The sequence below is a fragment of the Hyperolius riggenbachi genome, chromosome 3, assembly GCF_040937935.1.
Source record: "Hyperolius riggenbachi isolate aHypRig1 chromosome 3, aHypRig1.pri, whole genome shotgun sequence".
Taxonomy (NCBI): Eukaryota; Metazoa; Chordata; class Amphibia; order Anura; family Hyperoliidae; genus Hyperolius; species Hyperolius riggenbachi.
Window position 1 is genome coordinate 51,163,330 of NC_090648.1, and position 144,179 is coordinate 51,307,508.

Here is a 144,179-nt window from a genome sequence, read left to right on the forward strand (position 1 = left end):
GCCCTCCACAGATTTTCAATTGGATTTAAGTCAGGACTCTGGCTGGGCCACTCCAAAATGTTAATGTTGTTGTCTGCTAACCATTTCTTCACCCAACGCCAAGTTTCTCTGCGGACTGCCTGATGTTGGTGTAGGAGCTTTAAATTGCTTTCAAAAATAAACTCTAAAAACCTCTCAACGTATGAATTTACGTTTTTTTAATATTTTTTAACGCGTTTTGTAGATTTTCTTAAGCGAGATTAAGAAATTATTAATAGCAAAATATATTCTGTTCTCTCTTCAGTTATCCTCAGGATGACGATATTGTCTTCGAAGATTTCGCTCGTCTGCGACTGAAGGGGCTGAAAGATGACAAGGAAGATGATGAGGCCTACTGCTAGCCTTGCTCGTGGAGGCTCTGCCCCTTGCCACTGGAGACTTCACCCCTTTTATTTGCCACAAGTGGATCTTGTTCCCATTTGAGTGCAGAACGCACACAACTGTATACACATGCATACAATGTGTAACCAATGGGCAGTCAGTGTATATGTGTGTGTACTTAGTGACGCGTAACGCAGTGGGTGGGGCCAGTACAGCATGCACACACAGACCCTGCACAGGCACTGCAGCAGATCTTGCAGTATATGTCGGAGTACCCTGTATTGTGACATCATACGTGTACACCTACATATACTTGACTGTGTCTATATGTGTATTGGAAACCCGTCAGCATAATGATATACCTACACTCAGTATAGGGGTTGTATTTATGACAGGACCTTTGGGGACATTCACACACTGTGTACACTCGGGGGCTCGACATTTGTGTATATAAGGCGATCAAACTTATCGTGGTTGCAAAATACGTATTCACCAGATCAAACGTGGCTACCCCACGTGTACCGTCACCCCGTGTGCTGGAGTGACCTGCGTGCATTCAAGCTGCACTCCGGTTTTGTGCATTGACCATTTTTACTTTTACGCACTTATATTTTTTGTTTTTTCTTATCTCCATTTATTTTTTTTCCTTTTGTCGCTAAGCTCCCCAGGTGGACCGGTACACAACGTACACCACATACTGCACTGCCACACTGTGCTTTCCCCTGCCCCTTTCTTTTTTCTTTTCTTTTTTTTTGTAGGGCACATTAACAGCTGTGAATAAACTGGGTCTGCAGGTATGGAACAGCAGATCCTGCAGGGGAGGGAATCGCACAGCAGTTCCTCGGGGGAGGGATCTCTCAGCAGATCCTCGGGGTGAAAGGATCTCAAGGCCAGTTAATGAGACACATTTTTGTGATTTTACTGGAGTTTTAATTTTTTTTTTTTTTTTTACACACGTGGCTGAGCGATAAAAGGAAAAAATGGATGTGACGCTTCAGTTACTGCTGATGGAGGGGCACTGGGGTTGCCATGGTCTCAGGGAGTCTTTGAACTGCCAACATCTCTTGTTCTGCCTACCAACAGGACAAGCTTAGACCTGTCACTGGCTCCTCTGGGGAAGGGGCACACTTTGCTGATATGTGAAATTTCCCAGGTGGGCCATTATGGTGTCCTCCCCTTGCACAAACAGGTGACAGGCGTACTCCCCTCTCTGTCCCCTCTTTTTTTTTTTTTTTTTTTTTTTTTTTTTTTTTTTGCCTTTATTCGTAATATATTTTGTCTTTTTGGATGTAAAAATGATCTTTCTGTGTTGTTCAAAAAGCTCCAAGTTTTAAGAAAAACGCTTTATTTTTTATCAATTTTTTTTTTTTTTTTTTGCTACAGATATTATAATGTGAGGGTTAACAATAAAATCCTGGTGTATGACTGTGGTCTTTCTTTGTTTCTTATACACACTGTTCTAAACCATATCATGCGGTAATGGTCACGGTATATACAGTTCATACACAAATCTGCTTAAAGTGGATCCGAGAGTAACTTTTACTCATTGCATAATTGTGTTCCTTTCATATAGTTTATAGGGCATTCCTTAACCTGCTGGGCGTTTCAATTCCCGCGGAGGGGTTTTTTGCCCAACTTTTGTTTTTCTTCTTATCATGTAGCTAGCTACATGATTTTCCCCTTCCTCCTCTCTCTCTTCTCCCACCCTTCTGAGTGCCGCCGGCGATCACGCCCATAAGGAGATCCTGTTCTGAACGGTATTTCCTTTAGGGCTTCCCCCGTCGCCATGGCGACGACCGGAGTGACGTCATCGACGTCGTGACGTCACTGGGACTCCTGATCCACCCCAAAGCGCAGCCTGGGTCTGCGGGGGGGGGGCAGCGGAGCGGCGGCGATCGGGGCAAACACGCAGCTAGAAAAGTGCTAGCTGCGTGTTTGAAAAAAAAATTATCAATCGGTCCAGCGGGGCCTGAGCGGTGCCCTCTAGCGTCTCTGGACGAGCTCAGCTCGTCCAGAACGCTAGGGAGGTTAAAGAGAAACCGAGGTGGGTTCTAAGAATCCAATTAGCATACAGAGGCTGGGTCTGCATATAATACCCAGCCTCTGTTGCTATACGGTTTCCCCCCAGGCCCCCTCTGCTGTCCCCATAAATCAATCGCCGTGCTGGCGATGGCACAATGGAGGAGGCGGGGGAGTAGCAGACTGACACTTTACATGTAAACAGCCGGTTGGTGACACGCTGCGTTGCCAGCACGGCAATTGATTTATGGGGGACAGCAGAGGGGGGCTAGGGGAAAACAGTATAGCAACAGGCTTCGTAGTATATGCAGATCCAGCCTCTGTATGCTAATTGGATTTTTAGAACCCACCTTGGGTTCTCTTCAAGCCAAATACTTTTTTTGTTTTGTTTTAATACTCTAATTCCCTATAAACTAAACACTCCTCGCCCACAGATTTTCACAGTGCCTTGGCACTAGCAAGGGCTTATGAGAGCTCAGTCTGGACAGCAGGAGGAGGTTACTAGCCATTGATTTCAGAGGCAGAGGGGAGTGAATTTACACACAGGCAAGCTGATAGCATCTCCAGTTCTCAGCCTGTGACACTGAGAAACAGAACATGGCTGCCCTCATTGTATCACAGGAATAAATAATCATAAACTTTTGAAGCTGTTTGCAGCTAGATTTGCTGATTAAACTATCTAAACTTTAGATAAGATATATAGACAAGTTACTTGTTATAGATTTTTCTATATTTTTTTATCTTTGTACTGTCTATCAAATATTAATATTAGTGTCAGGATCCGAGTCCAAAGGGTCATTTCTAAATTCACATACACTTGAGCTGGTCAGTAGGTGATGTCTATATAGTTCGACATGTTTTGCCGACTGTCGGCCTCAATCAGGAACAGACATTTGCAAGTGTGCCGATATCTGTTCCTGATTCAGGCCGACAGAACAAAACCAATATTAAGGGGAGCACCAACTCAAACATCCGCTGTATGCTGCTATTGTGTGTTGCTGCTTACGCAAACTGTTTGGCTTATTGCTACAACATCCAAAAAAAGATCAGAAGAACAGTCTAATAACTAACGTTATTAAAGAGAATCTGTAGCCTCTTAAAATGCCCCTTTTTTTCAGACAGTCTTCTTAAAGTGAACCTCCGGACTAAAAATCGACTCGGCAGCACTGGGAAGGCCTGGTGTTTCTTTAACAGTTTCACAGCATCAGAACTTTGTTTCTCTTATACAAGCCTCACTTTTAGCTGCACAGAAGAAAACCCGGGCTTTTTTTCCCCTGATGCTGTGCAAAGCATGATGGGATTTCTGATGTTGTTCTCTTTCTGCTGTTTTGGTGCATTTTTTTTTTTATTATTTTTTTTTACATTTTGAATTTGACATTTGAAGCCTAGCGTGTGCAGCTGGGAGGGGTAATCAGGACACAGGACAGTTGGAACTGTGTCTTCTGCTCCTTGTCACCTCCTTTCAACCAAAAAGATGGCTGCCCCCATGAATCACAAACATTTGCCTGTTCTTTTAAAACAGGGTGGGTAAGAGATTATATTACCTATCTATTCTAATTAACATAACTAATGTAACTTGATGACAGTATGTTTGTTTAGGCTGGAGTTCCCCTTTAAGCATTAATAGACCAGCTGAAACACTGCTATCCTGCGGCAAAACAAGGCTTTAATCACCCCGAAATGTCCGGTATGTCAGATTCAATATCTCTTAAGTTTGGGTTCACTTTATAGAGATGCTGAAGTGAGAGGTAAATGGAGGCTGCCCTATTTACAGTATTTCCTTTTAAGAAATTATACCAGTTGCCTGGCTGTCCTGCTGATCTTCTGCCTCCCCACTCGCCGCTGCTATACATTGTAAAGGATACCCGAACTGACATGTGACATGAGATAGACATGTGTATGCACAGTGCCTAGCACACATAACTATGCTGTGTTCCTTTTTTTCTTTCTCTGCCTGAAAGAGTTAAATATCAGGTATGTAAGTGGCCGACTCAGTCCTGACTCAGACAGGAAGTGACTACAGTGTGACCTTCACTGATAAGAAATTCCCCTTTTTTTATCTCTTTCTTGCTCTCAGAAGCCATTTTCTGCTAGGAAACTGTTTTATAGTTGGAATTTCTTATCAGTGAGGGTCACACTGTAGTCACTTCTTGTCTGAGTCAGGACTGAGTTAGCCACTTACATACCTGATATTTAACTCTTTCAGGCAGAGAAAGAAAAAGAACACGGCATAGTTATGTGTGTGCTAGGCACTGTACATACACACGTCTATCTCATCATGTCACATGTCAGTTTGGGTATGCTTTAACACGTTTTGGAAACTAGCTGGAGGGGTAGCAAGGACGGGGGATCCAGATGAGGGAGGGGCCACCCCCGTCCCTGCTGACAGCTGCACCCCCGACCTGCTTGCTTTACCTTTCCTCCAGTAGGGCGGCCCCCTCTCCCCCCACAAGCTGTGACATAGAAACTGATCCGTTTCTGTGTCCAAATCTGCCTGTGTAGAGGGGGATCCGTTTTCCCATTGCCCGCCACTTCCCCTCCATGTATCAGGATCCATATGCATTGCGGGAAAACGCAGCAGATCCGGACCTTCCGTTCAGGTTTTGAAAACTGTTCCCCGCAAACGCAGACGCATCCGGTTTTTGGTTTTGGGTGAACATGGCTGCTATTTTTAACATTGCTATCCGTGGCTCCGGTTTTTGTTCAGGTTTTAAAAATGGGGCCACTGATACGTTTCCTGACCTAGTGTGAACGAGCCCTAATTCAGACACTACTGCAGCCAAATAGACCAGCAGGGCTGCCAGGCAACTGGCATCCTTTAAAAGGAAACAAACCTGTCAGCCTCCATATCACTCTCACCTCGGGTTCATTTTAAAGTGTTTGTGTACTTGTACACCTAAGTGGGATTTCAACAACTTGAAATGAGGCCCTGTCCAACAATGCAATAATGTACGTCATATTGATAGTAAACTAGCTGCAGTCTGTCATGGTCTCTGCTGGGGTAAGGCCTGGGGCATGGGTGTAAAAATCTATCACATAAGAGGCCAAAATCTAAAGCATCGTCTTAAGTTGCGGGCTTTTTTTTTTCTTTTTTTTTTAGGATACCCGAGGTGACATGATGACATAGACATGTATACTAAGCATACTAATAACTAGGCTGTGCTCCTTTTTTTTTTTTTTTTCTTTCTTTCTCTGCCTGAAAGAGTTAAAATATCAGGTATGTAAGTGGCAGTTCCTGTCTGAAGTTGCGTACCTACCTGGCGCTTGATTTTGACACCTGTGGGTTACTGTAGATCACTGCTTTGGGCAGAGATCACTGGGGCAATATCTGCCGCATTTGTGTGGCATTTGGAAGCGCTGTACAATCTACTGCAGGCGATAGTACAGAACAGCACTTCTGATTTGTGATTTATTTTTTTTTGGGGTAACCTGTAGAAATAAAGTTTAAGGCCACAATCACAGTGCTGCTGCGAAGCTTTAATGATTTTGGCCCGAAACTGGTCGAATTGACGACGATCAGGCATGCTTAATGTGGTACAGATTTTCATCCAATTTGATGAGTGAATCACCTGCAAAATCGCCAGATGTATGACCAGCTTAATGAATGCGGTCTGAAGCTACTCTGCTGACACGCAGGGCTGGTTTAAGCAACAATGGGGCCCCAGGGCAAAATAAACCTGGGGGGCCCCCCCAACATATACCCTGGAACAAAAATCGGCATTAGGGCACCTTTTTTGCAGATGGTATAATCAGGGTGTGAAGTCCCAATCGGTCGGAGCTCTACATTCTGGCTATCCCAGCCTGCATGGGGGACAAGGGGTTAAAAAGTTTCAGGAAGGGGACCCCACATTTAAAAAAAAAAAAAAAAATTCCCACACTCTAAACATAAAAAAAAAAATTGGGAAAATAGAAAAAAATGCCAGGGATCTTCATACAGCCATATTGCAGCTGTATAGCAATCCCTGGCCAAAGCGCTGCGTATGGACTCCCTGGAAACCCCGTCAGAAAATGTATTGCACTTTTGTTTGATGCATGTAAAATTACACTACTGTTTGCTACTAAAAGTGACATTTACCGCATTTAAAACTATACTTTTTTTCTTTCTAAACTTTAAAATCGATTTTCTCAAAAACTATGAGGTCTTTTTGAAAAATAGTTTTTTCCTCTTATTCCTAATGATCTCCTTAACGTATCCTGCAAATTTAGGGTTTCTAGCATTTAAGGTGGATTTGCTATCAACCATTAAAGTCGGCAAGTTTTTAAATGGGTATTTTTTTTCCTTTGAAACTTTAAAATCGATTTTCTCAAAAACTATAAGGCCGATTTGAAAAAAGTTTCCTCTTGTTGCCACCGGGGGCCCCTACAAGCTCTGGGGCAGCTGCCTCCTCTGCCTCTATGGTAGCGCCGGCCCTGCTGACACGCTGATGACATCTGCAAACACTGAGTACAGTGTACAGGCTGCTGCTCCTGTAAGTATTGGCAGAGCACTTGTAGTTTAGCACAGCAGCCAAATCAGTCCTATAAGCACATAGCAATATTAGCAAGATCCTCATTTCAAGCAGTCTCGAGTATAAGTGCTCTCATATTGTAACTGTGAAATTCAAGAGTGCCACAATAAATAGAATACCTTTCTCTGTTGTAATAACAGCTGTACTGGCTATCTTTTCCCACAAGGTGGCACTGCAAGCTCTGTTTTAGCATAGTCTTCTTTAGGCCTCTTTTCCACAGCAGTGAGCAACAGTTACCAGGCAGGCAGCAGCAAGCTTGGGCTGGTGCACACCAAGAGCGCTTCTCAGCGCTTTTAACCTCCCTGGCGTAAATTAGGGTTGCCAGGTGTCCGGTTTTAGACCGGACAGTCCGGTTTTTGGCCACTGTGTCCTGTCCAAAAAGGCATGTTAAACCGGACAATTAAGATGTCCAGTTTTATGCCTTTTGCCACTTGCCGCCAGTAACTCCGAAACATCCGTTCATCAGCCGTTTCGGAGTCACAGAGATCATTCTGCCCGATTAGCAATAGGGATTCGGGAAGCACTACTGTGGATATGGCACCGCCCCGGTTTGTCATCACATCACAATACTGAGATCCGCCTCCAACATGGCGGCCTGTACGGCTCTGAAGTTGCGACATGGTGATGTACGACATGCCGCGCTAACTTGTGTGCGCATGCGCAGTGTCTGTAGTGAGGCTGTCTCCTGATGGTGGGAGCGGGGTTTTCCTGCAGTTTGTAATTCGGCAAAACTGTGCAGGACTCGTCACCAGCAGTATGGCGTTCAACTTCGGATCTGCTACAGGGGCCAGGCCAGCACTAACAGGTAGGAAGATAGTGAGAGATGGGGACACAAAGCTCGGGGGGTGTTGTATAGAAGCAGCACGCTGTCACACATCATGCTTGTCAAACCTTATGTTACTGCTGTGTCTCAACACGATTACAGCAATTGAAATACAGTTTTGGGTAACAGGCCCGCCACCCGTCCGCCAGCGCTGCGCGACCGCTGATTTGCTGCCTGGCTGTCAGTCAAAGGCACAGCCAGCCAGCTTACGCGGCGTAAGTTACGCCAGCTTAAGTACCGCCCCCGAGCCCGCGCTTCCCGACGTTGCTACGTGTAATGCTTGTGCATTTACTGGTGAAAAGCGGTCTCTTATGTGCATTTACTGGTGAAAAGTGGTCTCTTATGTGCATGTACTGGTGAGGACAGTTAGTGACATGGCTATGTACTCTGTAATGTGCTGCAGAAGATGTCAGTGCGATATAAATACTGTAAAAAACATTTTTTAAAAAGCCCATTGCTTAGCCCCACTCTACATAAAAGTGTGCTTCTGACTCCGCCCCTAACTCCACCCCCTGTCCGTTTTTCTCTATCAGCCGACCTGGCAACCCTACTGGCGTTCAGTTTCCCCAGAATTTCTGTGCAAAAAGTGGTTCAATTCATTTTCATAACCCTTTTTCCTGTAACATACCAGTATGGGTCTAGTATGCATTTTTAGTATAATAAAAGCTTGAAAAACAAAATAAAATCAAAACTAAATTTCAAAATGACCCCCCAAAATCTACTGATGGATGATGGGCAGATTTGACCAAGAGATAGATCTCTAGCTGATTAGAGAGAGATCTGTCGGCTGCCCATACACTGCAGGCCGATTTCTCAGGAATCGTCCGCGTCTGCTGACTCGCCGCAGTCCCCCGAGTTGCAGTGATCTGCAAACTTGCCTCTCCAGCTGTTAAAGAGACACTGAAGCGAAAAAAAATGATATGATTTGTATGTGTAGCACAGCTAAGAAATAAAACATTAAGATCAGATACATCAGTGTAATTGTTTCCAGTACAGGAAGAGTTGAGAAACGCCAGTTATCTCTATGCAAACAAGCCATTAAAGGGAACCTTAACTGGCGAGGAAAAATAAATTCACTTACCTGGGGGCTTTCCCAAGCCTCCTGCAGCCGTCCGGTGCCCGCGCCGGTCCTTCGGTGCCCTCCGGTCTCCCTCCGCCGCTAAGTTTCGTTTTCGGACGACTGCCAGTCGTCCTCGGGCCACTTCCGCATTCCTAGTCGTAAACTGCAGTAAAGCGCGTCCGCATGACGCGTTTGGCGTCATGCACATGACACGTTTGGCGTCATGCGGACGCGCTTTACTGCAGTTTACGACTAGGAATGCGGAAGTGGCCCGAGGACTACTGGCAGTCGTCCGAAAATGAAACTTAGCGGCGGAGGGAGACCGGAGGGCACCGAAGGACCGGCGCGGGCACCGGACGGCTGCAGGAGGCTTGGGAAAGCCCCCAGGTAAGTGATTTTTTTTTTCCCCCGCTGGTTAAGGTTCCCTTTAAGCTCTCCGACTAAGTTAGTCCTGGAGAGGGCTGTTATCTGACTTTTATTATCTCAACTGTAATTGAACTGTTTACTTTTCCTCTGCTAGAGGAGAGGTCATTACTTCACAGACTGCTCTGAAAGAATCATTTTGAATGCTGAGTGTTGTGTAATCTGCACATATTATAGAATGATGCAATGTTAGAAAAAACACTATATACCTGAAAATAAAAGTATGAGAATATTTTCTTTGCTGCTAATCTTCTAGTAATTATTCATAGTACACAACCAATTCACTATATCATATTTTTTTTTTTCGCTTCAGTGTCTCTTTAAGGGACTACAAGCTCCACAATGCATTTGCCTCTATGAATCGTGGCTGTCAGACTTCCGCAATGCATTGTGGGACTTGTAGTTCCTTAACAGCTGGAGAGCCAAGTTTGCAGATCGCTACTCTAGTGTATAAATGTACCCCCTTGTGTGTGCATTTATACATTACCTGTCCTGTGTCGCTCACTGTGCAGTGCCCATCCGTCTTCACAATCCCCCGCAGCTTATTGTGTTCAATTCAATAATGATTAAAAAAAAAAAAAATAGTTTGCCGCCAGATGTTGATGATGTCAGGGTCACACAGCGTCATCAACTCCAATCGCCGGGGAACATGTCACTTTCAGAGGTACACAACAAGGGATCAGCATGCCAATGGTGAGTATAAACTGAGTATAACCCCTCCCCCCATGTGCGTTATGCACATGATTACCCCCCAGTATAGATTAGCCAGGTACTTACAGTGGGATGTGAAAGTTTGGGCAACCTTGTTAATCGTCATGGTTTTCCTGTATAAATCGTTGGTTGTTACGGCAAAAAATGTCAGTTAAATATATCATATAGGAGACACACACAGTGATATTTGAGAAGTAAAATGAAGTTTATTGGATTTACAGAAAGTGCGCAATAATTGTTTAACCTCAAATAGGCAGGTGCATACATTTGGGCACCACAAAAATGAAATGAAATCAATATTTAAAGACTTCTGAGGCCAAAAACAAGAAAATGACACTATACCTTTTTAATATCAGAATCCACCGAGGACGTCCAGCGCGTCCCCCGCACCGTTCCGCCGTCATTGCAACCCTTTTCGTTCCCCCTTGGCTCGGCCCGACCCCACTGAACGGGTCGCATGTATGCCACAAGTAAGATGGCCGCCGCGGCTGCGCAGTACGCTTTGCCGCGAGTGCGACTGCGCAGCCTTTAGCCCGCCGCGTACAGAGTCCCGTAATGCTGCGCAATAACACTCGCGGCAAAGCGTACTGCGCAGCCGCGGCTCAAGGCGGCGGCCCGTTCAGTGGGGTCGGGCCGAGCCATGGGGGAACGAAAAGGGCTGCAATGACGGCTGAACGGTGCGGGGGACGCGCTGGACGTCCTCCGTGGATTCTGATATTAAAAAGGTATAGTGTCATTTTCTTGTTTTTGGCCTCGGAAGTCCTTTAGTAGACTTTTGCAGAAATTACAGCCTCTAAATGCTTCCTGTAGGTTCCAATGAGAGTCTGGATTCTGGTTGAAGCTATTTTGGACTATTCCTCTTTACAAAACATCTCTCGTTCATTCAGGGTTGATGGCTTTTGAGCATGGACAGCTCTCTTTCAGGCCTGGTGCACACCGAGCGTTTTTTTTAAGTGATCCGCAAACCGCTTCCGCCTGTGAAAACGCTTGGCTAATGTATTTCAATGGGATGGTGCACACCAGCGGTTTGCGTTTTTTTAGCAAACTACAAACGTGACTCCTGCAGCACGTCTGCGGTTTGCAGAAGCGTTTTTGCCTCAAAGTAAAGTATAGGAAAAACGCAAACCGCTCTGGAAAACGCTACATCAGAGCGGTTTTCCAGGCGGTTTCGTTACAGTAGCTGTTCAGTACAGCTTTTACTGTAACAATATATGTAATCTGCTACACAAAAACGCTTCCAAAAACGCTAGCCATGTTTAGAAAACGTCTCTAAACATGCCTAGAATCGCTCTGAAATCTGCTCCAAAAACCTCTAGCGTTTTGAGGATCTGCTAGCGGTTTTGTTGTGCACTGGGCCTAACTTACACCACAGATTTTCAGGTACATTCAGGTCTGGGGACTGAGATGGCCATTCCAGAATGTTGTCTTTGTTCCTCTGCATGAATCCCTTAGTGGATTTTGAGCAGTTTGTAGGGTCGTAGCCTTGTAGAAAGATCCAGCCCCGACGCAGCTTCAGCTTTGTCACTGATTCCTGGACATTGGTCTCCAGAATCTGCTGATACTGAGTGGAATCCATGCGTCCCTCAACTTTGACAAGATTCCCAGTCCCTGCACTGGCCACACAGCCAGACAGCATGATGGGACCACCACCATATTTTACTGTAGGTAGCAGGTGTTTTTCATGGAATGCTGTGTTGTTTTTCCTCCATGCATAACGCCCCTTGTTATGCCCAAATAACTCAATTTTAGTTTCATCAGTCCACAGCACTTTATTCTAAAATGAAGCTGGCTTGTCCAAATGTGCTTTAGCATACCTCAAGCGGCTCTGTTTGTGCTGTGGGTGGAGAAAAGGCTTCCTCTGCATCACTCTCGCATAAAGCATCTCCTTGTGTAAAGTGCGCTTAATGGTTGAACGATAAACAGTGACTCCATCTGCAGCAAGATGATGTTGTAGGTCTTTGGTGCTGGTCTGTGGGTTAACTCTGACTGTTCTAACCCTTCGTCGCTTCTGTTTATCCGAGATTTTTCTTGGTCTGCCACTTCGAGCCTTAACTTGAACTGAGCCTGTGGTCTTCCATTTCCTCAATATGTTCCTAACTGTGGAAACAGACAGCTAAAACTTTGAGACAGCTTTCTGTATCCTTCCCCTAAAGCACAATGGTGAACAACCTTTGTCTTCAGGTCATTTGAGAGTTGTTTTGAGACCCCCGTGTTGCTACTCTTCAGAGAAAATTAAGAGGAGGGAAACTTACAATTGACCCCCTTAACCACTTGAGGACCTAGGGCTTTCTACCCCTTAAGGACCGGCCACTTTTTTTCCATTCAGACCACTGCAGCTTTCACGGTTTATTGCTCGCTCATACAACCTACCACCTAAATGAATTTTGGCTCCTTTTCTTGTCACTAATAAAGCTTTCTTTTAGTGCTATTTGATTGCTCCTGCGATTTTTACTTTTTATTATATTCATCAAAAAAGACATGAATTTTGGCAAAAAAATGATTTTTTTAACTTTCTGTGCTGACATTTTTCAAATAAAGTAAAATTTCTGTATACATGCAGCGCGAAAAATGTGGACAAACATGTTTTTGATAAAAAAAAAAACCCATTCAGTGTATATTTATTGGTTTGGGTAAAAGTTATAGCGTTTACAAACTATGGTGCAAAAAGTGAATTTTCTCATTTTCAAGCATCTATGACTTTTCTGACCCCCTGTCATGTTTCATGAGGGGCTAGAATTCCAGGATAGTATAAATACCCCCCAAATTACCCCATTTTGGAAAGAAGACATCCCAAAGTATTCACTGAGAGGCATAGTGAGTTCATAGAAGATATTATTTTTTGTCACAAGTAAGCGGAAAATGACACTTTGTGAGAAAAAAAAAAAAGAAAAAAAGTTTCCATTTCTTCTAACTTGCGACAAAAAAAAAATGAAATCTGCCACGGACTCACCATGCCCCTCTCTGAATACCTTGAAGGGTCTACTTTCCAAAATGGGGTCATTTGTGGGGTGTGTTTACTGTTCTGACATTTTGGGGGGTGCTAAATTGTAAGCACGCCTGTAAAGCCTAAAGGGGCTCATTGGACTTTGGACCCCTTAGCACAGTTAGGCTGCAAAAAAGTGCCACACATGTGGTATTGCCGTACTCAGGAGAAGTAGTATAATGTGTTTTGGGGTGTATTTTTACACATACCCATGCTGGGTGGGAGAAATATCTCTGTAAATGACAATTTGTTAATTTTTTTACACACAATTGTCCATTTACAGAGATCTTTCTCCCACTCAGCATGAGTATGTGTAAAAATACACCACAAAACACATTATACTACTTCTCCTGAGTACGGCAATACCACATGTGTGGCACTTTTTTGCACCCTAACTGCGCTAAAGGGCCCAAAGTCCAATGAGTACCTTTAGGATTTCACAGGTCATTTTGAGAAATTTCGTTTCAAGACTACTCCTCACGGTTTAGGGCCCCTAAAATGCCAGGGCAGTATAGGAACCCCACAAATGACCCCATTTTAGAAAGAAGACACCCCAAGGTATTCCGTTAGGAGTATGGTGAGTTCATAGAAGATTTTATTTTTTGTCAAAAGTTAGCGGAAAATGACACTTTGTGAAAAAACACAATTAAAATCAATTTACGCTAACTTGTGACAAAAAATAAAATCTTCTATGAACTCGCCATACTACTAACGAAATACCTTGGGGTGTCTTCTTTCTAAAATTGGGTCATTTGTGGGGTTCCTATACTGCCCTGGCATTTTAGGGGCCCTAAACCGTGAGGAGTAGTCTTGAAACGAAATTTCTCAAAATGACCTGTGAAATCCTAAAGGTACTCATTGGACTTTGGGCCCTTTAGCGCAGTTAGGGTGCAAAAAAGTGCCACACATGTGGTATCGCCATACTCGGGAGAAGTAGTACAATGTGTTTTGGGGTGTATTTTTACACATACCCATGCTGGGGGGGAGAAATACCTCTGTAAATGGACAATTGTGTGTAAAAAAATCAAAAGATTGTCATTTACAGAAGTATTTCTCCCACCCAGCATGGGTATGTGTAAAAATACACCCCAAAACACATTATACTACTTCTCCCGAGTACGGCTATACCACATGTGTGGCACTTTTTTGCACCCTAACTGCACTAAGGGGCCCAAAGTCCAATGAGTACCTTTAGGATTTCACAGGTCATTTTTGTTTCAAGACTACTCCTCACGGTTTAGGGCCCCTAAAATGCCAGGGCAGTATAGGAACCCCACAAATGACCCCATTTTAGAAAGAAGACACCCCAAGGTATTCCGTTAGGAGTATGGTGAGTTCATAGAAGTTTTTATTTTTTTGTCACAAGTTAGCGGAAATTGATTTTAATTGTTTTTTTCACAAAGTGTCATTTTCCGCTAACTTGTGACAAAAAATAAAATCTTCTATGAACTCACCATACTCCGTACGGAATACCTTTGGGTGTCTTCTTTCTAGAATGGGGTCATTTGTGGGGTTCCTATACTGCCCTGGCATTTTAGGGGCCCTAAACCGTGAGGAGTAGTCTTGAAACCAAATGTCGCAAAATGACCTGCGAAATCCTAAAGGTACTCATTGGACTTTGGGCCCCTTAGCGTACTTAGGGTGTAAAAAAAAGTGCCACACATGTGGTACCGCCGTACTCAGGAGAAGTAGTATAATGCGTTTTGGGGTGTATTTTTACACATACCCATGCTAAGTGGGAGAAATATCTCTGTAAATGACAATTGTTTGATTTTTTTACACACAATTGTCCATTTACATAGAAATTTCTCCCACCCAGCATGGGTATGTGTAAAAATACACCCCAAAACACATTATACTACTTTTCCTGAGTACGGCGGTACCACATGTGTGACACTTTTTTGCAGCCTAGGTGCGCTAAGGGGCCCAACGTCCTATTCACAGGTCATTTTGAGGCATTTGTTTTCTAGACTACTCCTCGCGGTTTAGGGCCCCTAAAATGCAAGGGCAGTATAGGAACCCCACAAGTGACCCCATTTTAGAAAGAAGACACCCCAAGGTATTCCGTTAGGTGTATGGCGAGTTCATAGAAGATTTTATTTTTTGTCACAAGTTAGTGAAAAATGACACTTTGTGAAAAAAAACCAATAAAAATCAACTTTTGACAAAAAATAAAATCTTCTATGAACTCGTCATACACCTAACAGAATACCTTGGGGTGTCTTTTTTTCTAAAATGGGGTCACTTGTGGGGTTCCTATACCCCCCTGGCATTTTACAGGCCCAAAACCGTGAGTAGTCTGGAAACCAAATGTCTCAAAATGACTGTTCAGGGGTATAAGCATCTGCAAATTTTGATGACAGGTGGTCTATGAGGGGGCGAATTTTGTGGAACCGGTCATAAGCAGGGTGGCCTTTTAGATGACAGGTTGTATTGGGCCTGATCTGATGGATAGGAGTGCTAGGGGGGTGACAGGAGGTGATTGATGGGTGTCTCAGGGGGTGGTTAGAGGGGAAAATAGATGCAATCAATGCACTGGGCAGGTGATCGGAAGGGGGTCTGAGGGGGATCTGAGGGTTTGGCCGAGTGATCAGGAGCCCACACGGGGCAAATTGGGGCCTGATCTGATGGGTAGGTGTGCTAGGGGGTGACAGGAGGTGATTGATGGGTGTCTCAAGGTGTGATTAGAGGGGGGAATAGATGCAAGCAATGCACTGGCGAGGTGATCAGGGCTGGGGTCTGAGGGCATTCTGAGGGTGTGGGCGGGTGATTGAGTGCCCTAGGGGCAGATAGGGGTCTAATCTGATAGGTAGCAGTGACAGGGGGTGATTGATGGGTAATTAGTGGGTGTTTAGGGTAGAGAACAGATGTAAACACTGCACTTGGGAGGTGATCGGACGTCGGATCTACGGGCGATCTATTGGTGTGGGTGGGTGATCAGATTGCCCGCAAGGGGCAGGTTAGGGGCTTATTGATGGGTGGCAGTCTCAGCGGGTGATTGATGGGCGGCAGTGACAGGGGGTGATTGATGGGTGGCAGTGACAGGGGGTGATTGATGGGTGATTGATAGGTGATTGACAGGTAATCAGTGGGTTATTACAGGGGAGAACAGATGTAAATATTGCACTGGCGAATTGATAAGGGGGGGTCTGAGGGCAATCTGAGCGTGTAGGCGGGCGATTGGGTGCCCGCAAGGGGCAGATTAGGGTCTGATCTGATGGGTAACAGTGACAGGTGGTGATAGGGGGTGATTGATGGGTAATTAGTGGGTGTTTAGAGGAGAGAATAGATGGAAACACTGCGCTTGGGTGGTGATCTGATGTCGGATCTGCGGGCGATCTATTGGTGTGGGTGGGTGATCAGTTTGCCCGCAAGGGGCAGGTTAGGGGCTGATTGTTGGGTGGCAGTGACAGGGGGTGATTGATGGGTGATAGGTGATTGGCAGGTGATTGACAGGTGATCAGTGGGTTATTACAGGGAAGGCCAGATGTAATTAATGCACTGGCGAATTTATAAGGGGGGGGGGGGGGGGGGTCTGAGGGCAATCTGAGCGTGTGGGCGGGTGATTGGGTGCCCGCAAGGGGCAGATTAGGGTCTGATCTGATAGGTAACAGTGACGGTTGGTGATAGGGGGTGATTGATGGGTAATTAGTGGGTGTTTAGAGAAGATAACAGATGTAAACAATACATTTGGGAGGTAATCTGACGGCGGGTTTGCGGGCGATCTAATGGTGTGGGTGGGTGATCAGATTGCCCGCAAGGGGCAGGTTAGGGGCTGATTGATGGGTGGCAGTGACAGGGGGTGACAGGTGGTGATTGATGGGTGATAGGTGATTGGCAGGTGATTGACAGGTGATCAGTGGGTTATTACAGGGAAGAACAGATGTAATTAATGCACTGGTGAATTGATAAGGGGGGGTCAGAGGGCAATCTGAGCGTGTGGGCGGGTGATTGGGTGCCCGCAAGGGGCAGATTAGGGTCTAATCTGATAGGTAAAAGTGACAGGTGGTGATAGGGGGTGATTGATGGGTGATTGATGGGTAATTAGTGGGTGTTTAGAGGAGAGAATAGATGTAAACAATGGATTTTGGAGGTGATCTGATGTCGGATCTGCGGGCGATCTATTGGTGTGGGGGGGTGATCAGATTGCCCGCAAGGGGCAGGTTAGGGGCTGATTGATGGGTGGCAGTGACAGGGGGTGATTGACGGGTGATTGACAGGTGATGGACAGGTGATTGACAGGTGATTGACAGGTGATCAGGGGGGATAGATGCATACAGTACATGGGGGGGGGGGGTCTGGGGGGGGGTCTGGGGAGAATCTGAGGGGTGGGGGGTGATCAGGAGGGAGCGGGGGGCAGGGGGGGGGATACAAAAAAAAAATAGCGTTGACAGATAGTGACAGGGAGTGATTGATGGGTGATTAGGGGGGTGATAGGGTGCAAACAGGGGTCTGGGGGGTGGGCAGGGGGGGGTCTGATGGGTGCTGTGGGCGATCTGGGGCAGGGGGGGGGGGGGGAAATCAGTGTGCTTGGTGCAGACTAGGGTGGCTGCAGCCTGCCCTGGTGGTCCCTCGGACATTGGGACCACCAGGGCAGGAGGCAGCTTGTATAATACACTTTGTAAACATTACAAAGTGTATTATACACTTTGTATGCGGCGATCGTCGGGTTAACATCCCGCCGGCGCTTCCGTATGGCCGGCGGGATGTTGCGGCGGGTGAGCGGCGCCAGGCGGAGGATCGCGTCACTGATGACGCGATCGCTCCGCCCATGCCCCTACAAGGACCGCCGCCAATTGTCAATACGGCGGTCCTTGCGGGGTGCACTTCCCGGCCGCCAATTGTACATACGCCGGTCGGGAAGTGGTTAAATACTCTTTCTCATAATTGGATTAACCTGTGTATGTAGGTCAGGGGTCAGTGAGCTTACCAAGCCAATTTGAGTTCCGATAATTCGTTCTAAAGGTTTTAGAATCAATAAAATGACAACAGTGCCCACATTTATGCACCTGCCTAATTTTATTTAAGCAATTATTGCGCACTTTCTGTAAATCCAATAAACTTCATTTCACTTCTTAAATATCACTGTGTGTGTCTCCTATATGATATATTTAACTGACATTTTTTATCGTAACAATCAATGATTTATACAGGAAAATCATGACTATGAATAAGGTTGCCCAAACTTGGTTGCCCACTGTAGGTCCCCAGTACACTTTAGCCAGGTATATACAGTATATCCCCAGTATTAGTATCCCCCTGGAAACAGGGGTGTAAGTTTTTTGTTTTTGGTTTTTTTTTTTTACCCCTTTCTTTCTTTCTGTATTTGAATGCCAGCGGGTAATGATTACGTAATGTACTGGAGCCAGGGTATTATAGGTGTGATAAAGTCCAAAGGAGATCAAAGCCCCTGATGTCAATTACCTGTAAATCCTACTAATATAATAAATGGGAAAGTTTGGATATTTGGATGTTTGTTACTCGATCACGCAACAATGGCTGAACGGATTTGAATGAAATTTGGCACACACATAGTACATTACCTGGAATAAAGTATAGGATACTTTTTATTCTTATAACCAAAAAGGGGGTGGAGACAAATACAAATTTCACTGGAAAATGTAAACTGCAGCCATTCTTACACTGTTAATGGCAGGGTTCTCAAACTTTGCACAGTTGGTCGCTGGGTGACTGGGATTAATATTCAGAAAGGTGGGTGGAGCCTACAAAAGCCAATCAAAAATTACCTATTGATTTTTATGGGGAATATTTCATTGCAGCCATTCTTGCACTGTTAATGGCACAAGCCTTAAACCTGGTACAGTTGATCATTGGATGACTGGGGTTTAAATTGATAAAAGGGGGTGGAGCTACAAACAGACAATCTTATTTGTTTCATTTTAATGCAGGTTATGGATGCCAAAAACCACAAAGCTCACAAACTTGGTCATTGAGTAATTGTGTGTTAAGGTTAGGAAAAGTGGGCGCAGCCAACACCAGCTAAATACATAATCGGGCAATGGTGGATCATCAGTGGGCGGAGACAAATACACATTTACACACAATGTAAACTGCAGCCATTCTTACACTGTTAATGGTAGTGTTCTCAAACTGTGCACAATTGGTCACTGGGATTAATATTCAGAAAAGTGGGTGGAGCCTACAAAAGACAATCAAAATTCACCTATTGATTTTCAAGGAGAATATGTAATTGCTGCCATTCTTGCACTGTTAATGGCACAAGCCTTAAACCTGGTACAGTTGATCATTGGGTGACTGGCTGTTTGTGGCTCCACCCCTTTGACTAAATTTGAACCCCAATCAGATTTGTTTAATCTCAATTCAAATTAATAATGCCAAAGACCGCAAAGCTCACAAACTTGGTAATTGAGTAATTGATTGTGTGTGAGGGTTAGAAAAGTGGGCACAGCCAACACCAGCCAAATACATAAGCGGGCAACGCCGGGTCATAAGTGGGTGGAGACAAATACAAATTTTACTGGGAAAATGTAAACTGCAGCCATTCTTACACCGTTAATGGTAGGGTTCTCAAACTTTGCACAGGTAATTACTGGGTGACTGGGATTAATATTCAGAAAAGTGTCTGGAGCCTACAAAAGCCAATCAAAAATTACCTTATGATTTTTCAGGGGAATATTTCATTGCTGCCATTCTTGCACTGTTAATGGCACAAACCTTAAACCTGGTACAGTTGATCATTGGGTGACTGGGGTTTAAATTGATAAAAGGGGGTGGAGCCACAAACAGACAATCTTATTTGTTTCATTTTATTGCAGGTTATTGATGCTAAAGAACGCAAAGCGCACAAACTTGGTCATTGAGTAATTGTGTGTTAGGGTTAGAAATAGTAAGCGGAGCCAACACCAGCCAAATACATACCCGAACAATGTCAGGAAATCAGTGGGCGGAGAAAAATACAAATTTCATTGGGAAAATGTAAACTGCAGCCATTCTTACACTGTTAACCACCCTGGCGTTCTATTAAGATCGCCAGGGCGGCTGCGGGAGGGTTTTTTTTTAAAATAAAAAAAAAACTATTTCATGCAGCCAACTGAAAGTTGGCTGCATGAAAGCCCACTAGAGGGCGCTCCGGAGGCGTTCTTCTGATCTCCTCCGGCGGCAATGAGCGGCCTTCCGTGTTTTGCTTACTTCGTCGCCATGGCGACGAGCGGAGTGACGTCAGCCGACGTCCTGATGTCAGCCGCCTCCGATCCAGCCCTTAGCGCTGGCCGGAACTATTTGTTCCGGCTGCGCAGGGCTCAGGCGGCTAGGGGGACCCTCTTTCGCCGCTGCTCGCGGCGGATCGCCGCAGAGCGGGGGCGATCAGGCAGCACACGCGGCTGGCAAAGTGCCGGCTGCGCGTGCTGCTTTTTATTTCAACAAAATCGGCCCAGCAGGGCCTGAGCGGCAGCCATCGGCGGTGATGGACGAGCTGAGCTCGTCCATACCGCTAAGATGGTTAATGGTAGGGTTCTCAAACTTTGCACAGTTTGTCACTGGGTGACTGGGATTAATAGTCAGAAAGGTGGGTGGAGCGTACATAAGCCAATCAAAATCCACCTATTGATTTGTAAGGGGAATATTTAATTGCTGCCATTCTTGCACTGTTAATCACCTGTACCTGGTACAGTTGGCCATTGGGTGATGTGGGTTCAAATTCAGAAAAGGGGTGGAGCCACAGCCAATCAGATTTATTTTATTTCAATGCAAATTATTGATGCCAAAGACCACAAAGCTCACATACTTGGTTATTAAGTAATTGTGTGTTAGGGTTAGGGATAGGAGGCGGCGCCACCACCAGCCAAATACATACCCGGGCAACGCCGGGCGTCCAGCTAGTGGATAATAAAAGTTTTTGTTTTTTAAAGTGGTCTGAAACTCTGACATAACATTCAATAAAAATATGTTTTCCTACTTTTTATTACTCATACAGTTATCATATTTGTTTTTGTGCATATGTAATATTGTCTGTTTACAAATTACATGTTTCCAAAGTGTAGTTTATTGTGCCCTAATAGCTGTCATTGTATGTGTTTTATGCAAACTGCTTTTTTTATATAAACATCTTTTACTGAGCTATTCTGAACTGTGTGTGTGTCTGAAGCACTGAGAGTTCCATTTAACTTGTTACCCTGTGTTTACACACATTGTAACAACATTGGAATGTAAACAAAGATACTGTTATCTCTAGTTTGGATGTGGATTTGAAGCTGAATAGCAGGACAAAGTGCTTTGTTTAACCATTTCAGTGATGTTCTGCTAAAAAAAAATTCTGGGATAGTAGCTTTCAAGCTGTGAGGAATCTTTTAGAGCAAAGTAGAAATGCTGGCTTTCAGACCACTTTAAGAGGGAAAAAAAATCCAACCGTTGGTGAGCCTTTTTAGAAACACTCAATCTGTGATAAGTGACAAAGGTGTGCCCATGAGGCCCCCCTACAAAATGTTCATAGGGCCCCCTGTAGTCCAAGCTTCTTCCCACTGATCTGATCGCCCAACCCCCCCCCCCCCTTCCCCCGCACAACCCTTGCCCCGACATGCATGCAGCGCAGGGGCAAGAGTAATATTTACCTGCTCCACTGCTGCTGGTCTCCTCCAAGCATCACAGCCACACACCCTCGGCTGCCATTTGCCGGCTCCTGATCACATGACTCTCATCGGTCGTGGGATCAGGAGTCAGCGAATAACAGCAGACAGTGTGCGGCTGTGATGCTTGGAGAAGACACACAATGCTGGGAGGTAAACATTGCTCCATTACCTGTGCTACTCTGCATGTGGGTAAGGGGAGGGAGGAGGAGTGGGCTCCCATCGCTATTGTTATGCCTATGCATGGAAAAGATGCCTTAAATTGGCGCTTTCTAGACTTCCACTTGATATATAAACCATCATCCCATGACACAGAAGATGCTGTAATCAGTTATAAGAGGAAGCGACCCCTCCTCCACACTGAGGGCTGCAGCTTTCACTTCCTCTGTGGCCATCCACGTCTGGACGTGAAGGAAGCCAAACCAGCCACTTCCTCCTGGTACAAAGATTGATGCTTTCCCATGTGTGAACAGGTTTTTCTTCCTACTTGAGGCAAGAGACCCCAGAGCATGTCTGACCAAATACACACATCTCAGGTATAGCTGGATAGCGTACTGGTAAGCAGGGGCGTCTCACCCACCAGGCAAGTATAGGCGGTTGCCTGGGGCGCCATGAAGTGGTGAGGCGCCATGAGGTGGTGAGGCGCATTCCCCCACCGCTGCTACCGTGACCATGTTTTTTTTTTTTATATATTATATTACCTCCCGACTCAGTCCCCGGTGCTCGGCACGCTACCATGTGCTCAGCAGTGCCTCCACCTCCACTTCTCCCCAGCCAATAGAGCAATCAATACTGCTCTTCTCTGCCAGGCTCCTTCTTTAAAGCCGTGCCCCTTCTTCTTAGCAGCCACACAGGTAAAGTGTTTACCTTGTGTGGCCCAGCCTTTAACTCCGCCCCATGCCAGTCAAACCAGGAGCCAGCGGCCAGCCAGCTTATGCCCCCGACAGTCTGACCCCCCACCTGTGTCACTGGCTGCACACAGACACTGGAGCGAGACAGCCAGGGGACAGATGCAGTCACAGAGAGAAGAATGTGATGTGTCCGTGTTGGAGCCCCGCCCCGCACAAGACAGCAACACAGCCCAGGAGAAGGGAAGTTTCTGCTCCAGAGATGATAAGCTGCATGCACAGGCAGAAGAGAAGGTATGCAGGCAGGCTGCTAAGAACACTTCCTGTCCTGTGTGCAGACTCCCAGTACTGTTATAACTGCTAGAATGTGCCCTGCTCTTTTGATACTAGAGTTTTCTTTGAAAGCTGGTTAGGCTGTAGGCTGGTAAAGCTGTAAACCTGTGCTTTAGTGCTGTGCTGTCTCTCCCTCTCCCCTCTCCGTTCCTCTGCCCCCTCTTCCATCTTATGCTGTCTCTACCCCTCTCTGTTCCTCTACACTCTCTTCCATCTTATGCTGTCTCTCCCTCTCCCCTCTGTTTCTCTACACCCTCTTCCATCTTATGCTGTCTCTACCCCTCTCTGTTCCTCTGCACTCTCTTCCATCTTATGCTGTCTCTCCCTCTCCCCTCTGTTTCTCTGCACCCTCTTCCAACTTATGCTGTCTATCCCTCCCCCTCTCTGTTCCTCTACCCCCCTCTTACATCTTATGCTGCCTCTCCCTCTCTACTCTTTCCCTCTCTGCTCGGATTACGTGTATTTTCTGGTGAAACGCTTCCACATTACGATTATTTTCTGACAACGCTGCCCCATTACGATTATTTTCTGGTGAAACACTGCTGCCCTATGATTAATTTCTGGTGAAATGCTGCTGCAATAAGTGTATTTTCTGGTGAAACGCTGCCACCTTACGAATATTTTCCGGTGAACTGCTGCTGCAATAAGTGTATTTTCTGGTGAAACACTGCCACATTACGATTATTTTCTGGTGAATTACGATTCTGAATTACGATAATTCCTATTATTTTCTGATGAAACACTGCCGCATTATGATTATTTTCTTGTGAAACGATGCTGCATTATGATTATTTTCCTGGGGGGAGGGGCTTGGGAGGGGGGGGGGGGCACCACAGGTTTTCTCGCCTGGAGTGACAAAATGACTAGAGGCACCCCTGCTGGTAAGGCTGTTGCCTTCTATGCAGGGTTTGAGGCTTTAAGAAGGGTTCAAATCCTGGTGACTGAAGCTCGTAAATCAGTGAGGTGTCTTTGGGCAAGGCTCCCTAATGGTCCTGGTTGCCCATGAAGTGGCTGAAGCACGTTGAGTCCACCAGGAGAGAAGTGTGATTTTGATTGGCCAATGAATGACCAATTTTACCACCTCTGTAATCATCAAATGATGTCTAGGCAGATTGACCAAGAAACAGATCTCTCTCTGATCGGAGAGAGATCTGTCAGCTGCCCACACACCGCAGGCTGATTCCGGATCAATTTCAGCATGACATCTCTCAGGAATGGGCCTTGTGATGTCACATCCACCGCTTCGCCTCCCCCAGCGATGCCCCCCCAGTGTAAAATGCGCCCCCCCCCAGCACTCCATGCAGTATACTTTACCTTTCCGTGTGCGCCGCTGGCTCCCGGCTCCATCCTCCATCCGCATACACGCACCCCACGTGGTTGACAGTATAATGTCGGCACATGTGTAATGTCATGCACGCGCCCACATATACGCTGGCAACCACGTGGGCATGTGTATGTGGGCGGAGCATTGAGCATGAATCGGCGGACACGGTAAAGTATACTGCACGGAGTGCTGGGGGGTCAGGGCTGGTTCTAGACTTTATGCTGCCTGAGGAAAATTTGTGAGGAATCGGATGCGCCCCCCCCCCCCCCATTTGGAATGATCGCACAGCACCCGACAATTTACTCTGCTTCATCTGCTTCATTTAATGTTCTCACATGACATGCTGCAGCTCAACACAATAGCACACTGGCTAGCTGTGAGTCTGTGACAAACAAACTGCTCACCCTCAGCCACTCCATTCCTCCTCAGTCAGGACAGCAGTGCCACCTCCTCCCTTCTGCTGTGCAAGTCAAATGAAACACTGCTGCTCTCCTGCCTCCCCCCTCCTCACTCACTGTCAGACTCCTCACACAGCACAACAAGCTGCTTTTCCCCAATGATGACCTCTTCACCTCCCTCTCCTTTCGCTTCTCCTCCTACTCTGACTGCATGCTGTTAGTGTAAACATAGTACAAACATGGTGGCCCTGTAATCACTGCACCTGATGCAAATGTTTACCTTGCTGCATGAGAGAACCGGCCCTGCGGGGGGCACATTTTACACTAGTGGGTATAGGGCTGGGGATCGGTCACTCGTTCCTAATATTGCATGCCGTTAACTGATTGAGCATGTCAGCCCTACATCTTGCAGCATGTCCACTGGATACAAACAACTAATTTCAGGCCCAGAATTGATTGCACCGTTGATTGGGCATGCTCTTGGCGGCAACCAATTTTCATCCAATCCGATTATAATAATCGAATCGGATGGTCGATCAGGCGCCAAGTCGCCTGATGTATGGCCAGCTAAAGAGCTTACCTACAAAATTAGGTCATAGTATTCAAAATCTGTTGGGTCTCATGCTGCAAATTGGCCAATCAAAATTGGATGTGTATATATCCTAAATTGGGTGTATGTTGGGTATTATTTCTTAGGCCAGGGACCCACTGCAGAAAACCAATCGCTATCGCAATCGCTCAGCATTTTTGGTAGCGTTTTTACAGCGTTTTCCGGCACTTTAAGAAGCGATTTTCTTTTAGTGTTAGTGATCTTTAAAGCAATTGTGATTAGCGATTGCAATTAATTGATTGGTCCTTCAAAATGCTATTGTTTCTGGGTAGTAAAGTGCAGCAAAATCGGTTTGTACAGGGATTGAAAAGCGATTTTGCAGCATTGCTATGCTTAAAGGGATACTGTAGGGGGTCGGGGTAAAATGAGCTGAACTTACCCGGGGCTTCTAATGGTCCCCCGCAGACATCCTGTGCCTGCGCAGCCACTCACCGATGCTCCGGCCCCGCCTCCGGTTCACTTCTGGAATTTCTGACTTTAAAGTCAGAAAACCACTGCGCCTGCACGCCCGTGTCCTCGCTCCCGCTGATGTCACCAGGAGTGTACTGCGCAGACACAGACCATACTGGGCCTGCGCTGTGCGCTCTTGATGACATCAACGGGATCGAGGACACGGCAACGCAGGCGCAGTGGTTTTCAGACTTTAAAGTCTGAAATTCCAGAAGTGAACCGGAGGCGGGGCCGGAGCATCGGTGAGTAGCTGCGCGGGCACAGGATGTCTGCGGGGGACCATTAGAAGCCCCGGGTAACTTTAACTCATTTTCCCCTGACCCCCCTACAGTATCCCTTTAAAGGGACTCGGAGCTCTACATAAAACCGAAATTAGCACTCACCTGGGGCTTTCTCAGCCCAGTGTAGGTCGGGAGGTCCCTCGGCGTCCATCTGGCTCTTCTCCCAGGGCCTGGCCAGAAATGGCCCCACCAGCGACACTGGGCCCGAGTGATTAAATTGCACATGCGCCGTACTGTCACGCCGGCCGCTGTGATGACGCGAGGCAGCCGGTGTGATGACGCAAGACAGACGTGACGTTTCAGGAAGAAGGAGCCCGACACTCGGGCCCAGTGTCGCCGGGTGCCACCAGGGAGCCATTTCTGACCAGGCCCTGGGAGAAGAGCCAGATGGACGCCGAGGGACCTCCCGACCTACACTGGGCTGCAGAAAGCCCCAGGTGAGTACCGAATTCATTTCTATTCAGAGCTCGGAGTCCCTTTAACATTAAATCGCAAATGCTCAAAAGTGCTGCGGGATCTACGATTGCGATTTGGCCCAGCCGCACTCACTCCAGTGGGTTCCCCTTCAAACGCTTTAATTGGCATAGCTGTTAGGAATCGTCGGCAGTCCCAAAGCACAACTGGAATGACTAGTGGGCACCTAGCCTTAGCCTGCCACTACTTCTTTATAAAAAGTGACACAAAGCAAAAAAAGTAAGCAGTTCAAATCTGACAGGTTTTGGACTAGTCCATCTCCTCATGGGAGCACAGTGGGATAGTGGTAAGCGCTCTTGCCTTGCCGCGCTGGGTCCGCGGTTCAAATCCCAGCTGGGTCAACATCTGCACTGAGTTTGTATGCTCTCCCCATGTCTGTGTGGGTTTCCTCTGGGTACTCTGGTTTCCTCCCACATCCCCAAAAAATGCAGATAAAATTGGCGACCCCCTAAATTGGTCGTAGACTATGATACATGCACTACACGATACACACATAGATGTGACTATGGTAGGGACTAGATTGTGAACCCCTCTGAGGGACAGTTAGTGACAAGTGACGATATACTGTACTCTGTACAGCGCTGTGTAATATGTCGGCACTATATAAATAAATAAGTGTTGGCGCTACATCTTGCAGCAGCATGTCCACTACATACTGTACATACTACTCGCTTGCACATTATTTTGGCAGTTACTTAGCAACTGCAGCTCAGGGAATGCTTTTGAAAATAATAACAAAAATACTGAGAACACCCCATGAGGAATGGGCTAGTCAAAAACATGTCAGATTGATCAGATTTTAACTGCTTGTTTCCCCCCGCCCCTGATATAGTGGTCCTTTAAAGAGGAACTCTGCTGTAAAACAGAAAGTGGGGTGGGGGTGGGAAGAGAAAAATCAATACATTGCAAAGTGCAAAGTTAAAAATTAGATCAAGAAATGATTGATATTCCACATATTACATTCATGCTGTTTGATAAACAGTGAGCCTGCAGGTCATCATCTTTACTACTGGCAGACAAGAAAAAAATAGAAGGTACCAACTGCCATTATCTATATAACCATGCCCACTAACAACGTGATAGGCTAAAAGGTTGTTTGTTTAGAAATATAAATGTATGCACAGAGAGAGAGGGGTGGGAACACACTAGGTAGAATCACATATGCGTTTTCCACTATGTGCCATGGAAAACACATATGTGATTCTGCCTAGTGTGTTCCCACTAAGGTACTGGTTGCTTGGCAGTTGGAAGTAGACGTTTTCCCATAATGCAATGAGGTTCACATGCAGGAAACTGTCAGGACCATGGCCATGACATCACACTGTGGGAGGGGTTTCACCACAATATCAGCCATACAGACCCCTCCTCCCCCCGATGATCTATTCTAGAAAAGGAAAAGATTTCTCCTGGGAAAGGGGGAATCTGCTACTGATTGGAATAAAGTTCAATTCTTGGTTACAGTTCCTCTTTAAATGTCTTGCCAAAAGCTACATACAGTATAGCAAACTCCACATTGGCCAGTTGGAATTGTCCTTGTGATGCGGATAATTTGGATATGCTAATTTTTATCAATTACTAAGCAGCTTTTAAATGGACCAATCAAATCTTTTCTCTTCCATTATACAAATATACCGTATATTCCGGCGTATAAGACGACTGGGCGTATACGACCCTCCAACTTTTCCAGTTAAAATATAGCATTTGGGATATACTCGCCGTATAAGACTATCACTCCTCCAACGCGCACCAAATAAAAATAAAAGAAAAATCATACAGGCCCAGTGCACACCAAAACCACTAGCAGATCCGCAATATGCCAGCGGTTTTGGGAGCTGACTTCAGAGTGATTCTAGGCATGTTTAGAGAGGATTTCTAAACATACCTAGCGTTGTTTTGAGCGGTTTTGTGTAGCAGATTACAAATATTGTTACAGTAAAAGCTGTTACTGAACAGCTTCTGTAACAAAATGCCTGGAAAACCGCTCTGATCTGGCGCTTTTCAGAGCGGTTTGCGTTTTTCCTATACTTTACATTGAGGCAGAAACGCTTCTGCAAACCGCAAACGTGCAGCAGGAGGTACGTTTGCGGTTTGCTACAGACCTTAAACCGCCGGTGTTCACCATCCCATTGTAATACTTTAACCAAGCGGATTTACAGGCGGATACGGCCGGCGGATCGCATCCAAAACCGCTCGGTGTGCACTGGGCCATACTGGTGCTATGTATGAACAGATACTGGTGCTGTGCTGTAAGTGGTACCCAGTATATAACAGTATATAGGCGATTGACTGGTTGGATTGGTCAACTCTCCCTCTCCCTAAGTGGATTGGTCAGCTCTCCTTGTCTACCTGTTTATCAGAGCGGTATGGAAGAATAGATCGTGCTGTGCCATAAGACACGCCTCTTTCACCCTTCTGGCCCCACCCTTGTATCCTATTTACCTCCTCCACCTCTCAGATCTCACACGTGTGCTCCTGCGCCGCTTCACTACAGTCTTCAGCAGTGAGATTTGAGAGGCGGTAACAGGAGAGGGCGTATCACCCGGCATCAATGACACCCGGCGTATAAGACGACCCCTGACTTTTCAGAAGATTTTCAAGGGTTAAAAAGTAGTCTTATACGCCGGAATATACAGTATTTACAAATAACACTCCATAGTCACAAATGAAAAACATATTCTGTTTATTGATAAGTCAAGTATGTACAAATACAAATACAGTAAGTACGGGAAGTCCACAAAAAGCAAAAAAATCATGATTCATTCATGTGAATCTACACATGTGACATCAAAGCTGAAAAGGTTAATGGGATAAAACTCTGACATAACATTCAATACAAATGTATTTTCCTATGTTGTATTACTCATACAGTTATCATATTTGCTTTTGTTAACAAGTAATATTGTCTGTTTACAAATTACAAGTTCCTAAACTACTGTTTATCTGCTCTGAAAACTGCCATTGTAATTTATTGCATAGTGGCTGTATTTATAGATTTAAATCTGTCTAGTGATATTTTCTCACCTCTCTCTGCTTCTCAGCTCAGCTCAGTGCAGTTCAGTTTCAACACTTAAAGAGGAACTCCAGTGACACTGATATAATAAAAAAAAGTGCTTCATTTTTACAATAATTATGTATAAATGATTTAGTCAGTGTTTGCACATTGTAAAATCTTTCCTTTCCCTGATTTACATTTTACTGCTGGCAGGTGATGTCAGAGGAAGGAGATGCTGCTTGCTTTTTTGGCAGTTGGAAACAGCTGTAAACAGCCATTTCCCACAATGCAGCAAGGCTCCCACAATAGGATGTCAGAACCATGGTCCTGACAACACACTGTGGGAGGGGTTTAACCAGAATATCAGCCATGTAGAGCCCTGATGATCAGTTTGTAAAACGGAAAAGATTTCTGATGGGAAAGGGAGTATCAGCTACTGATTGGGATGAAGTTCAATTCTTGATTACGGTTTCTCTTTAAAACACAAGGTGAAAATAAACTTATGAGATAAACAACTGTGTCTATCATCCTCCTCCTAAATATAACCCTTTTTTTTAGATATCCTAGTTTTTACTGTTTCATTGTCTCTCAATAACACATTTATTGCAGTATGCCAGAGCTAAAATCTATGAACTATTGACCCTTTTTATCTCTTTCCTGCTCTCTGCAGCCATTTCTGCCAGGAAAGTGTTTTATGGCTCTAATACCTTTTCATTCTGACCCAGTCCCAACCCAGACAGAAACTGTGACTTACATGCCTGATGTTTAACTCTTTCAGGCAGGGAAAGAAAAAAAGGAACACAGCCTAGTTATTTGTGTGCTTGGCACTGTACATACACATGTCTATCTCATCATGTCACATGTCACCTCGGGTGTCCTTTAATGATGATCGTGTATTACAGTATCTGAAACAATTACACAGTATTTTCTCGTGATAATACGGACATGTGAAAGGGATTCTTTTTTCCTATGAATAGCTGATGACGGGACGGGAAACAGGACAAAGTCTCACATCTTCAGTAAAAAAGAAAAATACATCTATAAAAGAACAACTCACAAAAGCCCATCTTTATACAATATCACTATAATTTAACAGTGTTTAGTAAAAAAAAAACAACAACAATAACTTAAAGTGAACCAGAGACGAATCATCCTCATGTATTTTACCCTATATATCAGTGGGAACATTAGAGAAAACGCCTACCCTGCTCTCTGTTTCATTCTTCACTGCTCAGCCTGTCTGGTATCAGCCCTGATAAAATCCCCTACTGAGCATTCAGTCTGGCTTTGCTCAGGAATCATTACAGCTGAGTCATTATAGCAGAGCCAGAAGAGTGCAGGCTTGGGCTTGAAAAGACATCAGAGAAGACAGACTCGGCTATGATTCCTGAGCAAAGCCAGACTGAATGCTTAGTTGGGGATTTTATCAGGGCTGATACCAGACAGGCTGAACAGTGAAGAATGAAACAGAGAGCAGGGTAGGTGTTTTCTCTAATGTTCCCACTGATATATATGGTAAAATACATGAGGGTGCTTCGTCTCTGGTTCACTTTAAAACTTTAGAAATTCAAAAAAAAAATTTAATCCAAAACGGGTGCAGAAGGGAGAGTGTTGTGATTTCAGATGCTTCTATTGTGAATTCGTAATTCAACCTAAGTGGTCACAGGAATAGGACACGTGGCTTTTCCTTGTGGCTGGGGTTCCGTTTCATGCAGAGCCGGATCATCCACAAGGCAAACCTAGGCAGCTGCCTAGGGCCTACTGAGAGTAAAGGGGCCTGATGGATGATATCTCCCACCAAATCTTAGTAAAAAAGCCTGGTGACCATCAATATTGCCTTGGGCTCTAGTTCATCTTAATCCATTTCTGGCCTGCTATAATGAGAAATATTTGTCATTGCATCCTGAAATTTGGAGGCACAGATCACTGTATGAGTATCCTCTCATCTCCCTTCTTCATCACCTGTGTCTGATAAATCCTCCGTATATCAGATTGTGAATAGGGCTATGTAGACAGTTATGGAGAATAGGAGAGAAGTTTAAGGACGCCCCCAATGTTAAATTTGATGGGTTGTTTACTAAAGGCTTTGAAGTTCAGTTCAGTATCCGAGGCCAGCCTGAATGCAAACTGAAGAGAAAGGTCCGTGTACACAAAAAACAAACATACAAAAATACAAAACATCAACTGGCTTCAAACTAAAATAAAGTTTAAAACGAATGTTATATTTACAGTTGAACCAACGCCAAAGGTCTGCGCACACTACTAGCCCCAACACACCTCCTTTGACCCCTTTGGGGATATTATATGTGGACCAGCACCCCCCACTGTACCAGTACGTTTCAGGAAAGCGCTGCAGCCTATCACCTCCTTCTTGTTTAGAACCCATGCTAAGACTGCTGGACGTTGCCACTGGTCACATTTGGAGATCAGCAGAGATGCCACGGTTAATAAGGCCTCGGTATCACACATGACTTTATGCCTAAGGAAGAGGTTTGAGAAGTTACGAAAACTTGCTTCTGAAAATATATTTAGTTAGTCAATAAAGAGTACCATAGAGCTTTCATCATGGAACTAAGACAGCACATTGTATGGCTCTATCCTGCAGGATCCAATAGTGCAGGGACATATTTACACTGTAGGCACGTGCCTACAGGCGCTTGATGAAGGGAAGGTGGCTCCTTCCCCTCCCCTAGCACCTCCCTCCTTCCCTCCCTATGCAGAGTCCTGAGCAGAGAGTAAACGAGAGGTTACTCTTCCAGCTCTCGGCATTCCACTGATAAGATCCCCCTTCAGTCAGGGACTCCACTAGATACTTTATGGATACCTTTGGCTGCCTAATGCTAAGGGGCACCTGTACCTATGAGGGGCAAGGAAGAAGTGAAGCTGGGACAGCAGCACACTTGTGGTGTGGGTTGGAAGGGTTTTGTAGGTTCTTGGAGGGCGAGGTCTAGGGTGCCAGGACATCTGTGCCTATAGGCTCCTGTGAGGTAAATCTGAGCCCTTCAGTCGCGTCACTACAATACTGGGGCCTCCAGTGAATCTTTGATGGGGACCCCCCAATATTCACACCTCTTCCCTTGCCTCCCCTTGGTGCCCTACAGATCCTGAGGACCCATCTCATATGGGTCATAACACAAGTGTGGCCATCATGGTCTTCACACCCATAACAAGTGTAGCCACAAAAACACCTGAACTGAAGCATAGTCCCCTGTATCGGAGGAAGGGAAGGTTAGTGGTTGGGGCCTCCACAGCTCGGGGCCTCCCTGTGATCTCAGTTGCTCCTCCCCTCTAGTTACGCCCCTGGCCAGGAACCAATAGCACGGTGCTTCAGTACAATTTAGCTAAGTGGAACTCGAGAGATTTGATTAACTTCAGAAAACATTGGTTTGGGAAATAGAAGTCTCTAATCTCTGCTGTTACTGAAATCCATGCTAGTATAAACAGGAAACGGCCATAAAAACACGATTAGCCGTACATTTCACAGGAATTACACTGATAAGACAATTCAACGTGCTTCCTCTATATAAACCTATTTTCTGGAATAAAAGTATTCCGTAAGCAAAAATAAAACAATACAGACAGTATTTCCTTTATATACTTTGCTTATGCACCACTTTTTTTTAAATATAATTTTAGTACCGGTTAAACATGTTCTGATTACATTTCAGAGTGAATCAACAATTGTGGAGCATGGATCCTATATCCACCATCCATGACTCAGTCCTCAGTACATTCCTATCACAATTCACTAAAAAGAATGGAGTAGAACTGTTACAACTGTTTTGGACGGAGAGAAAGGGAAATAAGACAGTGATAAAAACCCCTGTAAGACTATTATATAACGGTCTGGTGTCCCAGAATCTCTTCAAAAGGAATACATACAAAACCCCAAAAAACATCGGAAGTTTTGTCAGGCCTGGAACCCACTAGAGCAGTTTTTTGAGCATTTAGGGAGCGCTTTTAATCGCTAGCTATTTCCCTTAACGCTCTGCCAATGTAAATGGAAGGGACAGATTCCACTAGAGCAGGAGTGTCAAGCTCAAATATAAAGTAGGCCGAAATTGTGCACTAGTGACCTAGTCGCGGGCCAATCTTGATGTCTATTGGGCACCATTCTCCCTTATAAAGTTCCCAGGTGGCTCCCTCCTCCCCTATGCAGTTCCCTAGTGTTTAGTCCTTTCCCCTCCCTCCCCCATATGGCTTCCCTGGTGTTCTAGGGCTTCACCTCCAATATAGCTTCCCTGGTGGTCTATAGTGGGTCAAACATGATGCAAAGTGGGAAAACCACTTGAGGGCCACATTTAATGGCTCTGAGGGCCAGATTTGGCCCGTGGGCCGGAGTCTGACAAGTATGCACTAGAGAGATTGCGATTAGGCAAATCGCAATCGTGGGACATGCAGCATTTTGAGAGCGTTTCCATTCTAATGAATTGTATAGGAGCAGGGAAATCGCTCCCAAAATTGCTTGCAAAATGCTATCACAAATCGATTGCGATAGCGTTTTGCACTTTCCAGTGGGTTTCAGGCCTCCGGCTTTTACTGCTGTCTGGCTTACTGTTAGGGAGATTATTTTCACTTTTGTTTCCTAGACACGTAATGAAGGCCCAGAGACACAGACAGCAATAAAAACCAGCCTGTTAAAATCCTCCCTTGCCCTATCTGGATACACACACAAAAACAGCTTTGCCATTCTTATATCTGCTTTCTATATGCTTGCTTCCCACAGATATCAGGTGCAATCCCTGACTCTTAGGCAATTGCTGTCCTATAAAAGATCATTATGTGAAATGACTGGATTAAGTGACATCTGTCGGACAGTTACACACATAACACGTAACTACACTTGTTTCTTCTCCTGATCTGTGCATATCAATCCACTGTTATGTCCAGTAGCAGAAGTGATTAGGATAAGAATCAGCATCTCTGCTTTTATTAGACCTCTTTTCCTCTGCCTTACCCAGCCATACGAAAAATCCCAAGGTTAGATAGATGTGGAGGATGACATATTAATTTCCTTTTAAACAACGCAGATTGCCTGGCTGTCCTGCTTATCCTCTGCCTCTAATCCGTTTAGCCATAGAGCCTGAATAAGCATGAATAAGCATGTTTCTGACTGAAATCTGACCGAAAAAGCTGCATAGTTTATCACGTTGCACTACTGCAGCCAAAGAGATCAGCAGGACTTCCAGGCAAATGGTATTGTTTAAAAGGAAATAAATATGGCAGCCTCCATATTATTCTCACTTTAGTTGTCCTTTAAATCACAACTTAACTTGATAACTCCTGCATGATCACTTTTCGCCCCTCCCTTCTGATGACTCATGCTGTCCAGCTGGAGAGCAGACAGCATGAGTCATAAGAAAGGAGTGCTAAGGGGTAGAGATGGTTAGTGAGATGCCACAGACTCCGGTTTGCCTGTAAATGTAATGCAAATCATATACAGCTTTGAACTGGCGCAATCCAAATCGACAAGAATTATCCAATGGCAAGCTGTTTAAAATTAGCTTTAAAATGTTCACGCATCTCATTAACCACATCTAGAGAGGCATGGGAGTCAGGAACAGGCTTGAGTGACCTGCAGGATTTTTCATGTGGCTGGATAAGATGGAAGAAAACATGTTCAGGGTAAGAATCAGGATCTGTGCTTCTGTTAGAGGTCATAACAAAAGATTCCATTTCTCATGCATGGATCCACAGGATCACTCTATGGAATCTGTCATCGACAGTCTAGTAGTTTCCTATGTCTGAGTCTGTTTAAGCTGTCTGCATCTGAGGCAGCCTCAAGCCCTCCGCCCTCAGGACAGCTGATCACTGACAGTGGCACGGACAGGGTTGGCTGAGCTGAGGGCCCCTGTTCTTCCTATGTATGAGTTGATTCTAGTATTTCCTATTCATTTGTTTTCCTAATTGCTTTAATTCACATAAAGTTCCAAAGAAAGATCCAAAGAAAAATAAGGGACCTCCATCTGGTCACCTTTCCCCTGTTCTAGCAGACATTTCATCACTCTTATAGAGTGACTTCTTCAGCACTGAACAGGTTGCTTTGTAGGAGTGATGGAACACCTTCTAGACTGGGACGGATTTGAGGCAAGGCCACAAAGGCTAATGCCTAAGGCCGCAGGAGAGCAAGGGGTGGCCTGGCACTCAGGCAGCTAGCCTGTCAAAATAACTATGGGTCCACGAGTGCCTTTGTGCTACTGGGCATGTGTGCACCATATTCACACATGCGCAGTTTGGTTGCACCAGTTCTAGAACAGAAGAAGGTTTCCCATGGCAGCTACATCATTTGTCTATGTATATATTATAACCTGCATAAATGGCAACCTTCACAGGAATGTCATCCGCCATTTTGATGAAACATAATGTCCGGTAGCTTTATCCTCCCTTTAAGTTTCCAAATAGGAAGTCCGCAGTTCCCTTGAAATTTCCCTCCCCACTCTCCTGCTTTCATTTTACATCTATTCAATTTGGTTAAGTTCCTGGAATAATGTTTTCCCTGGTGCTTCCATGGCAGCATACTATGGTTCAGGGCGGGGCTAGAGCCCCTAGTATGCTGCCATGGAAAAGGAAAGGAAAAGTTCCTGTAGGTAAGTATTAATTTTCCTGTTTCCCTGGCAGTATACTATGGGGTATGGCCCCGCCCCCTGAACCATAGTATGCTGCCATGGAAATGCATAAGGAAAGAACAATTTCCTGTAGGTAAGTATTAATTTTCCTAGTATTCAAGCTCCTCAATATAACTCATGATTTAGGCCTTCTAGCCAGCTAGATATCAAATCAAGCTTGTTGTCTCTCTTATACATGAAAAAATGCAGTATAACTACTTTCATATACATGGCAAAAAAGCAACAAAGGCAAAGTGCAAGTGTACAATATAGAAAAAGGAATTTTGCATTGGGCCGGTCCTGGACGCTTGCCGGGAGTCCAAAGTTTGACAGTAGTGCAAACAGTGGAGTATTTACCCAAGCTAATCACTGGAATGTTCAAAGCTTTAGCAAATATTTCATCTTGTGCACTGAGCTTACAGGATCTCGCTCAGTGAAGTCCTCAGGGAAGTCCTGGAATCATGGTGGCACCAAAAGAAGATAAACTGGAAGCCATTGAGGCTTAGATCCTATAGTCAAAAGGGCCCCCATGTACTCTGACTTTCGGAGAAATGATTGCACTAGAATGTTCTGAAAACCACTGAAGTGTAGACCGCGCAGAGGGCAAGATCCATGCATAATACCCAAAACATTGCTCACGAGATCGTTGTACTAGCTGCCTGGCTGTGATTTCATTGAGTAATGTGTCTTCTCAAGGCAAACTGGAATCCTCAGTCTACTATTCTGACAAGAATGAGTAGTTTCTTCTAACAGAACAAAGTATATCAAGGACTAAGTACCCCGATAATGTGACCAGAAGAACTTGTCCACTTGTCCACAAGGGTTGTCAGAGCAAGTGCACAGTGCAGTCAGGTGGAAGGCACAGTGTGGAAGTCACAGGAGGTCCAATATCCTTCAGTGGAGTATTTTAGGAAACCAGTAGGTTGACCTCACTGGAGATAGCATCCGTTCCACTCTTGAGGTGACTCGGCACAGACAGTCCAATAGTGAAGCTTCAGTCTGTTATTCCAGTAGAGGTTCAAGAGGAAATACTGACCTCTGCTCTCACCCAGCCATGTCATAGTTTAAGCACAGTGAAACTGATACAACCGCAATATCCCACATATTCAATTTAGATGGTTGGAAATGATCAACATCCACAAACAGTGCTTATTTATTGTCAACCTTGTGGTTGGCATTGACCTTTGCTGATAGCAGTAATATCATGAAGCAGCCCAGGGTAAGAAGAGCATTTGCAAAGCCCCAATATGAGATTCTGACTCGGGAGGAACTGGGATTCTCAACCAATGGGGCAATTTATGGAATAAACCTGCTATTCAAGACTCCTTTTCTTATTTCATGTGATCATTCCATTCATGGCGGTGACATGGCATTGTCATCAGAGTGAAGGACAGTGGGCATACTGGTCTAGGTAGTGGCAGTGACTTGTGGCCTCCAGTGTGGTGGTTACATAGTGCAGACAACAAAACAAGCCAAATACTGGGGGCCTTGGTACAAAATGATGTTTACAGTTGAAAAGGATAGTCCACCAGCATCAAATGATGTGGAAGATGTCCATGCTAACCTTGTCAAGTCAATGCCTTTTTCTTCTGAATTCTGATCTCATGGGGTGGACAAGGAAACATCATGAACTGGAATTCCAATAATATAACTAAATAGGAGGCTACAATGAAGCACATCTTTGAGATGAAAAACATTGTTTTTGTCCTCTCCATGTACAGTTGGCTTCCACACTATGAGGAATCTTTAGAAGATATTGCAGAATACTCGGCCCAGCCATGTCCAAATGTTTCAGGTTCTTGGGCATAACCTCCTACTGAATTTTCACACTGGTATGGATTCTTCTGATGGGGCATGCGTGTAGGATATAGATCTACCACAAGGTGCTTGCACGTCACCATTGTTTTTCTTCCGGCAATATAAGACAGTGCCCACTGTCGCCATAGCAAGAACGATCAAGATTAATGAGATAATGGCGATCTTCATGTTCTTCATCTTACCATCGGGGTCTTCATTCTGGTCTGACTCTTTATGTTCCTCCTCACCTGAAAGACCAAAAAGAAAATAAAGATTTCATTATAAGAGGCAAAGGATGAGGAGTTTAAAGAATACAACAGGGTTCATGTCATACAGAGTGCATTAGAGAAAAGAAGGTGCAATCAATAACACCTCGCCAACAAAAACATCGTATCTCAGTCCTTTACAAGATGTTACTCAATGCTTTCTATTAAGGTTACCCAAAATATATAACTGAATGGGAAACAGAACTTGGCTCTCAAGTCAGAGATGCACAAAAAAACAGCTGCATTAGCTCCCAACTCATCCTATAGCACCATTATACAAGAGTCTAGTCACAAACTATTGACTTGTTGGTAAAAGAACTCAGAGTTTATTCATAAAATATTTCTTGAAGAATCTAATGTGTGCTGGAGAGGTTGTGATGAGGTGGAGACTAAAGGCCCATACACACGTCGGATTTCCGCGAACGACGGGTCGTTTGAACGTCCCGTCGTTCCGTCGTTCGCCCGCTAAATCGGGCGTGTGTACAGACTATCATTCGTTTGATATGAGTGAGTTTGAGCGATCCGCCGGGAATATTTAATTGATGCCATTCTTGCACTGTTAATCACCTGTACCTGGTACAGTTGGCCATTGGGTGATTGGGGTTCAAATTCAGAAAAGGGGTGGAGCCACAGCCAATCAGATTTATTTTATTTCAATGCAAATTATTGATGCCAAAGACCGCAAAGCTCACAAACTTGGTCATTAAGTAATTTTGTGTTAGGGTTAGAAAAAGTGGGTGGAGCCAGCACCAGCAAAATACATACCTGGGCAATGCCGAGTCTTCAGTGGGCGGAGACAAACACAAATTTCACTGGGAAAATGTAAACTGCAGCCATTCTTACATTATTAATTGAAGGGTTCTAAAACTTTGCACAGTTGGTCACTGGGTGACTGGGATTAATATTCAGAAAAGTGGGTGGAGTCTACAAAAACCAATCACAATTCACCTAAGCCTCAAACCTGGTACAGTTGATCATTGGGTGACTGGGGTTAAATATTTAGAAAGGGGGTGGGGCCACAAACAGCGAATCAGATGTGTTTCCTTTCAATTAAGATTATTCATGCCAAAGACCACAAATCTCACAAACTTGGTTATTGACTATTGACAATTGTGTGTTAGGGTTAGAAAAAGTGGCCACAGCCAACTGCAGCCAAATACATACCCGGGAAACATTAGGACATCAGTGGGTGGAGAAAAATACAAATTTAACTGCCAGAATGTAAACTGCAGCCATTCTTACACTGTCTGTCAATGGCAGGGTTCTTAAACTTTGCACAGTTGGTCACTGGGTGACTGGGATTAATATTCAGAAAAGTGGGTGGAGCCTACAAAAGCTAATCAAAATTCACCTATTGATTTTCAAAGGCGTGGAGCCACAGCCAATTAGATTTATTTCATTTCAATGCCAATTATTGATGCCAAAGACCGCAAAGCTCACAAACTAGGTCATCATTGAGTAATTGTGTGTTATGATTAGAAAAAGTGGACAGAGCTAACACTAGCCAATTACATACTCGGGCAACGCCGGGCAACCAGCTAGTGTTGAATAATAAAGTAGTTCGCTCTAATGCTGGGGATATACGGTTCGTTTCCCCCCTTATCAATCGAGCCGCTGATGGCTCGATTGATAATTTCCGACAGGTCCGATGACCCGCCGGATCGATTCCCCGCTCGATCCCCGCGGGCGGACAATAGCGGGGAGTCGAGCGGAAGATAAGAAAGCATCCGCGGGGACGAGCGGGAATCGATCCGGACGGCGGCGGGGACGAGCGGGGACGCGGCAGGAGTCGATCCAGCGGCTAATCGAGCCGCCGGATTGGACCGTGTATGCCCAGCATAAGGCTTGGCCATACTCTGGTTGATGTGGCCGAACGATAAATCCCTCTCAGATCATAAGCTGATAAGAGAGGTATTTATCTGATCGAATACCTCCACACACTGTACACCGATTTTCAATAGACTTCAGAATGAAATCTATTGATAAGCTGTGGAGCCTTGCACTGGCTGCTGGGACCTTGACTATGTGTGTCCTCCCTGGGCCGCGCAAAGTGTCGGCAATGGAGCTTACATTCACTTGTCCATCGCCACATGTCTTCTCTCCATAGCTGCCAGGCGCTTCTCTGTGTCTGCTTTCTCCCGGGGCACCTGTGTCCCTTGACAAACACTGGAGGACAAACACTAGAGGCGAATTTGAGCTACTGCACAGGCTTGGCCATTCTTGTACAGGTGCAGTACAGCCATGGTGCGTTAATTTCAGGCATTATTTATTGGCCTGAGGAAGTGGGGTGTCCACCCACGAAATGCGTTGCTATACAAGTACTATACAAGTAGTTGCTCACCTTTGTGAGTATTCTCCTCTTTAGGTTTTTCCCTCTGGACTAACCTTACAACATGATCTGGGCTTCCATTGTCCTTGTGTTTTTTTCTCCAAGCTATAAACAACATCTCAAGCTTTTCAGATACACAGCTTTTATTTAGAAAAATAACAAAGTCTCCAGAACTTGAATCAACCACAATAAAATATAACTCACTAGAAACAGTTTTGTGAACAAGCCCCATTGATCTATGAGTTGTGTCATACCTTTGTGCGAGCTGCTGTCCCCGTTGTTGGTGTCTGAACCATGCACCACAGGTGGCGGGGTCTGTATTGGCATGGTTGGCTCTTTGGTGGGAAGCAGAGTAGTCTGGTCCTCATTCTGTATTGTGGTCTTTGTGGTCACAAGAGGTGTTGTTGGGGGCTTAGCGCTTGCGGTTGAGGGATTTACATTGGACCCCTTGGAAAATTCTGACTTGGAGTCTGAGGACGAGGAATCCGAACATTTTCTACCTGTGGAGAGAAGGCCGTTACTAAAGGTATACAAATCCACATAAAGGTCTACTTAGCCATATAAAGGTCTACTTAGCCATATAAAGGTCTACTTAGCCACACTTTTATTGAAAAACTGTCCTAATAATTTGGAAACCTGGTTGTTACAACTGCTGATTTGTTAGAGGCGGCTATATTCCTGACTAAGATGTTTACTGTATGAGATTACTGCTCCAAGTCACTGATTGCCAACAATCAGACATCCACATAAAGTTATAAGTCATTCTAATACTGTTAATGGCAGGGCTCTCTTCCCACAATTTGTCACTGGGTGACTGGGATTAATATTCAGGAAAGTGGGTGGAGCATACAACAGCCAATCAAAATTCAACTATTGATTGTCAAGGGGAATATTTAAATTGCTGCCGTCCTTACACTGTTAAAGCGGATCCGAGATGAAAAACTAACTATAACAAGTAACTTGTCTATATATCTTATCTAAAGTTTACACAGCAAATCTAGCTGCAAACAGCTTTAATAGAATATGATTATTTCTTCCTGTGATACAATGACAGCAGCCATGTTGTTTGTAAACATTACACTGAGGCAGGCTTATCTGCATCTTGAGCACTCAGCCTGTGAAAAACCTAATCCCCCCTCCTCCTCCCTCCCCCCCCTCTGCCTCTGAAATCTCTGGCTTGTAATACCTCCCCCTCCTCCTGCCCAGACTGAGCTCCCTAGAGCCCTTGCTAATGTCTGAAAATGCCAAGGCTCTGTGAAAACCTGTGGGTGTGGCTTGTTTAGTTTATAGGGAATTAGAGTATTAAAACAAAAAACAAACCTCACAAACTTGGTCATTGATGGACTGTGTGTCTAAGTTAGAAAAAGTGGCTGGACCCAACAACAACCAAATACATGCCCAGGCAATGCCCTGTCTTCAGCTAGCACACAATAATAATATGGTAAGACATTAGACTCTGACTTAGAAATGGATTAGATTGTGAGGCCCTCTGAGGACAGTCAGGGACATGACAAGTGCTGCAGAAGATGTCACTGCTATATAAATACATAATAATAATAATAATAATAATAATAATAATATGGTAGGGGACTAGACTATGAATATGGAAGGATTAGATTGTTAATTCCACTGAGGACAGTCAGTGACATGACTATGTACTCTGCACAGTGCTGCAGAAGATGTCACTGCTATATAAATACATAATAATAATACGGTAGGACATTAGACTATGACTATGGTAGGATTAGATTGTGAGCTTCTCTGAGGACAGTCAGTGACATTACTATGTACTCTGCACAGTGCTGCAGAAGATGTCAGTGCTATATAAATACATAATAATAATATGGTAGGGCATTAGACTATGACTATGGTAGGATTATAGTGTGAGCTCCTCTAAGGACAGTCAGTGACATGGCTATGTACTCTGCACAGTGCTGCAGAAGATGTCAGTGCTATATAAATACTAAATAATAATAAAAATCATCTAATGTATCTCCCGAAATCATCCTGTAGGAGAAATTAAATAGGTAAACCTGGTTATTAGGGATGGTTAATTAGATGCTAATAATTCTGCATTGACGCACATGTTATGCAAATATATGCAGATTTGACATGGAGCAATGAAAAGCACCTGCTGCTGCATTTCATTGGTCCATTTTCAAATCGTATAAAATTAGCATAACATCACTACTGATCATATGTAATGGTGAGAATAGCCTTGAGTACTGCCCTCTAGTGGTGGTTTACGCTTCAGCAGTGGGTCCTTAGCTCCCTCCTGCTACTATCAACTCTGGATCGAGAAACCATACCCTCTGTGGCTTCTCTTAAAGAGACTCTGAAGTCTCGCGAAAATGAGGTTTTTCTTTTAAAAACCTCATTAACATTTTAGTCTCACCTAAAATGCCGCATTCCCGCGTCTGCAAACCCCCTCGATCTCCCCAAACTCACGGGGGTACAGGGCAGGCAAAATCCACGACTTTCTTGGTCGTGGATTTTGCTGCCGCCTCTATGCGCATCAATCAGCGCGTATCTCCGCCTCTCCCCCGCCCCTCTCAGTGAAGGAAGACTGAGAGGGGCGAGGGGGGGAGGCGACGATCCGGCGCTGATTGACGCGCATAGAGGCAGAGCCGCGCTGCCTCTATGCGGAAGTTGCCTGCCCTGTCCCCCGTGAGTTTGGGGTGATCAAGGGGGTTTGCAGCCACGGGAATGCAGCGTTTTAGGTGAGACTATAATGTTAATGAGGTTTTTTAAAGAAAAACCTCATTTTTGCGAGACTTCAGAGTCTCTTTAAGTCCTCAGTGGCAGGAAGGCATAAAGCCTATAGAAAGAAGCTTACTCGTGGAATTAGTGATGGCCATGTCCAGGAGAACTCATAAAGAAGCATGTGATCAGTTTGGTCAGGTGACAGATATGTATGTCTCCAGGGCCGGTTCTAGACAGGCACATATAAGGGGGCAGCCAGAAATTTGCAGGGGGCATAAAAAACCCCTGCGCCGCGCATAGCGCGGCGCGCCAAAAAATGGGCGTGGTCATGCAGCAGACCGTGGGTGTGGTCATGGGTGGGGCCAAATATACATGACTTTAGCAGTGGTGTTAAAGGTCTGCTGGGATAGTTTGAGCTCTGCTGTAGTGCATCCCCCAAAAATATGTGATCTGACAGCATTTCACCAAAAATACACTGCCAAGTTGCTGATGTATGGCACCCTTAAAGGAAACCAAAGATGATTGATACTGTTTTATACATACCCAGGTCTTCCTCCAGCCCCATGCACACAGATCGCTCCCACGCCGCCGTCCTCTGCTGCCTGCTGCTGCGGTATTGGGTCCCGTTAGTTCAGCCAGTCTGCGCAAGAGGAACTGCGCTCTTTACGTATCTCTCCAGCGACCACCGAAGAGATACGTAGAGGGCGCACTTCCCTTGGGTAGACTGGCAGAACTAACGGGACCCAATACCGCAGCAGCAGGCAGCAAAGGACGGCGTCGTGGGAGTGATCTGTGCGCATGGGGCTGGAGGAAGCCCCAGGTATGTATACAACACTGTCAATCATCTCTGGTACACTTTAAGACATTCTTAATAGGAGACCAGCAGCAGCTACAAATGATTAAATTAGGATACACAAAGCTTAAGAAGCTAGGACAGGCAGTGAAAGGGTTAAAAGAAAATGCAGGCTGAAGTGAGCAGAGCAGATAGAAGAGCAGAGGGCAGGTCAGTCAGTGAGACTGAATAGTGAAAAGAAGGGGGGTGAGCCATTACACAGAGTATATCTGACCTCTGTGCAGATTGTTCCTGCTCCCTGAGCTGCAGATAGGAATCAGTTATTAATAAAACAGTATCCCCCTGCCCACCAATCATCACAGTGATGTGGGCACAAGGTCCTCAGGTCAGTGTGGGAGGTCAGGGGACTCGTACATTATACACAACATAGCGCCGTCCATCAGCAGCACACAGGCAGTCTGACAGGCTGTGTCCTGTGTATGCAGAGAGCTGGGCGGCTGGGACTGGAGACATAAATCACTTGCCTTTTCCTCTCATGTCTCCCCAGCGCGCCCATCCTTCTCATTCAGATACAGAGATACTTGTGGCTGGCTGGCCGGGATCACATGGGGCGGGCAGCCAGTGAGAGAGCAGAGTGTCTCACTCCTCTCTCACTGGCTGCCTGGCCCCATGTGATACCCGACCAGGCTACTGAGTGTCTCTATCTCCGCCCTCTACACACAGCACAGCGGAGATAGAGGAAATGTGTCTGCGTTCCATGGACCAGGAAGCAGCAGCATATTTGAGGGGGCAAGAAGTCTATTTGAGGGGGCTCTGCCCCCTCTTGCCCCCCCCTAAAGCCGGCCCTGTATGTCTCTGATTTGCTTGTCATGATCAAGTGCTTAACGAGAGTCTGAAGTGACTTTTAAACCAGCTTTTTAGCTTATATTCTACATGGGCATGTTTGCCCCTGCTAAAACGCCGCTCTCCCGCGGCTGAACGAGGGGTCTTTACCCCCAAATCCCCTCCGTGGTGCCCCGGGAACGCTTCCTGCTTGAGGCAGGGCTAATGGCTGCAGCCCTGCCTCTCAGCGCGTATATCAGCACTGATCGCCGCCTCTCCCCCGCCCCTCTCAGCCTTCCTTCACTGAGAGGGGCGGGGAGAGGCGGAGATCCACCGGCTGATAGACGCGCTGAGAGGCAGGGCTGCAACCATTAGCTCTTCCTCCAGGAAGAGCAAAATCTATGACCAAGTTTGTCGTGGATTTTGCAGGGGGGAGGGGATTTGGGGGTAAAGACCCGTCGTTCTGCCGCGGGAGAGCGGCGTTTTAGCAGGGGCAAACATGCCCATGTAGAATATAAGGTAAAAAGCTGTTTTTAAAGTCGCTTCAGAGTCTCTTTAAAGTGACACTGAAGCGGAAAAAAACCTTATGATGTAATGAATTGTATGTGTAGTACGGATAATAAATAGATCATCATTAGTAGCAAATAATAGAGTCTCATATTTTTTATTTTCAGTTATAAAGCTTTTTTTTAATAACATTGCATCATTCTCTAATATTTGCAGTTTAAACACTACACCCAGCATTTTAAATGATTTCCCAGAGCAGGCCAATGACCTTTTGAACTTTCCTATGCAGGGAAACCATAAACAAACTAGAAACAATGAGAGATATTTGAGATAAGAGCTTCAAAAGTCAGTGCTGTCCACAACTTGGAGCACAGAGAAGCTCTTTTGCATAGATAACAACTGAAGTTTCTTAACTCTTCCTGTACTGGAAACAATATCTGTGCTGCTAATGTTTCATTTCTTAGCTGTACTACACATACAATTGATTATATCATGAGTTTATTTTCACTTCAAATTCCCTTTAAGCAGGATGTGATCACAGCATATCAAAGCTTTGCAAATCTATCAGCTGATCAAACATATCACATGCTTCTCCATGAGTTCTCCTAGACATGGCAATCACTACTTGCTGATGGTGGATTGCTAGGAAGAAAAGTTGATGTCAAATAGACCTCACAGGCAGGGCCAGCCCGCTCATGAGGCGGGGTGAAACTTTTGCCTCAGGCGGAAAACTTCTAGGGGCGGCACCGCCCGTCCGTGGATGCGGGGGGGGGGGGGGGGGCGGCCGCCGAGCCGGAGGGGTCGCGGGCAGGACGGGGGTATTGGGCTTAGCGGTGGGGAGGGGGGTCGGACCCCCCCTCCCTCGCCTGGGTCCCCCGATCTGCGCTCCCCTCCAGCTGTAAATAGGAAGCAGCCGATGCTCGATAGTAAGAGGAACAGGCGGGGAGGACTCACCTTTTCCGCGTTCCAGCGTGCGCTCCACTGACGTCACTTCCTTCATCGCCGTCCACTTACAATACAATGGGCGGCGATGCAGGAAGTGACGTCAGTGAAGCGCACGCTGGAACGCGGAAAAGGTGAGTCCTCCCCGCCCGTGCCTCTTACTATCAGGCATCGGCTGCTTCCTATTTACAGCTGGAGGGGAGCGCAGATCGGGGGACCCAGGTGAGGGAGGGGGGGTCCAACCCCCCTCCCCATTGCTAGGCCCAATACCCCCGTCCTGCCCGCTACCCCTCCGGCTCGGCAGCCCCCCACGAGAGGGGGAGGGGAGGTGGCGGCAATTTTTTTCTAAATTTGCCTCAGGCGGCAAAAAGTCTAGGGCCGGCCCTGCTCACTGGTATTCATGTACACATGTAGACTTACCTTCTCTGAAGCACTTTACAAGCTCCACTACTTTGGGTAAATCTTCCTGGGCACAGATAGATTTGTTGTTATCCAGCACAAATCTTGAAAAAAAAAGAAAGAACAAATAAGACATGTATAAAAAAAAATAAAAAAAAATTACACGGACAAGTTGTATATTCCTATGCGGACCGACGTAGTTGAAATCTACGTCATGCTTGTGGCCTTAAGCCTCTGACACAACGTAGATTTTGAACTATGCGGTCCGAGTGCTCCCGCCCCGATTGCACACACGCAAGACCGGAGATCAAGCTGTCATGGGGGACACTGGAGGACACATGAGGGATACATGGGGGATACAGGTGAACACATGGGGAGATATGGGGGACACAGGAGGACACATGAGGGGGACAACATGTTCAAGATGCTCCTGGAATATGGATGCCCCAGGTTTAGTATATAATTTTTTCCCTGGTTCTTGCCCTCTAAATTTAGGTGCGTCTTATATTCCGGATCATCTTATGCGGCAGAAAATACGGTAAGTGCTATTCTCATCAAAACAAAAGCAGCACAAATCTTAATGTTAGCAGCACAAATGGTCACATACGTAGCACTAACCAAACATGGTGGCATTTTCTTGTGCTGATTGTAGGGGGGCCAGCTTCAAGAAGACGGAAGAGGGGGCGGCCAAATAGAAGGGGAGCAACAGGAAAACTAGTCTAGGCGGCAGAAAAAAAGCATGCATTTGCCCTTGACTGACTCCTGTTCTTTTCAGGCTAGATTCACAGTGGGACGTTGCGTTTTGATGCCACGTTAAAGTCGCACCGCAAGCTTACAACGCAACGCGCCCAAAAAGTGGCAACGCAGCGTTACCGTCGCATACAGCAGATACAGTAAAAAATACAGGCAATGAAAAGTATGCTTCCAAGTCATTACTGAGCATGTGCAAACAGTCCAACGCAGCTAATAACGTGTATAACGCACAGCATGCAGTACTTTTACTTAACGTGCAGCGTTAGACACCAACGCAACGTGTGCACTGTGAACAGGTCATTGATTTTTCATTGCAGTGAGTTATTCTGCGTTAAATGCTGTTTTAACGCGCGACTTTAACGTCCCACTGTGAACTTAGCCTCAAAGAAGTGAAAACAGCTTTGGATGTCCTTTCACTGCCTAAATTATTTTGATAAGGTGAGTTGTGCCATGGGTTCAGAGGAGGTGTCAGTCAGGCCTCTGGCCACCGGCCAGGCCCTAGGCAAGTGCCTAGATGCCTCGTGGATGATCTGGCTCTGATTCCTTGGATGAAAAGGTACGTGGCCCCCTGGTTAAAACAATTAACCTCCTTGCCGGTTATCCCGAGCTCAGCTCGGGGTAACCTGCGCAGGAGGATATCTCAGGCCCCGCTGGGCCGATTTGCATAATTTTTTTTTGTTACAAGCAGCTAGCACTTTGCTAGCTGCTTGTAACTTTCGATCGCCGCCGCTCGCCACCGATCCGCCGCAATCCGCCGCGCCGAGTCGCTCCCCCCCGCCCCAGAGCTCTGCGCTGCCTGGCCAATCAGTGCCAGGCAGCGTTGAGGGGCGGATCGGGGTTCCCTCTGACGTCACGACGTCTATGACGTCGGTGACGTCATCCCGCCCCGTCGCCATGGCGACCGGGGAAGCCCTGCAGGAAATCCCGTTCTCAACGGGATTCCCTGCATACTCTGATCGCCGAAGGGGGGATGCCGCCGCTTAGCGGCTATCATGTAGCGAGCCCTTGGCTCGCTACATGATTAAAAAAAAAAAAAAATTAAAAAAATGTGCGGCGCTGCCTCCTTGCCGGATTTTTTAGACCGGCAAGGAGGTTAAAGGGATAGAGACGCCCTGGTATGTGTAAAATAGATTAAAATCCGTTTAAAATCGGAGGGTAAGGTGGCTTACCTCAATAACTAAATCCTTGTATAAAGCAAAGAATTTTTTTCAGCACAGGCAACGCGTTTCACGGGTCCTAGCCCGCTTCCTCAGGCCAATCACAGTGCCGATTGGCGAGAACCAATAGCAAAGGGAGCCTGTTTTTAATCTATTTTACACACACCAGGGTGCCTCTTTCCCTTTAATTGTGCTGAGTTTACCTCCCAACACCCCCTGTTGTAGGGGTTGAGACAGAGCACCTGTGGTTCTTCACCACAGAGGCCTAGTGCACACTGGAGCGTTTCCGCTGCGGTTTGCGATCTGCTTGCGGGTGCGGATCCGCTAGGGTAATGTATTTCAATGGGCTGGTGCACACCAGAGCGGGAGGCGTTTTGCAGAAACGCATACTCCCGGGCTGCTGCAGATTTTGGATTGCGGATGCGTTTCTGCCTCAATGTTAAGTATAGGAAAAACGCAAACCGCTCTGAGAAACGGCACTTCAGAGCGGTTTGCCAGGCGTTTTTGTTACAGTAGCTGTTCAGTAACAGCTTTACTGTAACAATACATGAAATCTACTACACCAAAACCGCTAGACAAAACCGCAAAACGCTAGCTGAAACGCTGCAGAAAAATAAGAAAAGGCGTTTCAAAATCTGCTAGCATTTTGCGGATCTGCTAGCGGTTTTTGGTGTGCACCAGGCCAGAGTGTTGGTGCCATCAATCTTGCTGAAAGAGGGCGACCACATCAAGGTCTGGCTGGACCACCTCGAATGGAGTGGGGTTTATTGTCTCCACCTGGCTCCTACAGTTGGTTGCCCCCTTGCAACCTACCTTTGTGAGTAGTAATTTGTATTGTTTTCGTGTCACGTCATTTATTTGAACATACTACACCAGTTGGGCTCCCGCTGTTAGTCTCCTGTATTTTTTTGTTGCCTAGGGGTGTGGTGACACCCCTCCTATCCTGGTTAAAACAACTGTGGTGCAACTCTTTGCATTGAAAGTTCATGTTACATATGAGAGGGGTTCTTACACACTTCTGCAAATATATATATATATATATAAAACAAGACTGACTTACCGGACAAGTTTTTTAAACTGGCAAACTTCAAGTTTGACCACACGGCTGGCTATGTTCTCGATTACATTGTTATTACGCACAGGGTTTTTGTTGCAGTCTTGGCATTGTTTGTCTACACCATACTGGGCGGCACCTGTGGACAGACGAGAACAGTATTGAGAATGGCTCATCCACAGATAGGTCATCAGCTCTTAAAAAACAAAATTCTACCTTTACCGTAAGATTATTAACAATGTAGATTGCTGCTGCACCAATCATTTTATAGCATAATGTTCATAAAAATGATCTTTCCATTTCAGTGTGCAGCCAGCTGAGGGTCCCCATAACCATGCTTGAGAAAGGGCATGTAGCCCGAAACGTTGTGCTTTTTTGTCTGCTGTATAACCGCATACATTATTACAATAAATTCTGAAGATTATTCGTGCAAGGGTTGAGTCCGGAATCGATTGATTGTGTATGGACTGGATTATGATTGGAGGCTTGATGGACCTCCTACGATGATCTGTGACTCCCCGAGATCAACAGAGTGATTCCTGAGGTCTGTGGACAACCCTCGTTGTGTTTGTAGAAAACCTCTCTAAACATGCCTAGAATCGCTCTCAGGGGCTAGGGTAATAAAAGTCTATGGGCCCATTCTCATTGGGCGATTTGCGCTAATCGCCCAAAAACACTAAACGCAAACGCGTAGCCTGCAACATTTTCAGGCGATTTCCCGCCGATTGCGTTTTAGTGCTATAGAGGCGCAAAACGTGATCGCTAAAAAATCGCCAGGTGTGAATGGTGATTGTTTGGCGTTAATCGCCAAAAAACGCCAGAGCAAAATGCTAGCAAAATCGCTAGCGTTTTACGATCAGCAAGTGTGAATGGGCCCTCAAATCTGCTTCAAACACCTCTAGCATTTGGCGGATCTGCTAGCGGTTTTTGGTGTGCACTGGGCCTCTCAGTCTAAGCTGTTTAACTATGTGGAATTCTCCTCCCAGAGCATTCCGGAAGACCAGATATTATTTCAACTGGCTTTGGAACACATGAATAAACAAATATTCTGTACAGATCACCTGACAGGACTAAAGATGTCACCATGTGATAAATGTCAGAAAGTAAGTCAGAGAGTGGAAAGATTTCACAATGGGCAAACACTGACTAAATTATCTGTAAATGAGTATTGTAAAAAGTAAGCAATTTTATTCATTGTTATTTTCACTACTGGTCCTCTTTAAAGGACCTCTATCGCAAACATTTTAAAATGTAAAATATATGTAAACATATACAGCTAAGAAGTACGTAAAATGAGCCATGAATGACTTTTCCCCTATGTTGCTGTCACTTACAGTAGGTAGTAGAAATCTGACAGAAGTGGCAGGTTTTGGGTTAGTTCATCACTTCATGGGGGATTCTCAGCATGGCCTTTATTCTTTATAAAGACGTTCCTTGAAAAAGATTTATACAAAGATGCTGACCAGCCTCCCTGCTCACCGTACACTTTTTCCCCATGCTTCCATGGCAACACAACGGGTATTGATCCTGCCTCCAATACCCCACAGGACAGGTAACTATAAATGACTGACCAGCCCCCTATTCAGGTGTCTTTTTTTTCTCGTCCTCACCTCACAGGACTGGCAGTTTATCTGCAAACCTTTTTCATTTTGTCCCCCCTACCAGGTAGCATCATGTTACCTACACAGGCAGCCTCCCCTGTGTTATTCCATACAGTCAAGCTCTAAATGGGCTTTTAGTATGGAGACCCCGTTCCAGGGGCGTAACTAAGCCCCGCCGGGCCCCCTTGCAGAAATTCAGAGTGCCCCCTCCCCCCCGACCGGGGCCCGCTCGTGGCTGGTTTTTGGGGGCTGGAGGGGTGGCAGCATGAGGGGAAAGCCTTGCCCACAGTCGGCGGGGAGAGGGGAAGTTCCCCCCCTCTCCCTCACCTCGGGGCTCTCCCCTCTGCGCTCCCCTCCAGCTAGTTACCGTCTTTGGGCAGCGGGCAGCAGCGGCAGATACATACCTTCTTCCTTGCGTTCCATCGCAGCCTTCTCGTTCTAGCGGCTGACGTCACTTCCGGAAAAAACTAAACACCTACATTCACCTGGAAATATTCAAAATGGAGTCTTTAAATACAATCATCCAGGCTGTGAAGCCAAACGACTATTTACTTTCTATCGATCTGGAGGATGCGTATTTGCACATCCCTATCCACACTTCCTTCCAGAAATTCCTTCGATTTGCGGTGGGAAGTCATCATTATCAGTTTGTATGCCTCCCGTTTGGAATCTGCACTGCGCCTAGGACCTTTTCGAAGATTCTAGTCGAAGTAGTGGCCGTGCTAAGGTTGGAAGAAGTCCGGGAGTTCCACTACTTGGACGACATCCTACTTCTAGCAAATACAGCTCATCAAATCTCCTATCACAGAGACATTCTTATCCAAACTCTTCTGGACTTTGGGTGGAAAATAAACTATCGGAAGAGCCATCTTGTTCCATCCCAGGACCTAGTATACTTAGGCGCAACAACCTACTGAGGCAACAACCTACTGAGGCATAATCAATTACTGCCGGACCAACAGGTCATAATTACGATGGATGCCAGTACGATTGATTGGGGAGCGACATGTGGTCATCAGATAGCTCAGGGCACCTGGTCAAGTTACATGAGACATTGGCCAGCGAACCAACTGGAGCTCAGAGCAGCTTATTGCGCTCTTCTTTATTTTTTTTACCAACTCCAGGGCAAGAATGTTCTTCTAAGAATGGACAATGCAACGGCAGTCGCCTATGTCAGACATCAAGGAGCCACTCGGAGCCTATCCCTTCTGAAGTAGACTCAATCTATTTTCAGCCTAGTGGTTCCTCATCTTCAAGCCTTGACAGCTATTCATATACCAGGAGTGCTGAATGTAGTACCAGACTTTCTCAGCCGGACGATACTCTCGAACAACGAGTGGGAGCTCAACGAGGAGGTATTCCAAACGATATGTCATTACTTTGGAGCTCCAGAGCTGGACCTGATGGCATCCAAAAAGAATTGGAAATGCAAAAGGTTTTACAGTCGTCATCAGACACACGGGGCAGAACAAGTGGATGCACTGTCGGCCCCATGGGGGTTCCGCAAAGCTTATGTCTTTCCTCCGATTCCCCTGATCCTAAGACTTTTGAACAGACTAAGATCAGAGCCGGGAACCCTAATTGCAGTACTACCATTTTGGCCCAGGAGGCCTTGGTTCCCTATGATCTTACAGATGTCGAAGGGACAACCTCTCCAATTGCCAATGAGGGATGACTTGCTTACTCAGGGCCCAGTATTGCATCCGTGTCCGGCGAAGTTAAATCTGATGGCATGGAAATTGAAAGGGGGAAACTAAGAATTGTGGGGTGTTCAGAGGAGGTAATCTCTCCCTTACTTAGAGCAAGGAAACCTTCCACTAATTCCACCTACCAAAGGATCTGGAATGTCTTTACCAAATTCGCTTCAGTTAAGGATTTTGACCCAATCGATCCTCCTGTTTCCCAACTACTATCCTTCCTTCAGTCAGGAATAGACAAAGGTTTAGTGTCACGATAAGTGTCAGCAAGTACAAAGTTCTGAGTATTTGGTGATCTGCAGTATCACCAAATAATGCAGATACTATACCTGATTATATGGTGATCTGCAGAATCACCAATAATGCAAGTATAGCCACACAGAGCAATATCGAGACCTGAATCTCTCTTTATTAAATTGAGAGTAGTGATTGGTGCAAACATTAATACCGACAGATTTAGCAGTACCTCACCAGAGGAGCTGGTGGGCCCTGTCTGTAAATTGAACACCTCACCAGTGACAAGGGCTCACTGGTGAGTGGAGTGGTCAGACTGATCGAGTAGGCAACAGACAGGCAGATACAGTACAAAATCGGAAGGCAAAGAGGAAACGATAAACGAGCAGAGTCGGCAACAGTATCAGATGGGCTAAAGTACAGAATCACTGGACAGGAGGATAAACGAGTTCAGGCAGAGTTGGCAACAATATCAGATGGGCAAAGGTATAGGAGCGTTGAGAGTAAGGATAGTCAGAAACGAAGCAGAAGTCATACACAGCTAATACAGTAATAAATCACAATCCTAGAAGTGTGTGAAATCCCCGGTTTCCTCCCCGATCAAAGCACACCGTATCTAACTAAGGTCTGAGCGCTTACACGAAGTGATCGCAACAGCAGACACCGGGCAACTGACAGCCCGTGTCTTTTATACAGGAAGGGAATCCTCAGAGCCGCCCAGCCAATCAGCGGCGAGGTGCGTCCCCCGTGACGTCAGGTGCGTCTACGGGACGCGTAAAGGTCTCGCCGCTGGCCGCGCGCACGCGTAGCCCTGAGACTGTGCGCGGGCGAGAGTCCCGTGTGCGGCGTGCTCTGCTGAGCAGCAGGGATGGCGGCGGCCACACTGCTCTCCGTGACCGCCGTATCCCTGCTGATCGTTACATTTAGGTTTCCATTCCATCGAGGTCCAGATTTCCGCTATTTCCGCTTTATCCAGTAAAAGGTGGTCAGAGCATCCACTAGTCAGACAATTTGTAGCGGCAGTGCTAAAAATACGGCTTCCTTCAAAACCCATCTTCGCTCCTTGGGACCTTCCTCTAGTTCTGGACTGTCTTGCAAAACCTCCCTTTGATCCGGTGGAACACTGCTCTTCGTACAATCTGACTTTAAAGACAGTATTTCTGGAAGCGATATCCTTGGCAAGGAGAGTGTCAGAGATCAAGGCACTTTGTCATCGAGAGCCCTATATTAGGTTCTTCCCGGATAGGGTTCAGCTTAAAACGGTCCAAGGATTCTTGGCCAAAGTATCCTCTCTGTTTCATCTGGACCGGGAATGGTCTCTACCTACCTTTGTCCAAGAGGATTCTCCAAGACTTCATGCCCTGGACGTTGCGAGGGCTTTGAAAGCTTATATTGAAGCCACTAAGGATCTTCGAAAGTCAGATAGACTTTTCATTGTACATTCAGGATACAGGAAAGGCCAGGCGGCTACGGCCAGAAAAAACTGCTCTCCCGAAATCCAAAGAAGTAGAGGAAGAGGTATCAACTCTATAGTGCGAGACAAAGGTATTTATATTAGACCAATTAGCAGCTTGGCAAATCTTCTCAGCTGAGACGTTGGCTTGTGCCGCCCAGGAGGAAGCCACCCCCCTGGTGGAATGAGCCCTGATTACTTTAGGGGGTGTCCTACCTACAGCGTCATAGGCTATCCTAATAGTCTTTACAAGCCAGGACGCGATTGTCCGGGTCTGCTTTTGTTGTACAGTAAAATAAAAAGCTTTGTTTGTTGTGCACCTGCAGACTCTCTCCCCCCCCCCCCCCTTTTATTTGCTAGTTAAGTCCTGTTGTGTTGCCATGGAAGCATGGGGAAAGGAGAAAATTGTATACTTACCTATCGGTAATTTTCTTTTCCCCATGCGTCCATGGCAACACTGCGGGACCGCCCTCTGTTGGGTGAGTTACTAAGTTACAAAGACATCTGAATAGGGGGCTGGTCAGTCATTTATAGTTACCTGTCCTGTGGGGTATTGGAGGCAGGATCAATACCCGTTGTGTTGCCATGGACGCATGGGGAAAAGAAAATTACCGGTAGGTAAGTATACAATTTTCTCCTTTATGGCAGTTGGATGGAGCAACTGCCATTCACTAAGTGCTTTTCAAAAATAAAGAAATCCCTGAGAATCCCCCATGAGGAGATGGTCTAGTACAAAACCTGTCGGTTCTGTCAGATTTCTACTACCTACTGTAAGTGACAACAACATAGGAGAAAAGTACTTTATGGCTCATTTTACTCTGGAAGAAACGTTCTTCTTATTTGTCTATGTTTACATTTTGCCGACACAGGTCCTTTAAAGCCCCATCTACAAGATACGATTCTTTGTGCGATTCGATTATGATTCTATTTACGATCCGATTAAATCCGACATGTCCGATCGGGATTCGATTTGATTAAATTTGATTTGCCATTGTTTTGCAATGGCAAATCGAAATGAATCGACTTGAATCCCGATCGGACATGTGGGATTTAATCGGATCATAAATAGAATTGTAATCGAATCGCACAAAGAATCGTATCGTGTAGATGGGGCTTAAGGCCTTTGTACATACAGGACTGCTCAGATCATATCTCTATAATGATATGTTGGTGGAGACAGTGAAAACTGGAGAGTGAACTTTCTCCTCTGTGATAAATCATTTTGTCTCCGCTGCCCATATGTATATACAGTATATGTTTATGCACACAGAGCGGGTCTGGAGGTAGAATGCGAGGAATGTCAGGCAGGTAGTTTAGACTTGTTCTTTGTCATGAGAACCTCTGTTGGTGGGGAGAAAGGGGGGGGGGGGGAAATCACTTGTGTGCTGTGTTGTGCGGCCCTGCAGCAAGCCCTTAACGCTGCAGTGGCTATTTTAGTCAAACATGGCCTGGTCTTTAGGGGGGTTTAACACTGTGGTCCTCGAGAGGTTTATCCCTCCCCCACCCCTCTCCCCACAACCTACACCCCAGACAGATGTTCTCTACTATAGTGAGCTGCTCACACTCAGCTGATCCTGGATACAGTCACTAGGGCGCCTCAGACTGGTCAGGTTCCATCTCTGAAACACGCCTAGGTCGCTGTGACCTGATGAAATGCTCCACCTCTTGTGGAAAGCCCCTGTTGGATGTGGAAACAGAACAGGCTCATTTACCTACCAGCCTTTATGATACTTGTCCACATTGTAAACATTATGTGGGCGTTGGGCCAGATCCAGGTTACTCATATTGCATTAATCCAGGCGAGGCAGAATTCATGAGAGTTTCATTAAAAGTTGCCCAGCTGCAATTAGCCGCTGGCTGCTTCCAGTAAACGTCCTCTCGCTGAGCACCAGAGAACTTGGCAGCAGACAGCAGTCTGGTATGCGAGATTTGAGCAAACAGGTAGCCAGTTTGAAGTAATGTTTGACATTAAAGTGGACCTGAACTCTTGCACAGGACAGAAGGAAAACAGAAATTAATGCACCCTGTGTGTATTTAGAGAGTTTAGCCTGCCTAATTCTCCCTCTTCTGTGACTAATCACAAGTTGTAATTTGAGCTCTGAGATGTGTCAGCCGGCTGCCTCAGCAAAAGAGCTAATTTGTAAACTCAGGATGTTAACCCTATGTCTGCTTCCAAGAAAGCAGGGAGTAGACGCGCTGCAGATTTATTGCAGGATGTGGATCAGCTGTAACAAAGAAATGTTTTTATTTAAAGGTTTACAATGTAATCTGCCCCATATGAAAAATCGCAGAATGAACGTTTAAAATCGCACGCAGGAAACACGATTGCAAACAGGAATGCACTGCGACGGAGGCCTGGGAATTTTGGGTAAAAATACCACTGCAAGTGTCCTCCCTGCCTTAACAGAGCCTCTGGGCCTAAAACCGTTAATAACAGCGGATGGGAGATGCGGTCCTGGCCAATAGAGGATGTGACTTCTGCTGATTCTGCAACTCCAGTCCAGATGTCATAACTCATGAATATGGCTTCCCTCCAATCAGGAGAGGATGTAGCAAGAGACATTCTCTGGCTGTCGTGTGATAAATGGTACCTTCTAGCCTTGTCTGCTGCATACTCAGAGTAACAGGCTAACCAGTCCCCGCTACTAGCCATCACTTCCAGTTCCTCTCAGGCTGGGTTTTCTGGCATGTGCGTTGCATTTTTTGTGTGCGTTTTTTTTTGAATTTTTTGTGCGTCTGCGTTTTTCGCCACATATATTTTTCGTTTTGCGTGCATTTTTATGCTCTTGCGTCTTCATATGCGTTTTTTTTTGCATTTTTTGTGCGTCTGCGTTTTTCGCCACATATATTTTTCGTTTTGCGTGCATTTTTATGCTCTTGCGTCTTATCAATAGGAAGACAACAGGAAGCGGAAAGACAACAGGAAGCGGAAATACACCATGAAACTATTTTAAAAAAAAATGCATATACAAAACGCATCAAAAACGCATTAAAACGCTTCGCAAATGAGTCACCATAGACTTTCATTATGTGCGTTTTGGCACCCATTCTGCATAATATGCAACAAAACCAGAGGTCTCCGCCTCTTTTTCTGCGTCCCATTGACCAACATTGCTGCATAAAGCGCAGCGTTTTACGTAACACCAGCGTTTCTGCTATGTGTGCACCTGGCCTCAGTCACGCTCTTTTACTAGACATATCTGCAGAAATAGTGCAGTCTGTTCCGAAGTCTAACTGCCGAGCTCAGCCAGGTCTTCAGCCACTCTCACGGCAACTTCTAGCTCAGTAAGAAAAACTTCCGCAAGCCACACCCCTGTATGCCCTTGTGGCCAGTAACCACTTTTTCCCAGATGCCACATGCCACAGATTTCTTAAAGTGGACCTGAACTCTTGCACAGGACAGAAGGAAAACATAGAGGAATGCACCCTGTATGTATTTAGAGAGTTTAGCCTGTCTAATTCCCTCTCATCTGTGTCTAATCACAAGTTGTAATTTGATCCCTCAGCTGTGTCAGCTGACTGCCACGGCAGAGAGGCTAATTTGAAAGCACAGGATGTTAACAAAATGTCTGCTTCCATGAAAGCAGGTCTGCTTTACCCACGCTCATATGTGGACAGGAAGGGCGGTCTTCAGTTCACCGACACTGACAGCGCCAACCACCCACAAAACCATCTGTGTGAGCTCAGAGTCATTTTTTTCTTTCAGTTTATTGTTGGTTCATCGTTGTTTATTTAGTTTTTGAACCGTCTGGATGAGTTCCCAGCCATGTTCCATTTTGTGTAATACACAGATCCAGACGAGCTGCTATACAAGCTGCTGGCCGGGCTTCTAACAGAGTGTACAGTAAGCTCTTCCGCTCAGGGCTTAGGAAGAAAGTCGGAGTTCAGTTGGCCGTCAGCCTACCAAGACGGCAATGACTGTCTGAATCACTGAGCTCAATATCATCATTAAAAGTACAAATGCTACCAGTAGTGATGAGCTGAGGATTCTGACCAGGATCAGGCAGAAGCTGCTGTGTATACTTATTTTTTAACACCTGCATCAGAAACCACTGACTGGCAGCAAGCAATCCTATTTGTCAGTGTTTGTAAGAAATGCTCTGCTTCGAAAAGATTTACACAGAGAAATGCAATAGTACTGTCAGAAGAATACAGTGAAATAATAATGCATTGGAGAGGTTCTGTGCCTGCAACTTAATGAGGCAACAACAGTAGTGTGCACACAGCTCTGGGTGTCAGTGGGCTGTGGAGTGTCACACACTCAAAAGGGCTGTTTGGGATGCTTTCACAGCAAGTGAGGAACAAGAACACAGGCCTAGCTAATGCTTTCCATACCTATCTGCAGCAAGTCTGACCCTGCTCTCACTAAGCACGTTCTTACTTGAGCGATTTGCGCTAAATGCCGCAAATCGCCCAAAATCGCGAAACGCAAACGTGGCACCTGCACCATTTTCAGGCGATTTCCAGGCAATCGCGTTTCAGTGCTATTGAAGTGCTAAACGCGATCACGGAGAAATCGCCGCAGTGTTCAGTGATTTTTCCGTGTGAAATCTCGGAAAAATCACTCCTGCAAAACGCTAGCAAAAATTGCCGACGTTTTGTGCTTTTAAGTGTGAATGGGCCCTAACAGTCAGCAGCCAGCAGAGAATGAATCCAATATGACCACCGCAACTGCTTTTTGATAGGGGGTGGGGGGACCAGGAAAGGGTGCTAGCTTATTGGCTGTCATGTGTCTGCTGAAGGTGAGGTAAGGGGTCAAAGTTTAGCTCAAGGATGGTGTATAGATGAACACGCCAAATGTTCACTGTTCGCTGCGAATGCGAATAGCGGATTTCGCTGAATACCGTTCACCGGTGAGCTGTTCAGGCCATCTCTATCTATGAATTGTGGTGCCCCTAAGGAGTCTGGGGTCCTGGGCAAATGCCCAGCCTGACCCGATAGAAGTATCGGTATATGCAGTAGTGTAGCAATAGAGAGTGCAGAGGTTGCGACTGCACCAGGGGCCTTGGGCCAGAGGGGCCCTCCCTCAACCACAGTATTAGCTCTTAATTGGTCCCGTGCTGATAATAATCCCTTCTAGAGAAGCTTTGCATAGTGGTAATCATTAACAAGCTGTTCCCCATCCCCTCCTGGCACCTCTGACACTGTGGTTGTCTTTGGTTGGCTTGGGTGCGCTGTATCAATAGTTATGTATAGTTGGGGGGTTATGTGTAAGCTCTGCCCCCTTGTGGTAGTCTACATTCTTCTATAACAAGTGGCCTTTGCCCGGTGATGATTAGTGACTGTATATAGGATTTTGTCTGTTTATGTTACTCAACATATACACAACCCTGAAAATTTTGCTCATGAGGCAGCATGACAAGCTATGGGGTGACCTGTAGGCAGTGAGAATGTCACATTACTATTGCAGTAGCTGTGACATATAGAGATGGGCCGAATCTCTGATTTTAGGTTCGCGAACTTCCGCGGAAGGTTCGGTTCGCGGAAAAGTTTGCGAACCGCAATAGACTTCAATGGGGAGGCGAACTTTGAAAAATAGAAAAAATTATGCTGGCCACAAAAGTGATGGAAAAGATGTTTCAAGGGGTCTAACACCTGGAGGGGGGCATGGCGGAGTGGGATACATGCCAAAAGTCCCGGGGAAAAATCTGGATGTGACGCAAAGCAGCGTTTTAAGGGCAGAAATCACAATGAATGCTAAATTGCAGGCCTAACGTGCTTTAAAACATCTTGCATGTGTATACATCAATCAGGGAGTGTAATTAGAGTACTGCTTCACACTGACACACCAAACTCACTGTGTAACGCACCGCAAATAGCTGTTTGTTGTATGTTGTGACGGCCGCGCTGGACTGCTGCGCAACATGGCGAGATTGCTCTTCCTCACTCTGTGATGTCAGGTAAAGTATGACTTCCTTCTCAACTTTCCATGGCACTGTTAAAAAGCTTACGTTTTTTTTTTAAATTACATTTTCTATTTGCTGTGTACTTGTTCAGTACCGCTACAATGAGAATCCTGTGGAGGCGGGCAAGTCTGCCATTGTGACCCCGGGTAATGGCCGGGGAATGAGGGATGGAATCCAGTGTGGAGCCTGAGCAACGCTACACATCCAAGGAGGGCAGCAGGCAGGCATGCACGCCCGCCCCAAGGTAGTGACCAAAAATAACAATACAGGACTCAGGAGGACCTTTTGAGGCCCTAATTGTAATGAATCAACTTTAAATCCTTTAACGGGAATCCGTTATGGAGGACAAGTCTGAAGGTGCCTTCACTGCGATTCACCAGGTTGGTCTCCGGCGAGAATCTGTTATGGAGGGCAAATCTGCCATTGTCACCGCGGGGAATGAAGGTTGGATTCCGGCCCGAAGTGGGAGCCTGCAGAGACCCATGCTGTAGCTGCCCTGACCGTGCTTTGCAGACCAGGCATCTGTGGTCAGATGGACCCTTGAGCCAGCGGAAGACAAACCAACTCGAAAGCATTTGCCAAGAATGTTTTACGGAGGGCAATTTTTGTTGGCATTTTTTTTAATTGTTTGAAAATGTAGATGGTTGTATTTTTAAATTGTTTGAAACTGTATCCATTCAAGTGAAAGTTATGCACTGACTGCCAGGTATAATGTGCAGTCACAGATGCAGTGAAAGGTATGCAGAGACTGCAAACAGCCGTTTGTGTAGTGACGGGCATGCTGGACTGGTGTGCACCATGACGAGAGTGCAGGTGATGGTTGCTTTTCAGCCCATATGCTTGCCCGGCTGATGTAGCTGAATGACAGAACAGTGACTGTCCAGCTGATCAAATTTGGTCTGGCTATGTGCAGTGAGGTGAGTTCACTGAACACAAAAGGTAGCTATATGCAGTCAGCTGAGTTCACTCAACCCAAATGTAGTTATATATGCAGTGAGGTGAGTTCACTGAACACAAAAGGTAGTTATGTGCAGTGAGGTGAGTTCACTCAACCCAAAGGTAGCTATGTGCAGTGAGGTGAGTTCACTCAACCCAACGGTAGTTATATATGCAGTGAGGTGAGTTCACTGAACACAAAAGGTAGCTATGTGCAGTGAGGTGAGTTCACTCAACCCAAAGGTAGCTATGTGCAGTGAGGTGAGTTCACTCAACCCAAAGGTAGCTATGTGCAGTGAGGTGAGTTCACTCAACCCAAAGGTAGTTATATATGCAGTGAGGTGAGTTCACTGAACACAAAAGGTAGCTATGTGCAGTGAGATGAGTTCACTCAACCCAAAGGTAGTTATATATGCAGTGAGGTGAATTCACTGAACACAAAAGGTAGCTATGTGCAGTGAGGTGAGTTCACTCAACCCAAAGGTAGTTATATATGCAGTGAGGTGAGTTCACTGAACACAAAAGGTAGTTATGTGCAGTGAGGTGAGTTCACTCAACCCAAAGGTAGCTATGTGCAGTGAGGTGAGTTCACTCAACCCAACGGTAGTTATATATGCAGTGAGGTGAGTTCACTGAACACAAAAGGTAGCTATGTGCAGTGAGGTGAGTTCACTCAACCCAAAGGTAGCTATTTGCAGTGAGGTGAGTTCACTCAACCCAAAGGTAGCTATGTGCAGTGAGATGAGTTCACTCAACCCAAAGGTAGTTATATATGCAGTGAGGTGAGTTCACTGAACACAAAAGGTAGCTATGTGCAGTGAGATGAGTTCACTCAACCCAAAGGTAGTTATATATGCAGTGAGGTGAATTCACTGAACACAAAAGGTAGCTATGTGCAGTGAGGTGAGTTCACTCAACCCAAAGGTAGTTATATATGCAGTGAGGTGAGTTCACTGAACACAGAAGGTAGCTATGTGCAGTGAGGTGAGTTCACTGAACCCAAAGGTAGTTATATATGCAGTGAGGTGAGTTCACTGAACACAAAAGGTAGCTATATGCAGTCAGCTGAGTTCACTCAACCCAAAGGTAGTTATATATGCAGTGAAGTGAGTTCACTGAACACAAAAGGTAGCTATATGCAGTCAGCTGAGTTCACTCAACCCAAAGGTAGTTATATATGCAGTGAGGTGAGTTCACTGAACACAAAAGGTAGCTATGTGCAGTGAGGTGAGTTCACTCAACCCAAAGGTAGTTATATGTGCAGTGAGGTGAGTTCACTGAACACAAAAGGTAGCTATATGCAGTGAGCTGAGTTCACTCAAACCAAAGGTAGTTATATATGCGGTGAGGTGAGTTCACTGAACACAAAAAGTAGCTATATGCAGTCAGCTGAGTTCACTCAACCCAAAGGTATTTATGTGCAGTGAGGTGAGTTCACTCTACAGAAAAGGGAAAAGGTAGATATGCAGTGAGGTGAGTTCACTCAACTTAAAAGGTAGTTATATGCAGTGACGCAAGTTCACTCAACACAAAAGGTAGTTATGTGCAGCGAGGTGGGTTCACTCAACACAAACGTAGGTGTATGCAGTGATGAGGTGGGTTAACTAAACACAACAGGTACTAGTAGTAGGTAAATGCAGTACTGGGTAGGTAGTACAATGTGCAGCTCCCTGTCACACACACAGGTGTCACTGAATGTGCTGCTGAATGCTGGTGGGCTGCTGGCAGTGGGACACACACATTATGAATTAGCAATGCTGTCTAAACAACACAAGTGTCTCACACACACAGGTAGTAGTCACTGAATGTGCTGCTGCTGCTGGCAGCGGGACACACACAGTATGAATTAGCAATGCTGTCTAAACAACACAAGTGTATCACACACACAGGTAGTAGTCACTGAATGTGCTGCTGCTGCTGGCAGAGGGACACACAGTATGAATTAGCAATGCTGTCTAAACAACACAAGTGTATCACACACACAGGTAGTAGTCACTGAATGTGCTGCTGCTGCTGGCAGTGGGACACACAGTATGAATTAGCAATGCTGTCTAAACACCACAAGTGTCAGTTTCAAACACAGAAAAAAAAAATTGATCACAGCAGGATGAGCTCTGAAAAGAGCTTTTCTGGGGTGCTATTATAGCAATAAGATTCAGCTAGGAGCAAGCTAAGAAGGCAAGAGCCTGACTAATCTGTCCCTAGGAGAACAAGTCTGCAGCAGCTGTGCCTATTCTGTCTCTAGCAGGCACACGAGTGAGGCTAATGGCCGCCGGAGCCTGTCTTATATAAGGAGGGGTGGGGCTCCAGGGCTTAGTATAGCCGGATTAGCTACAATGCGCCTGCTGACTGTGATGCAGAGGGTCAAAGTTGACCCTCATAGAGCATTATGGGGCGAATCGAACTTCCGGGAAAGATCGCCTTCGCCTGCGAAGGCGAACCACCCGAAGTTCGCCTGGAACCGTTCGGCCCACCTCTAGTGACATATGTCTTCACTTCCTCCTCTGAAGAGGTTGGTGTTTTCCCCTCAGTATTGGCTCAGTAGCTCTCTGGTTCCTCCCCCTTTCTTCTCACTAAGCACTTATGTCCCAGCCAGGGGACGCTTTGTGTTTCAGCACTGATTCCAAGGAACTATTACAATTCTTGCTATTGATTTGTTTTTGTATGTACTGTATATGCTGTTAAGCTGATATGATTTGCAGTGCTTTGCCAAGAGGGCTGGAAAAAAAGACATCCCAAAAGCCTGATTAGATATTAGATTAGATATTCGCCCAGTGCGGCAAGCCACGGGCTAACAGGGCCTGAATTGGACAAGGCCCTCTGTCATGAACCCCACCTCCCCCCAACTGCCCTGTCCTGTGCAAAACCCCTCCTGTGTGCTCCCCCTGTCCCGTTTGTTCTCCTGGTCCTGTGCTCTCGTCTCGTCGTACTCCCCCCCCCCCCCCCTCTTGTCCCCATACTTTCTGTTCTGATCGCCCCTGTAGAAGCAGGCCAGCTGCGGACTGGGTTTGTGACTGCCGCCGTTTAGTTGTTTGGCAGTTTAACTGCCTTAGTGTGCCAGCCCACTGCCTGCCCCTTGCTTCCTGGTGCCCTAGGCCATGGCCTCTGTGGCCTTGCCTCAAATCCGGCCATGCTGGCTAATCCTGTTAGGAAATGGTGTGGACTGTAGCAGTCTATTTTTTGTGTGGCATGTGTACACTGATTTCTCCCAGGCAGAGCCCACTCCTTCTATAGTCCTTAAAGTGAACCAGAGATGAAGCACCCTCATGGATTTTACCATATATATATATCAGTAAGAACATTAGAGAAAACCCTGCTGTCTGTTTCATCCTTCACTGCACAGCCTGCTTGTTAACAGTCCTGATAAAATGCCCAACTGAGCATTCAGTCTGGCTTTGCTCAGGAATCATTATAGCTGAGTCTGTCTTCTCGGATGTCTTTTCAAGCCCAAGCCTGCCCCCTTGTGGTTCTGCTTTCCTCTTCCTGTATACTGCAGCATCACAGAGAGATGTGATAAGGTGGGAGGAGCTTCTAATGTAAGGGTATATTGAAAAAAGTTTTTTTTTTTTTTTAATCTAGATTTGTTAGTCAGAAGAGGTTTTTAGAAATGGTGATTTCATTTTGCACACAGTCCACTAAATAATATGCTTCTCTGATGAACAGAGTTTTGCGTGGAGTTATAGTAAAAAACCAGCACACCAGAATGGCGAAAATACCAGGTATAGTATTTATTTTGTAAAATCTATCCCGGGATATGTTTATTTTGTGCTGAAGCGTTCATGACTGGTTTCCTTTAAGGGCTCTTTCACACTAGAGCCCTTTTTCAGCGTTTCAACGCAAAGCCAAAACTTTGCGTTGACCAAGGTAAAGTGAAAGTCCATAGACTTTCATTTTACCTTTCACACCCACCGCTGCGTTTGGGTGTGTTGCGGTACGACGCACCCGGGAGCATTTTATCGGAATCTGCATTTTCCCCTTTGGTTTAATTAATTACTATTGCCACTACTCAGCGTCGCACCACAATATCCCGACGACACGCCGCAGCCTATTCAATGCGCGCAGGAAACGGCTCCTGCATGCGTTTTTTTAATGTGAATGAAGCTTTAGGGTCCCACTGAGGCTTCCCCATCCCTGTAGCTGCAGGCCGTCCAGCACTGGCTCCCCCCGGGGACTTTTCCTTCATTACAGGTTTTCTTTCAGAGGAACTATAGTAAAAATAACATAACTGCTTTTTTTTATTATTTAGTCAGTGTTTGCCCAGTGTAAAATCTTTTCTCTACTTGATCTACATTCTGAAATGTATCACAGGTGCTGTCATCTTTAGTCCTGTCAGGTATGATCGACACGGAAGGTACGATCAACCGATATTTTTCATTCTGCCCGATAAAATTAATTGGTCAATTCGACCAGATATTGGCCAATTTCCAACAATGCAACATAATCGTTTCTCCCCCGATGAGTGTTTGATCATACAGAAAAACTGAGTATAGGGAAAAGAATGTGGGTGAGGCAGAAGGCGGGGTCACACACACAGCACTCAGCAGTTTGTGAATTAAAACATTTCAGGAGGTTACGACACCGCACTGGGGTTTCATCCCGGCCACATGTAAAATAATGCTGACTGGTCTTTTTCATTGCCGGGAATATAAATCAAAAGCTGAAGCTTTACTATAAATCAGTGCCTCTGAATACACGTCTGCATGAGAAGGGAATTAGGGAATGCAGGAATAATGTGGCTCTGCCCACTTTTCTGAAGTGATGCATTATGGTCCGGCGTTTTGGACACACAGAAGACTCATCCTCTGGCTCCCACAAGCATATAAAGGGCCCCTTGTAGGAGGTCACTAGCACTGCATATCTGTCAACTGGTCAGGCTACTACACATTATCCAGCATGACTACCGCAGGAGCAATAGATGCCGTCACAAATAGGGCTCTACTGACTGAGCTTCAGCATAGTCCTGACCCCGAAGTCAGATGAAAATCTGGCTACAAAATAGAGGGAGAAACAATACCTACAACAGCCACAGCAACTGCCATAGGGCCCTGGATAGGAAGTAGGGGGGCAGGAGCTAGTGTATAGGTTTCCTCCACTCAGTGACTTTACATCTGTTTCCATGTTCTGTATGCACTATACATTGCATGTGAGTGGAGGTTCTCCTATCCATTCGTACACATGGGGCCAGAGAAGATTGTCCAAACCTGCAGAGGGCCGGTTCTCTCATGAAGCAAGGTGAAACATTTGCATCAGGCGCAGAGATTACAGGGACAGCATGTTTTTACTGTGTGTTTACACTAACAGAATGCAGTAAGAGTAGGAGATCACAGCCAGCGCCTGACCCGGATGGTGGCCAACTGCATAGGGTCCTTCAGCGGGCTTGACACAGGCAACAAGGAGCCTGTGGACCCCTTGGAGTACTGGGTCGAGCGCTTGCAGATCTGGAGTGAGCTGGCGCAGTACGCCCTGGAAGTCATGTCTTGTCCCCCTTCCAGCATGCTGTCTGGGAGGTGCTTCAGTGCGGCCGATGGTGTGGTCACCGAGAAGCGCTCTCATCTATCCCAGAGTCCATGGACAGACTCACATTCCTTAAGATCAACAAGGCCTGGATTGAAGGCACGTTCCAGGCACCTGTTGTCGGTGACAGGAGGACATGAGGTGCCTGGCAATTATTTTTTCAGAACATCAACCTTCAGTCCCCTGCAAATTTGGTCTGTTTTTTCTTTAGGTGCTGTGGTACCACCGCTAGGTGCCATGGCCTAGGCTGCCTGCTGCCATGTATGTCCTTCTGCTGCTGCATTAAACCTCCTGTCTGTGTTCCCACCACCACCACCAGGGTCTACTCCGTTATGCGCTGCTGCCACTAGCTATTTAACACACCCTCAAAATAGCTACTATTTCTGTTCTAAAAAAAAATCTGAGGTGTCTGGGTTGAAAACTGTGCTATTCCACTTGTGTATTGGACACAATGTGGGCATCACGACTGCTGTCCGGAACCTCCTGCTGTATGGTGTTTATTACAGCTGTGGTACCAACGCCAGGTGCCATGGCCTCTTACATTGCCTGCTGCCACACGTCACTCCTCCTCCTCCTCCTACTGCTGCATTTAACCTCCTGCTGTCTGCATTCCCGCTGCCAGGGTCCACAGAATTATGCGCTGCTGCCATGTGCCACTAGCTATTACGCTACAAATTTAGCTATGCTGTTGAAGAAAATTTTTTAAAACAGTTGAGTTCTGTAAGGGAAAAAACATTAAGTTGGGTACAAGAGGAAGAATATGAACAAAAAAAAAAAATAAGAAGATGGTGAAGAAGAAGAAGAACCAGGTGAAGAAGAAAGAAGAAGAAGAAGAAGAAGAACCAGGTGAAGAAGAAGAAAAAGAAGAAGATCCAGGTGAAGAAGAAGAACCAGGTGAAGAAGAAGAAGAACAAGGCAAAGAAGAAGAACCAGGTGGTGAAGAAGAAGAAGAACCAGGTGAAGAAGAAGAACCAGATGATGATGAAGAAGAAGAAGAACCAGATGATGAAGAAGAAGAAGAACCAGATGATGATGAAGAAGAAGACTAAGAAGAACCAGGTGAAGAAGACGATGAAAAACCAAGTGAAGATGAACCAGAAGGAGAAGAAGAAGAACCAGGTGAAGAAGAAGAAGAAGAACCAGGTGCCAGTGAAGAAGAAGATGATGAAGATGATGGTGATGACAAAGAAGATGGTAAAAAAGAAAAAGAAGACGGTGAAGAAAAAGATGGAGAGAAGAAAAAGAAGAAGGTGAAGACGGTGAAGAAGAATAAACAAGCAAATGCAGAAAAAAAGTTTTCCATCAAATTTTTTTTAATTAGGCCTATTTAATTGTGGTTTCCCATTAAAAAAATGCTTTAAGGCCAATCGAATTCGTGATCACGACTATTATCCGAATTCAATTAGTGGTCACGACTCGAATTCGAATTCTATGGTCGTGATCACGGCCGAATCCGAATTTAACCCGGACGCGAATTCGAATGTACTCGAATCGAATTTGGGTACATTCGTGCAACCCTGGAGTTCAGGTCCACTTAAAGGAGTTATCAGGCAAATGTTTTACAATATAAGTGGCCTACCTGCCGCTGTTCAATAGGCCAATGTCAGTAGGGTCGCATTGTTTTTTCTCCCCTCCGGTCTTCCCCGGCTCCGCAATTCGGGCCTTTTGTATTGGGTGCCCCGGAAGTAGATAGTGAGGAGTAATATGTAACTTCCCTGTTCCTGTGCTTGGAACGCAGGGGGAAGTTACTTAGCTTTGCATGCAGCTGTAGAGTTCGGTACAGCTGCGCATGCTTCTGCCACCGCCGTCAGGCCCTCCCACTCCTCCCAGCCCACTCCTCCTCCCAGCCGCCGCCTTTCCTCTATGCGGGCTCCAAGCACAGATCATCCGTGCATGAGAGGCGCAGGCAAGCGGAGCCTGGCTGAGAATTATTTTGGAAAAAATTTAATTCAGCAGTGGCTGTCGGAGTGGGCTGGGAGGAGGAGTGGGCGGGCCTGACGAGCGGTGGCAGAAGCGGAGGGTTTGGCTTGCGAGTGACGTAGCAAGCTCAAACCCTCCTCCGGCAGTTCCAGTACGCGTGCGCAGCCGTAAGGTAATGTACGGCTGCACGCTTCTCAAGCCACTGCGCCAGCGTCCAGCAGTATATTGCGCCTGCGTTGCCACATTAGTTCCGGGTCGCTGGGGAGCCTGACCTCGAGGTCGGGTCCCCGACCGGGGCTTGCCGAAGGAAACTGGCACGTTTGGAAGGGGATTGGAGGGGGCGATCCGGCCACAGAAAAGGTTAGTTACACGCAGGCATGCGTGTTTTCAATTTGAGAGATTTCCTGATAACTCCTTTAAGAAAGCAATTGCATAATCGCCAGTAAGTATAAACATATGGATGTCGGGAACTGCTCCACCTCATGGGAATCATGTCTGACCTCCAGGCCAACTACATCCACAGCTTTCTTCCAAATCCCCCCACTTAGCACTTCATGAATGCAGATTGTGCACGCTAATGTCACATGATGGAAAACACAAGAGACCTCTATAATCAGCACAAACAGACTTTATCCCGACCTCTGGTTCCTCTTTCAGAATAAATCATCTGCTGTATGAACTATAAACAAATTCTGCATAATTTGCCTGGTACAAATACATGTATTGTCTGTCAGCAGAAAGGGGGGGATGAGGGGATTTTTCTGTAAAGACCTTTCTAGAGATCATGGCCCATACGCAATTCATTGTTTCTTCTGAGTTTTCTCCTAGGAGGTCATTTGTCATCTTCAATTTAGAATACGTTTTCCCCACTTTTCAATGGAAAAATTACAAAAAAGTAGGAGAAAAAGTTCTATCAAAAGTATTTTGAGTATTTTTTTGCTTGCTGGTGGTTTAAAGGGCATTTTATTAAAGCAGCAGGGTCAGCCATACTATGCCAGGAAAAAAAAACCTCATATAGGGCTGGTGCACACCGAGCGGCTTTTTGGGCGTTTTCAGATCCGCTTGCGGCTGCGGATCTGCTTGGTCAATGTATCTCAATGGGGTGGTGCACACCAGAGCGGCAGGCGTTTTGCAGAAACGAAAAATGCCTGGGTGAGGCATTTTTTGGATTGTGGATGCGTTTCTGCCTCAATGTTAAGTATAGGAAAAACGCAAACCGCTCTGAAAAACGCCTGTTCAGAGCGGTTTTGCAGGCGTTTTTGTTACAGAAGCTGTTCAGTAACAGCTTTACTGTAACAATATATGAAATCTACTATACTGAAATCCGCTGCAGCAATCCGCAAAACGCTAGCAAAACGCCTCATAAAAATAAAAAAAAGCGTTTAAAAATCTGCTAGCATTTTGCGGATCTGCTAGCGGGTTTTGGTGTGCACCAGCCCATACTGTATATACTGTCCACATTTTGATGTCAGTGAATTCTGTATAGTAAATAAAGAGAATTCTATTCCTGGCAAGTGCCATTTTGATTCCCTAACTAACTGAAGCCAATCCTGTCATTTCCTCCCTTACTTTTTTTTCTCCTTGAATCTGCCCTGTCATAGCTAGATTGCTTTGTAAACATATGAGAGCACAGGCGTAAATAGTATTTCAGCAGCACTGAACTGCCCTCAGCCAATCAGTGAGGAGCAGGAATGTAGGAGGGGAGAGGACAAGCTTCCTTCTCGTCAGCAATGTACCCAAATAGAGCCAGGCTGACTGAGATAAGATTTATCTGAGCAGAAACATTTCTGATTAGATTGGAATGCTTGCAATGCAGGGTAAGGCTGCAGGCTGCATATTAAACAGAGGAGAGCAGTGGGTAAATGGAATTTGATTTTGTGGCTGACAATCCCTCTCTAAAAAGTTTTAAAATATCGCCTAGGAGAAAACTCAGGAGAAAAAGGTAATTGCATATGGGCCCATATGTTTCAATCTCAGGGGTCAGTGGGAGCATAGTGGCGTGGCCAATCGTTCACCACAATCGTTCACTACAAGCGGCAGGCGGATTGCAAACACACAGCCGGAGGCTTCATGCACATCATACGAAAATCCCCGTTTTACAGGGTAAATTCCACAGAAATCAGGCAAGCTGATTGGACAAGTCAGAAATGATCGATTTGACCCATTGACCTGATGGGAAATTGCATAGTGTGTACCAGGCCTAAGTGCTGGAAATGAGGCTTTTCTGGCTTCTGTGCAGCAAATGACTCATGCCCGCTGTTTGAAGTCCATGCCCAAATTTCTCTTCATAGCCACCAACAACGCTATTACCAGAGGCGCCTATGATGGCGTCCAAACTTCCCTGGTGTGTGAGGCGCCTACATTTCTATTTTTGATCTGCAGCACCCATCAGGTCTTTCTTTTTTGCCAAGGTCTAGTGTATTATCAATTAATTGATGCATATTCAGCATCCTCCTCCGTCTAATTCCACTGTGAATGGAGGGTGGGGATATTCACTAATTCATGGTCCATCAATTAATTCACTGTGTTTTTTGGACTATAAGACTCACTTTTTCTCCCCCAAAAGCGGGGAAAAAAGTCTTTGCATCTCTTAGTCCAAATGCAGGGAGTTCCTGACTTGTGAATGCCTGTGAATACGAGCCTCCAACCTGCCGCAAAGTCAGGGACTCCCTGTACTGTGACCATGCAGAGGAGGACACAGGGGGACAAATGGAGGACACAGAGGGACACAAAGGGGCATAGAGGAGGATAAAAATGGGACACAATGGGGAATAGAGAAGGACAAAAGGGGGACACAAAGGGGCATAGAGAAGGACAAAAGGGGGACACAAAGGGGCATAGAGGAGGACAAAAGGGGGACACAAAGGGGCACAGAGAAGCACACAAGGAGGACACAAAGGGGCATAGAGGAGGATAAAAGGGGGACACAAAGGGGCACAGAGGAGGACACAAGGAGGACACAAAGGGGCATAGAGGAGGACATAAGGACATAAGGGGATACAAAGGGGCATAGAGGAGGAAAAAAGGGGGACACAAAGGGGCATAGAGGAGGACATAAGGGGACACAAATGGGCATAGAGGACGACAAAAGGGGGACACAAAGAGGCATAGAGGAGGACACAGGGAGGACAGAGGAGGACACAGGGAGACACAAGAGGTACAAGGGGGCAGGAGGCATAATCCACAAGATGCCCCTTCACCAGGGCCGGGCCGAGGCTGAGGCGAGAGAGGCTCCAGCCTCAGGGCACAGTGTAGAAGGGGGCGCACAACTCACTCAGCTATCATTCCCCTATTGTGTTTAAAGCAGAGAGAAATACGAAAAGGGGATACATTGCAGTGACTGCAAGCCAGATAACTAGAGATGAGGTGTTATGCGGGTTGGGGGCCCAGTGGCACCTCTTAGTCTAATAGCGATCAGTGTGTGACCGCTGGGTGGGAGGGATGGAAGGGCGCACTTTGGTGTCTCAGCCTTGGGTGCTGGAGGACCTTTTCCCGGCTCTGCCCTTCACCCTGGATGCACCAGGTTTAGCATATGTTTTTCCCCTGGTTTTGTCCTCTAAACCCAGGTGCGTCTTATGGTCAGGAGCGTCTTATAGTCCGAAAAATACTGTATTTGTTTATTCAGAAATTTTAGTAACGTGTATGATTAACTCAGTCATGTGAATGTATGCATCTCCTTTTGCTTTCAATTGAGGTTGGATGGTGTAATATGACAAAATATCAGAAATCCTATGATGATATGACAATAACTGCATGTAGATATACTCAATTATATATGGGAATCCTGTATTGAGGAGTTATGAATTGATCTAATGCATTCTATATATATATATGTGCAGAATAAGTATGCACAGCTGAGGCTGAGGGATCAGCAGAGTGGTTTCCGGGCCCTTCCAATTACATCCCTGCCCATAGCCGTGCTATTGGTCTTCCCATTCCATCTGTACATAACTCCGCCCATCTCAGCATGCATCCACAATGGGCCATGGCTGCGCAGCACTATTTTTTTTTTCTGTTTTCTTTTTTAAATCATGTAGCTAGCCTAGCGCTAGCTACATGATAGCCGCTGTGCTGCGGCATCCCCCCACTTCTTCCAATCGCCTCCGGTGATCAGAGCAAACAGGAAATCCCATTCAGAATGGGATTTCCTTTTTGGCTTCTCCCGTCGCCATGGCGACGATCGTGATGACGTCATCGACGTCGTGACGTCAGAGGGAGTCCCGATCCATCCCTCAGCGCTGCCTGGCACTGATTGGCCAGGCTGCACACGGGGTCTCGGGGGGGTAGTGGCGGGTAGTGGCGCATCGGCGGCGAGCGGCGGCGATAGTCCCCAACACGCAGCTAGCAAAGTGCTAGCTGCGTGTTTTAAAAAAAATTATGAAAATTGGCCCACCAGGGCCACAGCAATCCTGTGCTGTGCTGTGCTCTGGTCCTCGTGAGGTGATTGTGGTCTATAGGGGGAGATATTCCCAGCACTGTGGGAGATTCCCTATTCCTCACTGATGTGGAAATTCCCCTCAACACCCTCTCAAATCGCTTTCATGTGGCAATGACTTCTCCTGCTGTTAATTGTTCATTCATAAAGCACTGGTCATAGGTCAGTTATGCCAGGAATGAGTGGATCAGCACAGCTCCATAGGTGTAAAATTATGAAAACCGGCCCACCAGGGCCAGAGCAATCCAGCGCGGCGGTCATGGATGAGCTGAGCTTGCCCATACCGCTAAGCGCTTTACAATTAACAATGCTAACTATAAGTTAAACCCACAAATTCATTTGCTCATCCATCCTGATTATTACAACATCTACAGTAGATTATGTTCCTAGCACAATGTATGTGACAAAATTGTATTTAGAAATAAAGGTGTGTTTTTTTGTTTTCTCATTGCACACTATCTATGATTACATGACCTTATTTGCAAATATAATACTTACTAGCCGACCCGCGGCGTAGCATACGCCGCATAAGAGGGTAGAGGGCAGGAAGGGGGTATTGAGCACAGCGGTGGGGAGGGGGGTTGGACCCCCCTCAACTGGGTCCCCCATGTGTGCTCTACCTGGCTCCAGCTTAAGCTCAGCAGAAACCCCCCCCCCCTCACCTGGGTCCCCCATGTGCGCTCCCCCTCCAGCTTAAGCTCAGCAGAACCCCCCCCCCTCACCTGGGTCCCCCATGTGCGCTCCCCCTCCAGCTTAAGCTCAGCAGAACCCCCCCCCTCACCTGGGTCCCCCATGTGCGCTCCCCCTTCTGCTTAAGCACAGTAGCAGCCGCCACTATTAGTAAGAGGCAGCGGGCGGGGATGACTCACCTCTTCCGTGTTCCATCGTGCGCTCCACTGTCGTCACTTCCTGCAATGCCACACACTGTATTGGTGTAATTTGCCTTTTTAAAACAGAAGGAAATCTGCAATAATTCAGCTATAAGTGAACATTTGTGGTTACCCACAATGCACTACTACTAAATATGCAAATTACCCCTTTTCCCCCTTGATAAGCCAAGCAAATATATAGCTTTACATTTTACACAGTCATATCAAACCCACATGTAGACAGCTTGTTTCAGACTTTTGGTCCTCATCAGTACATGGCAGGGATTGATACAGCTGTATGAGATAGGGCTTGGACCAGTACAACAGAGTAACCAAGCAGCTCAGGGTGACTCAAACCACTCGTAATGTATAGGGAGATGAAAGGGACCAAAAAGACCCCCTACTAAAAAAAGCAAAGCTTGGTGTAATTTGCCTTCCTAAAACAGAAAGAAATAAGCAATTACTCAGCTATAAGTGAACATTTGTGATTACCCACAATGCACCACTACTAAATATGCAAATTATTCCTTTTCACCCTTAGTAAGCCAAGCAAGCCTATAGCTTTAAGTTTTACACAGTCATATCAAACCCACATGTGACAGCCTATTTCAGACATTTGGTTCTCATCACTACATAGGCTATCATTCATAAAGCATTTCCGCATGCGGAAATGCTTAAAACAGCTGACTTTGCCGCACACGTAGCAAAATCTGCATTCATAAAGGCTCCTTCCGCATCAAAAGCTGACATTACCGAACACAGCTATAAATCACCGCCTTGTGCAGTGATTATTGTAAAAAAATGTAGCAAAACGTTAATTCATAAAGATCACCGCAAGCAGTGTGAGGTCGGGAAGTACCGCTCCCTCTGATGTGACGATAACAATGTTAAGTGAATGGAGACACAGAGACCTCCCAGGCAGCTGCAGTAGAGCGGAACACGGAGAAATGTATCAACTCGACAGCTTCCGTGTCTCCACAAGCCTACCGCCTGCCTACCACCAGCCTAGTATGGGGAATCTCCACACTGCTACCACACTTGGATACTTTTTTATGAATCAGCAGCCAGAAGTCTAAAACACCATCAGCAGTGGTTTCCCACACTGATTCTCCATACCAACAGCACTTTCATGAATGATTGCCATAGCAGGGATTGATATGGCTGTATGAGATAGGGCTTGGACCAGTACAACAGAGTAACCAAGCAGCTCAGGGTGACCCAAACTACTAAGAATGTATAGGAGGATAAAAGAGACCAAAAAGCCCTGCTACTAAAAAAAGCAAAGCTTGGTGTAATTTTCCTTCTTAAAACAGAAGCAAATCTGCAATCATTCCGCTATAAGTGAACATTTGTGGTTACCCACAATGCACTGCTACTGAATATGCAAATTATCCCTCTTTGCCCTTGGTTTGATATGACACTACTTCTTCTTCTTACTTGGACCAGCCCCTTCTTCTTGCTTGGACGGGCCCTGGGGGCAGGGCGCTACTTCTTCTTCTTGTTTGAAGGTTGAGGCACTTACTCTATTATATATATAGATAGATATACTCTCATGCCATGGCATACATATTTAAAAAGCCAAGTTACTAAGGTAACACTATGGGCTTGATATACTCTCATGCCATGGCATACATATTTAAAAAGCCAAGTTACTAAGGTAACACTATGGGCTTGATTCACAAAAGAGTGCTAACTGTTAGCACGGCCGTATTCGTGCTAATTTTCACATTTCGCGCGATCGCGAATTTTTGCGCAAAACAATATCGTTTTGCACAAAAATTCGCATCTGCGCATGAAAACGTTATTGCTTCACGTGAAAATTCGCGATCGCGCACAATGTGAAAATTCGCACGAAAACGGCCGTGCTAACAGTTAGCACTCTTTAGTGAATCAAGCCCAATATGTTTTTTTATCTTCTGTCACTTTGTTTTCATTTTATAAGTCTTTTATTTTGGAACAGAATATGTGAAAATTACAGTATATTGCTTTTGATACAGTTGATGACTAAAAAGAATACACAAGACATTGCCCTTAACCCTAAAACACCCTAAATTATATTCTTATACTTATTACCACAGTTAATATGTTACCACATGTGTCTTTTGTAGTTTTGCTAAAACTTTCCCAAGTTTGATCATAATTTTGAAAATGACTTTTTTATTTTGTACTGAGTGTGTTCCAACCTATTTTTTATGGGAGGTGGGTCCAAACTTTAAGACACACCAAAATGTATTCTACAACTCTTCACGGTTAAAATGATACCACATGTGCATCATTTAGTAACAAACTGGTGGTGCACTCTCCACAACTACACTGGACATGTACAGGATATGTCCCGTTGTCATTAAGTTCTCCATAACTTCCTCTCCAGCCCCCTTGAATAGAGGATAGCTGGTTTATATCGGTGTTTTCATTGGATAGCGGAGGAATGCTGTGCTCTGGTCCTTGTGAGGTGATTGTGGTCTATAGGGGGAGATTCCCCTATTCCTCACTGATGTGGAAATTCCCCTCAACACCCTCTCAAATCACTTTCATGTGAAAATGAATCCTCCTACTGTTAATTGTTCATTCATAAAGCACTGGTCATAGACAAGACAAATAACATTTATATTACGCTTTTCTCCTGGCGGACTCAAAGCACCAGCCACTAGGACACGCTCTATAGGCAGTAGCAGTGTTAGGGAAACTTGCCCAAGGTCTCCTACTGAATAGGTGCTGGCTTACTGAACAGGCAGATCCGAGATTCGAACCCAGGTCTCCTGTGTCAGAGGCAGAGCCCTTAACCATTACACTATCTAGCCTCATAGGTCAGCTATGCCAGGAATGAACAGATCAGCACTGCTTCATAGGTGTAAATACCTTTTGTATATTATCACACTATTATAGAAACCAAATGCCTTTGCTTTGTAGATAACAGCTGTATTTACAGATAGCCATAAAGATTACAGGTCCATTTCCCAACGTAGCCTGGGAGCAGCGAGGAGACGGGGAGCCCTGTGTGATGGCCATACACTTATAGATTTGCAGCAGATTCGACCATCAGATAGATTTCTGTCAGATGCCTGTCAAGTCGAATCTGACAGGAATCTGATGTGTGCCACACACTAGGAACAGATTTCCAATAGATTTCAGAATGAAATCTATTGGAAATCGATCTAAATGCATTATCGGACCATAAGATCCAATGCAAATCTATGGGCCATCGATCTGTTGCCAGTAACAGATCGAATTAGATTTTCCACCAAGCCAAATAGATCAGATCGGCCGCAAATCGATCGATCGACTGATTCGATAGAATCGATTTCTGATCGATCGATTTGATAGAATCGAATGATTGTTCAATGGCTGAAATCTACCGGTGTATGGGCCCCTTAAAGCACCACTATCGCAATAACTTGTAAAGTGTAAAATACATGTAAAGACATACAAAGTAACATGAGCTATAAATGACTTTTCTCCTATGTTGCTGTCACTTACACTACGTAGTAGAAATCTGTCAGAAATTACAGGTTTTGGACTAGTCCATCTATTCATGACAGATTCTCAGCATGGACTTTATTCTTTATAAAGACACTCCCTGAAAAGGATTTATACAAAGATGCTGCCCATCCTCCCTGCTCACTGTAAACTTCCTTGGCCGTTGGATGGAGAAACTGCCATTCGATAAGTGCTTTTGAAAATAAAGAAACCTCTGACAATCCCCCACGAGGAGATGGGCTAGTCCAAAACCTGTCAGTTTCTGTCAGATTTCTACTACCTACTGTAAGTGGCAGCAACAAGGAGAAAAGTAATGTATGGCTCATTTTACTCTGGGAGGTAAAATACTTCCTATTTGTATGTGTTTACGTGTATTTTAAGTTTTTTACGATTTACTCGATAGTGGTCCTTTAAGGTCCCTACCTACAATGTAGTTCTTGCTGCGTTTTTTTCTGCGCCGAGAGAGATTTCCCACGATGAGCGTTAATTCCTGCAACTGTAGGAAAGTTTGCACAATTAAACGATCATCTTACAGAACTTTGGACTTACAGAACTCAACCACTTAAGCCCTCGGTCGTTTTCACTTTATGCATCCGAGCAATGTTCACCTTCCATTCATTAGCCTATAACTTTATCACTACTTATCACAATGAACTGATCTATATCTTGTTTTTTCCGCCACCAATTAGGCTTTCTTTGGGTGGTACATTTTGCTTAGAGCTACCTTACTGTAAATACATTTTAACAGTAGGAATAAGAAAAAAACTGAAAAATTCATTATTTCTCAGTTTTTGGCCATTATAGTTTTAAAATAATACATGCCTCCATAATTAAAACCCATGTATTGTATTTGCCCATTTGTCCTGGTTATTTCACCGTTTAAATTATGTCCCTATTGTTATAATTTAAGTAGGAGTTCTATCTTCAATGCTGTTGCATTCCCGTCGTTCCTGTCTGTGCGGAAGATTTCACTCGATCGCCGGTGGGTCGGGAGTACGTCGATAGCGGTGTTCGAATGTCCGACGACCGAATACATTATCTGTTCCGCCAGCGCGTGTCCCCGCTGTCACCGCTGCTCCTTCTCCGCTGGGCTCCGAGTCCGGCAGGCTTCACTTCTTCCTGTCCCGGCAGGAAGTTTAAACAGTAGAGCGCCCTCCGGACAGGAAGTGAAGCTGGAGCCCTGGAGCCAAGCGCGGAGAAGAAGACAGCGGAGACCGGGGGACTCCCGCCGGCTGGATCAGGTAATGTATGCAGGGGGGGGGGGGGGCAGGGGGCGGCGGCAGCTTCACAGATTGTGATCTGTTTCATGCTGAAATCGATTCACAATCTGTTTGCAGTAAAGGCAGCCATACGATCCCTCTCTGATCGATTCGATCTGATGGCAAATTGACCAGTGTATGGCCACCTTTAGTTCTGCTTTCACACCTGGTAGACAGTCAGAGCCACACATCAGACACGTCAGCTAGCCAGGTGGGAAAACATGCAAAGTCAAGATAGGAATCAGTGTGAATCATCCCAGCCAATAGAAATAAAGGAGCAGGGATGACATCATCAGTTGCCAGGAGAGTCGTGTTCTCGAAGGTTGCAGCTGATGTAGGCAGCAGGCTAGATCTACTGATGTCGGAATAAAGTGACAAAACGGCATAGTTTAGAGAAAAGCTTCTTATTCTAACCAGCATCACTAAAGATGGCCATACATCTGTAGATTTGGTGGCCAATCCACCATCCAATTCGAATTACGGTATCATAGAAAGGATGAAAATCGGTGCTGCCAAAAGCATGCCTGGTCGACAATGCAACCAATTTCAGGCTGATATTGGTCGCATGTTTCGATCGCAATGCAAAAATTCAGGCAGGTAACACACCAGGCAGTGCAGGAAACAGAGCGTTTTGCTGCATATGCGTTTTTAGGCTCCCTGCACACTGCAAATCCGTTTTCCGATTCCGATTCCGATTTTCAATTCCGATTTTCCCTGAATACATTCAACAGAAAAACGGATCAGAAAACACAGCATGCAGTAAAGATTAAAAATCTGAATCGGATGTAAAAACCGATTAAAAAGCGGAATCTGAATCGGAAATGCATGCAGTGTGCGAGAGGCCTTGGTGTGCGTTTTACATGCATTTTTGCGCATTTTTCTGCTTTGTGTTTTTTCTCACACATGCGTAACACGCCTTATCAGAGTAGCATAGTGAGCACTACGAACCCGCAGGGGCTCAGGGCAGGACCAGTGGAGCTCTCATCATTGCCAATTAGCAGGCATAAGTTCGCTATGCTACTCTGATAAGGCGTGATAACTTTGATAAGGCGTGGTATTTGTCTGGGGGGGGGGGGGGGGTTGTTTTTAGGGTGCTTTTAAAAGTGTTTACTACTTACAACAATGTATAAAATAATGTAACATTTATCCAAAAATAAGTAACAAACACAGTACTGTATATTTTGTACAAGAAGACAACTTTGCATCTCTGAAGAGTTTTCACTCAAGTGGTTTGCAAGTGGGGGACTGTCTGTAGTTGCAGCAGATTTTGATTTAAGGATATCTGGTGAAGTTATGCAGACCCAGAAGCACTGGGAATTTATGCCTTCAATTCTAAAGTGGGATGAAACTCCATATCATCCAAAAAATAAAATATAAATCAGCCATGAGAAATACCTAAAGCAGCTTTAGGCTAGGAACACACTTAGCAGAAACACTAGCGTTGCGGAAAACTCAGCGTTTTTGCCTGCAATGGTGGTCTATGGGGCGCATTAAAAAACGCATATAAAAAACGCATATCCGTTTTGTATGCATTTTATATGTGTTTTTTTTTTTAAAACGCTGGTTTTGTTGCATATTTTTCAAAACCGCATCAAAACCGCACATAATAAATATAATGAAAGTCAATGTTGACACAATGTAATGCATTCTGTATGCCTTTTGCATGCGTTTTTATATGCGTTTTTCTTAAAAAAAAATATGTTTTCTGATGTATTTCCGCTTCCTGTTATCTTCCTAGTGATTTGCATAAAACGCAATAGAGAAACACATGGAAACGCAGACAAAACGAAAATGCGTTTTGTAAATGCGAACTGCAAACACGTTAAAATGCATGCAAAAAACAAGAAAAACTGTGTGAAAAAAATGTGTGGAAAAAAAAGCAAACCTCAAACGCACTAGAAACGCACATGACAGAAAACGCGACCTTTCACGCACTGGCAATTGTGCACCCAGCCTAAAATTTCCTGTTGTTTTTAGTGTTTACTGTCAGAGTTAGCAAACGTGATATGAAAAAAATAAATTATTTCTGTGGTTTTCATCTTTACGGTTTCTCTGTGACGCCATCAGTGACATCACTTCTGCCCTTTTCTTTTCTTTTTTGTTTTGTTTTCAAACCAGCTCAGCTGCTGGAGGCTCAAACAGCAAGTGTGGTTAGTGATACTCCCAACTGCGGTCAACATCTTGGTGCCGGATAGCACAGGACACCTTCTGCAGTCTTGTGGAGTCCATGCCTGGATAGGTCAGAGGAGTGTAGGCCGGATGGAGGACTTGCACAATATATGGTGGATGGTGTAAATGTTTTGGGCATAGGTCCCAACTACAGTCCCTCTTTGGAAGCCCTGTCCCTCTGTCCCTCTTTCCTCCTCATTCGTCCCTCTTTCAGGACTTTGTCCCTCTTTATATGTAAATATATTTCCCCAAGCTTCCATGGCAGCACTACGGGTATTGCCCCGCCCCCAATACCCCACAGGACCAATATGTATAAATGTCTGCCCTTCCCCTTCCCCTTTTCCTTTTTTTTTCCGGTCCTCACCTCATAGGACTTGCAGGTTAGTTCCTGCGCAACTTTTTTTGTCAATTTTTGTTATCTAAACCTCCCCCCTGGCTATATAAATTGTAGCCTGCTATTTATGGTATAGGTAGCCTTCCCTATACTACACCTCATAACTCTAACAGAGTTCCATAGGTGAACCCCCGTTCTGCTGTCTCTGAGGGGGGTATGGCTAAAAGCCATCACAATGGACGAGCGGGCGGCAGTACCTTATTGTGTTCAGGCTAATAGCCTGGCTTAGGGGTGGCATCCCTTCTTCTTTCCCTCCTTGGGGCTCTTGCCGTTCTCTCCCATCTTCTGCAGGGGTGCCGGGACAGCGTGCGTTCCACTGTCGGAGGGTTCGTGAGTTAGCTCCACCCCCTCCGGCCGCGCTGGAGCGCATGACGCGATCCTGCTTCCGCCCAACTGGGCCAGCTGATTGGTCCAGGGCAGAGGGCGGAAGCCGGAGTCCAGCCAGCCCTGTCTCCGCCTCCTTCATTCCGAGCAGCGTTTTTAAAAACCTGCTCGGCGGCCAGCAACGCGTCTGTGGCAGATGGCGTGGAGGTCGCAGTACGCAACGCAGCCGCACGGAGGTAGAATACCTTTTTGCCCAGGGGTACTGGCCTTCGGGGGGGAGAGGCAGGGCTATCAAAGGCAAAGAAATTATTTTCCTTCTAACTGTCCCTTCTTCTTCCAGCTATGGCTACTGTAAAACAGAGGCCAGCTATGGATGCCAGGAGATCCTGTTCAGAGCAGCAACATCGTGAGAGGTAAGGAGGGGGGTCAGGTAGGTTCCTCTCAAACCTGATGGTCTTGAAGGCAGATGATGGATTTATTTTCCATTTTTTTTTTTTTTTTTCTTTCTTCTTGTTTTTCTGTAGTCATCGGGACAAGTCCAAGGAGCGCTCGCCTAAGAGGAGCTCATCAAGGGACAGATCGCATGAGAGGTCTAAAAGACGGAAGTCTAAGCATCATAAAAGAAAGTCTCGTTCCAGATCTCCGCGACGTCATACTTCAGACGCACACAAGGACTACTGTTGGGGTTGCGGTCAGGAAGCCGCCCCTGGAAAAACAGTCTGCATGAACTGCTTTCATGAACTTGGTAGACAGGAAATGTCGGATCCAATAGACGTCTCCGAACTGATTCAAAAGGCAGTACAGGATTCTATTAAGAAATGTGTCTCGGCCTTACCATCACAAGAGAATCAACCCTCTACTTCACAAACGGTTGCACCAGGGCCCAGTATGTCATCCGAATCCGGCCCACCTGAGACTAATGGCGTGGAGATTGAGAGGAGGAAGCTGAAGGGGTTAGGCTGTGATGATTCAGTCATTACTACACTGTTACAATCTAGAAAGGCCACTACTAACGCATCGTACAAAAGAATATGGAAAGTCTACCTTAGTTTCGCTTCAGCTAATGATTTTGATCCTTTGCATCCAGAGGTTGGTCATATTCTTTCGTTTCTTCAGACAGCTGTCGACAAAAGTCTTAGTTACCACTCGATTAAGGTACAAGTATCAGCCGTGTCTGCCTTAACAGCAGTTAGGTGGGCTATTCATCCCCTTGTTAAGAGGTTTATGTCCGCAGTGATGAAACTTCGGCCGCCTCTCAAGCCAGTGTTTGCCCAATGGGACCTTCCTCTAGTCCTGAAATTCTTGTCATCTGAAACATTCCATCCTATTGAACGCTGCTCTCTAGAAAATCTCACCTTGAAAGCGGTGTTTTTGGTGGCGATAACTTCGGCCAGAAGGGTCTCTGAGATCCAAGCCCTTAGTCACCAAGAACCTCATCTAGTGTTCTTTCCGGACAGAGTGGTCTTGAGACCAGTACAAGGATTCTTGCCAAAAGTGGTCTCATCCTATCATTTAAACCAGGAATGGTCTTTGCCTACGCTAACCTTGCCAGACTCGGACAGTTTGCATCCGCTCGATGTAGCTTCTACGTTGAAAACGTATGTTCAAAAAACAGAGGACTTTAGGAAGTCTAATAGACTGTTCATTGTCCATTCTGGTTATAGGAAAGGTGCAGCGGCCTCATCAAGGACGATTGCGGCCTGGCTGGTCCGGGTAATCCAGAAAGCCTATAGAGCATCTGAGCTAGAGCCCCCCAGAGAGATTCGGGCTCACTCTACCAGGTATATTGCAACTTCCTGGGCAGCTCAGGCGAAAGTGGCTCCAGAAAAGATATGCCAGGCTGACAACTGGTCAACCTTAAATACTTTTATTAGTCACTATAGAGTTGATACCTCTACTGATACTACAGTAAATTTTGGAAGAGCAATCATATCTTCCGCCTCTGATTCTATTGCTGTTTAATTTGTGTAATAAAGTTGCTTATTTTTTGGTGCACCTGCAATGGTCTCCCACCCTTACTGATTTAACTACTTAAGTCCCGTAGTGCTGCCATGGAAGCTTGGGGAAAGCAGAAAATTGTATACTTACCTATCGTTAATTTTCCTTTCCCCATGCGTCCATAGCAGCATAGGGTACCCACCCATATTCGGTGAGGTCTAGTTAAATAGACACAGGGGAAGGGGAAGGGCAGACATTTATACATTATGGTCCTGTGGGGTATTGGGGGCGGGGCAATACCTGTAGTGCTGCCATGGACGCATGGGGAAAGGAAAATTACCGATAGGTAAGTATACAATTTTCTGCTATATGTCTCTACTAAACTGTGTTTATTCCCATCTTTTAAATTGATATATTTCTTATTCTTATTTTTAAATGTTAATATGAAATGAACCAGGAAAGAAAGGACCTGTGTAGTTTGAATTATAAAACAACATATTTTTCTTATGAAATTTATATGGTGTGTGTGACTAGGGGTGTGCCGGGGGCGTGATCAGGGGTGTGGAAGGGGCGTGGCTTATGTGTCAATCTTTCTCATCTCAAACAGTTGGGAGGTATGATTTTGGGCGATCTGTGTGTCACTTGGTATTACAGAAACACAGGAAACGATGAGTACAGCTGCATGTTGGCTTTTATTGCGGACAACACCAGGGACCAGAATAGAAGCTGGCAGCAGTACTGGATGTTATAAATATATCTCTCGCTACTACAGTACGCCTGACCTGCTGACGTCTGTAACGGCTCTGTGAGCTCAGGCTAAATGTGTGAGACTGTCCAGGAAATATGACATATGAGAAGGCCAAGAGCAATCAGAAGCCAGAGCAGATACTGCAGTGTAATAAGCTGGTGTACACACCAGGGCCAGGCAACACGGACCACAGGAGATCAGAGGAGGCCAGACAACACAAACCACATAGGGCCAAAACAACACAGACCACATGAGGCCAGACCACATGGGTGAAGAACAGACCAGAGAAGGCCACACAACACAGACCACATGAGGCCAGATAACACAGACCACATGAGGCCAGACCACATGGGTGAAGAACAGACCAGAGAAGGCCACACAACACAGACCACATGAGGCCAAAACAACACAGACCACATGAGGCCAGACCACATGGGTGAAGAACAGACCAGAGAAGGCCACACAACACAGACCACATGAGGCCAGATAACACAGACCACATGAGGCCAGACCACATGGGTGAAGAACAGACCAGAGAAGGCCACACAACACAGACCACATGAGGCCAGATAACACAGACCACATGAGACCAGACCACATGGGTGAAGAACAGACCAGAGAAGGCCAGACAACACAGACCACATGAGGCCAGACCACATAGACAAGGAAGGGCACAGTGGCTAACACCATGGTTAACATAGTAATGGTGGTCCCTAGTTCACAGCAGTGCAATTCAACTTTCTCCCAATTGCAAATGTAGTGCCTGCAGCATCTTTCCTGCATTTGTGATTGGATTTATGGGTTACATTGATGGGTGCACAAGAACCTGTGTTTGCCTAATCATATGACTGCAGCAATCCAGCCTGTAATTCACAAAGGCCTGGAGTACACCAGTGAAGGCCTGATATGCTTTATATTATATAACCATTTCCCTAAACCAGTCAAGACACAAAGCTCTTAATCACTCGCTGCTTAGATAAATATTTACACATTCCAGCAGATTTAAACGACTATGAGACGAAGCTGACTCCTATCAAGTCACTCCCAACTCATTTTTGTTGCCTAGGCAACTTTCAACTGTCATTATGTTGACAGTTTGCCAGATGTACTGGCCAAGGCTGAACAATGGGGCTACACGCCGGTCAGATATCTCCGGAACTTTATGGCGAACCTGCGTCTATAACTGAGGTTCCCAGCAATGAAACCTGCATGACGTGAAATGATCTGTTTGAACTTCAATCCAGAGTTCCCCTTGAAGAATGAAAACAAACGTGAAGCATCAGATACTGAGATACTAGGTAGAGGGAAGACTCTGGATCTGAGAGAGCCTTAGCAGCCCTCTCTCGGTGCCCTTGTGGGGGATCGGTTAGTGTTATGCATTTTGCAGCGGGGGGAGGAGGGGGGGAGTTGGTTAGGGATAGGCATTGGTTGGGGTCGGCAAGGGTTAGGCCTTTTGCGGTGGTTAATTGGCTAGGGTTTGACAAGGGTTAGGGGATTGGCAAGGGCTAGGCCTTGGTTAAGGGGAAGTCAGTTAGGACTAGGCATTTTATGGTGAGGGATTGGTTAGGGTCAGACATTGGGGGGGGGGGGTCAGTTAGGATAAGGCATTGGTTGGATGGTCGATAAGGGTTAGGAGGGGAGAGCCTTAGACCTCATTTGTCATCAACACGCAATGCTGTTTTATCATGTTTGCCTTCATGTTTTGGAGACAGTGCACACCTTCAGCCAGACACCTAAACCAAGTGGTATAAAACTCAACATTTCCTCTTTGTGCTAAAAGATTCTTTACAGCATAGAATCTACTACCACAAAAAGAAAATGTAGCAGAACAGCTTTCAAACAGTTAAATACAGCACTTTGTCCATCCGTGAAACGCTCCTTGCATCAGTGGAAAGCTTCTGCCCGCGTCCAAAGAGGTGATAACATTATCTTTTGTTTACATTCTTTTGTCAGACACATTTAGTAAACATTAGCAAACTGCTGAAACGGAGAAGAGAAGCAGAAAGAGCTGCGAAGTGATCACTAGATAGATTTTAATACATAAATACAGCAGCTATGCAATAAAATGCAATAGCAGCTTTCAGAGCACATAAACTGTGCATTTTGTAATTTGTAGACAGACAATATTTCTCGTGCACAAAAGCAACTATGGGTAATAAAAAGTAAGAAAACACATTTTTATTGAATGTTATGTCAGAGTTTTATCCCACTTTAACACCAATCACAATTACCTGAACTGTATGGCTCAAGTAGGCAAATAATCTTTATAAAGTACCTAGAAATATTTCTCATTAGAAGTGAGGAAGTCACTGTGGAGAAACAAAACACCAAAACCACAACAAACGCAGCACACAAATGCAATCAGACGCCGCGATTCTAACCAGACTGTGGCTGAGCTGCCCCAACATGTCTGGGTATGAATCACTGTTATTTATAACAGCCAATCCGGAAGGCAGCAGAGATGACATCACTGGTTGCTGGGAGAGGACTTTACTCAAAGGTTGCAGAGTAGATATGTTCCCCTTGTACTGTTCATGCACTCATTATTTCATTGTTTTAAATTCTGGTTCTTGTCTGTGATGCTTACAAGGGCAGCAATATGCCTGTGTGAGAAGCCTCAGATGGAAGCATTGCTCCCGTTCCTGTTTTCTAGCTCAGAGAATGGTAGCTTTCGCCCCCCAGCAGAGCCGGGACAAGGTCCTCCACCACCCAAAGCTGAGACATCAAAGTGTACCCCTCCATTCCTCCCACCCCAGCCGTCACACACTGATTTCACCGCATACAGCCGGTGGCCCGGGGTCCCCTCCGGAGCAGGTGCCACCTCACCAGGTCGACATCTACTTCGCCTGCGTGAGAGCCGCTCATGGTCGCGCTCACGTCATCTGGAGTGTACTGTGCAGGTGCAGTAGTCCCCGTCAACATCTGCAACGGAGGTGACCCCAGGACAGAGCTGCGGCGAGGGCACAGGACAGCTGACAGGGGCTAGAGGAAGCCCGGGTGAGTAGATATTTTTTAATCAGCTTGCATCTTTACATTAAAGGGGCACTATGGTGAAAAAATTGTAAAAATGTAAAATATGTGCAAACAAAGAAATAAGAAGTATGTTTTTTCCAGAGTAAAATGAGCCATAAATTACTGTTCTCCTATGTTGCTGTCACTTACAGTAGGTAGTAGAAATCTGACAGAAGTGACAGGTTTTGGACTAGTCCATCTCTTCATAGGGGATTCTCAGCAAGGCTTTTATTCTGTATAAAGATATTCCCTAAAAAGGATTTAAACAATGATGCTGGCCAGCTTCTCTGCTCGCTACACAGTTTCTTGGCAGTTGGACAGAGCAACTGCCATTCACGAAGTGCTTTTGAAAATAAATAAATCTCTGAGAATCCCGTATGAAGAGGTGGACTAGTGCAAAACCTGTCACTTCTGTCAGATTTATACTACCTACTGTAAGTGACAGCAACATAGGAGAAAAGTAATTTATGGCTCATATTACTCTGGAAAAAAATGTACTTCTCATTTGTATATGTTTGCACATATTTTAAATTGTACAATTGTTTGCCATAGTGCCCCTTTAACCACTTGACGACCGCAGTGGTAACCCCCCCTAAAGACCAGGATCATTTTTGCATTGCTGGGCTGTGCAGGCTTTTCAGCCTTATGCACAGCCCAGCTTAGGTGCCCAGCGATCGGACTCGCCTCCTTTTTTTGTCCCTAAGGGAACATGCCGCCGGAGGGGTCCCATCGCTGCAGGCTTTGTTTATTATTTATTTTTTATCACATGCCTCAGCGAGGCTCTCTCTCTCCCCGTCCCCCTCCCTCTCCTTCCTCCCTCCTCCCCTCCGTCACAGGAATTGGAACAGGACGGCGATTGGGAGAAGGGTCAGAGAAATTGGCAGCTTGGTGCCCTGACACCCACTGGGCCCCAGGCCCTTGCCTAGGTTGCCTCATGAATGATCCTGCTCTTGTCTCCTATCACCTCACTTCAGTGCAGTTGTCACTCTCTTTCTCTCGTCAATCCCCCCCTCCCCCACGCGCTCCTGTGCACAGCTAGGCCTGTTTTTAGTGTCCCAGTTTGGAAGTATTTGTACCACAAGACAGCTGCCTGTTGCACACAGAACAAGTCCCATCTTGGCTGCGCATTGCACAATGACATGCCTACAGCTACAGAGGGACTGACTGACAACCCCAGCCTGTGATACCCGCATGGAGACACTATATCTCTCTGTCACGGCTCATGCTTATGGCCCATACTCACGGGCTGCAATTGTTGCTAGTCGCTAGCACACGGGAGCGTGTGCGCGACAGATCGGCGACAGCTTGTCGCCGGGTCCCTCCGCATACACACTGCGGAAGAGGGATCAGTGGTGCGACGGAAGCTGTCGCCGACGTTCCTCCCCCCTGCCGGAAGCTCCGCGTGAAGCGTATAGGTTGCTGTCGCTAGTCTGCATACACACGCGGACTAGCGACAGTCGCGGCGAAGTTGAGGTGGCAACTGTCGCCAGGCGATTGACCGCGCCAAATCGCTTGGTGACAGCAGCGACGAGCGACGGTTCGAGGTGCGCGCCCCATACTCACGGGCGACCTGTCGCCGCAACACGCGCGTGCCACGTGGTTGCGGCGACAATTGTAGCCCGTGAGTATGGGCCATTACTTTATTAGGGGAACTGAAGAGAGAGGTATATGGAGGCTGCCATATTTATTTCCTTTTAAGCAATACCAGTTGCCTGGCAGCCCTGTGATCCTCTGCCTCTAACACTATTAGCCATAGCCCCTGAACAAGCATGCAGCAGATCAGTTGTTGTAGACTTTAAAGTCAGATCTGACAAGACTAGCTGCATGCTTGTTTCTGGTGTTATTCAGATACTACTGCAGAGAAATAGACCAGCAGGGCTGCCAGGCAACTGGTATTGATTAAAAGGAAATAAACATGGCAGCCTCCGTATACCTCTTACTTCAGTTCCCCTTTAAAGCGGACCTGAACTCGGAACTTCCTCTCTGCTCTAAAAGATAAGCAACAGCATAATAGCATTTAAAGAAAAAATGTTTCTTTGTTACAGCTGATACAAATCTTGCAATACATCTACAATGTGTCTACTTCCTGCTTTCATGGAAGCAGACATAGGGTTAACATTCTGTGTTTACAAATTAGTCGCTCTGCCAAGGCAGTCAGCTGACACAGCTGAGAGATCAAATTACAGCGGTGATTGGTCACAGATAAGGGAGAATTAGACAGGCTAAACTCTCTAAATACATAAAGGGTGCATTTCTCTATGTTTTCCTTGTGACCTGTGCAAGAGTTCAGGTCCACTTTAAAAGGAGCTTTCAGAATGTAAATATAGAAGCTGGATTGGTGACTTGTGGATGACAATACGCACAACAGAGGCGGGCTGGACTTATTAAAATACTATGGTGTGGCAAGAGATTGAGGTCATATCAGATCTTAACCACATCAATTTGTGGGGGTGGAGGCGCCCAGAGTATTAAAATAATAGTTTTCTATTAGCATAAAAATTCGTAAAACGGAAGTCTTCTCTTAGCTCTCTGGAAGATAAACCACCAGTTCAACTGGAAAAAATATTTATCCAAAAGCAGACAGACAACACGTTTCACAGGTACTAGCCTGCTTCATCAGGTCAATACACAGTGCCTGCTAACAATGGGCATAGAGTATGGGCGCCTATTATCAGAAACGCCCACAGGATGTCAGCCAGCTTCCCTAATCGTTTGCACACTGTTATGGAAGTTGGACTGAGAAACTGCAGTTCAGTAAGTGCTTTTGTAAATAAATAACTGAAAATCCCCCATGAGGAGATGGACTAGACCAAAAGCTGTCAGATCTGTCAGATTTTAACTACCTACTGTAAGTGACAGCAACATAGGAAAAAAGTAATTTTTAGTGCATTTTATTCTGGGGAAAAAAAAACATAAAAAGGCATTGCTTATGCTCCTGTTGCGGTTCTCCTTCACAATTATATCTAAAAAGCCTACAGAAATAAACATTGCCATGATCACATCGGCTGAACTTTTCCATATACCATCCAGTCTATCGGTCAAAAAAATTACCAGCCGCGTAAAGCCAGGTTTGGCTTCAAATCCAATCTGTCAGGTCAAGCAGAATTTACCAGGATCCCAACCCCCAACCCCAATCAGCAGAGGTTTTCTATTGGATCAGATCAACAGTTTTGCTAAAAATCTGTCAAATAACGATTGATCAGATTTTCTGGGACACAAATGTCAGGGAGATTCAAATGTACTGGAAATCTACCTGGAAGATTTAGAGGTGTATGGCTATTTTTATGTATCTGCTCAGAGACTATTCGGCAGGGTGGATTCTCAGTCTAACAGATCAATATCTGGCTGTGTGTTGCCAGAGACACTTGCTACTTGAAATACTGTCATAAAGGTTCCAGGAACGACTTTTATAGCTCTCTGGTGATCTAACGTATCGCTCTGTCTATCCACATATAGATCGCTGTCTAAATATAGTTTTATATGTTTGCAGTCTTAGCTATTAGCCTGAAGTTCAGTCACTTGGCTTTCACCTGTAACCTAACAACAAGATATGCGACATATTATTTGTCCTCGGAGAGTCCCTTACTGACAAACAGGTTACGCTCCAGGAGGTTATAAGTTGAGTCATTTATCATACACTAGCTGGTATGTGTGGAGAAATTATTTACTTTCACACAACTCTAATCATATTCTTTCAGATAATTCTAGATTTGGACGCAAACAATTGTTTTCCTTCATATTTGAAGGATACCTTAGGGCATACAAAACTTTAACCTTCCTGGCGGTAACCCACGTAGTTCAGGGTAAGCCACGCAGGAGGTTTTCTCAGGCCCTGCTGGGCCGATTTGCATAATTTTTTTTTTGCATTCCGATCGCTGCCGCTACCCACCGACTAGTCGCCGCTCGCCACGCCGCCCCCCCTCCCCAGACCCTGTGCGACCCAATCAGGGCCAGGCAGCGCTGAGGGGAGGATCGGGACTCCCAATGACGTCACGACGTCGATGGCGTCTGTGACGTCATCCTGCCCCATCGCCATGGAGACGGGGAAGCCCTCCAGGAAATCTCGTTCTTTGAACGGGATTTCCTGATTGGAGATCGCCGGAGGCGATCGAAGAGGGTGGGGGGATCCCGCTGCACAGCGGCTATCATGTAGCGAGCCCTGGGCTCGCTACATGATTTAAAAAAAAAACCAACACGTGCTGTGCTGCCCCCTGGCGGTTTTTAATAGACCGCCATTTAAGAAGGGGGGGTTTGGGGAGGGGGGGGGGGTTGGTTGGAGCAGGAATGTGTAGGAATGTGTAGTGGGTTCTCCTCATGCCAACAGATCCCCCCGTTTTCCTTCACCCTCCTCCGTTACCGCGTAACGATCCCTCAAACTTACTTCCTGGTTGGGGGTGGTCATGGCTGACTGAGTAACGCTCCTCGGCAACGCATGTCTTTGATCGCATGGTCGAGAGCATTCTGCGTAGGTGCACTATGTAGTTGTAACGTAGTGCGCCTGCACAGATCACTCCCGGCGTGGGTGCGCAATCAATGACGCGCATCACCAGGCAACACCTGTGCAGTGCAGCTGCGACCACCCCAACCAGGAAGTAAGTTCAAGGGATCGGTACGCGGTAACGCAGGGGGATGGAGGAAAACAGGGGGAGCGGTGGGCATGAGGAGAGCCCACAACACATGCCCTGTTCTTACTTTGTTGTATGCGCTAAGGTATCCTTTGTTCTCCTAAGTTTGTCCTTATTTTGTTCTCCTTATGCTGGGAATACACGGTTCGTTTTTAAGCTGATAAGATGGTTCGATAGATAATTTCCGACATGTCCGATCTCGCCTTCGATACTTTGGCTGCTCGTTTTCTGATAGAAGTGAATGGAAAAAGAAAAATGAGAGGAATTGAGCGCTGAATCGAGCGCTGAATCGAGCGGCAAAAACGATCCAGAGCAGAAACGCACGGCAGAAACAACCCATGTATTCCCAGCATATGTTTATCCTTTGTTCTCCTAAGATCCTAAGTTTGTATGGTCTCCCTGTGTCTGCGGGGGTTTCTTCTGGGCACTCTGGTTTCCTCCCACATCCCACACCCCAAAAACATACAAATAAGTTAATTGGCTTCCCCCTAACTTGGCCCTAGTCTACAATACATACACTACACGATAAATACAGTACATAGACATATGACTATGATAGGGATTAGATTGTGAGCTCCTCTGAGGGACAGTAAGTGACAAGTCAATATATTCTGTACAGCGCTGAGCTATATAAATACTAAATAATAACAAAATATACATAATAAAGCACACAACCGTTCTAGTATCATAGGATCTATGAAACAACTCTTGTATGTATTATATGGGGTGTTTGTCACTCGAGTGTCTGTTAAGGGCCCTTTTCCACTAGCAATCGCTAGCGTTCGCGCTAAACGCTAGCGATTGCTGAATCGCAAGTGCAGGAAACTTCCCGGCGATTGCGTTCACGATTTTGCTATGCAATGCACTGCATAGCAAAATCGCGGCAAAGATCGATCCGCGGTGCGATCGCGTTTGAGTAAAAAACGAATCGCGGTAGTGGAAATTACCTACCGCAATTCCTATGTTAAAAAGCAAACCGTAGCGATTTCAAAATCACTAGCGGTTTGCGACTTTGCGATTCAGCATCGCAAACGCCGCTAGTGGAAAAGGGCCCTTAGGGTGCATTGCATAGCAAAATCATGAACGCAATCGCCGGGAAGTTTCCTGCACTTGCGATTCAGCAATCGCTAGCGTTTAGCGCGAACGCTAGCGATTGCTAGTGAAAAAGGGCCCTAAGTAGGATGATCTGTACTTGAACCTGACATAGTAAAACCACTACAGTAGGTCTTACCACTAAAAAAATAAACCAGAATAAGTATTTGTAGTTCAATAAAAACCTCAAGAATTGTCTAATCAACTTTTGTACACTTTTGTACACAAATATAAAATATTTCTACCAAATAAACATGCATCTCGGGGTCCTGAGACGATGTTGCCGACAATACAGCTGGGTACACAGCTAACACAGTCATTCATAAAGGAGGACATGCTGTTATACTCAGTGGCGTAGCTAAGGAGCTGTGGGCCCCGATGCAAGTTTTACATTGGGGCCCCCCAAGCACTCTATACATAACAGTTGATACGGCGCACCAAAATCTGCCACTGGCAACTACAGTGTCAGAGTTGCAAGAAGGGGATGGGGAACAGTGTGTTAATGATCAATACTATTCAAAGTATCTATAGAAGTGATTATTATGAGCACAGGACCAATAGAGAGCTAATACTGTATTTGAGGAAAGGCCCTTCGGGGCCCCTCTGGCCCAAGGGCCCCGATGCGGTTGCTACCTCTGCACCCCCTATTGCTACGCCCCTGGTTGTACTGTGTAGACCAAGAACTGCAGTGAAAATAACACATTTAATAAAATTATTTTTTACAATGTCCATTTATAGATTATTTAATCAGTGTTTGCCCATTGTAAAATATTTCCTCTCTCTGATTTACATTCCGAAATGTATCACAGGTGGTGACATCTTTAGTTCTGCCAGGTGATCTGTATGGAATGTTCGTTACTAAGAGTTCTGTGCACAGAGGGAGATACTGATTACTTGGCAGTTGGAAAAAGCCGTTATTTCTCACAATGCAACGAGGTTCATAGCTAACTGTCAGGACCATGGTCATGACATCACACGGTGGGAGGGGTTTCACTACAATATTAGCCATGCAGACCCCAATCAGTTACTGATTGGAATGAAGCTCAATGCTTGGTTAAAGTTCCTCTTTAATGCCCGGTACTCACCATGCAATTTCCCGTCAGATAGGTTGAATCGATAATTTCCGAAAGGTCTGATCAGGTTTCCGATCAATTTTCCAATCGATTTTCCAATCAATCCTGCATAAAATGACTTGGAAAATGGATCGGAAAACTGATGGGACCTGTCGGAAATGATCGATTCGACCCGTCGATCTGATGAGAAATTGAAGTGTGTACCAGGCATAAGAACCTCGGGTAAGTAGACCGTTGTTTTTTTTTAATTGCCTGAATATTACCTATAAAGGATAAGAGAAAACTCTATATTCTACTAGGAGAAGAGGAATCCACAGTGACAATCGCTGCACACAATGTCACAGCATGCCGCAGACTGAGAGGAGCATAAATCAACTGCTTATCCATTGTACCTCTGTCCCATTACTCAGCCCCTTTCATGCCTTCCATTCCCCCTTGCCTTGGCAATGCCTGTATGTATCTTGGTCATGCCGATAAAGTCATGCTAGATTTGATTTGACATACATCAGCAGTGATTTACCTACCTGGGTCAGGCAGCAGCACCAGCGTCAGGGAGAGGAGAACTGTGGCTCCGATCCTCATGGTGACATACATGATGTGAATGTAAATTCCAGCGACACGCGATCTCTTGTGTGAGCTTAACTCAGCTGCCTGCTGTGACTTCACAGTTCCTTATTGCTGCTTGTCTCCTTCCTTCGCCTTCTCCTGTGTGTGTCTCTCTCTATCTCTCTCTCTCCTCTCTCTCTGGTCTCTCTCCCTCTATCACTGCCCCTGCCTCTCTCCCCCTCTCTGTCCCCCCTGTAGACCCCTCTTGTTTCCCCTCCAGCTACAGCTCCAGTGTAGTCTGGCTTTGGTCTTCTGACTCATTAGATATCTTCCTGAAAAATTTACTTTCGCTTTTGCTGTACTTTCCCAGCTGCCATACATAGTATTTCCTCCCATCCGCGTCATGTAGCTGATTTCCATGAAAGCCTCCTGACAAGAAATAGGGATGATCAGGATAATTTGGAAAGTTTGATCTCACGGTAAATTGACCCATTTCCGCTTACTGAACTATTTGTCGAAGAATTGCCGCATGTTTTGCTTTAAACCAAGGATTGAACTGCATCCCAATCAGTAGCTGATAGCCCCTTTCCCACGAGAAATCTTTACCTTTTCTTGAAAAGACCATCTGGGGGGTCTATATGGCTGATATTGTGGTGAAACCCCTCCCACAGTGTGATGTCATGGCCATGGTCCTGACAGTTTACATAGAACTCTCATTAATGAACATTCCGTACAGATCACCTGGCAGAACTAAAGATGTCACCACCAGTAATACATTTCAGATTGTAAGCTCACAAGGGCAGGGCTCTCACTCTTTTGTGTTTTGGATTTTGTTACACATTTATTTATATTCATTCTGTCACTGTTATTACCGATTCTGTACTTTGGACTGATTCTGTACTTTGGACTGACTCTGTATTTTGTATATTGGTGTATGCCAGTGTCTGTATTATTATGTACCCCATGTTTGTTTCTTACTTTGCTCCACAGAATATGTTGGCGCTTCATAAATCAATAATAATAATAATGTAAATCAGGGAGAGGAGAGATTATACTATGAACAAGCACTGACTAAATAATTGAACATTAGAAACAATAAGCAATTGTATTCATTATGTGATTTTTTCGCTAGAGTTCCTCTTTAAAGTGTAACTGTCGGGCATAAAATCAAAAATCAACTCTTTATTTTTATCTGGTAAACAATAGGGTTGCGAACCAGGCAATCCAAAAGTTAAAACCACTATTACTTTTCTTGTTGATAAATGATCATTCCCCAGTTTACCTGACTCTTATTTGGTACACACAAAATTTGGTACACAAAAAGGAAGTTGCAGGGCATGCTGGGTCGTCCTTTTTTGCTGCTCTACTTCCCCTCAGACTTAACTAATGCAGCCTGATTGGCTGAAGCCTCTTTCCCTTCTGTTTTCCCCTCCCACACCTCTGTTCCTCTCTAATTGGCCAGTATTTCTCATGCTGAGACAATGCACTTTCTATAGTGGAGGGCAGGCAGTGCATACACAATCAGGCAGAGGAGATTAAGGGCAGGAAATGACATCAAGATTGGCTTCAAAATAGCCACACTTAAAGAGACACTGAAGCGAAAAAAAAATTATGATATTATGATTTGTATGTGTAGCACAGCTAAGAAATAAAACATTAAGATCAGATACATCAGTGTAATTGTTTCCAGTACAGGAAGAGTTGAGAAACTCCAGTTGTTATCTCTATGCAAACAAGCCATTAAGCTCTCCGACTAACTTAGTCGTGGAGAGGGCTGTTATCTGACTTTTATTATCTCAACTGTAAGTGAACTGTTTACTTTTTCTCTGCTAGAGGAGAGGTCATTACTTCACAGACTGCTCTGAAAGACTCATTTTGAAAGCTGAGTGTTGTGTAATCTGCACATATTATAGAATGATGCAATGTTAGAAAAAATATACCTGAAAATAAAAGTATGAGAATATTTTCTTTGCTGCTAATCTTCTAGTAATTATTCATAGTGCACAACCAATTCACTATATCATATTTTTTTTTTCGCTTCAGTGTCTCTTTAAAATGGGAAATGCTAAGAAGGATTTTCTCTTTTTTTACTGTAGAAAAATCACTAAAATCAAAACGTGGACAGTGCAATACATATGTTATGTAAGCAGAGCAAGTATTTATCTACTTATATCTGTGAGTTTTTTTCTGAGATAGTATGGCTGACAGCTTCTCTTTAACTTCTTACGGACCGCTTAACGCAGAATGGCAGTGGGTCTGCGGCTCTCTTGTCTCTCTCTGACACATATATGCATCAGTCGCGAGGAACGAGATTTGACGGGAGCTCCCGTGATGTGTGCAGCAGATTCCAGCCATCAGCCTACCAGCCAATGATCGGCGCTGGCAGGCTGTTTTTTTAAATAATTAATTACTTAGGTATTTATATAGCACTGACATCTTATGCAGCGCTGCACAAAGTATAATCTTGTCACTAACTGTCCTTCAGTGGGGCTGACAATCCAATCCCTGCCATAGCCATGTCTATGTATGTTTTGTGTAGCATATGTACCTTAGTCTAGGGCCAATTTAGGGGGCAGCCAATTAACTTATCTGTATGTTTTTGTTTTTTTTTGTTTTGGGTTTTTTTGGGGGCTTTTTTATTAATAAAATAAAAACTAAAAATAGCAGCAGCAATCCAATACCACCAAAGGAAATCTCTATTTGTGAGAAGAAAAGGAGGTAAAATTAATTTGGGTGCTAAGTTGTTTAACCGAGCAATAAACCATTATAGTTGTGAAGTGCCGAATTGTAAAAAATGGCCTGGTCACTAGGGGGTATAAACCTCTGGTCCTCAAGTGGTTAATATTCGCCTTTCGCAAGTTTGCTGGCAGATTTTGGGGTGACATTGCATTGAAGTGGATGCCGCTGTATTTAGCGGTTAATAGCATATCCCCCATACATGCTATAATCACCAAAATTGACAGGTATGTTGGGGAGAACAATGGGAACAAGTAGGAATGCTTTTTTTCTCCAAAAGACTTTGACATTTTTAAGAAAATAATTTTTGAAAAGTCAGATTGGAAAAATGGCTTATAAATGCAGCTAAATGACAGATAATATACCAACAGGGGCGTACCTGGTTAATTTAGAGCCTATTGCAAACACTGAAATTGCGCCCCTCTCCCCTTGCCCGAGCCCCTTTCCTCTCTAAAAACAGCAGCCTTTCTCGTGTACATGTTATGGTTGCCTGTGGGTTTTTTTTGGCTCGAGATATTGCTGAAGTTATTTTTTGTTAAATATCTCTTCTTATTCCCTCTCTGCCGTCTATCCTAACAAAACAAGCCAAGCATGAACTACATACATAAGTTAAGAAGCCATGTTCCCCAGATAACATAAATAATCTGACCTAAGGTCTGAGTGATAGGGGTGCTGCACAGGGGCAAGCATGGAGCCCATGTTGCTGTGGCGCCCATGGCACGAGCCATGCCTGCACCCCTCTAGATAGGCCTCTGTGTACCAACCTAGGAAAGTTTGTAGGCTAAATAGCTCCCAAGTTGAAGATGTAAACCCCTCCCCCAATAGATTTGAACACCCTATTGTTATGTGGTAACCAGAGGTCTCATCAGTATTAGGTAGCCAGATATAGCCCCCAGTATTAGGCAGCCAAATGCAGCTCCCCTAGTATAGGTTACTAAATTATCCTGCAGTATAGGTAGCCGGATGTAGTCCCCTTCCGTATAGGTAGCCCCCCAGTACAGGTTGCCAGGTGACCCCTGCAGTATCCAGTAAGTAGCCAGACCAGATGTAGCCCCCTCCTCTCCCCCCCCCCCAGTATAGGTAGCCAGATGTAGTCCCCCCAGTATGGATCCATCTGAAAATGCCGCCTGCGAATAATGGCGCACGGTGTTGCCGCTAATCCGTTTGTCGCTTATCGCTATTTAATGTTAAAGTCTTATTGTTATTTAGTGTTAACACACACAGAACCCTCTCTGTACCTATCCCTAACCCTAAGACCCCCTGGTGGTGCCTAACCCTAAGACCCCCTGGTGGTGCCTAACCCTAACCACCCCCCTGGTGGTGCCTAACCCTAACCACCCCCTGGTGGTGCCTAACCCTAACCACCCCCCTGGTGGTGCCTAACCCTAATTACCCCCCCCTAGTGGTGCCTAACCCTAACCACTTCCCTGTTGGTGCCTAACCCTAACCACCCCCCTGGAGGTGCCTAACCCTAACCACCCCCCTGGTGGTGCCTAACCCTAAGACCCCCTGGTGGTGCCTAACCCTAACCACCCCCCTGGTGGTGCCTAACCCTAACCACTTCCCTGGAGGTGCCTAACCCTAACCACCCCCTGGTGGTGCCTAACCTTAACCACCCCCCTGGTGGTGCCTAACCCTAAGACCCTCTGGTGGTGCCTAACCCTAACCACCCCCCTGGTGGTGCCTAACCCTAATTACCCCCCCCCCCCTAGTGGTGCCTAACCCTAACCACTTCCCTGGTGGTGCCTAACCCTAACCACCCCCCTGGAGGTGCCTAACCCTAACCACCCCCCTGGTGGTGCCTAACACTAACCACCCCCCTGGTGGTGCCTAACACTAACCACCCCCCTGGTGGTGCCTAACCCTAAGACCCCCCTGGTGGTGCCTAACCCTAAGACCTCCCTGGTGGTGCCTAACCCTAAATCTCCCCTGGTGGTGCCTAACCCTAACCACCCCCCTGGTGGTGCCTAACACTAACCACTCCCCTGGTGGTGCCTAACCCTAACCACCCCCCTGGTGGTGCCTAACCCTAAGACCCCCCTGGTGGTGCCTAACCCTAACCACCCCCCTGGTGGTGCCTAACCCTAACCACCCCCCTGGTGGTGCCTAACACTAACCACCCCCCTGGTGGTGCCTAACACTAACCACCCCCCTGGTGGTGCCTAACCCTAAGACCCCCCTGGTGGTGCCTAACCCTAAGACCTCCCTGGTGGTGCCTAACCCTAAATCTCCCCTGGTGGTGCCTAACCCTAACCACCCCCCTGGTGGTGCCTAACACTAACCACTCCCCTGGTGGTGCCTAACCCTAACCACCCCCCTGGTGGTGCCTAACCCTAAGACCCCCTGGTGGTGCCTAACCCAAACCACCCCCCTGGTGGTGCCTAACCCTAAGACCCCCCTGGTGGTGCCTAACCCTAACCACGCCCCTGGAGGTGCCTAACCCTAACCACCCCCCTGGTGGTGCCTAACCCTAACCACCCCCCTGGTGGTGCCTTACCCTAACCACCCCCCTGGTGGTGCCTAACCCTAAGACCCCCCTGGTGGTGCCTAACACTAACCACCCCCCTGGTGGTGCCTAACCCTAAGACCTCCCTGGTGGTGCCTAACCCTAAATCTCCCCTGGTGGTGCCTAACCCTAATCTTGACAGTGTTACATTAAATCCACTTACCGTTTTGCAGTTAAATAACTTCTGCAGTTTGGCTTATGTATGGCGCTATTGATAAATAACGTTACTGTGCGCAATAACGTCTGCTGTTTGGCATATGAATGGCGCTATTGATAAATAACGTTACTGTGTGCCGTTTTTCTTCTTTTTTCCCTGTGCGCCATTATTATGCAGTTCTAACGATAAATAGCGATAAGCGTATCTTTTTAATATGGCGCCATTTTTATGCATAGGTGCTGTGCGCCATTATTCACTGATCCGCCCCAGTATAGGTAGCCAGATTAATCTTCATGTATAGGTGGCAGGGCCTCCCGCCCATGATGCAGGGTGACACAGTTTCCTCAGGCGGACATGTGGGGGCGGCGCCAGGTAGAAACCAGGAAGTGAAGAGTGCGCTTGGCCTGCCACCACCCGCGGCCACCCAGACATGGCACCCCTATCCCCTGCAGCCTGCTGCTACTGCTGGCCTGCAAAATGAACTGCCCCCCTGGCAAGCGCCTGGATGGTTGGTGAGTCACGGGGGAGGGGGGGGGGTGCAGCGCCAGCCAGGATGGTCGCTGAGTCACAGGGGTGGAGTACTGAATGGGTTCGCAGCACCACGATGGTTGCTGAGTCGTGGGGGGGGGGGGACAGCGCCTGGATGGTTGGCGAGTCTGGGGGTGGGGGGCAGGGTAGGGCCTCATCCACACAAGTTTGCCTCAGGTGGCAAAAAGTGTACAACCAGCCCTGATAGGTTGCTAGATGTAGCCCCCCCCCCCCCCCCCCCCAGTATATGTAGCCAGATGACTCCTGCAGTATTGCAGTATAGGGAGCCAGATTTAGTTCCCCCAGTATAGGTAGCCAGATGTAGTCTCCCCAGTATAGGTTGCCAAATGATTCATGCAGGATAGGTAGCCAGACGTACCAACCTCCCCCCTGTTATAGGTTGCCAGGTCTAGCCATCCCCCACCCCCGAAAATTTTGTTAGATGTAGCCCCTAAGTATAGGTAGCTAGATAATCTCCCACAGTAAAGGTAGCCAGATATAGCCACATCTTTCCCACCCATATACGTTGCCGGATGACCTCTTCAGTAGTCAGATGTCGTTCCCCCCAGTATAGGTTACCAGATGACCCCTGCAATATACGTAGCTAGATGATGTGGCCTTCCCTCAGTATAGGTAGCCAGATTTAGTCCCCCCCCCAGTATAGGTAGCCAGATGACTCCTGCAGTATAGGTAGCCAGATGTAGTTGCCCCAGTATAGGTAGCCAGATGACTCTCTTCTGCAGAGTAGGTAGCCAGATGTAGTTCCTCCAGTATAGGTAGCCAGATGACTGCTGCAGTATAGGGAACCTGTCATATACATAGCTAAATGATATAGCCTCCCCCCAGTATAGGTAGCCACATGTCCCCCAGTGAAAGGGGAGTGAGAAGACAGTGAGGGGGGAGTTCTACTTTAAAAGCTGCAGGAAGCTTGATCAGACGGATGGCTGGAGTTCAGGCACGGCCCCAAAGGCCACGGCTTAGGGCACCAGAAAAACAAGGGGCTGTGGGCAGAAGGGTGGCAGCAGCAGTTATCCTGCAGAGCATCCTTCCTGCTACACAGAGTTTGCATATAGTGATGGGCGGCTACCACCAGCCTGATCAGGCACTGGGGAGATGAAGAGGTAATGATTGAGCACATACAGTGATCTCTGAGCTACCTGTCGCTCACCGAAACCAAGGAGCTTACAATCTAATTACTGCCATCATGTTATTAACTTTCCTCAGAGGAGTTTATAATGTAATCCCCACCATCACTTCACTCACTGTCCTCAGAGGAGCCTACACTCTAATCCCTGCCTTGTTGGGGGGGGGGAGATTAGGATGCTTTCAGTCTGGGGGCAGCTGGTGATAGTGGGCCAAACCCAGCCCTGGTCAGATGTTGTGGATACATAAACATTTTCCAATCTCCACCTCAATATCCTGTTCAGCTCAGGAAATAGCACTTCATCTAAGTTTATTTTGGCCATCACAGCTGAGTCACTGTGTGTCACCTCAGTGGTGCTTTCCACGTCCTTACAGCCATACCTCCCAACATTTGGAGATGAGAAAGAGGGACACTTAAGCCACGCCCCTGCCACACCCCTGATCACACCCCTGTCACACCCCTAGTCACGCATACCATAAAGATTTCATAAGAAAAATATGTTGTTGTATAATTCAAACCGCACTGGTCCTTTCTATCCTGGTTAATTTTCCTTCATATTAACATTTTAAAATAAGTAATATATCAATTTAAAGGATGGGAATAAAGTTTAGAGTCAATTAAAAACATTTTTTCATAGAGAAATAAATATATTTACATAGAAAGAGGGACAAAGTAATGAAAGAGGGATAAATGAGGAAGAAAGAGGGACAGAGGGACAGGGCTCCCAAAGAGGGACAGTTGGGAGCTATCCTTACAGCCATTTGTCCCTCTTTCGGAACTTTGTCCCTCTTTTTATGTAAATACATGTTTTCTTTACTGAATAATGTGTTTGATTGACTCTAAACTTTATTCCCATCCTTTAAACTGATATATTTCTAATTTTCAAATGTGAATATGAAGGAAAATGAAACAGAATAGAAAGGACCAGTGTGGTATGAGTTATAAAACAACATATTTTTCTTGTGAAATCTTTATGGTATGCGTGACTAGGGTTGTGATGGAGGCGTGACCAGGGGTGTGGCAGGGGTGTGGCTTAGGCGTCCCTTTTTCCCATCTCAAAAAGTTGGGAGGTATGCTTACAGCCACAAACACACTATTGTCTCAAATAGAGAGGTTAAGCTGAGATTTCCCTTATTACGGACTAGAATTTGTTGAAAAACTCTTTACCGGTAGTCAAGTCGTCTAGTTATTGAGCTATGACATGTTATGAAGAACCGCACATGATACATGATATCTATACAGGACACATATCACATACGTTCCCGTCACTGATGGGACTTGCCATTGGAAGTTCCTGGCTCTACTGGCCAAAGCGTAGAAAGGAAATCGAAGACAAAGGCTTGTAAAATGCAAGTTCTTGATGTCCGGAGGGCTTCTGAGCTGCATTGGAGGTGCTCTTGAAATTCTTTCTCCGAGAGGTCAGGGACCTTCCCCATTGTCATTACAACTCATTTCCTCTTTTTCCCTGCATCCCTCCTGCCTTAAAGGGGCACTATCACAAAAATTGTACAATTTTAATTACATGTAAACGCATACAAATAAGAAATACATTTCTCCCAGAGTAAAATAAGCCATAAATTACTTTTCTCCTATGTTGCTGTTACTTACAGTAGGTAGCAGAAATCTGACAGAACCGACAGGTTTTCGACTAGCCCATCTCCTCATGGGGGAATCTCAGGGTCGTGTTTAGTTTTAAAAGCACTTAGTGAATGGCAGTTGCTCTGTCCAACTGCCAGAAAAAGTGTGCAGCGAGCAGGGAGGTTGGCCAACATCACTGTATAAATCCTTTTCAGGGAATGTCTTTATAAAGATTAAAAGCCATGCTGAGAATCCCCCATGAATAGATGGACTAGTTCAAAACCTATCGGTTCTGTCAGATTTCTACTACCTACTGTAAGTGACAGCAACATAGGAGAAAGGCCTCACTGCAGGGCACAACTCAGCACACAAGTGATTCCCCCCCTACTTTGCTCCCCACCAACAGAGCTTTCTGTTGGTGGTGTCTGATCGCCCGCCAGATGTTTGTTTATTTTTTTATTTGTTTATAACTGTTTATTTTTTAAATAATTATACAGTCGTCGTCCCCCCCCCACTGCAGGCCCACCCTCCCTCCTCCTGCCAGCCAATCACTGTGATCAGCTGTCATAGGCATCATCCTATGACAGCCGATCACTATCCTGTCTCCCAGGGGGACAGTCGTGTCACACGGTTGTCCTTAGTACAGCACTGCTGCAGATCACAGCGTTGTGCTAAGTAAATAGACGGTTTCGCCATCTAACAGTCTCCTAGCGGCGATCACCGCTGGGAGGCTGAAGGTGGAACTCCGCTCTTTCATTCACGTGGAGATGCGCGCAATCTCCTGCAATCCCCGCCCCAAGGACCTTACACCGATCGGCATTAGGCGGTCCTGGGGCTGCCGCTGGGTCCACACCCATCGGCGTGACGCGGTCAGCAAGAAGTTAAAATGTAGCAGAAAATGGATGCCACTCCTGCAAATAGCCCCCTCAGGGCTGGGGCCAGGGGGCGTATCTACAAAGTACGGGGCCCTCACAAAAACTGTAATGGGCCCCCCCAATGTTTACACCCTCTTCCTTGCCAACCCCTAGTGACTCTCACAGCCCATCTTGCAAGGGTCATAAAACAAGCATGGACATGATCTTCTCACCCATAACAAGTGTAGCTACAAAAAACACCAGATCTGAAGGATGGACCCCTTTATCAAAGGGAGTAAAGTAGCAGTTGGAGCCCTCTTACAGCTCTGGGCCCCTCTAGAGCCCACTGGAGAGCTGTCATGAACATTTGCGGGGCGGGGGGGGAAGGTTCGGGGTTGGAAGTTGTATTGGCGGTGTTTACGGGGGCCCTGGGGCTACCTTCGCCATGCTGGGGGTGGAGGGAGTCCATAGGGTTACCTTTTCCATGGTGATGGTGGGTGGGTGGGGGGGGGGGGGGGGGTAGGAGCAGCCTTAGGGTTACCTCGGCCCCAGGGCCCCATTGGAGCTCGAACCGACCTTGGGTAGAGGAAGGAGGAGTGGGCCCCCGGGGGTCGTGGGAGGTATGCCACCCAGCAGGGATAGAGACTCAATTCCTAGGGCGACATTGCTGTGCTGAGGTTGTACAGACACGTTGTTAGTCTCGGCGCTAGATTCTTGCCATAGGAGGTCGGTATTGGCAGTCTCGGACAAGTTTCATCTAGCATGTGTGTTCAAAGCTTTGGGTTAAACGTGGCCACAGGTCTGAGATGGTGCAAGGAGGAGTAGCATGCTCCACTCAGAAGGGAAGCATCATCCATGGTGAAATTAAGGACCCTATAAGTGAAAATAAGAAGGCTTCTTGTGCAGGTTGAGCATCTTCTTTTGTGTTCAGAGGGAAGGAAGGAAGGAATTCATAGCAGGAGTCACTATCCTCAATATAAACACAAAAGCACTGGAAGCTCAGCATCATGGGCTATACTGTGTTTAGAGTAATTGAACGTAAAAGAAAGCTTGGAAAAAGCAGCTACAAACATAGCTCCACACTAGGCTATCATTTTTATGAAAATGTGCATGAGGCCCTCTGAGGACTGCCAGTGACATGACTGTATATTGTGTAAAGTGCTGCAGAAGATGCCAGTGCTAATACATAATAATAATAATAATATGGTAGGACATTAGACTAGGACTATGGTAGGATTAGATTGTGAGCGCCTCTGAGGACAGTCAGTGACATGGCTATGCACTCTGTAAAGTGCTGCAGAAGATGGCAGTGCTATATAAATGTGAAAAAATAATGGAAGTACACTGAGTAAGGTGAGATCAGTATATTAGGAGAACCTTTCATCTCTAAGACTGCTGCACCCATGAGAAAAGCTCAATTATTGGAATGTAATGCATTATTCTTGCTTAGTTGTAGAATTGTGTTGGATCGGTTCCTGTTTGCGGTGGGGTTTTTGTGATGTTATATGTTATTTTTGCAGGAGTGGTGTTTGCCACATTTTGGCTTGCCAGCGTTGTTGCAGGTTTTTGCCTGTCATCATTATTGCGTCTTTTATACTATTTATGTTCCCAGGTTTATAGCTGGGGTGATCTTGTCTTTGCTTGTGTTGTGTTTTGGTTTCCCTTCAGTGGAATTGGGCAGAATTCCTCCCCTAATGTCAAATGTGCCCCCCAGTGCCCTATACTTCACCTGGCCATGTACGCCGCTGGCTCTGAGAACCATCCTCCATCCATACATGTGCCCCTCCTGGTTGCCGGCATACCCGGGGGTGCGTTTGTGACACCCCACATGTGCCCATGTTACTCACTTTCTCCCACTTCTGATTGGCCCAATTCCAATCTGCAAACAATTTACATGATATTTGCGTGTAATCCAGAACCTGAGAGATATGGACCGGATGACCCAGAGAGCAACCCCTTGACTCCCCCCAAAAAGAGCAGGAGCCATTCTTATTCACCAATATAGGTCATTAATAAATGATACTCACAAGATTGGTTGCACAGGAATAGGAATGCAACCACCTAGGGGCGTAACAATAGACCCTGCAAGGGATGCAGCCGCAGGGGGGCCCAGAAGCCACGGGGGGCCCCGTGGGGGGAGAAGTTTCTTTTCCCTGTCCTGAGAGACTGACAACCACCAAACTTTCTGCTCTCCGCACAATTGTTCTCATGACTGCATCTGCTCAGCCACTGATAAGGAATCATACAAAGTTTTGCAGACAAAGATTTGTAGACAGTCCCTATTCAGTGTGCAGCAGGTTCTTGTGTACAGCACTGCGGAGGGAGGGGGCCCCAACCAAAGTTTTGCAGGATGCCCATGGATCTGTAGTTACGCCCCTGCAACCACCAATTAGAGCCTGCGGGGAGGAACCAGCCCCCGCTCTGTTTGGGGTCACTGGGAGCGTCACTTACTTACACTTACTTACTTACTCCTGATGGTGGCGGCAGAGTGTTTTTAAAGAAAACAAAAATCAACAATCTCCCAAACAGGGGTGTAACTTAAAATCATGGGACCCTCCCAGCTTAACTTTGGGCCCCCCAATGTCCACCCCCTTCCCTTGCCTCCCCTTGGTGACCCTCACAACCTGGGAGCCCGCCTTGCAAGGGTCTTAAAACAAATGTGGCCATCATGAATGATCTTCACACCCATAACAAGTGTAGCCACAAACACACCTAATCTTTAGGATTTACAGCTCTGGAGCCCCCTGTCGCTGCTCCCCTGTAATTACGCCCCTGCTCCTAAAAGTGGTGTAAAGATAACAACTATAAAATAAAGGCGGCCAAAACACATAAAACAATTATAAATAGTTTGAAAAAGAAAGGTATTGTCCTGCCTCTGTTAAAGATATACACCAGCCTCTGTACCGGACAGCTTTGTTGCACAAAAAATAGGACAATGCGTTTCGCGGGTTTATTCCGCTTCTTCAGGTCAATAACAACAGTGTGCAGAAGCAGGATGAAACCGCGAAATGTGTTGGTCTATTTTTTGGGCAATAAAACTGAAAATAGTCCAGTAAAGAGACTGGTGCATATCTTCAAGAGAGGTTAGCGAACAGCACTTTTCCTTTTTAAAGGCTGTTTTTAATTGTTTTAGATGGGTTGGACTTCTCCGTCATATAGTTGCATGTCATCCAAAGTTATATGTTTCTTGTTAGCCATCTATAGTCATCAGTAGATATTAGGGGAAGGAAGAAATTACACAGATAGGCTGCAGAGGCTGCAAGAGCAGAAGCAGAAGTGTGACATGTAGGACACCTCATTGGGAAGATCCAGATGATGCATTACAAATCGATTCCATGGACAAATTGCACCATCTATTAAAGTGGCCCAGAAGCAAAAAAAAATTGCCGCTAGTGGTAACTTGCCTTGGGAGGTGAAAGCCTCTGTATCCTAAAGAGGCTTCCCTCGACCTCCCCTTCATCATCCCTGTTCCAGAGGTGGGACCCCCGAAAGCCAGGCGACAAAGGTTTGTCGGCGAGGCACTCAGGTGCACTAGCAGCTTTCTCTCGGGCTCTAGTGGAATTAGCCGAGACTGAGCGGGTCCACTCTACTGCACAGATGTGAGCTGTCTGCTCTGGCTCAGTAGAGCGGACCAATATTTCCAGCTGAACTCGAGCAGAAAGCCACTATTGCAGGCCATTGTTATTATTGTTGTGGCCTGTTCTGGGCTGCCGGCGCCGGGTTGGACTGGCTGAGGAGAACTGGGGGGAAGCCCAGAGCCGGGACAAGGTCCTCCAGCACCCAAGGCTTAGACACCAGCCTCATCAGGATCCAGTCGTTTCCCCCTCTCGAGGTAAGTATCAGGTTTTTTTATCTGTTAAAGTCACAGGATTTCTTTAAAGGTAACCCAAGCCAAAGCTCAGGTTCAAAGAGAGAAAATGACCTAAAATGAGGGAAGCCTTAGCATGGCCTAAACGGTTCACCGGAGAACTTGTTTGCGCAAATCTCAGCGGTTCACGTTCGCTGCAAAACGTGATTTTTTTTTCAAAAAAGTTTGCGTGCGCATTTTTCCCATAGACTTTAATGGCTCTGACTTTAACGGTTAATAGCAAAGCCCCCTTACATAGTAGAAACACCAAATTTGCAGGGTACGTGGAGGGGGACAGTGACTACAAGGAGAAAATGTTTTTATCAAAAAAACCTTATACTTTTTGAGAAAATCAATTTTAAAGATCTCTGATTGTGGGAAATGTTCCAACCCCCGCCGACTTTAACGGTTAATAACAAAGCCCCTTTAAATGCTGCAAACATTAAATTTGCATGGGAATGTTAAGAAGAAAACTGGGAACAATAGGAATTTTTTTTTTCAAAAAGACCTTATACTTTTTGAGAAAATCGATTTTAAAAGTTCAAAGGAAAAAAACGTACATATTTAAATGCCGGTCAATGACAGATCGTGGGAAACAATTCCCGCTGACTTTAGCAGTTATTAGCAAAGGCCCCTTACATCCTAAAAACACCAAATTTGCAGGATATGTTAAAAAGATAGTGGGAAACAATATTTAAAAAAAAAAATCTAAACATTTTTTTTATTTAATATTTTTTTTTTATGTTCAAAAAATGGCGTGGGTCCCCCCTCCCGAGCCTCTGTAACCCCTTGTCTCCCATGCAGGCTGGGATAGCCAGAATGCGGAGCCCTGGCCAACTGGAGCTTCGCACCCTGAGCTATACCAGCCCACATGGTCCATGGTATGGGGGGGCTCCGGGGGAGAGGGGCGGCCAAGCCTTCCCCTCTCCCCCCGACCCCTTGTCCTATCCATGGACAAGGGGCTCTTCCCCACCTCCGGTGCCCCAGGAGGTGGGGGCAACGACTCCCTGGGGGGGGTTGGGGGGGGGGGGTTAATGGTGGCTTCTGGGAGTCCCCTTTAAGAAGGGGACTCCAGATGCCCACCCCCTCCAGGATAAATGAGTATAGGGGTACAAAGTACCCCTTACCCATTCCACAAAGGGTTAAATGAAATAAAAACACAACAACAAAAAAAGTCCTTTAATGTTCTTAATTAACCAGAAATACTTACCTGTACCTTTAAAAAAAAGTTTCCACACCAATATCCTCGAAAATGTCCCACGCCAATATCCTCTCGATCTTCAATTAAGTTGATTGAAGATCTCCGACGAGCTATACTAATTAGTATAGCAGAGAATGCGTCCACATAGGACGCATAGTGCCGGCTCCCACTTTCCTCCTCGCCTCCTCATCCATGGGTGTACCGGGTGCCAGTCTAGGTGCGGGTGACAGGTGAAGGTAGGTGGGGAGAGACAGTGGGAGCTGGCAGCTATGCGTCCTCACAGGACGCACATGCCTGGCTGTCCTGCTGATCCTCTGCCTGTAATACTTTTAGCCATAGACCCTGAACAAGCATGGAGCAGATCAGGTGTTTCTGACATTATTGTCAGATCTGACAAGATTAGCTGCATCCTTGTTCCTGGTGTTATTCAGACAGTACTGCAGCCGAGCCAAATAGATCAGCAAGGCTGCCGGAGCAAATAGTATTGTTTAACAGGAAATAAATATGGCAGCCTCCATATTGTTCTCACTATAGTCATCCTTTAAGATGATCTGTTGTTCATCTACAGTGGTGTGAAAAACTATTTGCCCCCTTCCTGATTTCTTATTCTTTTGCATGTTTGTCACACTTAAATGTTTCTGCTCATCAAAAACCGTTAACTATTAGTCAAAGATAACATAATTGAACACAAAATGCAGTTTTAAATGATGATTTTTATTATTTAGTGAGAAAAATAACTCAAAACCTACATGACCCTGTGTGAAAAAGAAATTGCCTCCTGAACCTAATAACTGGTTGGGCCACCCTTAGCAGCAATAACTGCAATCAAGCGTTTGCGATAACTTGCAACGAGTCTTTTACAGCGCTCTGGAGGAATTTTGGCCCACTCATCTTTGCAGAATTGTTGTAATTCAGCTTTATTTGAGGGTTTTCTAGCATGAACCGCATTTTTAAGGTCATGCCACAACATCTCAATAGGATTCAGGTCAGGACTTTGACTAGGCCACTCCAAAGTCTTCATTTTGTTTTTCTTCAGCCATTCAGAGGTGGATTTGCTGGTGTGTTTTGGGTCATTGTCCTGCTGCAGCACCCAAGATCGCTTCAGCTTGAGTTGACGAACAGATGGCCGGACATTCTCCTTCAGGATTTTTTGGTAGACAGTAGAATTCATGGTTCCATCTATCACAGCAAGCCTTCCAGGTCCTGAAGCAGCAAAACAACCCCAGACCATCACACTACCACCACCATATTTTACTGTTGGTATGATGTTCTTTTGCTGAAATGCTGTGTTACTTCTACGCCAGATGTAACGGGACACGCACCTTCCAAAAAGTTCAACTTTTGTCTCATCGGTCCACAGGGTATTTTCCCAAAAGTCTTGGCAATCATTGAGATGTTTTTTTAGCAAAATTGAGACGAGCCTTAATGTTCTTTTTGCTTAAAAGTGGTTTGCGCCTTAGATATCTGCCATGCAGGCCGTTTTTGCCCAGTCTCTTTCTTATGGTGGAGTCGTGAACACTGACCTTAATTGAGGCAAGTGAGGCCTGCAGTTCTTTAGATGTTGTCCTGGGGTCTTTTGTGGCCTCTCGGATGAGTTTTCTCTGCGCTCTTGGGGTAATTCTGGTCGGCCAGCCACTCCTGGGGAGGTTCATCACTGTTCCATGTTTTTGCCATTTGTGGATAATGACTCTCACTGTGGTTCGCTGGAGTCCCAAAGCTTTAGAAATGGCTTTATAACCTTTACCAGACTGATAGATCTCAATTACAGTACTTTTGTTCTCATTTGTTCCTGAATTTCTTTGGATCTTGGCATGATGTCTAGCTTTTGAGGTGCTTTTGGTCTACTTCTCTGTGTCAGATAGCTCCTATTTAAGTGATTTCTTGATTGAAACAGGTGTGGCAGTAATCAGGCCTGGGGGTGACTACAGAAATTGAACTCAGGTGTGATAAACCACAGTTAAGTTATTTTTTAACAAGGGGGGCAATCACTTTTTCACACAGGGCCTAGTGTTGGGCGAACAGTGTTCGCCACTGTTCGGGTTCTGCAGAACATCGCCCTGTTCGGGTGGGTGATGTTCGAGTTCGGCTGAACACCTGATGGTGTTTGGCCAAACCGTTCGGCCACATGGCCGAACTAAGAGCGCATGGCCGAACGTTCCCTGAACGTTCGGCTAGCGCTGTGATTGGCCGAACGGGTCACGTGGTTCGGACCCGAACGTGCTGTGATTGGCCGAACGGTCACGTGGTTCGGACCCGAACGCGCTCTGATTGGCCGAACGGGTCACGTGGTTCGGGTAAATAAATACCCGAACCACGTCATTTCTCCGCCATTTGTCTGTGGGTTTAGCTTTGGGTAGGCAGGCAGGGTAGTTCTCTCCCCAGCCAGGCTAGCCAGGGTCCCCCCAGTCATTGTGTCCCTGCTGGGAACAGTAGTACACCGCTCGCTCACCCACACTATATAGCATTGTGTTTACTGCCACTCTGTGTACACCGCTCACCTAGCACTGTATAGCATTGTGTTTACTGCCACTCTGTGTCGCTGCTGGGAATAGTGGTACACCGCTCACCCACCACTGTATAGCATTGTGCTCTGTGTCGCTGCTGGGAATAGTGGTACACCGCTCACCCACCACTGTATAGCATTGTGCTCTGTGTCGCTGCTGGGAACAGTAGTACACCGCTCGCTCACCCACACTATATAGCATTGTGTTTACTGCCACTCTGTGTACACCGCTCACCCAGCACTGTATAGCATTGTGTTTACTGCCACTCTGTGTCTGCTGGGAACAGTAGTACACTGCTCACCCGCCACTGTATAGCATTGTGCTCTGTGTCGCTGCTGGGAATAGTGGTACACCGCTCACCCACCACTGTATAGCATTGTGCTCTGACTCGCTGCTGGGAACAGTAGTACACCGCTCATCCACACTATATAGCATTGTGTTTACTGCCACTCTGTGTCTGCTGGGAACAGTAGTACACCGCTCACCCACCACTGTATAGCATTGTGCTCTGTGTCGCTGCTGGGAATAGTGGTACACCGCTCACCCGCCACTGTATAGCATTGTGCTCTGACTCGCTGCTGGGAACAGTAGTACACCGCTCACCCACACTATATAGCATTGTGTTTACTGCCACTCTGTGTACACCGCTCACCCAGCACTATATAGCATTGTGTTTACTGCCACTCTGTGTCTGCTGGGAACAGTAGTACACCGCTCACCCGCCACTGTATAGCATTGTGCTCTGTGTCGCTGCTGGGAATAGTGGTACACCGCTCACCCACCACTGTATCGCATTGTGCTCTGACTCGCTGCTGGGAACAGTAGTACACCGCTCACCCACACTATATAGCATTGTGTTTACTGCCACTCTGTGTACACCGCTCACCCAGCACTATATAGCATTGTGTTTACTGCCACTCTGTGTCTGCTGGGAACAGTAGTACACCGCTCACCCGCCACTGTATAGCATTGTGCTCTGACTCGCTGCTGGGAACAGTAGTACACCGCTCACCCACCACTGTATAGCATTGTGTTTACTGCCACTCTGTGTACACCGCTCACCCAGCACTATATAGCATTGTGTTTACTGCCACTCTGTGTCTGCTGGGAACAGTAGTACACCGCTCACCCGCCACTGTATAGCATTGTGCTCTGTGTCGCTGCTGGGAATAGTGGTACACCGCTCACCCACCACTGTATAGCATTTCTGTACTGCCACTGTACTGCTGCCAGTCAGCGTGTACTTTAAAGAGACTCCGTAACAAAAATTACATCCTGTTTTTTATCATCCTACAAGTTCCAAAAGCTATTCTAATGTGTTCTGGCTTACTGCAGCACGTTCTACTATCACCATCTCTGTAATAAATCAACTTATCTCTCTCTTGTCAGACTTTTCAGCCTGTGTCTGGAAGGCTGCCAAGTTCTTCAGTGTTGTGGTTCTGTGATGCATCTCCCCCCTCCTGGCCCCTCTATGCACACTGCCTGTGTATAATAATCTCTTGAGATACAAAAGGAAGGATGTATACAGCCTGCTTGTGTATGAATGTATTTTCTATGTGTGGACATACTGTACATCAACCTACTTCCTGTTTTGGTGGCCATTTTGTTTGTTTATAAACAAACTTTTTAAAACTGTTTTTAACCACTTTTAATGCGGCGAGGAGCGGCGAAATTGTGACAGAGGGTAATAGGAGATGTCCCCTAACGCACTGGTATGTTTACTTTTGTGCGATTTTAACAATACAGATTCTCTTTAAGGATAAGTGAAATGAGGAAGAAATCCGGTGAAAGAGGGAGAGGCAAGGGAAGAGGTGTTTCCCCTGACGGTTCACGTACAGGCCACAGGGGAGCACCGAAGAAAACCCACTCAATACCGCCCATGTTGTCCAGGACAACAACCCTCACAAATCCAAAAGAACAGGACCAGATAATTACTTGGATGACCTCTCAAGCGTCCAGCAGTGGGTTAAGCAGCACCAGCACATCACGCACGAGGTCCGAGTCCTCAGCCAGTTACAAGGAGCCAGTGGGCACAAAGCTGACACAACCGGCAGCGACACCACGCACACAACTGCCAGATAACCAGTCCGAAGAATTACCTCAGGACACAATGGGGTATTCGCAGGAGCTATTCCCAGCCCAACAAACTTCCACCTTTCAAAGGTCAATGGAACAGCCAGAAATGTTGTGCCCGGATTCACAACCATTAACTGTGGGAAATGCACCACGCACTGAAATACAAGGCGAGTCCGAGGACTTTGAAACCCAAATCCCAGAGCAAGTTGGGCAGGAGGGGTTGCAATTGCAGGAGGTCGGCCGAGAAGATCTGGAAGATGACGTTGGAGTGAGCTGCGCAGAGGTTGTTCTGGGGAGCTCTACTCCACGGTGGCGGCCCCCCACAATGACATATGACGAGTTTGAGGAGATGGAAGAGGAGGGTATGGACAATGTGGACACAGACCTAGATTTTGTATGTGAAGGAGAACATCGCCGTCGTAGCAGCACAGATGAGTCTGTTGAAGAACCCACTGCTGCACGAGTTCGCCTTGTGCCACAAGGTGGGCGGCGCGAAATTTCAGGCACCACAAGCGTGGAAGTTCCTTTGAGACGCAAAAGAGGCGCAAACAGAAATCGCCAGCAAGGCAGGTGCTCCAAAGTCTGGGCTTTCTTTGAAGACTGCACTGAGGATGGTACCATGGCGATTTGCAAGGTGTGCAAGACCCGCCTGAGCAGGGGGAAAAGTATTAACAACCTCTCCACCACCAGCATGAGACGCCACATGCTATCCAAACATCCCACTCTGTGGGCAAAAGCGGCAGGACAGGGTACCAGCAACACTGCCTCCCTTGGGTTCACCAGACTCACCACCAGACCCGCCTCAGCAGCAGCAGTAGCCCAGCCATTGCGTGGTTCACAACATTCACAAACATCAGACGACGCTGACACTGTCACTTTCCGGACTAGTGCTCTTGAGGTCTCCCAGTGTTCATCAAACACAACAACCAACAGCCCTTCAGTGTGCAGCCCTACGGTTCAGTTGTCTGTCTCGGAGATGTTTGAGCGCAAGAGGAAATTTCCAGCAAATGACCCCCGGGCCGTGGCAGTAACAGCCAGCATAGCCAAGCTTCTGGCCTGCGAAATGCTGCCATATCGAGTGGTGGAGACAAACAGCTTCAAGGGCATGATGTCAGTGGCCATCCCACGTTACGTGGTTCCCAGCCGCTACCACTTTGCGCGCTCTGCAGTGCCTGAGTTGCATGAGCACGTGGTCAGCAAAATAACCCGAAGCTTGAAGAATGCCGTTGCCTGCAAGGTTCACCTCACCACTGACACCTGGACGAGTGCGTTCGGCCAGGGTCGATACATCTCCCTTACCGCGCACTGGGTGAACCTTGTGGAGCCTGGCAGCGATTCCTCACCTGCTACGGCGCGGGTGTTGCCCACGCCGCAAACAGCTGCACCGCCGTCCCTCCCACTGGATAACAACAGCAGCACCTACCTCTCTGACTCCTTCTCCTCCAACGCATCTCAAAGCTGTACCTCATCCGGAAACGCTAACCCAGCAGCAGTAGGATCGTGGAAGCAGTGCAGCACAGCTGTTGGCATGCGTCAGCAAGCGTTGCTGAAGCTGATCTGCCTTGGGCATAAGCAGCACACAGGGGAGGAAATTTGGAGGGGAATAAAGGAACAGACGGATTTGTGGCTGGCACCGCTGGACCTGAAACCGGGCATGGTTGTGTGTGATAATGGGAGTAATCTCATTCGCGATTTAAGGTTGGCTAAGCTGACACACATCCCTTGCCTGGCGCACGTGATGAACCTAGTAGTTCAGCGGTTCCTGAAGACATACCCAGGCGTGGCCGATCTTCTGTTGAAGGTGCGACGAGTGGCCAAACATTGTAGAAATTCCAGTACTGCTTCGGGGGCACTCGCCAAGATGCAGGAGCGCTTCAATCTCCCCCACCATCGATTGCTGTGTGATGTCCCTACGCGCTGGAATTCTACGCTGCACATGCTAGCCCGCTTTTGCGAGCAGAAGAGTGCAGTGGTCCAGTACATGACGGCGCAGTACCGAGGCGCATCCGGACAGCTGCCAAGCTTCTGTGGATCCGATTGGGCCAACATGTTGGACCTCAGCCAAGTCCTCAAAAATTTTGAGCAATCCACGTTGCTTGTGAGCAGTGACAACTCTTCAGTCAGCATTACCATACCACTGCTGTGTTTACTGAAGAGGTCAATGTTGAAAATCAAGGAAACAGCTGTCATGATGCAACTGGGGGAATCTGAAGGAGAAAACGATCAGCGTGATGGTACCAACATCAGGCCATCTGCCTCAGGAAACGCTGGCCCCAGCAGCTATGACGAAGAAGAGGAGGAGGAACAGCTGGAGTTGGAGCAGGAATTTCATGCCACCACTGACGAGGGCCAGAGTGGTGCACGTTGGACTTCCACAATTCAGCGCGAATGGTCAGCAGAAGCAGACCAGGAAGAAGGTGACGACTATGATGCATCACAACAATCACAACGCCCACAAGAGGATGATGATGGTTCTGGCAGGACTCTGGCACACATGGCTCAATTCATGCTAGACTGCATTGAACGCGACCCACGCATTGTGCGCATTCAGGACAACACCAATTACTGGGTTTATACCCTTCTGGATCCACGGTACAAACACAATGTTCCAAAACTGCTTGAAGAAAGAGTCAGACAGGTCAAAATGGAAGAATACCAGCAGGCCCTTGTGGAGACTTTAGAGAGGAGATTGACATCCTTCCCCTCCTCTAGCCAGTTGTACGCCAACAGACTGACTTCCGCAAACCCAGGACGACCAGGAGGGCAGCAAACAACACAAGCCACAGCTAGTGCCCAAAAGGGAATGGTATCGGCAGTGTCCTTGGAGAGGGAAAATTTTCTGACACCCATGCAGCAGCCCACAGAACAGCAAGCGTGCACATCCACCTCCAACACCGATCGCCTGGAGAAGATGGTCAAGGACTACATGTCAGATGGCGTAGCTGTGTTGAACAATCCATCTGCACCCTTCAACTATTGGGTATCGAAGCTAGACACCTGGCACGAACTGGCAATGTACGCAATAGAGGTGCTGGCTTGCCCGGCAGCCAGCTTTATGTCGGAACGCTGTTTCAGTGCTGCCGGAGGCATCGTCACAGATCGACGTATCCGCCTCTCCACAGAAAATGCAGACCGTCTGACTCAAATTAAAATGAATCAATCCTGGATTGGAAACGACTACGCAACACTCCAGGACCCCAACCAAGTAACATGAACAATGAACATCTGTGATGGGTTAGCGTTTCCGGTCCCTGTTTATTGAACCTCTCATCTGTATTACATTTATGACTGCATGGCGGCAAAAGGCATTGCTATATCCGCACGCTTTTTGTCCTCATGCAAGGCCTGGGTTGCGTCTCAAAAAGCGTGGCCTTCTCCTCCTGCGCCTCCTCCTGTTCCATCACGTGTGCTGCTGCTGCTGCTGGGTTAGCGTTTCCGGTCCCTGTTTATTGAACCTCTCATCTGTATTACATTTATGACTGCATGGCGGCAAAAAGCATTGCTATATCCGCACGCTTTTTGTCCTCATGCAAGGCCTGGGTTGTTGTGTCTCAAAAAGCATGGCCTTCTCCTCCTGCGCCTCCTCCTGTTCCATCACGTGTGCTGCTGCTGGGTTAGCGTTTCCGGTCCCTGTTTATTGAACCTCTCATCTGTATTACATTTATGACTGCATGGCGGCAAAAAGCATTGCTATATCCGCACGCTTTTTGTCCTCATGCAAGGCCTGGGTTGTTGTGTCTCAAAAAGCATGGCCTTCTCCTCCTGCGCCTCCTCCTGTTCCATCACGTGTGCTGCTGCTGGGTTAGCGTTTCCGGTCCCTGTTTATTGAACCTCTCATCTGTATTACATTTATGACTGCATGGCGGCAAAAAGCCTTGCTATATCTGCACGCTTTTTGTCCTCATGCAAGGCCTGGGTTGCGTCTCAAAATGCGTGGCCTTCTCCTCCTGCGCCTCCTCCTCCTGCACCTCCTCCTGTTCCATCACGTGTGCTGCTGCTGCTGCTGGGTTAGCGTTTCCGGTCCCTGTTTATTGAACCTCTCATCTGTATTACATTTATGACTGCATGGCGGCAAAAAGCATTGCTATATCCGCACGCTTTTTGTCCTCATGCAAGGCCTGGGTTGCGTCTCAAAAAGCGTGGCCTTCTCCTCCTGCGCCTCCTCCTGTTCCATCACGTGTGCTGTTGCTGCTGCTGGGTTAGCGTTTCCGGTCCCTGTTTATTGAACCTCTCATCTGTATTACATTTATGACTGCATGGCGAAAAAAAGCATGTTACCTGTGCAAAGAAACATGACATTTTCCGCATTTAAAAGACAGTTTTTCCTTTGAAACTTTACAATCAATTTTCTCAAAAACTATAAGCTCTTTTTCAAATATTTTTTTTCCTCTTGTACCCACTCCCAAGGTGCACATACCCTGCAAATTTGGGGTATGTAGCATGTAAGGAAGCTTTAGAAAGCACGAAAGTTCGGGTCCCCATTGACTTCCATTATGTTCGGAGTTCGGCGCGAACACCCGAACATCGCGGCCATGTTCGGCGAACGTTCGCGAACCCGAACATCCAGGTGTTCGCCCAACACTAACAGGGCCATGTAGATTTGGAGTTTATTTTTCTCACTACATAATAAAAACCATCATTTAAAACTGCATTTTGTGTTCAATTATGTTATCTTTGACTAATAGTTAACGGTTTTTGATGAGCAGAAACATTTAAGTGTGACAAACACGCAAAAGAATAAGAAATCAGGAAGGGGGCAAATAGTTTTTCACACCACTGTATATATAGTGTATCATCTAAGAAAGGTCACAAATACTGTATAAAAATTCTTCTGAGGGGGAAAAAAATCCGATTTGTCATGGCGAACAAACTAATCTCTAGACTTGTGTCATTTCCCTCTTGCATTATGAGGCAGTTGCTTGTTGTGGATTACTTAATCTGAAAGAGAAAAAAATTGAAATACTGAAATGAAACATCAACAGCAAAAAAGGCACTAAGTAACACTATGCACCCTTCCTGTGCTGAGAACAAAGCATGACTTTCAAGCGGTCTGTGATGAGCTAAAAAGCAACTAAGAGCGACTTCATGGAATATAGAGACAAGAGTTTCCAGTTACCCTTGTGTAACTGCAACCAGCGTAACTATAAATAGCTGCATATGCCCGCATACGGCTTCCATGTAGGTGCTGCAGGTTAATGTAACCAAACTTTCTTTTGAAGTAAAACTTTCACTGAAAAAAAAAAGAAAATGTCGCAGGTGTTAATGTCAATGTGCCCTGGCCCAAAAGAGCATTAGAAAAGTTTGCATTTTTTCTTTGTTACCTTAAAGAGGAACTTCACCAGGTGCTGTCAATAGTAACTCAGATCAGAACTCCTCTCCACATCCTTTTTCTGTGGGGGTTCCTCAAGGCTCTGTCCTCGATCCCCTCCTCTTTTCCATCTACATGTATGGCCTTGGAAACTTAATCAACTGATTTGGTTTTCAATACCACCTATATGCAGATGATGCACAACTGTACCTCCCGTCCCCAGACCTTAACTCCCTCCTCACACGAGTTCCTGATTGCTTGTTGCACTGTTGGGGTAACTGCTGCATGCGGAAGTGACGGTAAGGGCCTGTTTGTTTCCATTACCCGCAGATCGGATGCAGAATGGATGCAGAAAAACTGATTCCAATGAAAGCCTATGGGCCTGTTTCCACTAAACGCGATTTTTCTGATGCAGATTTTCCCATAGGCATTCATTGCATCCTTTTTGCATCCAATCTGCGTGTAGTGAAAAAGGCCCTAATTCTGATTAAATCTACCCCCTTATCTCCTAAGATTGTTCATCTTCCTTATTAAAGTGGCCAATGATCTTCTTGCAGCTAAATCCAAAGGTCAATTTTCCATACTCATCCTTCTTGACCTGTCATCAGCATTTGATACTGTCGACCACACCTTACTCCTACAAATACTTTCAAATGTAGGAATCAAGGGCCTCACTCTCACATGGTTATTTTCCTAGATCTCTGGAAGGTAATTCAGTCTCCTACTCAGATCAGATCTCTTCTCCTCATGCTTTGTCTGCCAGGGTTCCTCAAGGCTCTGTCCTTGGTCCCCTCCTCTTTTCCATCTACATGCACGGTCTTGGTGACTTAATCAACTCATTCGGGTTTCAATACCACCTGTATGCAGACGATACACAACTGTACCTCTCTGTCCCAGATCTTAACTCCCTCCTCAAACGTGTTCCAGACTGCTTGTCTGCTATATCCTCCTTCATGTCCTCTCGCTTCTTAAAACTTAAAATGAGTAAAACAGAACTTATCTTTTTTCCACCATCTCTGTCCACCTCTCTGCCTGAAGTTACAATAAATGTTAATAAAACTCCCATACAGGCTTGGACTGAGCCACCGAACCACCGATTTTTCCATTGGTGGGCCCCGGCCGCCCCACCTCCTGGGGGCCCCAGAGCTGAGAAGGAGGTGGGTACAGCACAGGAAGGGGGGAAAGTGGGCACAGAGCGGGGAGGGGGGGAAGCCTCCCCCCCTCCCTCACCTAGGGCCCCCCCTTCCGCGCTTCCCACTGCTCCAGAATTGCAGCCAGCCAGCGGAGCGGCTTACCGAGAGCGATAGCTCTGCATGCCGCTGGTCTGGTCTTCTGCACTGACTGTCCAATCACGCTCTCGCAGTACTTCCTGTGAGAGCGTGATTGGACAGTGCAGTGCAGGAGACGGAGACCAGCAGAGGCACGCAGAGCTCTTCTCTCGGTAAGTGATTTCCGCTCGCTTCCGCTGCTGGCTGCAATTTTGGAGGGGGTAGTGCGGAAGGGGCTCTGTCCCTCCCTAGCACCTCGTCCTTGCTCCCTATCTGAGCACAGGAGCTTTATCTTTACCTTTTTATATGGGAGGAGGTAGAGCATGTTTCTCTAGTTCCCCTTCACTGATTGGTCGCTTTTAGGGGCTTCTGGGGTCTTACTGCTCACAAAGGAACCAAGGAAGACTTTCAAAAGCAAAATAAACTTCCAATCCATAGGGTGACCATTTCAGAGAGTGCCAAAAAATAAATTTTAGTGAAAAGCTGAATGTTGGCTCATCTATAGTGGCAGAGCCAGACCAATCAAAAGGCAAAAGAGGCAGATCCCCAGGGCCTGATTGGATGTACAGGGGCCTGATTGATATTTCCTCTGAGACCCTGGCACTGAGAGGGATAGGCGGCAGGTGGGGGGAGGGGGCAGAGCTGCAGTTTTGCCTGAGGGCCTGTTTTTACCACAGCCTGTCTCAGCGTTACGCACAGGAAAAACATGTTATAAATACACAGAATGTGGGCTGTGAGACTTACACCTCCCCCTCTGTCTCACAGTAAAGGACAAGTGCAGACAAGTGCAGTCCTACCAAAGTTCATTGATAATGTATGGCGCACACCATATGGCGTTGTTTGCTTTATAGCTTCCGTTCAGCATAAACACTTTAACAGAGGCGCTGTGCCAGCTGCTCCCCTGCTGACCCTGATAGGCCCATCAACCCATCACAGGACACAGAATCCGCACCTGTCGGCCTGAAGATCCTGATAAATGGCATTCTTGTGAGGAAGGTGTGTGTGAGGCTGAAGCTAGACTAAAGAACACATACAATAATCAAAGAGGGGATAGAATCTCAACTTACCTGTTATGGAAGTAGAATGGAGTGTGAAGTTTCAAGTAGAAATGATGAATTCTTCAGTAATCTGAGCCAAACTCAAGCCATGAAGTAAAAGGCCTGTATACATGCCCAGGCCAGGATTTACCTCAGAGGAGCCCATAGGCACAGATGTCCTGGCACCCTAAACTTCTCCCTCCATGATTCTACAAACCCCCACCGGACCGCACCACAAGTTTGCTGGCTGTCACTTCTCCCTTGCCCTCATAAATAGCTACAAATGCCCCTTAGCCAGAAGTACCCTCAATATTAAGCAGCTAGAGGTGCCCCCGAGTATTAGGTAGCTAGAAGAACCTCAGTATTTAGAACTTAGCCGGATGTCAGGCAAGGGTACAAAGGCCATGGCCTAGGGCTCCAGGAAAGCAAGGGGCGGGCTGTGGGCATTCATCCTGCTGCACAGAGTTTGCACATAGCGGTGGGCGGCTACCAGCAGCCGGATCTGGCACTCGATAGATGAAGCGGCAGCAAACAGGCACTTACAGTGATCTCTGAGCTGCCTGTCACTCACCGAATGTGCAGCTCACCGGGGAGCTAACAATCTAATCCCTGCCATCATGTCACTAACTGTCCTCAGAGTAGCCTACAATCTAATCCCTGCTGTATTGGGGGGAAGTTTAGGATGCTGTTTGTCAGGGGGCGGCTGGTGATAGTGGACTTTGGGCAGTAAAAAATACAAATCCGGCGCTGATTAAGTAGCTAGAAGTGCCCCTGACTGAAGTAAGAGCTCATCAGTGGAATGCTAAGAGTCATGTGAGTAACCTCTCATTTACACTCTCAACAGGACGCTGCATAGGGAGGGAGGAGCTCGGGGAGAGGACTGAGCCACTTTTCCATCATCAGGCACTCGTAAGCACGTGCCTACAGTGCCTTATGGTAAATCCAGCCCTGCACACGCCTGAATTAAAGAGGAACTGTAACCCAGGATTGAACTTCATCCCAATCAGTAGCCGACACGACCTTTCCCATGAAAAATCTTTACCTTTTCTCGAATAGATCATCAGGGGGTCCGTATGGCTGAAATTGTGGTGAAACCCCTCCCACAGTGTGATGTCAGGACCTAGGTCCTGACAGTTTCCTGTCTGTTAGCCTTGTTGCATTGTGGGAAATAACGGCTGTTTCTAACTGCCAAGCAGCCAGTATCTCCCTCTGTGCATATGTATATCTATAAAAAAAAAGAAACCTTTTAGCCTATCGCATTGTTATGGGGTGTGGTTATAGATAATTGCAGTAAGTGCCACGTGACGTTACACATGCTAAGTGCCTCATGACACATGCCAAGTGCCACGTGACACGTGCCAAGTGCCATATGCCAAGTGACACGTGCTAAGTGCCAATTGCCACGTGCCACGTCCGGCATGCTCCTGGCACACGTTACACCTGCTGCTGCTGCATTGCCCTGCTCCTGCTGCCTGTGCAGCTCCCACCGCCAGGGTGCCACAGGCCACTGATACCACCTATATTTAAGCCTAAACACAATTGCTGCGTAATTGTTTGGAGGTGTCTTGGCTGAAAACTGTCATGTCCCAGTTGTGCGGTTGGACTTTGGACACAATGTGGGCTGCATGACCGCTGTCTGGAACCTAGGCCTGATGTTAATTGACAGCCAATTTTTTTTTGGGGGGGGGGGGGGATTTTAAAGAGACACTGAAGCGGAAAAAAAAATATGATATAGTGAATTGGTTGTGTACTATGAATAATTACTAGAAGATTAGCAGCAAATAAAATATTCTCATACTTTTATTTTCAGGTATATAGTGTTTTTTCTAACATTGCATTATTCTATAATATGTGGAGATTACACAACACTCAGCATTCAAAATGAGTCTTTCAGAGCAGTCTGTGAAGTAATGAAGTCTCCTCTAGCAGAGGAAAAGTAAATAGTCCAGGAACAGTTGAGATAATAAAAGTCAGATAACAGCCCTCTCCACGACTAAACTTGGTCGGAGAGTTAATAGCTTTTTTGCATAGAGATAACAACTGGAGTTTCTTAACTCTTCCTGTACTGGAAACAATTAGACTGATGTATCTGATCTTAATGTTTTATTTCTTAGCTGTACTACACATACAAATCATAATATCATAATTTTTTTTTCGCTTCAGTGTCTCTTTAAGTCCCCACATCATCAATTAGTGTTCCCCTTTACAAAATAATGATGATATATGCCTCATATACCCTAAAAAAAACTTTTTTAAAGCAATTTAAAGTCCACTTCCGGTTTTCTATCTGGATATCCGAATCCCGGATACTGTGGTCGGATATCCGATTCGTATTGGAAAATTTTGAACTCGGATATCCGACCCGGATCAGATAGCGGGGTATCCGGATCCGAATCGGATTCGGATTTTGAAAAGGGGTATCTGAGCAGCACTGGCCATTACCAACGCTTATCTAATCAAGATCTTTCAACCGAGATTTTTCAGCATGCCCAATCAACCTTTTTTCTATGAATTTCTTGTTGAAATCAAACAAAGCGATTGATTGATTGACCACATTGCGGCTGTGATCTCTGCTACATTTGATCATTATATCTGAAGATGTTGATTCTGAAAGTCGAGCAATGTATAGCGTACCTCCCAATTTTTTTAGATAAAGAGGGCCACTTAAGCCACACCCCTGCCACTCCCCTAATCACACCCCTGCCACACCCCTAGTCACGCATACCGTAAAGATGTCATCGGAAAAATATGTTGTTTTATAATTCAAACCCCACTGGTCCATCTATCCTGCTTCATTTTACTTCATATTAACATTTGAAAATAAATATATTAATTTAAAGGATGGGAATAAAGTTTAGAGTCAATTAAACACATTTTTCAGTAGAAAAATACATATATTTACATAGATCTGTACATCAGTCCTGAAAGAGGGACAAATGAGGAGGATAGAGGGACAGAGGGACAGGGCTCCCAAAGAGGGACTGTCCCTCCAAAAGAGGGACAGTTGGGAGCTATGGTATGGGAGCAGCCTTAGGTAGCGTGACCAGATTTTTGTTGGTTCAACCTGGGACGGCGGTGTGTGTGTGTGTGTGTGTGTGTGGGGGGGGGGGGTGTCGCGTGCTGCGCCAAAAATGGGGGGCTGCCGCACCGAAAAATAGGGGGGCAGCGCCGCACTGAAAAATGGGCGTGGCCATGACATTGTATGGGCGGAGCTAGCATAATAAGGTAACAGCGAGGCATAAGAAAGCAGTGTTTACGCCATGGTGGATTCGCATCATGGGTGTGCAGAAACTGTGTGATGCTATTTAATAGTATACCGTAACCCCAAAGCAGCAAAGATAGCCAACTATGACCATTAAATAACAAATGCAGCAACAGTTACCCCAGACACCACAAAATAAACAGAATGTGGGCAACATGTCAGCACAAAATAAACGCAATGGGCAACATGTCAGCACAAAATAAACGCAATGGGCAACATGTCAGCACAAAATAAAATGCAATGTGGGCAACATGTCAGCAGAAAATAAACGCAATGTGGGCAACATGTCAGCAGAAAATAAACGCAATGTGGGCAACTTGTCAGTACAAAATAAAACGCAATGTGGGCAACATGTCAGCAGAAAATAAAACGCAATGTGGGCAACATGTCAGCAGAAAATAAACGCAATGTGGGCAACTTGTCAGTACAAAATAAAACGCAATGTGGGCTACATGTCAGCAGAAAATAAACGCAATGTGGGCAACATGTCAGCACAAAATAAACGCAATGTGGGCAACATGTCAGCACAAAATAAACGCAATGTGGGCAACATGTCAGCAGAAAATAACGCAATGAGCAAAATGTCAGCAGAAAATAACGCAATGGGCAAAATGTCAGCACATAATAAACGCAATGGGGGCAACATGTCAGCACAAAATAAACGCAACGTGAGAAACATGTCAGCACAAAATAAACGCAACGTGAGAAACATGTCAGCACAAAATAAACGCAATGTGAGAAACAAGTCAGCACAAAATAAACACAATGTGAGAAACATGTCAGCACAAAATAAACACAATGTGAGAAACATGTCAGCACAAAATAAACGCAACGTGAGAAACATGTCAGCACAAAATAAACGCAACGTGAGAAACATGTCAGCACAAAATAAACACAATGTGAGCAACATGTCAGCACAAAATGAACGCAATGGGGGCAAACATGTCAGCACAAAATAAACGCAATGTGAGAAACATGTCAGCACAAAATAAACGCAATGTGAGAAACATGTCAGCACAAAATAAACACAATGCGAGAAACATGTCAGCACAAAATAAACACAATTTGGGCAGCATTTCACCTGGGAAAAAAAAGCATTTACTCACCTGACTGAAGTCTCCTCTCACTCCTGGCTGGCCTCTGGCGCGCTGCTCCCGGGACCATCTTGCTCCTCCTGCAGTCTCCGCGCTGACAGGCAGAGCAGGGCTACGGCAAGATGGCGCCCGAAGCCCTGTACTGGAGACACAAATTGTCTCCAGTACAGGGCTTCGGCAGCCATCTTCCCGTAGCCCTGCTCACCTGCCGGAACGGCAGAGACTATGCAGGCTGGAGCGGGGCTGCGGGCAATGAACTGGCACGGCGTCTATAGACACTGCAGCCAGTTCATACAGATACGGTGGCCAGAGTTCCGAGGCCAGGACGTCCCGCTGCTAAAAGCGGGACGTTTCCCGGGACCTCATGCAGCCTGGGACAGCGCCCCCCAAAAGCGGGACGTATGGTCACCGTACTTTAGGTAAAGTGACTAGCTGATGTCTGAGTGAACTTTAGCCCTACATAACGAGTGAATCCGTGCTTTAGTGCTTTCCAGGTTCACATTAGAGTTAAAAAAGGTCCATTCCTGGATTGGAAGGTAACGGATCGGAATGGAGCTGAGCAACACAGAGTGGATATAGCCCCTCCCTTACGTTAGAGGCCCGCACAAGTCTAATCTTTCAGACCCACACCCGATCCACAGCCTGCTACCCGCACCTGGCCCACAATCCGCTTTGATGGTATAACTCATACCCACACCAACCCACAAACCTCCAAACCCGCAACCTATTTTTTCTAAAATACACATGGGAAGTCTCATTGGAAGACTGTAAAGTAAACAAAAGCTATTTTTATACACAGACCAAAGCCAAAGAAGTGTTTTGAGGTGTTTTGGAGGCCATTGGCTATTCCTAGAAGCTTCCTTACACCAGATAGGTCTTGGCTCGTTGTTTGTAGACAAAACTTTGGCCCTATTTGCAAGCCATCCGCAGAAGTTAAAATAAATGGAGGCCTCTTACCCGTCCGTAATGGGACATGACAGGGTTGCCCCTTGTCCTCACTTCTCTATGTTCTGTGTATGGAACACCTGGTGATCTCCCCTTGACTGCCCCCTTGTCCCCAGCGGCCCCTGCATGGTGTGTGGCTGCACTGTAATAACTCACCTGTCCCGGTGCACTGTTTCCTCCATGCTCTGTCTTCATGCCTGCCTCTTCTCCATGACCCAGCATAGGCTAGACATTGCTAGACAGTAGGCTAGACAGTGGAGAAGACGTAGGGCTGGATTTACCATAAGGCACTTTAGACACGTGCTTACAGGCGCCTGATGATGTAAAGGTGGGACAGTTCCCTCCCCAATTGCCTCCCTCCTGCCTTACCTATGCAGAGTCCCTAATGAAGTTTAAATGAGAGGTTTACTTACTCGGGTCTCAGCATTCCACTGACCAGATCTCCCTTCAGTCGGGGACACCTCCAGATGCTTAATACTGAGGATCGCTCTGGCCACATAATACTAAGGGGCGCCTGTAGCTACTTATGAGGGCAAGGGAAGTAAGGGAGAAATGGTAGATGGCCCAGCCAGCACACTTGCAGTGCGGTTCGACGGGTGCCAGAACATCTGTGCCTATAAGCTCCTGTGAGGTAAATCCGGGCCTGAGAAGACGTATGGAGAAGAGGGATCACGGACAGGTGAGTTATTACAATGCAGCCACACACCATGCAGGGAGCAGTCGGTGGAAGAACACCGGGGAAGGGGGATGCAGTAGCTCAGGGGCACCTGGGTCTGACTTTGCTGGGGTGGGGGGCCACTAGATTTTCTTTGCCCAAGTGAAGCTTAAAGTGGACCTGAACTCTTGCACAGGACTGAAGAAATACATAGAGAAGTGCACCCTGTATGTATTTAAAGAGTTTAGCCTGTTTAATTCCCCCGCATTTGGGTCTAATCACTAGTTGTAATTTGATCTCCCCTGTGTTTCATGACTGCCTATGGCAGATAAAGAGGTAAGCCCATCTGAAAGCCCAGGCTGTGAACAATAGGGGCTTGATTCACTAAGACACATAGCATGCCTTATCAACGTTAACACGCCTTATCAGAGATAACACCTTTATCAAAGTTAACATGCCTTATCAGCGTAGCATAGTGAGCGCTACAAACCTGCAGGGGCTCAGGGCAGGACGAGTGGATTGCCAATTAGCAGGCATAAGTTTGTAGCGCTCGCTATGCTACGCTGATAAGGCGTGTTAACTTTGATAAGGCGTGTTATCTCTGATAAGGTGTGTTAACTCGGATATGGCATGCTATTTGTCTTAAGGTGGCCATACACTTATAGATTTGCAGCAGATTCGACCATCAGATAGATTTCTGTCAGATGCCTGTCATGTCGAATCTGACAGGAATCTATCTGATCTGTGCCACACACTAGGAACAGATTTCCAATAGATTTCAGAATGAAATCTATTGGAAATCGATCTAAATACATTATTGGACCGTTATATCCAATGCAACTCTATGGGCCATCGATCTGCTACGAGCAGAAGATCGACCTAGATCTTACATCCTGCAAGATAGATCAAATCCATCGAAATCGGACACAAATCGATCGATCGATCGATCGATAGACTGATCGATCGAAGGATGGCTGAAATTGACCAGTGTATGGGCCCCTTTAGTGAATCAAGCCCTATGTCTGCGTCCATGAATCAGGAAGTAGAAAAAGTGCAGATTTATTTTAGGATTTGTATCAGCTGTAACAACTATATGTTTTTTATTTAAAGTTTATTATGCTGTTGTGTACCTTTTAGAGCAGAGAGGACGTTCTGAGTTCAGGTCTGCCCCTGATTTAAGTTTTTGTGAGGATGTCTATTTAGGCCTTCTGCTTGAATTTTTTTTATTAGGCTTTTGTCTGTAAAAATGATTGTTGTCTGTATGTATATTGAGGGCTGTTGTTCTCTGACACCTCATGTATCACCCTTCTGCTTCTCTTTTCACTTTATATAGTAGGAGAGGGAAGCAGAGCGGCTGCAGAATCTCGCAGACTGTCCACACACTGACATTTGGAGGAGACGTGACATGTTTAAGTTGGGTGTTTGGTTTTTATTTGGTTACTTTCATTCTTAGTATCTGGAAGGTCACAAACACGTACTTTCCAATCTGCATGTTTATTGTTGCCTTTTGCACAGATCTGGTTTGGGCATCTTTCTGCCTATGTTTAATGCATTGCATGTGGTATTCATGTGCTCGGGGTGATTTCTTTAGCATTTCATGTCTTTATGCAGAAGTGGGATTTGGGGAAGTGCAGAAAACCCCCTTGCAGAGTTATATTTGCGGCTTTACATACTTATGTAGCACTGACATCTTCTGCAGCACATTACATATAGTTACATAGTTACATAGTTATTTTGGTTGAAAAAAGACATACGTCCATCGAGTTCAACCAGTACAAAGTACAACTCCAGCCTGCTCCCTCACATATCCCTGTTGATCCAGAGGAAGGCGAAAAAACCCTTACAAGGCATGGTCCAATTAGCCCCTAAAGGGAAAAATTCCTTCCCGACTCCAGATGGCAATCAGATAAAATCCCTGGATCAACATCATTAGGCATTACCTAGTAATTGTAGCCATGGATGTCTTTCAACGCAAGGAAAGCATCTAAGCCCCCTTTAAATGCAGGTATAGAGTTTGCCATAACGACTTCCTGTGGCAATGCATTCCACATCTTAATCACTCTTACTGTAAAGAACCCTTTCCTAAATAAATGGCTAAAACGTTTTTCCTCCATGCGCAGATCATGTCCTCTAGTCCTTTGAGAAGGCCTAGGGACAAAAAGCTCATCCGCCAAGCTATTATATTGCCCTCTGATGTATTTATACATGTTAATTAGATCCCCTCTAAGGCGTCTTTTCTCTAGCCTAAATAAACCCAGTTTATCTAACCTTTCTTGATAAGTGAGACCTTCCATCCCACGTATCAATTTTGTTGCTCGTCTCTGCACCTGCTCTAAAACTGCAATATCTTTTTTGTAATGTGGTGCCCAGAACTGAATTCCATATTCCAAATGTGGCCTTACTAGAGAGTTAAACAGGGGCAATATTATGCTAGCATCTCGAGTTTTTATTTCCCTTTTAATGCATCCCAAAATTTTGTTAGCTTTAGCTGCAGCGGCTTGGCATTGAGTACGATTATTTAACTTGTTGTCAATGAGTACTCCTAAGTACTTCTCCAAGTTTGATGTCCCCAACTGTATCCCATTTATTTTGTATGATGCTAGACCATTAGTACGTCCAAAATGCATGACTTTACATTTGTCAACATTGAATTTCATCTGCCATGTATGTGCCCATATAGCCATCCTATCCAGATCCTGTTGCAATATGACACTATCTTCCTGAGAGTTGATGATTCTGCACAATTTTGTATCATCTGCAAAAATAGCAACATTGCTCACTACTGCATCTACTAGGTCATTAATAAATAAATTGAAGAGCACTGGACCCAGAACAGACCCCTGTGGGACCCCACTGCTAACAGTCTCCCATTTTGAGTACGATCCATTGACCACAACTCTTTGTTTTCTGTCCATTATCCAGTTCCCTATCCATGAACACAGACTCTTCCCCAGTCCTTGCATCCTCAACTTTTGCACCAGACTTTTGTGGGGAACAGTGTCGAAGGCCTTTGCAAAGTCCAAGTATATCACATCTACAGCATTCCCAATATCCATATTAGCATTCACTACCTCATAAAAGCTGAGCATGTTAGTCAAACAGGACCTGTCTTTAGTAAACCCATGTTGATGCTGAGAAATAAGATTATTTTCTACTATGAAGTCATGTATAGTATCTCTTAGTAACCCCTCAAATAGTTTGCATACAACTGACGTTAAGCTTACAGGTCTATAATTTCCTGGATCTGATTTTTTGCCCTTCTTAAATAATGGGAAAACGTGGGCTGTACGCCAATCCACTGGGACTCTGCCAGTTGCAAGAGAGTCACAAAAGATAAGATAAAGGGGTTTATCTATAACTGAACTTAATTCCCTTAGGACCCGAGGATGCATGCCATCCGGGCCAGGTGCCTTGTCTATTTTTAATTTATTTAGTCTTGCCTTCACTTCTTCCTGTGTTAAGTATTTAATATTACAGTTAGAAGATTGAGACTCTTCTGCCTCTGTAGTTTGCAACAGTGTTGTTTCTTTTGTGAAGACAGAAGCAAAGAAAGCATTTAATAACTCTGCCTTACCTTGGTCATCCACCATTGAGTTCCCACCCTCATCCTTTAGGAGTCCTATACAGTCAACCTTTCTTTTTTTAGAGTTAATGTACTTGTAAAACTTTTTTGGGTTAGATTTGATATCCTTAGCGATTTGTTTTTCAGCTTCAATCTTTGCCTGCCTAATTTCTTTTTTACAATTTTTATTGCACTCCTTATAATTGCTTAGTGCAGCCTCGGTCCCCTCCTGTTTTAAGACCTTATAGGCATTCTTTTTCCTCTTCAGATTACATAGTCATGTCATTGACTGTCCTCAGAGAGCTCACAATCTAATCCTACCATAGTCATAGTCTAATGTCCTACCATATTATTGTTATGTATTTATATAGCAATGACATCTTCTGCAGCACATTACAGAGCACATAGTCATGTCACTGACTGTCCTCAGAGAGCTCACAATCTAATCCTACCATAGTCATAGTCTAATGTCCTACCATATTATTGTTATGTATTTATATAGCAATGACATCTTCTGCAGCACATTACAGAGCACATAGTCATGTCACTGACTGTCCTCAGAGAGCTCACAATCTAATCCTACCATAGTCATAGTCTAATGTCCTACCATATTATTGTTATGTATTTATATAGCAATGACATCTTCTGCAGCACATTACAGAGCACATAGTCATGCCACTGACTGTCCTCACAGGAGCTCACAATCTAATCCTATCATAGTCATAGTCTAATGTCCTGCCAAATTATTATGTATTTATATAGCACTGACATCTTCTGCAGCACTTTAGTCATGTCACTGACTGTCCTCAGAGGAGCTCACAATCTAATTCTACTATCAGGGGCGTAGCAATAGACCCTGCAAGGGATGCAGCTGCAGGAGGGCCCAGAAGCCCCTGTCCTGAGAGACTGACAACTAAGGGCAAGGAGAGAAAAAAAACATTCTGCTCTCTGCACAATTGTTCTAATGGCTGCATCTGCTCAGCCACTGATAAGGAATCATACAAAGTTTTGTTGACACAGGTTTATAGACAGTCCCTATTCAGTGTGCAGGGGGAGGGGGCCCCATCCAAAGTTTTGCAGGGGGGCACAGTGATTTCTAGTTACGCCGCTGCCTACTATAGTCTATAGTCTATAGTCTAATGCCATAGTCTAAAAAAAGGAATTATAATTAATGTCCTGCCATATTAATATTATGTATTTATATAGCAAGATGCATTATATAGCAAGATGTATTGATATAGAAGATGTATTTATATAGCAATGACATCTTCTCAGCACTTTACAGAGTACATAGTCATGTCACTGACTGTCCTCACAGGAGCTCACAATCTAATCCTACCATAGTCATAGTCTAATGTCCTACCATATTATTATTATGTATTTATATAGCACTGACATCTTCTGCAGCACTTTACAGAGTACATAGTCATGTCACTGACTGTCCTCAGAGGAGCTCACAATCTAACCCCTACCATTGTCATAGTTTAGTGTCATAGATTAGTTTTATTTAGAGCAGGCTTGTTAAACACAAATAGACGGAGGGCCGAAATGAAAAACTTAGACCAGGCGGAGGGCCAACAGTCATATTTAAACACACGCACAGCACCTGACAATGCTATAGCCGCAGTGGAAAAAAAAACCCTTAGTATAGGTAGGTAGGTAGGCAGGTATAGGTGCCCCCAGTATAGGTAACAAGGTGCACCCAGTATAGGTCAGCTAGGTAGGTGCCTTCAGTATAGGTAGACAGGCATAGGTGCAGGGCCGGTCCGCCCATTAGGCGGGGGGAGGCTGGTTCCTCAGGCGGCATATTTGGGGGGGCGGCACCCCCTGGCCGTGGGTGAGAGTGGCCGCCGAGCTGGAGGTAGAAGCGAGCAGGAGGAGGCTATTAATGCATCAATGTATGCTTTCAGGCAGTGGGCGGGGAGGCAGGACTCACCTCTTCTGCGTTCCAGCGTGCATTCCACCCTCGTCACTTCCTGCAATGCTGCCCACTGTACTGTAAGTGGCCGGCATTGCAGGAAGTGACGAGGGTGGAACGGACACAGGAACGCGGAAGATGTGAGTCCTGCCTCCCCGCCCACTGCCTGAAAACATACATTGATGCATTAATAGCCGGAGGGAGAGCGCAGATCGGGGACTCAGGTGAGGGGGGAGGTCTGACCCCCCTCCCCACCACTGTGCCTAATACCCCCTTCCTGCTCGCTACCCCCTCCAGGCTACCTATTGGGGGTTTATTATTATTATTATTATATAATTTGCCTCAGGCAGCAAAAAGTCTAGGGCTGGCCCTGCATAGGTGCATCCAGTATAGGTTAGCTAGGTTGGGGCCCCCAGTATACGGTAGTCAGGCATAGGTGCATCCAGTATAGGTTAGCTAGGTAGGTCCCACCAGTATAGGTTAGTCAGGCATCGGTGGACCCAGTGTATGTTAGCTAGGTAAATGCCCTCAGCATAGGTTAGCTAGGTAGGTGCCCAGTGTAGGTTAGTCACAGTTGATTCCTGTGCTGCATGCCCGGCAGCGAAGAGGATCAGGGCAGCGGAGTTCTGTTCAGGAAGGGCCGCCGAAAAGATGACAGGCGGGAAGGGCCGGAGCCAGGAAAGTGGCTGTGGGCCAAAATCAATGTTAATTAGAAAAACACTGGCGCAACAAGTTTTATTGCCCTGCGGGCCAAATTTGACCAGCGGGCCAGAGTTTGACACTTGGGAGTTAGAGTCTCTGACACTTGCTCCCACTCCTAAGTAGGTTAATGCCTAGTACACTTGTTTGAGGTGCTATGCAAGTAACCTTAGTGTAAAGACACCCACTTAACAGAGGGCCCTACTCACAGTATGCTTACAACAGTTCTGTTCTTGCCAACCAATGTCTCTTTCCTCTGGTCAGTTTTAGGCACAGGGCTTTGTCTTGAATGAATTCGTTTTGAAGCTGTATGTAAGAGTGTGTGAAGGGTTAAAGGTGGCCACACATGATACAATAAAATGATCCGATTTTACGGCAATTGGATAAAACCAACAAAATTTCCCAAAAAACTGAAAGCTTTTTTTTTTTTTTTTTTTTTTTAAATCGAGCAAGAAATCCAATCAGATTTCCCGTTTTTATTCTATAAAAGTTATATAAAAGTTGATCTGGAGTGGTGGATTTTTCTGATCAATTTTTATGAAAATTGTATGGTGTGTGGTAGTTTGTCAATTTACTTGCACATGCTCCCAAGCAATTTTCATTCATTTTTTTCATAACTGGGGAAAAAAATGAGCACACAAGTGTGGCACTTTGGTCAGATTTTTGCAATGTTACAATCAGTCAGAAAAATTGATTGCAAGTCTTGAATTGGAAAGATATTTAAAAAATTGTATGGTGCGTGGCCACCTTAAGGATTTGTGCTTTGTGACAACTCGCCGACGCCGTGAATGATAGTTAAAATATAACAACATCGCCAGTCCAGAAAGTCTAGGTAAGGAATTACTTGTACACCGTTCATAGTTTCTAGGCATCCTGGTTAGTGATAAGTATGAATTTTCACAGAATTATAATTTTGCCTCGTAATTCACGGTTAGGATTCAAAATGGTAATGCAAAATTTCTGGAAAAATCTTAATTTCATATGTAAACGTAATCTGAAACCGTAATTTTCACATCATTTTTGCGTTATTTTGTGCCAAATTTTGCAGTTAATAGCAAAGCCCCCCATATATGCTGTTGTCACCAAAATTGCTATGTATGTTAAAGGGAATCTGAAGTGAAAATAAACGTATGATATAATACAATACAATAATACAATAACATTTCTATAGCGCTTTTCTCCCATAGGACTCAAAGCGCTTAGGCTCTCTCAGATTCAGTAATTGGTAGTAGGATGAAGTATTCACACAACAAAAGTTATATTTCTGCAAATGCCAGACTGAACAGGTGGGTTTTCAGTCTGGATTTAAACACGTCCAGGGATGGAGCTGTCCTGATCTGTTGAGGTAAGGAGTTCCAAAACGTAGGGGCAGCATGACAGAAGGCTCTGGGACCAAAAGTTTCCAAGTGGACTCTGGGTATGACTAGATTATTAGAACCTGTTGATCTGAGAATGCAGGGATTGCTACGTAGCTGCAACATATCTTTCATGTATCCAGGGCCTAAATTATTCAGGGATTTAAATGTCAGTAGGCCGATCTTGAATAGGACCCTCCATTCTATAGGTAGCCAGTGAAGGGAGTGCAGGACTGGCGTTATGTGGCAGTGACGGGGTTGGTTGGTTAGCAGTCTGGCAGCAGTATTCTGTATCAGCTGTAGGCGGTACAAGACCTTTTTTGGAAGGCCAGTGTAGAGAGCATTGCAGTAGTCCAGTCGGGATGTGATGAAGGCATGGACTAAGGTTGGCAGATCTTCTGGGGGATGAGGTGCTTGATTTTTGCAATGTTCTTCAGGTGAAAATAGGATGATTTCACCACAGCAGAGATTTGAGTTCTGAAGTTTAAATCCCAATCAATTAGAACTCTCAGGCTACGCACATGATCAGAGCTGCGTAGATCCGTGCCTCCTATTCCCAGTGGTGAAGACTGCAAGTTAAGTTGTTTTGTTATCATGCTCTGCCCTCCTATCAGAAGGACTTCAGTTTTGTCTGCATTTAGTTTCAGCCAGTTGTCATTCATCCATTGCTGTAGTTCACGTATGTGTAGTACAGCTAAGAAATAAAACATTAGTAGCACAGATGTGAGTCTAATATGGTTTCCAGTACAGGAAGAGTTAAGAAACTCCAGTTGTCATCTATGCAATCAAGCAAAGTGTCCAGATTAGCAAACCATTTCAAGATGCAGAATGCTTCAATGTATTGCTTCAGAAGCACATGAACATGACAATTGTTTCAGGGCCACAGCGGCTCCCCTTCTTCAGATAGTGCACTATCTGAAGAAGGGGAGCTGCTGTGGCCCCGAAACAATTGTCATGTTCATGTGCTTATGAAGCAATAAATTGAAACATTCTTCATCTTCAAACGGTTTGCTAACCTGGACACTTTGCTTGATCATTGAATTCCTGGATGCTTGGGCTCAGCACCAACAGGTTACAGCACCCACACCTTGGGTAAGGTGTGCCACCTCTGCAACACAACTGCACCGTTATCTATGCAAAAGACAGTGGCGTAGCTAATGAGCTGTGGGCCCTGATGCAAGTTTTACAATGGGGATGGGGATCAGTTTGTTAGTGATCTCTACTATTCAAAGTATCTATAAAAGTGATTATTACCAGCACAGGACCAATTGAGAGCTAATACTGTAGTTGAGGGAGGGCCCCAATGCGGTGGCTTTCAAAGTCACAGAGAGCTCTGTCTTCTGAAGCTTATTATCTAAACTGTCAACGTTTTTTGTTTTTATCTGCAGAGTTATGTTCAGAAGTTCACTAGCCTGCTCTGTGAAATCATGTAGAATGCTGAGTAGTGTGTAAACTGAAAATATTAGAGAATGATGCAATGTTATAAAAAAAAAAAAAAAAACCCTAAACTATATACCTAAAAATAAAAATATGAGAATATTTTCTTTGCTACTACTGTTCTATTAATTTTCCGTACTACACAACCAATTCATTATATCATATTTTTTGTTTCGCTTCAGTGTCAGGGGGAATATTGGGAACAAGTAAAAAAAAGGTATTGTAGTTTTTGAGATAACTGCAACAAACACAATTGCTAACTTCCAGTCAGAGCAATATCCTGCCTCTATCTGGCCAGCAGACGCTAGTCAGCCAATCAGGTGCACTGTCATACACCCTTTGCCTGCTGTACCATACCTAGCAGGAATTACATAGATTAGCATTCAGGTGGGGCGAGTTCCCTGGAGGTGAGAGGTCCAGGGCTTGCCCGCACTTCCCTCTAGGTGTCGCATGGTGGTTTGGGGGCCCCAGTGAGTGAGAGAGACCTGGGGCCCCTGGGCTGTCATGTGGACCAGTGTTTGTAGTTTTTGAGATAATCGATTTTAAAAATGCAAATGTTTTTTTTAAACTGACAATTTTTTTTTTTGAGTTTAAAAAACATTTCTCCTTTGCATTTTCAAAATCGATTATCTCAAAAACTACAAGGTCTTTCTGAAAAAGTCTTTGCTATTAACCACTTAAAGAGACTCTGAAGCGAGAATAAATCTCGCTTCAGAGCTCATAAATAGCAGGGGCACGTGTGCCCCTGCTAAACCGCCGCTATAGCGCGGCTTAACGGGGGTCCCTTCACCCCCAAAGCGACCACTGCGACACTTGGTCGCAGATTTGGTCGTGATTTATCGCTTCCTGGAGGCAGGGCTAACGGCTGCAGCCCTGCCTCCAGTCGCATCTGTCAGCGGCGCATCGCCGCCTCTCCCCCGCCCCTCTCAGTGAAGGAAGACTGAGAGGGGCGGGGGAGAGGCGGAGATACGCGCTGACAGACGCGCGTGGGGCAGGGCTGCGGCGGTTATCCCTGCCCCAACCAGGAAGAGGGGATGCGCTGCACGGAGGGGGATTTGGGGGTGAAGGGACCCCCGTTAAGCCGCGCTATAGCGGCGTTTTAGCAGGCGCACACGTGCCCCTGCTATTTATAAGGTCTGAAGCGAGATTTATTCTCGCTTCAGACTCTCTTTAAGTCAGCACAAAATTGCTTAAAATGTCACCTAATTTTGCAAAATTACGAATGGATTACGCAAAACAATTGAATGTCCAAATTGTTACATATGGCAGGTAACTGCTAAAAATTACGCAAACTTTAGCGTAATCGTAATTAGCAGATATAGGGCTTGATTCATTTAATCAAAAGGAGTGCAGGTTAAAGTGAGGGAGTGCTCCTTAAAAAGAAGGGGCGGCCGCAATGCAGCCTTACATAGCAGCACGCGTTGCTATGTAAGGAGGATGCCTTTCTTAGTTACATGTGTTGCTCACATAGCAACGCATGTAACTTTAAAAACCTTATGTATAGTAACTATACGGTCGCGATACTTCATAGCACCACCCGCATTTAAAGTCATGCTCGTTGCTATGTATTTCTAAAATTGTTACTGTTGTTATTGATGGATGGGTTCTTAAAGTGTAACTGTCGGGCATAAAATCAAAAATCAATTCTTTATTTTTATCTGGTAAACAAGTAAGAAGGATGCTAACCAGGCAATCCAAACGTTAAAATCACTATTACTTTTCATGCTGATAAATGATCATTCCTCAGTTTACCTAAATCTTATTTGGTACATCTGCCGCACAAAGGAAGTTGCGGGGCATGCTGGGTTGCCTTTTTTTGCTGCTTTACTTTCCCCTCAGTCTGATTGGCTGAAGCCTTAAAGTGGACCCAAATTAAAAATACAAGATTTCAGAAATAAAATCTATTTTCTAAATTATGATAATAAATAGCAACCTTTTTTCAGCTGCATGATGACAAATATGAAATATTTTATATTTATTGGAGGAACCCCTCTCTTCCTTTCATATTGCCAGGACAGAATCTGGCAGACTAGTGGAGGAGATTAAAAAAATCAAAAACAAAACACAGACTGCTACTGATGATGTCACAGGGGAGGTGATCTCAGCTTGTGTGAGATTTCACATAGATGACGCCCCTGTGAGGGAGGGTAGCTGATGACAAACACACTGTAACGCTGGCTGTGATGCAGGCTATGAAGTGTACACTGAATATACGATAATCGAGGTCATATTTTTGGAGTATGCCAATAAATTATACTTTATTGAAACAGACAGCTTCTTGTGTCTGCTTGCAGGAGGTAAGTCCACCACTGCCTCCTAAGCATTTTTAAACATTTGATCTACGTTTTTACTCTGTTGGCGCCTCTGTTTTCTATACTAGTACATATTATCCACCCTTGGTGGAGGGGGATACCCCTTTTTTCCTATCTACAGAGAGCGACTTCTTAATCCTAAGTGAAAACAGGACAATCTCCTCACCTGCCTATACAGTGGTTGCCTTGGAGGTAACCCTGCTTTGTGAGTATAACTACTGTACTCTTTTCATAATTACATTTATTACATTACCTACTACACCATATTGGGCTCTTGGTTTCCTTTTTCTCTTGATAATCGAGGTCAGATCGTCAACTGAGGTCATACACGTGAAGTCAGAGATATGCGGTACACAGGGACTAAGGCAGAGCAAGGTCAATAACAGACTAGGATCATACACCGGTAATCAGATGGCTAAAGTACAGTTAAGGATTAGGCAGAGACAGGGTCGTTAGGCTAGCCGAGGTCAATATCAAGTTTCAGATGACAGTAGTACAGAGGGATGAGACTTTAATAAAAGTGGAGGGCACGCCGGGTCATACACAGAATAACAATCAGAACTAGAATGTGTCGTTTCTGAAGAAACCACAGGATGTTGGCTATGTGTCTGATTGGCTGTATGTAGCTCCGCCCACCTTGCCACATTTTCACGCCAGTCACCCAGTGACCCACTGTGCCAAGTCTAGGAACTCTGGCTTTAATACAATGAGAGTTACAGCTGTTTAAATTTTCCCATTCAAGTCTATAGGGAAAATCTGATTGGCTGTTTTTGGCCCCGCCCACTTTTTGGGGTCCCCAAAATGTGACAGAATGCTTCAGCGTAACTCCATGACCAAGTGACCCAAGTTTGGTGAGTGTAACATCAAAGCTATGCGAGTGGCAAAACTTTCAATATTCCCAATGAAAGTCTATGGGAAAAATGGGGTCTTTGGGGGTCCGCAACAGGGGCCCGGAGGGTGGGTTTGCTTAACAAAGCACAAGCAACCTATTCGGGTATGAGCCGAACAAGTGTGCAAATTTTCAGAATTCTACTCTTAAAACTCTGGAAGGAGTAGCGTATAGAAAATTGCTAAATTTTCATTGGCCGCTGGTAGCTCCGCCCACTTTGGGGTGACCCCCTAAAATACATATTTTTATTTGGGGTGACACAAACAATATGTGGTCCGAGTTTGGAGAGTGTAGCTTCAAAACTATACGAGCGACAGCGATTTAAAATTTTTCCCTGTCAAAGTCAATACAAAAAAAGGGGGCTTCTGGGGGCCACCGCAGGGGCCCGGAGGGTGGGATCGCTTAATAAAGCACAAGCAACGTACTTCGCTATAAGACGAATAAGTGTGGAAAGTTTGGCGCTTGTACCCCTAAAACTGTAGGAGGAGTAGCGTTTAATAAATCGGGGGGCGCTAATAATAATAATAATAATAATAACTAGATTGTGTCGTTTCTGAAGAAACCACAGGATGTTGGCTATGTGTCTGATTGGCTTGATGTGGCTCCGCCCACCTTGCCACATTTTCACGCCAGTCACCTAGTGACCCACTGTGCCAAGTCTTGGAACTCTGGCTTTAATACAGTGAGAATTACAGCTGTTCACATGTTCCCATTGACGTCAATAGGCAAAATCTGATTGGCTGGTTTTGGCCCCGCCCACTTTTAACATTTCAATCCCAGTCCCCCTGTGACTGTGTGTGCCAAGTTTGAAGTCCCTGCCATTAACAGTGAAAGAATGGCAGCAACTTATATATTGACATTGATTAGCAATAGGTAACATTTGATTGGCTGTTTTAAGCTCCGCCCATTTTTCTAAATTTTAACATTAACCACCATGTCATGGTCTGTGCCAAGTTTTGGACCTCTGGCTTTAATAGTGTGAGAGTGGCAGTATTTGAAAGCTTTACATTGAAGTGCATTGGTGAAATTTGATTGGATGTAAGTGGCTCCGCCCACTTTTCTTATTTTTTGACCGCAATCACCCAGTGAGTAACTGAGCCAAGTTTGGGACACCTGCCATTTAAACTGTGATAATAGCAGCAGTTTATCATTTTTCATTAAGGTCAATGGCTGAAATCTGATTGGTTGTTGTTGCCCCGCCCCCTTTTTTTATGAATGGTGAACCACAGTTACCCAGTCACTAACACTCCAAAGTTTGGGAATGCTGGCATTTAACGTGTAAAAATGGCAGCAGTTTTATTGTTTTCTATTGAAAATCAATGAATGCCATTTGATTGGTTGCTGGTGGCTCCACCCACTTTTTCAAAATTTGAAGTGTAAATCCCCATGGACCACATTTGCGATATTCGAAGTCCCTGACATCAATATTGTGAGAATGGCAGCCTTTTTAATTTTTCCCATTTAAATCAATCAAAGAAAATCTGATTGGTCGGTTTTGGCTCCGCCCACTTTTATGAATTTTAATCCCAGTCCCCCAGTGACCAACTGTGCCAAGTATCAGGACCCTGCCATTAACCGTCTAAGAGCAGCAGCAATTTTTATTTTTCCCATTTAAACTAATGGCTGAAATTTGATTGGCTGTGGTAGACTCCGCCCAATTTTTATTAATTTTAAACCCAGTCACCCAGTGACCCACTGTGCCAAGTCTGGGAACTCTGGCTTTAATACAGTGAGAGTTACAGCTGTTTACATTTTCCCATTGAAGTCAATAGGGAAAATCTGATTGGCTGTTTTTGGCCCCGCCCACTTTTTGGGGTCCCCAAAATGTGACAGAATGCTTCAGCTTAACTCCATGACCAAGTGACCCAAGTTTGGTGAGTGTAACATCAAAGCTGTGCGAGTGGCAAAACTTTCAAAATTCCCAATGAAAGTCTATGGGAAAAATGGGGTCTTTGTGGGTCCGCAACAGGGGCCCGGAGGGTGGGAATGCTTAACAAAGCACAAGCAACCTATTCGGGTATGAGCCGAACAAGTGTGCAAAGTTTGAGAATTCTACTCCTAAAACTCTGGGAGGAGTAGCGTATAGAAAATTGCTAAATTTTCATTGCCTGCTGGTAGCTCCGCCCACTTTGGGGTGACCCCTCAAAATACGTATTTTTATTTGGGGTGAGACCAACAATATGTGGTCCGAGTATGGGGAATGTAGCTTCAAAATTGTACGAGTGGCAGCGATTTAAAATTTTTCCCTGTCAAAGTCAATACGAAAAAAGGGGTCTTCCGGGGTCCGCTGCAGGGGCCCCGAGGGTGGGATCGCTTAATAAAGCACAAGCAACGTACTTCGCTATAAGACGAATAAGTGTGGAAAGTTTGGGGCTTGTACCCCTGAAACTGTGGGAGGAGTAGCGTTTAGAAAATGGGGGGGCGCTAATAATAATAAGAAGAAGAATAAGCTGAACTCGAAGATCAAGATGTTGGCTATTTACATAGCCAACATAATAATAATAATAAGAAGAAGAAGAATAAGCTGAACTCGAAGAACAAGATGTTGGCTATTTACATAGCCAACATAATAATTACAATATACAATACTAGACTAACTAGAGTACGTATATATTGGCAGTGTCTGCATATATACGTAGCTCTGCTGAACTTTAACTAGACTAAGTAGTAAAGCAAGGTCCAGCGTTCAGTGACCTAAAAGCTATAACGGACAGCGAGCAACTGAATGCCCAGGGCTTATATAGCAGGAATAGAGCACAGACCAAGCCCCCAGGAGAATCAGACCAATCAGCAACATCCCTGCAGCAAGTGTCAGCTGACCCACATCTACAGGGGTGCCAAGGATGAAACATGCTGACTCACGTCTACAGGGGAGCCGGGGATGTAAACATGCTGACTCACGTCCACAGGGGAGCCGGGGAAGCGACTGACCAAAGAGGAAGAGGAAGCTTCCTCCAGGTGCTCCACACTATCAGAGCTAGAGCTGCTCAAATCCGGAACCGGGAGGCATCCGGATAGTTCTATCCGAATATTTCCCAGTTACCTGTGCGGGGTGGGCGGGGGGGTCAATCTTACCTGTCTGACGTCTTCTTCGGTCCATCCCTCGGTGCCTCCCATGATGCGGTCCAAGCGGCGGTCACGTGATTACAAACACTTCCTCCTTCCGGGTTGAAGGAGGAAGTATTTGTAATCACGTGACGCGCGTGGAGTGCATCGTGGGAGGCACCGAGGGACGGACCGAAGAAGACGTCGGACAGGTAAGATTGACCCCCCCGCACAGGTTAACTGGGAGATATCCGGATAGCTACTATCCAGGTATCTGCCGGTTCCGGATTTGAGCAGCTCTAATCAGAGCAGCCTCCAGAGACCATACCAGATAAGTTTGTTATACACACACCCATGATCTAAAACCTCCTACTAAGCTCATAAGTAATGGCTGCCACCTGTATAACCCTAGTTGTGAAAAGAGAAGGGTGAAAAGCATGCACTGAAATGCTCATAGGCTTGAAGGAGTGTTTATTTATCTTTGTATGTGTCAGAGTGGTGCAACTAAATATTTTAAATAATACATTTTTTTTTTAGTTTGGGTCCGCTTTAAGCCTCTTTCCCCCCTGTTTTCCCCTCCCACACCTCTGTTCCTCTCTGATTGGCCAATATTTATCATGCTGAGACAATGCACTTTCTATTGTAGAGCTGGGTGAGAGTGCCTGAAGACTGGGAGGAGAGTGGGCAATGCATACACAATCAGGCAGAGGAGAGTAAGGGAGGAAATGACATCAGGATTGGCTTCAAAATAGACACGGTTAAAATGGAGAATCCTTAGAAGGATTTTTTTCATTTTTTACTATAGAAAAATCACTAAAATCAAAACCAATTACCCAGTTTATTTGCCTGAGCCTCTCCATGTGCATCCTGTTAGGCCGCTCGGGAAAAGGCAATGTATAATTTACAGTATAGTGCCTGCTCTGGCAGTTCCGCTATCCCCGATAAGTGAGTTTGGTCAGCAGAGTCTTGGTCATGTCCCCCCCATCCTTGTTGCAGATGTTTCTGGTCTATGTGTAGACGAGGTCTCCTTGGCGAGAAGATGTTATTCCCGGCATTGTGCATCCTAACTCGCTGTGGAAAGGAGATCTGCAGTTTCCTCCCTGGGATTGCCAACTTCCTGTAACTGATTCTATAGGTCATAAGGGACTTTCCTTGAAGCTTGTGACTGATCTTGCATCACAGAAGTCATAAATACAGGGTGTTTTTCTAACACACGCCCATTGATAATGCACTAACTGCGAAAACAAATGAGCAATCCAGAATCTTTGCTACTGAGGAAGGATATTTTAGTTGTAGGTGGAATCTGGTGATTTTTACCAACAAAAATAGATTTAAAGTGAATTGGAACCGCAATTAAAAAAATGAGACAGATACTTACCCAAGGAGAGGGAAGGCTCTGGGTCCTATAGAGCCTTCCCGCTCCTCTCCTGGTCCCCTCGTTCCAGTGCTGGCTCGCCCGGTAGCAGTCAGGCGCGGAGCTAGGGGGGGTCGGGGTAGGACAAGTGCCCCGGGGCGCCTGGTCCCCAAGGGCGCCCAGCTGCGCTTCGGGTCAGGAAGAGACGAGAGGTGGAGCCTGGCAGCGATTCCTCACCTGCTACGGCGCGGGTGTTGCCCACGCCGCAAACAGCTGCACCGCCGTCCCTCCCACTGGATAACAACAGCAGCACCTACCTCTCTGACTCCTTCTCCTCCAACGCATCTCAAAGCTGTACC

At 45.8% G+C, this 144,179-nt stretch overlaps 2 protein-coding genes across 2 annotated transcripts in view; one reads left to right on the forward strand and one right to left on the reverse strand.

Annotated features, from left to right (window-relative positions):
• ARRB2 (arrestin beta 2) overlaps positions 1-1,782 on the forward strand; it is a 24,178-nt gene extending 22,396 nt beyond the window's left edge. The window contains exon 8 of the mRNA XM_068272147.1: positions 284-1,782. Coding sequence (XP_068128248.1) covers positions 284-380 — 97 coding nt within the window. The 3' untranslated portion in view covers positions 381-1,782. The remainder of the gene's footprint in view (positions 1-283) is intronic.
• Positions 1,783-30,701: 28,919 nt separating this feature from the next.
• On the reverse strand, positions 30,702-94,746 carry LOC137562602 (uncharacterized). Its single transcript, XM_068274106.1, has 5 exons — positions 94,528-94,746; positions 49,334-49,466; positions 46,385-46,467; positions 40,452-40,697; positions 30,702-37,850 (listed from the first exon to the last, which is right to left on the reverse strand). The coding sequence occupies exons 1-5, from the start codon at positions 94,595-94,597 to the stop codon at positions 37,630-37,632; spliced, it is 753 nt and encodes a 250-aa protein (XP_068130207.1). The 5' UTR covers positions 94,598-94,746; the 3' UTR covers positions 30,702-37,629.
• Positions 94,747-144,179: the final 49,433 nt, after the last annotated feature.

Excerpts from the sequence above, each read along its gene's own strand:
- LOC137562602 (XM_068274106.1), bottom strand. The coding sequence starts at position 94,597 with ATGTATGTCACCATGAGGATCGGAGCCACAGTTCTCCTCTCCCTGACG. Across the intron at positions 40,698-46,384 it reads TGTAAAGTGCTTCAGAGAAG|GTAGAAAATGTTCGGATTCC; the intron begins GTAAGTCTACAT and ends TTCTCTCCACAG. Across the intron at positions 37,851-40,451 it reads GGACAGCAGCTCGCACAAAG|GTGAGGAGGAACATAAAGAG; the intron begins GTATGACACAAC and ends TTGGTCTTTCAG.